The sequence below is a fragment of the Phaseolus vulgaris genome, chromosome 2, assembly GCF_000499845.2.
Source record: "Phaseolus vulgaris cultivar G19833 chromosome 2, P. vulgaris v2.0, whole genome shotgun sequence".
NCBI classification, from domain to species: Eukaryota; Viridiplantae; Streptophyta; class Magnoliopsida; order Fabales; family Fabaceae; genus Phaseolus; species Phaseolus vulgaris.
Window position 1 is genome coordinate 26,090,630 of NC_023758.2, and position 144,179 is coordinate 26,234,808.

General features: G+C 33.7%; 6 protein-coding genes, 2 long non-coding RNA genes and 1 pseudogene across 14 annotated transcripts; 5 read left to right on the forward strand and 4 right to left on the reverse strand.

The window, feature by feature from the left end:
* Window positions 1-35,943: 35,943 nt before the first annotated feature.
* Window positions 35,944-39,584, reverse strand: LOC137811101 (uncharacterized). The gene is made up of 6 exons (XM_068612689.1): window positions 38,567-39,584; window positions 38,155-38,451; window positions 37,985-38,062; window positions 37,708-37,789; window positions 37,204-37,346; window positions 35,944-36,325 (listed from the first exon to the last, which is right to left on the reverse strand). The coding sequence occupies exons 2-6, from the start codon at window positions 38,446-38,448 to the stop codon at window positions 36,125-36,127; spliced, it is 798 nt and encodes a 265-aa protein (XP_068468790.1). The 5' UTR covers window positions 38,449-38,451; window positions 38,567-39,584; the 3' UTR covers window positions 35,944-36,124.
* A 139-nt stretch (window positions 39,585-39,723) lies between these two features.
* Window positions 39,724-40,725, forward strand: LOC137811102 (NDR1/HIN1-like protein 12). Its single transcript, XM_068612690.1, has one exon. It carries the CDS (start codon window positions 39,724-39,726, stop codon window positions 40,405-40,407), a length of 684 nt encoding a protein of 227 aa, XP_068468791.1. The 3' UTR covers window positions 40,408-40,725.
* A 2,152-nt stretch (window positions 40,726-42,877) lies between these two features.
* LOC137811103 (uncharacterized) lies at window positions 42,878-47,302 on the forward strand. 3 transcript variants are annotated; one of them, XM_068612693.1, is made up of 6 exons: window positions 42,878-43,001; window positions 43,130-43,261; window positions 43,362-43,427; window positions 44,624-44,943; window positions 45,647-45,826; window positions 46,644-47,302. In XM_068612693.1, exons 4-6 carry the CDS (start codon window positions 44,701-44,703, stop codon window positions 47,193-47,195), a joined length of 975 nt encoding a protein of 324 aa, XP_068468794.1. In that variant the 5' UTR covers window positions 42,878-43,001; window positions 43,130-43,261; window positions 43,362-43,427; window positions 44,624-44,700; the 3' UTR covers window positions 47,196-47,302. The 3 variants fall into 3 exon arrangements, with proteins under 3 accessions (XP_068468794.1, XP_068468792.1, XP_068468793.1); XM_068612691.1 differs by lacking the exon at window positions 43,362-43,427; XM_068612692.1 differs by lacking the exons at window positions 43,130-43,261; window positions 43,362-43,427 and having other exon boundaries at window positions 42,889-43,001.
* A 7,230-nt stretch (window positions 47,303-54,532) lies between these two features.
* LOC137811105 (uncharacterized) lies at window positions 54,533-55,980 on the forward strand. The gene is made up of 3 exons (XR_011081030.1): window positions 54,533-54,817; window positions 54,917-54,972; window positions 55,650-55,980. It is a non-coding gene; the product is annotated as an uncharacterized lncRNA (long non-coding RNA).
* Window positions 55,981-56,031: 51 nt separating this feature from the next.
* LOC137811106 (uncharacterized) lies at window positions 56,032-57,031 on the forward strand. The gene is made up of 2 exons (XR_011081031.1): window positions 56,032-56,273; window positions 56,764-57,031. It is a non-coding gene; the product is annotated as an uncharacterized lncRNA (long non-coding RNA).
* A 30,329-nt stretch (window positions 57,032-87,360) lies between these two features.
* Window positions 87,361-91,048, forward strand: LOC137811107 (probable LRR receptor-like serine/threonine-protein kinase At3g47570). Its single transcript, XM_068612695.1, has 3 exons — window positions 87,361-90,166; window positions 90,250-90,615; window positions 90,840-91,048. The coding sequence occupies exons 1-3, from the start codon at window positions 87,487-87,489 to the stop codon at window positions 90,857-90,859; spliced, it is 3,066 nt and encodes a 1,021-aa protein (XP_068468796.1). The 5' UTR covers window positions 87,361-87,486; the 3' UTR covers window positions 90,860-91,048.
* Window positions 91,049-94,849: 3,801 nt separating this feature from the next.
* LOC137811108 (rop guanine nucleotide exchange factor 14-like) lies at window positions 94,850-102,382 on the reverse strand. 5 transcript variants are annotated; one of them, XM_068612696.1, is made up of 8 exons: window positions 102,246-102,382; window positions 100,912-101,158; window positions 97,594-97,977; window positions 97,256-97,410; window positions 97,094-97,168; window positions 96,733-97,002; window positions 96,213-96,563; window positions 94,850-95,588 (listed from the first exon to the last, which is right to left on the reverse strand). In XM_068612696.1, the coding sequence occupies exons 2-8, from the start codon at window positions 100,985-100,987 to the stop codon at window positions 95,217-95,219; spliced, it is 1,683 nt and encodes a 560-aa protein (XP_068468797.1). In that variant the 5' UTR covers window positions 100,988-101,158; window positions 102,246-102,382; the 3' UTR covers window positions 94,850-95,216. The 5 variants fall into 5 exon arrangements, with proteins under 5 accessions (XP_068468797.1, XP_068468798.1, XP_068468801.1 ...); XM_068612697.1 differs by having other exon boundaries at window positions 100,912-101,094; window positions 102,246-102,371; XM_068612700.1 differs by having other exon boundaries at window positions 100,912-101,071; window positions 101,159-102,353.
* Window positions 102,383-108,764: 6,382 nt separating this feature from the next.
* On the reverse strand, window positions 108,765-119,783 carry LOC137809270 (alcohol acyl transferase 1 allele RGa-like; annotated as a pseudogene).
* Window positions 119,784-125,361: 5,578 nt separating this feature from the next.
* LOC137811109 (probable LRR receptor-like serine/threonine-protein kinase At3g47570) lies at window positions 125,362-128,825 on the reverse strand. The gene is made up of 2 exons (XM_068612701.1): window positions 126,009-128,825; window positions 125,362-125,915 (listed from the first exon to the last, which is right to left on the reverse strand). The coding sequence occupies exons 1-2, from the start codon at window positions 128,728-128,730 to the stop codon at window positions 125,545-125,547; spliced, it is 3,093 nt and encodes a 1,030-aa protein (XP_068468802.1). The 5' UTR covers window positions 128,731-128,825; the 3' UTR covers window positions 125,362-125,544.
* Between the last annotated feature and the right edge of the window lie 15,354 nt (window positions 128,826-144,179).

Sequence of the window (144,179 nt, forward strand, 5' to 3'; positions counted from 1 at the left end):
ACAATGTATCCATCGATAAAATTTATCGATAAATGGAGTGCCAAAATTAGGAATTAGTATTATGGATGTGATGGACCTATATGTCAGTAAAAGATAGACAATGTATATCCGTTGGTAAAATTTGTTGATAAATGGCATACAATGAATATTTGTTGGTAAATGGAGCGCCAAAATGAGAAATTAGTATAATGGGTGTGCTAGACTTATTCGTCGTTAAATAGACCATCAAAATCAGAAATCAATATCATGAATGTATTTGATCTATCCTTCAATAAAATTCATCGAGAAATAAAAAATTAGTATAATGAGCATCTTAAACTTATCATATCACATCAAAATTTAAAAATGTTGACAAAAATTACTAAGATAACATGTACTTATGACACCATTAATTAATCTTACTATGCTTTTAGCTACTAACTGCATCCCAATACAACTCCCAATAGAAGACAATAGCCAGAATGCCCTAATAAATTATGCAGTGCTGGAAACCATAAAAGTTGTGCAAAATTGTGGGAGCCAGCATCTCACATTTCTATTTGTTTTTCAGACAAGTGATCTAAGGCAACCACCAAATCTCACTCACTCCAAATGGTATTTTTAAACAGCATTGACATGGCATAGTTTATATGTGAAAGGGGTCCCTTTAGTTTATGGTATGAAGATTGAAAGCCTCTAAGTCAGTTTCATTTCTCCTTTAATGTGCCAGTGGTGCTCATCAACAGATATTAATTTCTTATAGCTATGGACCACTTGAATTAATGGACATGAATCAAGGCTTCAAAGAATTTCTCACACACATTTATATATAAGAACTGTACGGATTAATTTGTTGACAACTCTACCTTATTAAGGAAAATATAAATATTAAATTAAAATTCACGGTTTAGATTTTTCATTATATTCATCAATATTATTTTATAAGTAAAATATTATTTAAGAAAATAATTAAATATTTTTAAATGAATATCAGAAATTTTGATTATGATTCAATTGTTAGTTTTTTTCATTAAAATTTAATCATCAAAACCATGCAAATTTAGATAAATTTCAACATGTTTGTAACTTAATTTTAAACCCCAATTAGATAATGATCTAATGATCTATATATTTTCTGTTCCATATATCAAACAAAAATCTAAGTATCTACTCATGTGTATTTTGTTGCTCAAATATTTCATTGAATGAATTGATTGCATGATCTATATAACATATAAAAAACAATGATTCTCCAGTAATTTAATATTTATATAAAGTAAATAAAACATAAGTTTGATACCCATACGAAAATTGAACTCTGAATGGACCAGTGCCAGAACCAGCAAAACATCCATTTGACCACATTATTCAGGTCTTTTGCTGTCACCTGAATTTTGCATATGATGTATATATATATGCTTTTAACTAAGTATAAGGTTCCATGTTAAGTAATATAAAAATAGATAAAATGAAAACTACTGTAAAGTTGAGAATTTGATTAAGGTATTCTTATCATAACTCAATAATTTTTTTATGGGTGAGTAGCGATTTGTGTAAAGAAAATTTATAATTTTATCTTTATAAAAATTACATGTTAAATAATAAAATAATTTATTGAATATTTATATATGCATACTTTAGAAATGATGAAATATATTAAATTTAATTTTATATTTTTATTTATTTTTACATAATTATATTTTTCCTAAATATATATAGATATATATATTATTTTTATTAATACCTATATATATCACTAAAAAATATTAAATAAAAATTAATTTTAGAAAAAAATTACTTATTATATTAATTAAATTAGATATTATTTTATAAACTAAAAAATTATTAATATCTAGATAACGTATTTTATTAATAAAAACTAATAAATTAATTTATAGATTGAATATGTAATTAATTATTTTATATTCTAAAATTTATCAAAACTTGACAATTAATTAGATAATAATTTAAAAAGTAATATATAATTTTTTATTAATAATATAAATTAATTTAGATATTAATAATTTGTAGTCTATAAAATAATATTTAATTTAATCAATATAATAATTAATTATTTTTTATTTCTGATAAAATTAGTTTCTAATTTTTTTAATAGTATATATATATATATATATATATATATATATATATATATATATATATTACTTAGTCGTGCATTACTTCTCCATGTTTTGTTCTACACTTGAAATTTTGCTCAACCCTAAACATACCTAAATTCGTTTTCAAAGAGGCTCAACTAAATCCCTTTGAGCATTTAATTACATAAAAGGGATAAATGGGTAGGGTATAAGAAAAATATTGTAGTATTAAAATTATTATCTGCATTTAAAAAAAAACTAACGATTTTGTTTTAATTTCTATATAACTTAATTAAATTTTAAATAATTTATGAATTTAGATATTTTTAATTGAGTATTTATTAAAAAAAGTTATTTTATTGAGTGTTTAAAATACTTTTTATGTTTATTTACACGTCTTATTACTTGCGTTTCATAAATTATCTATGTGATGAAAATAATCACAGCGTACAAAAAGAAAAGAGAAAATATAAATTATCTATATGATAAAATAATTATAATTATGATAAAATAATTATAATTAGAAAAAGAGAAAACATATATTTTATTTAAATGATTTTTAAAAATTAATATAAATATTAACTCAATAAAATAAAATATATTTAGTAAAAATAATGTAGAACGAATAAGAGGATCAAATTTGGCGCTTTCAACATGTTTAATTTTGCAAGTGGCATGCATGATGTCTAATTCAAATAATATAACACAGAGAAAAAGTGGTTGGTGGTTATATATATTAATATATTTCGAACATATCATTAATTCTTTTGGTCAACCTCTTGTCCTCATAACGTGAGTTGTGGAATAATCTCAACCAATCAATACTGAAAATATATTTTAATTACATTTTATTAATTTTTTTTTTGATATTATAATTTTTAATTTTTTTCGAAATTCATGTTATTTAATTGTCTCACTTTTTTGTTGAGCTATCATGCTGTCTCTCAAATTTAATTTTGTAATTCCAGTTTCCCAATTTGGGTAAACCTCAATATTTTCCCAAAGCCATTTAAAAAAAAGTGTTCTGATCGTTAAATGTCTATATTTTCACGACTTTTTATTATATAAATTAATTATGACATGACATTGAGTTAATTACATGATAATTAATATTAAAGAAAAGTTGTACTTTGAATCCTTTAATAAAATTAACGATTAATAAATGATAGAAGGTTGAGAATTTTAGTTTATCTCATAACTTTTCATTTTATTTTTACCGTCAACAAAACCATGAAGTCAAGTTAGATTTCATAAAAAAAAATCATGATATTGAATGAAGACTTTAAAAAAAAAAACATAAACGATTTTTATAATAATAATAATATTATTATTATTTTAAAAGTACATTGAAATTATGGTAGTATTGAACTATGAATTTTTACAACTTATAATTTTTTTATATTTAAAAATATATAAATTTTGATAAATTACTTTTAAGAAAGATTTAAATAGATTTAACTATGTTTTTTTTTTCTTCATAAAATTATAAATATTATATTCATCGAAACGATCACTTTTAAACTCTAACTTTCTTAATCTTTCTTCTTCTTTTTCCAAACTATATTTTCATATTTGATACACACTTGCTCTCTTCTTTAAATGCAATTTATACACAAAAGTACTTGATGACTTTCTTCTAATCAAATGCCATTGGTGAATTTTCATTCTTATCCTTTAACAAATACTACAATTTCGAAAAACAGTATTCAAACTCAAAACAAGAATGCAAAATATCTTAATGTATAAATAATAAACATACGTATTAAAAAATTAAATTTTGAACTTTAATTTAATATTATAAAAGCAATTTATAAAATAAAAAATTTACACTTAATTATATATTATAAAAAAATTTAATCTTTATGTGGAATCTTCAACCATAAGAGTAACATGAAGTTAAAACCAACTCCAACTGAAAAAAATATATTGAATTTATTTTTCTTCATTCAAACAATGTTATTTTTTTTAAGTATTATATAATTCATAAAGTTTTGACAAATACTTTAGTGAATAATAAATAATCATAAAATATAATAAAATATAATGTTAAAATATTAGAAATTTACCTAAATTAATTGTTTTTTTATTACGATTCAGTTTTATAAATAACATAAGAGAGAGTGATAAATGAGTCATTAGATTTTGAAACACACATCAGGAGACACGTTGATAGCATATGGTTCTTGTTGGTTGTTATACATGCAGGTAAGCATTTTGCAATAAGTGTTTATATATATATATATATATATATATATATATATATATATATATATATATATATATATATATATATATATATATATCTTCACATCTACTTCTTCTCTTATCCTCTAACTCTACCAGGCACTTATTAAACCTAAAAACCACACTGTTGCATTTATGGTTGCAAAACAAGTGTCTGAAGAAGATGAATAAAAAAGTATATACATTTCTCCTGAGGAATGCGTATGCATATGTTTGTAGAAGGGATATTGTGAATATTTAATAATCATCTCGAAGATAAGAATATTATTCGTGTTGAACTCATGTTTTCTGCCAACAACTACTGCTCAGTATTTACTCACCTATGGAATCACTCATATATATATATATATATATATATTTTATTTTTCTTTGGATGAGTGATGATTATCATTTAGGGTTGTGTTCCCAATATATCATATTGTTAAAGATGGTTTCACTTGCTTTAGTTTTCCTCCAATTTCTCCTTATTTAGCTGCCATCCCAGGAAAGAAAACCCTAAAACCCTACTTATAAAGCACCTTAATTTTTCCATCTTAGGATAACTATGGGCAGAGAAAAAATATGGTTTAGAAACAGTAAAAATATAGTGTAAAAGTAAGAACTATAATGAATGTTTGTATATGTATTGGAAACACTCTTTTTTATTTACTTGATCTTGATAGTAAATGTCAGTGACGAATTTCGATTTAAACAGGATTTGTGTATGACACAGTAATAGATCGGTTTTTACAAGTATTTTAGCTCAGTTTAAGGTGAATTTATATAAGGGTTGTGATACCTTTAAAGTCCTATTTAATTTAATTTCTTTAATTTTTTGCTAAAAAAATATAAAATGTTTGTAAAAGATTTTCTAAGTTAGTTTCTAAAAAGTTAAATATAATAAATATATATTTTGACTATGATTTTATTTATTTATAGAATCGTTTTAAATCTTATGAATCTAGATTAGCACGAATCTTATGATTAATTTCTTATTAATGCAATTGAGTACGATTTAATTAACATAACACATACTTAAAAGCAAAATATCGTTTTGGTGACCGTTAGCCTTAGACCTTGGGCCTTGTACAGTAAAATGAAGAGGTAGAATTGTGATAAAAAGAAGGAAACTGAAATAAGAACATATGAAATAACTATCAAAATCGAGTAACTAGAGAAAAATGGTGGTGGAGGAAGAGAGTAAGTTAGCGGGATTTTTTTTTTTTGGAAAGGGGTGTATAATTTATATAAAATAAATGTTTTAAAAATAAGAATAAAATAATGAGAGTATTAAAAAGTCAAGAAAAAAGAAAAAAAGGGGTGTTTTTAGTAACAGAGAGGTTTGAAGGTCAATTACTGTTCCCCAGGCTCCTTCATCTTGAAGCACTATTGGTCTATTGCTATATAGGCCCAGAAATTTATCTGCAAAACGTTAATGAACTATTGTAGGCAGGGTGCTTCTCCCTGCACCCCAACAAATGACTTTCTGCACCCAACATTTTCGGAAAAGACCATTTTAACCTTTTAAAAATGACTTCCAGATTACTCTTTCTGGAATATTTTCAGATCATACTTTTCAGAAAAAAATTTATGAATTCTGGATTTACCATTCTGGATATTAAAAAAATGTGTTATGGAAAAGTTATTCTGAATTGATTTTTTGCCTTTCGAATTTTCTATTCTGAAAACATACTTTATTTACGGAACTCCTATTCTAGAAACACCCTTTGCTTGTGGAATTCTTATTCCAAAATTACTCAAAATATTAAGAATAATTCTGGTATTTCAAAGAATGTAAGGTGCAAGAAGAAAAATGTAGTGGTGCATGAAGAAATACTCTTGAAGGCATGTTCTTCTTACAGCCCTCTCATGTTCACGTGGGCTTGGGCTGGTATGTTTTCCCTTTTCGGCTCTGACCCACTTTTGGAAAGTAGACATTTAAAATAAACACTTTAAACTTAGTGTTCCTAAAATAAATAAACTCACAGTGTAGTTATAATTTCAAAATTGAAGTTCTTACAATTTTTTCTATAAACACTTTAAAAATAACATAAAAAACGTAAAGGAGTTTTTCCACATATTATTGTTGGTCACTATTAATATTCGTAGCCGCTGGGAGAAATTTTCTAAATTTGTTTTGATTGAAATTAACACTTTACTCTTGATGTTAATTAAAGTACTAGAATGATTACATTTAACTAAAATAATTTTAAAAAATTATGTTATGATATTAAAGTAAGATTAAAATACAGTATTTAAGTAAAAAAAATGACAATTTCCCCTTATACCAAATTTTTCACAAAATATAGTATTATTTAACTAGTTTCTGTTTCCAAATTTATTAATAATTCAAAATCAGGTATAAAAATTTATTTTTAGTTGATGTTTACTGAACGATATAACAGTAAAATTATGAATATACTCTTTTGTTTATTTATTTGAATTTTATCCTTCAAATCTAGATTAGGTTATTTTTTCATAATCTTATAAAATATATATCAAATTCGGTTAATAACCTGTTCTATCTAAAACGCACATTAAACTTCTTTTATCAGATGAAGAATTAGATTCTGTTCTCCATTTTGGTTTAAACTTAATTACATTCAATGTTTAGTGTTTTAGGATCCCTAAACATCAATTAAGTCTTGAATCTAATGTGTCTCAAGTCCTCCATTTTTTCTCATTTTATTAATATAATAATAATGAAGTATTTTGACATTTTATATGAATTACTTAAAAAATAAAATTATTTTTTATTTTTAAATTAATATTAATGTACAATTTTTATGACTTTTTACTCTTCCCTTAATTCCTTATTTTAAGATATACATTTTCACACTAAATCTCACATATAAAATAAAATAACCTTAATTTTTAATCACTCTTTGCACTTATTTTTTACTTTTCAATTTCCATTTATTCAAAATTATATAATTATATATATATATATATATATTATATTTCTATTATCATCGTCAAAATTAGTAAAAAGAGAAAAATGTTATCGCGTCTGTATATCCACTATCTAGGAGAAAAGATAAGCGTCCAAACACAACAAGTGAAAAAAACATTCGATTCCATCCTATGATGTCTCATCAGATTATGTTACCCACATATTGAATATTAGAAAAAGAAAAGTGCACTTTGTAGTGTGATAATTAAGTAGGCGAAAAAAGTGTTCTGAAAGGAAATTCACCGAAGCACCTATAATAAAGTGGCGTTTGTACTAGGTGTGAAGTTGTGTATTCTTTTGGTGGGGTGCCAAATAAACAAAGAGATCAAATATATGTTAGTTTATTGTTGAGGCATGCCACTTGGGAATCAACTATGAAGAGATGATGACCTAAGCAAGGATTATGATTATATCAAGATCATAACTAAGAACCTATCTCTCATGGAAATCACACAGTCAAAGTGGTCCACTATAACACCTTCTCAACATTTTCTAAATAATTTTGCCACTATCTTTTCAAGATATATATCCCTGATTAACTGTCTTTTTTGATAAAATTATTTTCATTATTTATTTCACATGCAAATACTTTAAAAAATAAATAAAATAGGGTATGAATTTTATAATTTAAAATGAAAGTAAAATATTTTAGCAGTTAACATCTCAAGCTACTTAAAATTCATTTTGAAGGTATAAAGAAAAAGGGAAAATGTAAGAGTGTCCTTTATTTTGGGATAATTATTAGATACTGTTGAGTTGTGTCAAAAGTTTGATGAAATTTATGTGAAAATGTAATAATAATATTGAATTGTATGATGAAGGAAGATTGGGTAACGTCATGTAATGTTTTTTATTTTGATTAGGGAAAGGAGAAGAAAGATATATGTTGGAATATGCTTAATATTCTCATATTATTAGGAATTAGGAATTAAGATTATGGAAAATTTAAATATATATTTTTTCTTTAACCCTTCGATGTCTTTTAAGGATGAAATCACAATGGAGTTTTAAGCTCTAGATAGGCAATAACTTGGATGTGTGATTAATCCTAATAATGTTATGTCAACGAATTTGAAGTAAGAACATTAACGTTGTCTCTGAGGATGAAAAAGTGGTTTTAAAGACGAATTCTTCTCCTAACATCAACTGAGAGACTGTTTCGGTATGTCTAAGAGTCTCATATCACTTAGAAGTTGAGACTATGTAAGAACAATTTAAATACACATTTATCCCAATAGTCTCATTTCACTTGGAGTAAAGACCGATAATGATAATTTAAATACACTTTTTTACCTTATTCCTCCAAAACAATCGAGGCTTAGGACAATTTAAATACACCTTTCACATACTTTATAAAATTAAGTGATAAGTATAATAAGTGATGTGATAAAAAAAATGAAAAGAAATAAGGAAAAAATATAAGAGGAAGTTATAAAGATAAATAACCTTTAAATCCTCAAATATCATAAAATATTTAAAAAGAAAAGGAAGAAAATTAAAGAGGGATTAGATACATGGAACTACTCCCCCCTCATAGAAGCTATACACTGCTTGAAACATCCAACAAAATCTATTATGAAAACATGAAACATCATACATTATTAACTTGCCTACCAAAACACTCCCAGCAACATATATCACAAACTTTCAAGCTGTAACATTCATAATTCATCAAAATAAAAAAAGTAATGAGAAAAAGAGGGAAGAAAGAAGAAACATTCAATCCCATAATATCTAGCTACAGTGGTGTGTTGAAGTTCAATTATACATAATCCTGAAGTAAGTCATGGTGGTGGGGTTTCATGTCCCACCCCAGGGCTATGACCTGGACTTGTAGGACGAAAGGCATCATTACCACTGTTTTCATCGTTTATGACATACCAAGAATCAAGGGATGGAGGTTGAGGACTCCTTAACAACACTCTAGGAATATCTGGTGGTGGATGAAGGTTTAGCATCCTTGATGCCTGCACTGATACACCAAAGTTATGTTGCAGCAGAAGAAGGAAGATAAGACAGGTTAACAACATGGTTTTCTCTGCCATGAAATGAAGCTAACAAGGAAAAATATCTTAATGGGGTTTCTGTAAAAGGAAGTGAATTAACACTAGCCACAATCGATGGCAGTGATCGGTGAGAGCTAGGGCTATTTAACATGACTGCTACGGTCCCACGTGCATTCATGGTACTCAAGAAGGCTTCAAGATGAACATAAAATAAGTGTGTGATGCACATGGTGATGCCCCTTTAAATATTGATGAAATTGCATAAATAGAAATAAGTGAGCTTTGGAATATTTTCCATATGAAGCAAGTCCAGTGTGCATTCTTGACTCCTCTCCTAAACTGTTTCTCGCCACCATTCATTACAATGATTTTAAATTAAAGGCATTGATCGTGATTAGACAACACTATGAATATATTATCTGGCTTTAATTAACAGTTAACTTTCTCATTTGTTTATTTATATTGATCTAGAGGGATTTTTCTGCAATATACGTATGCATTCAAGTTACTAAGTTTTATAAGGAAAATGCTTCTTCCACTAAGTAAATTATCAGAATTGGTTGATACAGAAATCTCCTCCATTGTCTGATATGATTCTCCATTGTCACTTTGACTCAAGTAACTTCTCCACTTTTGGGTCATCACACTTACTCAATTTGGAGACGATCAAAAAGAGAAAGAGGCAGGTCTATGGAATTTGTTCTCAAACTATTGTTAAACAAATATTGCCATATATATGCCGAAGAAAAACTACCCTACAAACAAAATTATGAAATAGAAACCAATCTTATAAACAAAAAATTTTTGGTTTCTAAATTAGTTTTTATTATTGTTAGATGGTTTCTAAATTGATATCTAATTAACAAATAAGGTTTTTGCTACCAAATTTAAAAACTAAATAATTGGTACTTAAAACCTTGGTAGCTAATTAGATACCAATTTAAAAACTATTTAACAATAATAAAAACTAATTTAGAAATCATTTTTTTTCTAAACTGGTCTCTAATTTAATTACTGTTACAACTAATTATTTTGGTCTTTAAAAATTGGTTTTCAGAGTTGATGATTGTCTTGTAGTAGTGTGTATTAATTCTTGGGTCAAAATGAGAAAAAAAAGTCACACTATCATTAAATTCATTATAGTGAGTCAAGAAAAACTATAGTATAATGTTATCATAGTAAAGATCAATTAATACCTCATGTGTTTATCACTAGACTATACTAGGTTATATATCCTAATTAATTATAATGAAAAGTAATTGGCTAACAGCTAACAATCAGATTTAACCCATTAACTAAACAATTTTAATGCCCTTAAAAGTAAATAAATAGTGAAAGCGAGATGTGTAACTAACTGATAAAAAAAACTGTAAGAACGTTCTATAAACCCTAGTTTTTAACTTATAATATAGCCACCACAATAAGATAGCAGAACTTATAGAAGTCATCATGCAAGCTTTCTGGAATGAATTCTAATTAATTTGTAGTCTAAATATATTAGTAGGTAAATAAGATTTTTTAGTATATAAGAAAATGATAAAAAATGGTAAGAAGAAGAGATGTTTCTTATTCTCTTATGTGTTATATATCACTTCATCTATAGGAAATATATAGGGAGTTTCTCTCCCCCAAATTACAATCTAATTAGGTAGGATACTAATTATGAGATTTTATCATTATTAAATTAAATGCATATAATTGGGTACAATATCGTACTAATTAATAGTCCCCTTCAGTTGGTAGGTGAAGATCATGAATTCTCAACTCTTGTGTGGTAGCGTCAAAAACCGTTCTTTGCCCAGTGCCTTCGTAAAAATATTTGCGAGTTGATATTGTGTCGGTACATATGAAGGACTGATTATCCCAACTTGTAATTTTTCTCACAATGTGGCAGTCTATCTCTATGTGTTTTGTGCGTTCATGAAATACTGGGTTTGCTGCTATATGTAATGCCGCTTGATTGTCACAGAAAAGTTGAGCTGGCAAGTTATATGACACCTTTAAATCCTGCAACAAATATCGCAACCAAACTATCTCCAAACAAGTATTGGCCATCGCGCGGCGGTATTTTGCTTCCACTGATGATATGTTTTTCTGTTTTTTTGACTTCCATGAGATAATAGAAGAACCAAGAAAAATGCAATACCCAGATACTGATCACCGTAACAACCTCCCCAGTCTGAGTCGCAATAAGCTGTCAATGTCAGATTGTTTTCGGATGGCAATAACAATCCTTGTCCTGGTGATCCTTTGATGTACTTTAGGACTCGAATTGCGACATCCCAATGGGGGTTTCCGTGGATCCTGTATATATTGACTTAGGGTCCGAACCGAAAATGCTATGTTAGGCCGAGTAATCGTGAGGTATATCAATCGTCCCACGAGTCGCCTGTATTTGACTGAATCCTTTAATAACTCTCCATCGTCTGCTGTGAGTTTTAGGTATTGTTCCATTGGAAATTTGTCTGGACGAGCACCTGTGAGTCCCGTATCCTGCAAAATATCAAACGCATATTTTCTTTGGGACATGTAAATACCAACTTTGGAACGGGAAAATTCAATCCCTAGAAAATATTTTAGGTCTCCAAGATCTTTAATGCGAAATTGTTGTAATAGACAATCTTTAACACGCTGAATTTCTGTCAAAAGAATATCATCCACATAAATCAAAAGGGTAGTAGATGATGAGTTATTTTGTCTTGTGAATAGAGAGTAATCTGTCTTAGACTGTTGAAATCCTACAGATTTAATCACATGAGAAAATGTTGAAAACCATGTCCGAGATGCTTATTTGAGACCATAAAGGGATTTGTTGAGTCGACATACAATGTTCTCCCTTGTCGATGATGCTTGGGTGACAAGTCCATGTAAATAATTTCATGCAATGTGTCATCTAGCTGGTGAGTAAACCAATTTCTGGCTGCTGGAATGGTGAGGAGACACCTCAAAGTTGTTAATTTTGTTGTTGGTGAAAAAGTTTCAGAATAGTCGACACCTTCAGTCTAAGTGTACCCCTTTGCGACAAGGCGCACCTTATATCTGTCGACGCTACCATCTGAGTTGTACTTTATTTTATAGACCCATTTGCATCCGATGGGTTTCTGCCCAGCGGGTAACGGTGTCAAGGTCCACGTTTGATTTAGCTGCAAGGTGGAAAGCTCTTCGTCCATTGCTTTTTGCCAATTTGGATCAAGGATAGCTTGAGCATAAGTGTGAGGTTCTTTGGTGGCTGTGATGTTAACAAAATATGCACTATGTGTAGAAGAAAATCGTGAATTAGAAAGAAAATTATGTATAGGATACCTGGTTCCATTCGACCAGTCTTTGGCAGTGGTCAAATGATTGGCTTGGGATCCCGTGACGTAGTCTTGAAGCCAGGAAGGTGGGGTTGATGTGCGACTGGATCGTCGAACAAGAAAGTCGATTGGAAAAGGTTTGGTAATGGGTGCTAGACTTCTTGGCATGGGAGAAGAAGGTTGGTCTACTGGAGGTTCAGGTGTATTATGACGAGTAGGAGAAGAAGGTTGGTTTGATGGAGGTTCAGGTGCATTGTGACGAGTAGGAGAAGAGGGTTGGTTTGATGGAGGTTCAGGTGTATTGTGACGAGTAGGAGAAGAAGGTTGGTTTGGTGGAGGTTCAGGTGCATTGTGATGAGTAAGAGAAGAAGGTTGATCGAGTGAATGTTGGACAGGAGTGGGTAAATCAATGTCAATAGTGGGCAAAATACCTTGTAATGGAGGTGAGGATTGTGTCTGTGACTGTTGGCAGAATGGGAAAATACTTTCATGGAAGATGACATCCCGACTTGTAAAAAAAGTGTATGCATCTATATCAAATAATTTGTATGCTTTTTTACTGTGAGGATAACCAATGAAGATGCATTTTCGGGTGCGCGGATCAAATTTTTGCTTAGGTGAAACAACAGTTGCATAACAGAGGCAACCAAAAGTTTTTAGGTGAGAAAGTGAAGGTGGTTGATTATATAGTAGCTCAAAAGGTGATTTATTTTTTTAGTAAAGGTGATGGCAAGCGATTAATGATATATGTGGCGGTTAAAACGCATTCTCCCCAAAATTCTAATGGTAAATTGGACTGAAATAGGAGGGTTCGTGCTGTGTTTAAAACGTGTCTATGTTTGCGTTCTACTACTCCATTTTGTTGAGGAGTGTAGATGCAAGTGTGTTGACATTCAATACCTTTTTTGAGAAAAAAATCATACATTGAAATAAATTTCAGTCCGTTGTCAACGCGGATGGTTTTAATAGATGCCTGAAATTGATTTTGTGCAAATGTAATGAATGACTCTAAGAGATGTTGGGTTTCAAATTTGTGATTCATAAGAAATAGCCAAGTACATCTAGTATAGTCATCGACTATAGTGAGAAAAAAACGTTTTCCAAAATGAGTTGGGGTTTTATGAGGACCCCAAATGTCACAATGCAATATATTAAATGGAATGGAGAATGAGATTTTATTGTGCTTAAAGGAAAGGATAGCCTTGTCTGTTTAGCTTTTGGACAAATACTACAATTATTATGAATGAGAATGAGATTTTTACTGATAGGGATAGGTAGTAAGGAAGATACAAGTTGTAGACACGTTGGAGAAGGATGTCCGAGGCGCTTGTGCCATAAATCAGGGTCAGTCGATATTTGAGATGCGTGGACTTGGTTTGGAAGAGGGGACATGTAGTATAAGCCTGCGTGTTTGAATATGATAAGAACATATATAATCTGCTAAAAACCATTGGAACAGATTGACTGTGATAGGCTGCTCAAGAAACTGTCAATGCTATTAATTGAACCTTAAACAAATTGCTTAAAGTTGAAGCTTGTTGTTCTGTGATTTATTGTTCTTAATTTCTGGAAAATTGCTTGACATCAAGAAGAACACTCATAGTATGTTAAAAGCCACTGGAACAGCTTGTTTGCAAAGGTCACTCAATTAATTAGCATGCTATCAGTTGAACCTTAATCACTTGCTTGAAATTAAAGCTTGCAGTTTTGTGTTTCACTGTTTTTCAAATCTGATATCTGTGTGTGCATCTGGAAATTCTCACTGCATAATCTTGTGATTAACCTAGCGAAATTAAAAGCTTTTCAAACAAAAACAGTGCTGAAATAAATCTGTTCATTTTCACATAAATCGATTTATTTTCTGTAAAACTGTGTTAAACATTGTTTCTGTGAGAAAGTTTTAAAAGGTCAAGTCACCCCCCCTCTTGAACTTTGGCACTATTAAACCCAACAATTGGTATCAAGAGCTAGGACTTGTATTTTAATCAAGTTTGTTTGTAATAATGTCTGAGTTTAATGTGTTTTTTGCTGAGGGTTCTGCTGTTAATAGACCACCTATGTTCAATGGAATGAATTATGCATTTTGGAAAGTTAGAATGAGAATTTTCATGGAATCCATTGATGCATTAATTTGGGAAGCTGTGGTCAATGGACCTTATGTGCCAATGCAGGTTGTCAAGGATGAACAAGTGGAAAAGCCAAGATCAGAATGGAATGAGACCGAAAGGAGGAAGGCTCAACATGATCTTGTGGCCAAGAACATCATAACCTCTGCATTGACGATGGATGAGTTCTTCAGGATATCCCAATGTAAGTCAGCTAAGGAGATGTAGGAAGTCTTAGAAGTGACTCTTGAGGGTACTGAAGATGTGAAAAGGTCAAGGAAACATGCACTCATCCAAGAATATGAGCTGTTCAGAATGCAACCCGAGGAGCGCATTGCTGATGTGCAGAAAAGATTCACCCACATTGTGAATCACCTCACTGGCTTGGGAAAAGAATTTGACAGAGAGGAACTCAACATAAAGATATTGAAGTGCCTTGACAGAAGCTGGCAACCAAAGGTGACAGCTATCTCTGAAAGCCGTGATCTGTCAAAGTTGGGAACTGCTGCACTGTTTGGAAAGCTGATGGAGCATGAGCTAGAGCTCAAAAGACTAAAAGAGCAGGAAACAACAGAGAGAAAACCCAAAGGTCTTGCACTAAAAGCAACTGAATTGGATGAGATCAAGGAGGAAAAAGAAGATGCTGAAGATGATGACACAATCAGCCTTCTTACAAAAAGATTCAGCAAATTCCTGAGGAAGAAAAGCAAAAATAGGAACCAGCAGAAAAGAAGGTATCATAAACCCAATGATTCAAATTCCTCTAAATATACTTGCTTTGGATGTGGCAAAACAGGGCATATCAAAACAGATTGTCCAGACAATCAAACAAGGGACAAATCTGCCAGCAAGAAATTTGAAAGGAACAAAGGAAGAAGAGCCTACATCTCATGGGAGGAAAATGAAGTATCCTCAACTAGCAGCTCTTCAACAGAAGATGAGGAGAACAATTTGTGTTTCATGATGAAGGATGAGGAGTCAAGCTCTGAATCAGTAAGTAATTTTTCTGCTGATTCTGATAACTATGATGATTTGCTTGCTGCCTTCAAGGAAACACATGATGAAGCAAATAAGCTAGCTGTAATATGCAATAAGCTGCAAAAGGTAAATAATGTGTTGGCACCTAAAGTAAAAACACTTGAGGAAGAATTGCATAAGGCCAAAACAGATTTGGTAAGCCTTGAACTAACTTGCTTGCATGCCTCTATTAAATCCTGTGAAAACTGCAAAAAATTGGAAAAACAAGTGGAGTATTTGCTGAAAACCCTTTCCAATTTCACCAAGGGAAGAGAAAACCTTGAGTCTCTCCTTGGATCACAGAATGCTGGAAATGTAACAAATGTCAAAAAGCTTTCAAGTTTTTTTGTTCCAGCAAAATCAGTTTTTTCAGCTTTTAACAGTGACAAAAAGGCATCTCATGTAACCTGTTTTTACTGCATGAAATCTGGTCATACATCTAGGTCTTGCATTGCTAGAAAGCATCTTGTTCCTAAGAACTTAGCAAAATGGCTACCAAAGAGAAGGTTTTAATCTAAGCTGGACCCTATACTGAAAAGGGTACCATTTGTATCATTTTTATTCTGCTTTGCAGATTGGCAGCAAGAAAAATCAGTGGTACTTGGATAGTGGCTGTTCCAAGCATATGACTGGAGATCATACAAAGTTTACTAGCTTGAAGCTCAAAGCAGAAGGACATGTAACCTATGGTTATAATAACCGAGGGAGGATTTTGGGCAGAGGAACTGTTGGAACAGGGAATTCAACAACCATTGAGAACGTGCTGTATGTAGAAGGACTCAAGCATAGTCTTCTCAGCATAAGTCAGCTTTGTGACAAAGGATACAAAGTGAACTTTGAGTCAACTGGCTGCACAATCTCAATTAATTCATCTAGTAAGGTACTGTTTACTGGTAAGAGAGTAAATAACATTTATTTGTTGAATATCATGGAAACTAACTCTTCAAATGAGTGCTTGCTGTCCAGAAGTGATGAGTCTTGGTTGTGGCACAGGAGGTTAGCTCACATACACACAAATCACTTGAATAAATTGAGATCTAAAGATTTAGTTTCTGGTTTGCCTAACATTAAATTTCAGAACAACAGGCTTTGTGATGCTTGTGTGAAAGGTAAACAAATCAAATCCTCTTTCAAGTTAAAGGATATTGTCTCTACAAAAAATCCATTGGATGTGCTACATATGGACTTATTTGGTCCATCTAGAGTTGCTAGCTTGGCTGGAAATTTGTATGCTTTAGTTGTTGTGGATGATTACTCTAGATTTACATGGACTTTATTTCTTGCACATAAACATGATGCTTACACTGCCTTTAAGAAGTTAGCAAAAATTCTGCAAAATGAAAATGGTTGCTGCATTAAATCAATTCGAAGTGATCACGGGGGAGAGTTTCAAAATGCTAAGTTTGAGAGGTTCTGTGAGAAGCATGGGATAGCTCATACCTTTTCAGCCCCTAGGACACCCCAACAAAATGGTGTAGTTGAAAGGAAAAATAGATCACTAGAGGAACTTGCTAGAACTATGTTAAATGAATCTAAGCTTCCTAAGTATTTTTGGGCTGATGTTGTTTATACTGCAGGTTATGTCTTAAATAGGACCTTAATAAGACCAATTCTTAAGAAAACCCCATATGAATTGTATAAGGGCAGAAAACCTAGTGTAAGTCACCTTAGAGTATTTGGGTGTAAATGTTTTGTATTGAATAATGGCAAAGAAAATCTTGGTAAGTTTGATGCTAAATCTGATGAAGGTGTGCACATTGGTTATGCTTTGAATGGTCATGCATATAGAGTCTTCAATAAAAGGTTGCTCATAGTAGAAGAATCAATGCATGTTGTTTTTTATGAAACTGATCATAGTATACCTAAAACTGCTGCTGATGAACCTGACAGTAATGAATTTAAATCTGTTTTAAATCAAAATGAATCGATTCATTTTGATACTGCTGATACACATGCTATGCAAGAATCTACTGCAGCTGCAGGTTTGCCAAAAGAGTGGAAAACCCCAAGAGACTTAACCCTTGATAATGTCATTGGGAACATTGAGAAAGGAGTGTCAACTAGAAAATCCTTGAACAATTTCTATGAAGCAATGGCCTTTGTATCTCAAGTTGAACCCAATAATTTGAATGAAGCTCTCAAGGACAGCAACTGGATTTTAGCTATGCAAGAGGAACTAAATCAGTTTGCTCTTAATGAGGTCTGGACTCTTGTTCCTAGAATACCTAAGATGAATGTAATTGGAACAAAATGGGTATTTAGAAACAAGATGGATGAGCATGGAGTGATCACCAGAAACAAGGCTAGACTTGTAGCTAAAGGGTACAATCAAGAAGAAGGAATAGACTATGATGAGACATATGCACCAGTGGCTCGGTTAGAAGCTGTTAGACTGCTGCTTGCCTTTTCCTGCATCAAAGGGTTCAAGCTATTTCAAATGGACGTGAAGAGTGCCTTTCTAAATGGCTATATAAATGAAGAGGTATTTGTCTCACAACCACCAGGTTTTGAAGACCATCAACATCCAGAATATGTGTTCAAACTCCAAAAGGCTCTCTATGGACTCAAGCAAGCTCCTAGGCAATGGTATGAGAGGCTAAGTGATTTTCTCACCTCACAAGGCTATAACAGAGGCACATCAGATAAGATCTTGTTCATTAAGAAGAAAGGAGATGACTCAATTCTAGTCCAAGTATATGTGGATGACATCATTTTTGGATCAAACAATGGAGAATTGTGTGAAGCTTTCGTGAAAGTCATGAAGAGTGAGTTTGAAATGTCAATGATGGGTGAGTTGAACTATTTTCTAGGCTTGTAGGTCAAACAACTCAAAGATGGCATTTTCTTAAGTCAAGCTAAGTATTGCAAGGATTTGCTGAAGAAATTTGAAATGGACAAGTGTAAACCAATCAGCACACCCTTCTCAACAAGCTGTCATTTGGATCATGATGAAGCTGGAATTTCTGTAGATGAAACCAAATACAGAGGACTCATAGGATCACTACTGTATCTCACTGCCAGCAGGCCAGATATAATGTTTGCAGTGTGCATATGTGCAAGGTTTCAATCTGTTCCTAAAGAATCACACTACAATGCTGTCAAAAGGATTTTGAAGTATTTGCAAGGAACTAAAGAAGTTGGCTTGTGGTATCCAGGTAATATTTCATTAAGCTTAACTGGATATTCTGATTCAGATTTTGCAGGGTTCAAAATTGATAGGAAGAGCACAAGTGGAACCTGTCATTTGCTTGGATCAAGCTTGATCTCATGGCAATGCAAAAAGCAGGCTTGTGTAGCTCTTTCCACTGCTGAAGCAGAATACATTGCAGCAGGAAGTTGCTATGCTCAAACTATATGGCTAAGACAACAATTGAATGATTTTGGTATCTTACTTAACCATATACCTCTGCTGTGTGATAATACAAGTGCAATCAACTTAACCAAAAATCCTGTCATGCATTCAAGAACCAAACACATTGAAATAAGGCATCATTTTCTAAGGGAACACATATCTAATGGAACATGTGATATTAAGTTCATTGGTACTGATTTACAACTTGCTGATTTGTTCACAAAACCATTAGCCAAAGATAGGTTTAATTTTCTGCTTAATGAATTGGGTATTATAAATGTCAATTGTACCTAGCAGTGAAAAATTAAATCTGTTTATTCGCAATTGAATGTGTTTATTTTCTGCACTGATATGCATTGATGACTAGGAAAGAGAAATTCTGATCTTTGACTGCTTGACTGACTTAGTGGGCATTAACCTCTGTACCTTTGACGGTTTTGGTCATGGTTATGTAACCGATTTGATGGTTTGGGTGCTCAATAAGAGTTTGAGTGTATGCATCGTGACCCTAAATATTTGGTGCATATTTTCAAAGATTCTCTGAACAAATTCAGAGCATAAAATCTTCATGCATATCCACTCATAACTGCCATATCAATCCATTTATTCTGCTATAAATCTGTGTGAATACTTGCTACCCACATTGGCCATTCTCTTTCTATTCTCACCATTTGAAACCAAGAAAAGAATTCAGGTTCAAACATGGCTTCGTCTTCAAGACAAAAATAGAAAAGCAAGGGAAAGCAAACCACTTCTCAAGGAGTACTAGAAGGTTGGTTCGCTGGAAATGAAGAAGGCATCAATGCCTACATTCACGAGACAAGCAGGAAGCAGATCAACATACCCAAGGTGCTGGATTTCAACTGGCTGAAATCTGAAAAACTGGTAGAAACAAGGGCTGTGTTGAAGCACCAGAAACTGAAAAAGATGCTGGAATTAACGGGTAATGTTTATCCTGACTTGGTTAAGGTGTTTTATACTAACCTCACATTGGATGGGAAAAATGTTGTCTCTTATGTGAAAGGAATTAAGATGAAGATCACAAGTGAGGTGTGGAACGCTGTGGCTGGAATAAAATATGCTGGACTGAAAGTAGAGAAGGGAAATACCAGTGGAATTTCAGAATTCAACAAGCTGCAATATTATAAGAGTTGCATGAGGAATCCTACAGAGAGTATAAACAGGTTCCATGCAGGGTTTAGGGTTTAGGGTTTAGGGTCTAGTTGCATACATCATAGCATGGCAACTGATTCCAAGAGGGACAAACCATGCTGTCTTACATGAAGAGGATCTCATTCTCCTATATTGCATCATGAACCAGATTAAGGTAAACTGGGTGTTCATTGTCAATGAACACATGCTCAAGTCAAAAAGGTTGGCTGATTACAGATTTCCCTATGCTATTCTTGTTTCCAAATTAATTGATTACTTTGGTGTTGATGTTACAAATGAGAGAAATGACCCTATCAAAGCTGTAAATGAGATTGACACTTCAACTCTCACCAAAATGGGTTTTCACAAAATTGAAAACAAGTGGGTGGTTCTCAAGGAGAAGGACTCTCAAGCAGAACATGAGGATGAGGATGAAGCTGTTCCTATGGATGATGACTCACCTGCTGCCCAATCTGAACATGAGGAAGTTGCTGCAAATGCTATAGTTGCCTATCAAGGTCCAGAATACCGTGGAGAACCAATGTCCATGTTTGAGAGGCAAGTGTTGTATTGTCTTGATGTAATGTCTGCAGAACAAATGGCACACTTTGAGACTACTCATGCAAGGTTCCAACACCTTGATAATCAGATTAAAGGGGTTCAGGCACAACTTGCAGAACTTTACTACAAGGATCAGTAGTTTTCTGCTTTTTATGCTTTCTTTATCAGTTGTCAAGTTTCTGTAATGCTGAACAATTTGGTTTTCTGTTTCTGAACTATTATGGTTATGGTTTCTGCTTTATATCCCTTTATTCCCTATGCTTATATGTTGTTTGATGAATCCAAAGGGGGAGAAAAATAGCTCACCATGCTAGGTGAAGCTAGCTGAAACAGGGAGTTAATTCTGCACCTTAAAACCATGTCTTATGCTATGCAATACTGCTGTTTTTTTCTGGTTTAAAATCTGGTGCAGTGCAGGTGCAATTCTGGTTTAAAATCTGGTGTAGTGCAAGTGCTTAAAGCAACAAAGCTATGAGGTTAGCTATGGGGATTTGTCTCCATCAAACAGGGGGAGATTGTTGAAGATGGTTGCTGCCCCTTTCAAGATTGTGTTTGATGAAGACCTATATGTAGTGTTTGATGAAGACTTTTATGTACATTTCATGTGTATTTTTGCTTTGCTTTAAGTATGTCTTAGTTAGTGCTTAGAGGTTGTCTAAGAGTAGGCTTTTTGCTGAGTAACTCACCTCATAACCACTGGCCATGTGTTAAGAACAGGCATAAGTTTTCTTAAACTGTTTTTCACATGTTTTACACAAAAACACATTTACTGCATAAAAATAAATCTGTTCTTTTCTAAATAAACAGATTCATTTTTTTCACTGATGCCTTGGCTAAGTCTTGTAAAAATTAGATTTTGTGCATCAGGTATTTTGACTAAGTCTTCTTCTTTTCAAAACGTCTGAGTTTCAAATAGTTAAACTTCCTCTGTTTTCGTTTTGAAAAATAAATCTGTTCATCTGTAAATGAATAAATTCTTTTTGTCTCTGGTGCCATGTCAAGCTTAAACGTTTTTCAGTTTTATCTCAGCACCAGAATGGTTGACTAAGTCTCCTCACTTAACAAATTCTCTAACTGCTTTTGAAAATAAATCTGTTCATTTTATTTTCAATCTGTTCATTTTATAACAGCTTTAACTGTTTTTCAAAATTCTGTTATAAGTTGGCTTTCTATAAAATGCAAACTTGTTTATGAGATTAATACCAATTCATACATTTGCAAAAACAAGTTTTGACAGCAGAGAGTTAAGTGTTTGCAAAGGATTAGCATTTGTTCTTCAAAGATTTCGAAAATCACAAAGTGCTTGTTCTTGGTTTGGTTCAAAAGCTTGGTGTGAGGTGCAGCTACTGTTCTAGCAATCTTGCCTACTGGTTTAAGGCAGATCTGTGTATCCTCAATCAGGTGTAGTCGTTTCACATCTCTTTCTTGTAATAGTTTGGTTGAACACTCTTCTTGATAGGTGTTCTTGAAGAGTGGGTGTGTGTGTATGTTGAAATAGGTTTTTTCAGCAAGAGTACCTAAGTTCTTGTAGGTTTCAAGAACAGTGGGAATTGTACTTGGTTGTATTGTGTGTTAGTGATTTCCACCTGTTGTTGATGAAGACTGGATGTAGCTCAGTTGAGTGAACCAGTATAATTGCTTGTGTTCATTCTCTCTCACTCTCTGCAATTTCGTTTCTGCATAATTGATAAAACAGCAAAGAAATAAATCTGTTCAATTGAAAATAAATCTGTTCTTTCTGGGCACTGTGCATACTGTTCTTGATTTCTGAAAAAGGTGTTTGAATCTGATAAGAACATATATAATCTGCTAAAAATCATTGGAACAGATTGACTGTGATAGGCTGCTCAAGAAACTGTCAATGCTATTAATTGAACCTTAAACAAATTGCTTAAAGTTGAAGCTTGCTGTTCTGTGATTCATTGTTCTTAATTTCTGGAAAATTGCTTGACATCAAGAAGAACACTCATAGTCTGTTAAAAGCCACTGGAACAGCTTGTTTGCAAAGGTCACTCAATTAATTAGCATGCTATCAGTTGAACCTTAATCACTTGCTTGAAATTAAAGCTTGCTGTTTTGTGTTTCACTGTTTTTCAAATCTGATATCTGTGTGTGTGCATCTGGAAATTCTCACTGCATAATCTTGTGATTAACCTAGCGAAATTAAAAGCTTTTCAAACAAAAACAGTGCTGAAATAAATCTGTTCATTTTCATATAAATCGATTTATTTTCTGTAAAACTGTGTTAAACATTGTTTCTGCGAGAAAGTTTTAAAAGGTCAATTCACCCCCCCTCTTGAACTTTGGCACTATTAAACCCAACACATAGTCCTTTACCAAATTGTCCAAACATGTGGGACTATCCTTAGCCGACTCACAGTCAATAGTCCTAGTAATAGCTAAAAAAATAGGCTTTTGAGTAACTATTACCCTTTTAACTTGTTGTGTGGACATGAGAAGGCTTCTCTTGGAACTTTTTATATCATTTTCTTTCTCTCTCTTTTCTCTCATTTTAACTTGGTCCTCATGTACTTCCTTTGGAGAGAGACTTAAGAGTGACTTTGTGCCCATGGAAGTGAAAAGAAATTTTGTTGGTAAAGCCATCATGAAAAACTTTTCTATCAAATTGCCATGGCCTACCTAAAAGAATATGTGTGGCTTCCATTGGGACAACATCACACAAGACCTCATCTTTATATTTACCAATAGAAAATGTAATGAGGACTTGCTTGTTAACAACAATCTCACCTACCTCACTTAACCATTGTAATTTGTAGGGCTTGGCATGAGAGATGGTAGGTAATCCAAGTTTGTCTACCACTCTTGTGCTTGCCACATTAGCACAACTCCCCCCATCCACAATCAAAGAGCATACCCTATCATTAATAAGACACCTTGAATGAAAAATATTTTCTCTTTGACTTTCATCAAAAGGTTTTAAAACTTGTCCAAGCATGCGTCTTATTACCAATAGGTCACCCTCATGTGGGCTTTCACTCTCACTCTCACTTGGGGATCTAGAAGGTGAGGAATGTCTAGAAGATTCGGACTCATGCTCACTACCACCTACCCCATCATGCATATACATAGTTCGTTTAGTAGGGCAATTAGAAGCAATATGTCCATAGCTTAAGCATTTAAAACACTTCTTACTAGACGATTTAGGTGGTGATTTAGGCCTAGAATTGGAAGTGGAAGGCTTAGACTCTCTAGATTTGAAAGTAGAGTCCTTAGAAGGGATATTTGAAAAAGAGTTATTTTTATTTTTCCAAGAAGAGTGGTAGTAGTTATCCTTATAAGAATTTTTGAAAGCATTTTTTCTTGCAAGTTGATTTTCAATTTTACTAGCAAGGTGCACCACATTTTCCAAAGAAGAATATTCTTGTAACTCTACCACGTCTTGAATGTCCCTTCGAAGGCCACTCTCAAACCTAGCTATCTTAGCTTCCTCACTCTCATCCATATTAATTCAAATTAAAAGCGTGTCTAGTTGTTTAAAGTAATCATCCACACTTAGCGTGCCTTGATGAAACCGTTGGAGTTTCAACATTAGGTCTTTCCTAAAGTGTGGGGGTACGAATCTAGCGCGTAAACATGCTTTCAAATTGTTCCAAGAGACCACGGGCGGCCTCTTGTGTAGGTCAATGTCCATGAGGTATTGATGCCACCATTGCATGGCATAGTCCAAAAATTCTAAAGAAGCTAACTTAACCCTATGCTCATCCCTAACCCCATTTACATAAAAAATTTGGTCAACCTTAGCCTCCCATCCTAAGTATACATTGGGATCACTTTCACCACTAAAACTAGGAAGTTTTACATTAGGAGAACAAGGGTCAGCCACATGTTGGCGCCTCTCTTCATGGTGATGATGTCTTGGCCTTGGATTGTCTTCATAATAACCATGAGAAGAATGGGAGTGCCTTGAAGAATGCCGAATAGGAGGAGGAGTTCTTCTCTCACGGTTTTGATGTATTTCTTCTCGGTTTAACTCCAAACTTTGGAGCCGTGCTTCCATCTTCCTTATCACCTCAAGATAGTGAGCATTGGATTGCTTGGCATTCTTTAAGTCTTCATAAAGGGCTGCCTTTTGTGGTGAACACAGTTTGGAGGACTCTCCACTAGAGAAATGAGCCATGAGCAGAAAATACACAAAAAACAGAAAACAAAACAGTGAAAGAAACTTGTTAGACAATTAAAAGTGAAATATAGGTTGCTGGAAAATGCCCAAGAAAACACTCAAACCACTCCAAGAAAAAATTCTGTCCTCAACCAAGCCTTTCTTGTGGAATGGAGTAGCTTCAAGTGAAATATGTCACAGCAAACCAACTTACTTAAGAACAAGTCTCCACACAACTTTAAGAAGAACAAAAAGACAAGCAAGAAAAGGTGTAAACAATAAAAGATAAACCAAAAACAGAGAGCAATGTATGACAAACTAGAAAGAATATGAATGAAAGACAATCAAGAAAATAAGGAACTCAATGAATAAAGAAAGCACACAAAAGAGTCCTAAAGAAAAGTGCTAGAGTAGATTGAAGAAAAACAGAAAACAGCTACTGGAAAAAAAAATTTTAATGCAAACTGTGTTATGTTTACAGATTTAACTGGAATGATTGAAAGCGAACTGGAATGTGAAAAATTAACCACAGACACTTCAATGTCTTAACTCAATTATGGCACTGGAATGAGGTAAAAACAGTAAGCCAATTGAGAGAAATAAATTTTTCAAAATTGCTGCCCAATTACCGTATTCTTTTCGGCAGTATTGTACACTTTCTGTATTTTATTTATCATTTTTTGTGTACTTGGAATTTTTGAGTAATTCTTTTTTCTATGCTTTTTTAACACTTTGAAGAATGTAAATCCAAATTTTCACAAATTTCCAGTGAGCCAATTGATTGCAGTAAATTGAAAACAGTAGCACGTTTGTAAGAAAACAGAGTATCCTATTTAGGAATGAAAAACAGTATGATGAACTAGCAAAGACATAATGGAATTTGTGTAAAGGAACTTGTATAGAATGAAGATACAAGCATGAACTCAAATCTAAAAATGAAAATGCACAAAGGATCAAGCAATAAACTCAAAAAACAGAAAGTAAACCAAAGCAAGAAACAATCAAAGCAATAAAAGTACTACAAGAAGTAATGACAATTATGGAATAACATGACTAAGACAAAACTTGACATGATTACAAAATTAAAAGACAGATAACAAGATATAACAACAAGTGAAAGGAAGCTTAAGGTCAGCTCTAGGAAGGAGAATGTCATTCCAAAAGAGCAGTCATACTCATATGAACAATGAGTGCTAGAATCCTTTTCACAAACACATGGTGTAACAAAAGAAAACAGCAAGAAAACTCAAAATAAATCCTAAAACAGAATGGTAAACAACTTGAATTAAAGAGCTCTTGAAATGTAAAGTGCAATACAACTCAAAATTTAAGCAAAAACAAGCCTAGACTCTAGATACCACATGATGTGAATGCAACTACAAGAATACATGATTCTTTGACATTCTTAGGAGCAACTTGAGCTGGTCATAAATGGCACCTTACTTAGAATTGGATCAATGTTCTAATTCAAGAACTCACCAAGGCTTAGCACCAACCAAAACTCATATGGAAGTCCATATATTGTCAAATGGAATCAAACACAAGGAATGAAGAACAAGAAATGAAAAGCTGGACAGAATTGAAATGCTAAGCTACTGAACCGAATAGAATCAAAGAAACAAAGCTGGAAATACAACTTTTAAACGGTGCAAATGAAAGGAAAGACTAGGAAACTAAAAACTACTGAATGAAAATTGAAGAAAAAGGAAGAAGAACACTTATAGAAGAAGCTTGCTGGACTTTGAGAATTGGAGAAGCCATTCACGCCACTTGGTTCCTTGTTCCAAGATAAGTGATGGAGTGCCGCCACTTGAAGCTCACCATAGCTCACAAGATAAGGCAAAGGAAGAAGAAGACTCAAGACTCACAATTTCTCTCCAAATTTGAGTATAGTCTCTCTACTATAAAATTCCAATCTGAATTGTGAAGGACCTAAGCCCTCCTTTTATAGGAGTAAGAGCTGGTCATTTACATAGCTTATTCCCTAAGCTACCCAAAAAACTCCTAAGATCACACCCCCCTTACTAAGCTCACTCCCCAAGCTTCTAGAATTTGCTAAACTAAAGCCTAAAGATGCTTTTACAAAAGAGGTGTCTCATGTTTCCCTCTAAACACTTTTCTAAACATTATTCTATATTATTTACAATTTAAAAGAAACTATAAATAGAGATATTTAATATGAAGCCTATTAGTTGAGAGTTTGTAGACTTCTTTATCTTTAGGCTTGATCTTCTCTTTGACTTTTTTTAATTTGTGAGAAGACTAGAAGGAAGAACTTCAAATGTGTAGGTGAAAATCCTCTTCCTTCATTAATAAAATCTTCTCCTAGTTAAAATTCTATATAATAACTATCCACACTAAATACCAAATATTGTTGCCCTTCCTACTTAGATGGTACTTAGAATTCCAAAATTAATTATATATTACCTCATCTTTCCCTTTAATTTTATTGTGTATCATCTGATAAGTAGATCTTACTAAATACTCTCTGATATCCTCTCCTTTCTAGATCCACTCATCCTCCTTTTCTCTTTGCATTAAGCATCCTTGAATTAGTTGCATAACCTTCTCTATTGCATGCTTTCTCCCATTCAAACCAATCTCTTCTGCAAGACATATTCTACCCTCACAGATCTTCATTCCAATTCCTTCGCTATCTTTACGTCCTTTTGATTTGAGTTATTGTATATTCTGGGATATTTATCTTTTAATGATATTTCTCCTATCCAAACGTCTTTCCAGAACTTAATTTTAGTTCTTGTTTCACCCTTCCATGATATATTACCATCAAACCATATCACTTTTTCTCCATAACAACATATTCTCCTAAGGTCTCTCCACCACCACCACGATAATGCATTCTTTACTAATATCTAGACTCCTCCACAATCCATAATATTAGAATATATCTATCCATAATATTAGAATATATTTATCCATAAACTCTTCTCATCCTTTCCTAACCTCCACTTCATTTACTAAGAAGAACCATATTAAAGCTCCTTCCTTTAACACCTAATAACCCTCCCTCTTCCTTGCTCTTACAAATACTTGCCTATTTTATCTATGTTATATATTAAGGTGGTGCACATAATTTATCATAATTAAATGATAAAATTAAAAAAAAAAAACTTAAGTCTCACAAAAAACCATATGGCGATTTTTATTATGTATTAGAATTTATAATAGATGGCAAGTGGGATTGGTCGAGATCAAGTGCTCCTCAAAATTGGTAAACCTAGGTTTTCCGAAATTTGTTTAGGAAGAAGAAGGCGTGAGATTCCAATAGTAATATAATATTCTTGACATGAAATTGAGAATGTGAAAAAGTGAGGTGATTTTATGGTACGGTTAGCTAGGTTGACATTTGGCAATGCATCCATTCAATCTAGGAATGAATGAAAAAGACAAAAACTCACAAGATTTTTGGTAGCTTTTGATGGAATAATAGTGATATTAAAACATGAAAGTGTGGCTAACACTAGTGCCACTCAACATCAATGTCTTTGCAACTTGCAATTTATTATACTTGTTTTTAGATGACATGTATTTTTATGGGAGACAGTAATGATTGAATGGACAAAATTTTCATGAATAATAATTTTAAAGATATTTAATAAAATTCAATACTTAAAATTATTAAACTAAAAATTACTTATTAAATTGGAATTTGATGTGAATTGATCTTCATGTGCAATGCTAAACTAACTTGCAAATTCTTGTATGAACAAGTTTCGGCTTTTTTTTTGGTATTGTGGCTGTTAGTTGCTTACTCACTATTTCCTTTAGACTTTTTAAGTTTCTTCTTAATTAATTTAATATTTTTTATAATTACATTACCTCCGTTAAAGAAAATTAATGGATATAAAATATCTGTGTATTTATATTAAAATATATTTATTTAACAGAATTTAGACTTTGATTCAAATCTAGTATTTATTAATTTCCCTTCACTGTCTTTCTTTCTCTGTTTTTTTTTTTTTGCTTTCTTTCTTTTGCAAGAAGTTGAAGGTAAAAGAGAAGTTCTTTTGCATTTAATGTACTGTTAATCTGTAGTAATTACTAAATAAGGATATCAATAGAAAAAAATAATGATATTTTGTCTTTTTTTTTCACTGAATGAAATTTTAAAATATGTTATTCCCTTTCAAACATGTTTGATTCAGCAAGGTGTTCGATTATTCTCGTTAAGCCAATTTCGGTGGGCAAAATAATGAATAAATTAGCTTTAATAATGTTGAATAGTTTAAATATAAATTTCAAAATAAATACTCCTTGTCAATTTTATATATTCATAATTTTAAAATGAATATTGTTAATGTTGGATTTCCCACTTTTATTTCATAGATTTTATTAAATAATGTTTTTTCCTCATTCGTTATCATGAATATTTATACTCAAATTTCTCATAACACACATATTGCATCTAGAGAGGATAAAATGGATCAGGCCTAACAGGCGAGCTCGCTGACCCACCATTATTTAAGCGTGGTGGGTTAATTTTTTGAACCTGCCAACTCATATTGATCCGGTTTGCCTAACTTGTCAACTCGAAAGGGCAGGACGAGTTATTTTTGACATTTTTAAAGAGAAATCATCATGCTTTTAGAATTAAAATTGGTGGTGATCAATATTTTATATAGAACTTTATTTACATTAATCTTTGTATACATCATTTTATTCATTACAGTACTGTTGATATTTACTTTATTTTGTTAAACAGTAAACCTTCTTTGATTAGAATATTAAACTTTGATTCAATTTTATTGCTCTTTGCATTTTTATTGTTCAAAAAGTGATATTTGTATTTTTATTGTTCAAAAAGTGATATTAATAACTGCAACCAAGCAAAAAGATCCAAAATAAAATAATTGTAAAAAAATAAAAATAAAAAAGTGGCGAGTGATCCCGCCCACCCGAATTACTAATTTCAGCCCATATAATCTTGAAGAACCAGTTTATCCTGTCCCACTTTTAACAGACTAATGATAGATTAAGTGAAAACAGGTCAGGATAGTCTATTTTACCATCCCTAATTATATCACAATCTCAAGCATAAATAATCAACTCAATAGAATAAATTTGTGTTCAAATTTAAGTTTATGGTTGATCAAACTATACTAATCAAGAATCTCAAGCATAACAAATTATTATATCTAATCCTAAGAACTGAGCATTTAGCTACTTACAATATTGAATAAATAGAAGCAATAAGAAAAAGAAAAAGTGAAAATGAAATACATTAAGGAAACTCTTCAATGAATGTGTGTTATAATCATGTTTCTTTATGCTTCCTTCTCTTCTCTCCTAAAATTCTTTTTTTAACCAATTGAATAGTATAACATAAGTGATTTTTTTACTCTCTTTTGGCTCTCTAGTCCAAAGTTGCTCTCTTAGAATTGTTATTCATAAGTTGTTGAGAAAAAAATTACTAGTTTGAATATATAAAATCATTTTTGCTAAGCTAAAGAATCATATTGGTTAAGCTAACTTTACTTCTTTCATATTTTTTCTTTAAATATTGAATAAGTTAAAATAAAGCTCTAAGTGTATCAATGTCCTTATTTCCTTTACTTTTATATTCTTCATCTACCCATTTGTCATCCTAACATTTCTTTTATACCAAATTCTATCAACAAGAGTTTTAAAATATTAAACGCATCAATAAAAAGTATAACTAATATTTTTTTATAAAAACAAAATAAAAATTTAATACAATTATACTAAAAAATATTTATAATAAAATAAAATAAATAAATATTTTACTTAGTATTAAATACAAATATGGTTAGTCTCTTATTTTTATGGAACGACAAAATTTATTGGATCACCCATTTCTTACACTAAATGGAGACTCAAAATTGCGAATAAGTTTTTTTAACAAATAATTTTTTAAAGGTTTAGATGTATTTTTTTCTCTACAAAATTTAGTTGTATTATTGTTTTGGTTGTCAAACAACTTTGTTTGAATTTTGGTCATTATAATTTTTAACTTCAATACTTATTAATTTATTTTAATATTGGATTTTCATTTTAATTTTTACAATACTTTTATTTGTCTTGAATTAAATCTTTAAAAAAACATTTTTTAGAATGATATGAAAATGAAATATGTAATACAAGGACTAAAATAAATATTTTACAAGATCTAAAAAAAAATAAAAAACATGAAATTAGTGAGATGTTATTGGTGGTAGTTAGTGGGTGTAGGTGCAGTAGTGTAGACAAAAAAGAAACATAAAATAAAATGTATAGACAAAAAAAAGTTTACTGCATCTACATTGTATAATTTATTTGCATATAGAATAAGTGGAACATGTTTACCCATTTTTTGACTTAAAGCAAACACAACCTTCTTTGCAAATTTTGTCGCTTCTCCTTTTGCACCGTTCAAACTTCTCTTCATTGTGATCACATTATCTTTTTGTTTTCCTATCACATCTTCTGTTATATTTTCCACTTTCCCTCTTTGGTATTTATTTTCCCTCAACTTTAATGCCATTTTCGTGATTTTTGTATTTCATAAGACGTCGTTGGTGTAAAAAAATATACTTCAACAATTGTTTTATAGATAGTCACTTAAATAAGTTTCTCATCCCTTTTTCACTTAATTATAAATTTCTAATTTAAACTTTAAATCTCCTAAATATTTGTACTAAAGAAACTAGAAACTATTAGTTTATTTTTCTCAGTTTCTTTTTTACATGACAAATACATTCTCCGAATTATAATATTAAAATATTTTATGTTGACTTATTGCTGACGTGGATGTTATAATATTATCCATGTTGAAAATTCATTTGAAAAAAAAAATCCGTTTCAATAGTTTTTCTACTACAAGTATTCAAGAGGTTTAAAGTTTGGACTAAAGACAAAAATAAATTTCATGTTATAACACAGATGATAAACATATTTAACTTTTAAATTTTCTATAGATAACAATGAGTTATTACTTTGATTTGTACCACCAGTATCCATGGTTGAACACCCCACGGGTGGCACAACCGAAACCGTCCACACATACACTCGAATACCTCTTGAGAAACGGAGAACTATCCCTTTGTACAACATTATTAACAAAACAAGTGTACGAAGAGTCATTCTAACACCAAGATTAGCTTGATAACTCGTGCTAAAACAGGGTTCAATAAGAGAAGTCCACTGTGATCTATAAATATGCACTAAAGGACAAAATAAAGATACATACTCAATAACATTTATTACTCTCAACCACTAGATATCACGTACTAATTTAAGCATTAGAGTACATTTTACAAATACACCCCATTTCTATCAGAGATAGAAAACCGAGATCAAAGACCAAAGCTTACCCAACACCGATATCTAACAGTATTCATAAGAGAGATACGAGACCTTCCCACTCCATACAAGAACATTATTAATAAGATAGTTGTAAAAAATTATGACTTTTAAAAATATAATTTTTTTAAAAGGTTTAATAACTTCTTTCTCACAAAATAATTTTCTTAATTTCTCCCCTTTTATTTAAACAAATCAATGTAATATTTTCTCTTAATTTCATGATGATAATATTATTATAATCTTTATTAGATACTGGTACGACATATCATTATCAATAAATTAATTTTGATTGATGAAATGTTCGTCCATATCACTTCTAATGTTACAACATTATTAATTTGACAAGAAATTACGTAGACTTTTTTTAATGATAAAAGTAAATTGAGAACATTGAGGAAATTCAAAAAATTATCACAATAGTAGAATACAAAAATTATTAAACTTTTTAAAATGAGGATTTGAAATAACATATTAACATATCAAAATATAATTATATAACAATTAATAAAGAGATTCTGGTTTTGGTGCATATATTTTATATTTCTAGTTTACTCTTAATTAAATTTTAAATTTATAAAAAAAATAAAAAATATCTTAATATTAAAAGTAATTGCACACATAATATAATCACTCATCTTTTATATATGTAACAACCATTATTAATTTTAATCCTAAACTAAACATTTAAAAAGAAAAAATGTTTAAATCCAAATAATTCAAAATTACTTTATCCACTTTACTTTTATTAATCAACTAAATATTAGAATCACACTGAGTTTTGTTTAGTTTTGATGTTGGATAATAGATTATAAACCCAAATTCTATTCTAATATGATATTAAAACTTATTTTAAAGTCATTGATATACTGCTTAGAATAGATTTGAAGTCCAGATTCCATTATGATATGGTATAAGAAGTCATTGTAGACCAACTGTTATATTTACCTATTCATTTGACATGTTTCAGGGTAATAGTTTTAGGTATGAAAGGGCGTATAAAGCCACCTTATTCTAATGTATCAACTCAATATTCACTTTCCAAGTCAATTTTGTCTGAATAAGATAAGTCTTAAGTTCAAATTCTAATGTAGGACTATGGTATATTCTAAATCCATTGTAGATTACTTGCATTTGACACCTTTCACATCTGTCAAGCCACTTTATTATAATACAAGCTTCCAAAATTTAACTCTAAAATAGTTTCAAATTTTAAGTAAACTCTCTCGGTGCCTCCATATATTTCTCTTCTACCTCCATATCTTTTTTAATTCTAACAATATCTCTTCATTTTCAAGTTTTGATAATTGTTTGTGATGACTGGTAATAAACATTGGTGGTTGAAATAAATTTTATGTTGTTTTTATTGGTGATATTTGTGTTTGTACAATCCAAAAGCCACAAAACCCAGAAAAAACCAATAAGATGTAAAAATGGAGTAGAAAATAAAATAAAAAATAGATCTTCGCAGATAGAATAAAACTTTGGTTATGAGGGTTTACAATTTGTTTCAGGTTGCAAGAAGAGTCTATTACATGAAATCATTGCAAGTGCAACAATAATTATTTTGGTAGAATTTTGTTATGTTGCCTGAGGAAAAACTTTTAAGTAAAGAGACCCAAACCCTTAGGTAAATGTGCATTTATCTTGTAAAATAAATAAAAACATGTTAAATAATGAAACTACTATCTCAAACGCTTTGGTTGGAGAAGAATGAAACTGTTGTAGTCGAAAGAAAGGTATAGATACGGGATGCAATTGAGATTATGCTTCATCTAGAATTATTTAAACCTAACTTTTCACATTAACCCCCTGTTTGCTTCCATGGATGTACTGTTCAAGAGGAAGGATGTGAGTGGATATCCATGGTTTGGATCAAGGGATGTGCAGGGAAGTGAAGGAGAGGATATACCTGTGAACAGTAAATATCCTCTCCCCTCAAAATGAAGAGATGTAAAGGGAAAGCCATGTCAGCATCCCTTATTTCCAAATTTATCCTCATTTGAATGTATTAGTATTTTAAAAAATTTATTGTACAATGTTTAATATATATATATATATATATATATATATATATATATAAAATGAAGAAACAAATCATAATAAATTTCAAGGAAGTTTTAAGTTTGTTTATTATTTTATAAAATATTATAAATCAGTGTAAAAAAAATATAGTTAAATAAAATCTTCCATTTATATATTAGTTATTAGAGTAGATCAGGTGATACCTATTTTTCAAGTTCTAATCAGATATTTTATTAAATGTGGTTGGATTTAGTTTTTTTTTTAAAGAAAAGAATATACTATATCTAATTAAAATTAAAAATATTACCTGGGTTGGATCATGGTCATCACCAAAAGGTTATACTAAACATTTTTCATTTTATTTTATACTAAATATTCATTTTATTTAATACTAAATATTTAAATTATTGATTAGAAAGTGAAAATATAATTAATATATTAAAATATGTATTTATGTATTATGTTATATTTTTGTTACTGTTGTATTTTTTAGATTGTTTTATTGTGAGATTTTTTAATATTAAAAAATATTAATTTTTTATTTATATAAGATGTGACTTATTTTTTAATTTTATAGTGTATGTTTAATATTTAAAGAAATTATTTGAAATTCTGTTTTTATTTTTATTTTTGTTATGTTTATATTAAAGTATTTCTATATATAGTTATTATATTTATGAGTTATAATTTATTTTATTATAATTTTTTATGAATTTTTTTTCTATTGTTAATTACGTTATATTTTTGTTGTGGTAGTATTTTTTATTTTTTATTTCTAGAGAGTTTTTAATATTAAAAAATAATATCTTTTTTATTTATATAAGATTTGATTTATTTTTTAATTTTATTACTTGAAGTTCTGTTGTTTTTATTTAATTTGTTGAATACATTTTTTTTTCTAATTATAATTTTTATATTATACATATTTATATTTAACATATATTTTTTTAATTATAATTTTTAAATCTACGTGTGAAAGTTTTTCATTTTTAAACAAAAACAACTCATTTTATTATTAATTTTTTAATAGGCAAGGGTTAATCAGTAAAGTAACATTTCACACCTTTAAAAAAAATTAAAATTCCCTCATAACCATCATATCACTTACAAACTCCCATAAACTTTTCTCAGACATCCATTCTAACATACCCCAATCCAAACACCCTCACTTTCCTCACACATCCTCACATATCCACTCCCTCAAATCCTCACACATCCCCTCCCGAAACAGAGCCTAAGTGAATGGGGAAGGTAAGGAAGTGGTGGGAGAATTTGCCCAAATTTTATTTTTTTATTGTTTAACAATCATGCTTCTCAAATTACCATGGTGAAACTATTTTGTTCTGCAATCTCTCATCTTATGTATGTTGCCTGACACCTCAGCTTTTTGGATGATGGTACTTACATTGGCCTAAACACTTGGAGTTTACCTTTTGATGTAGAGAATATTTCTTGGTGTCCCTATATCTCCTATACTTTTATCCCAAACAGGTGCTAAGGCATATATTCTTGATTTTAATTTCCACTTGTTAATTATTTGCACTGTTATACAGAAACATCCATTTAATGATGATTAGCAAGTTATCCTTTGTCAACAATTAATTATATGTTATATTTTATTTGCAAGCTTTTTATTTTTTATCAACAAAAAGTATGAAGCCAAATCCTTTAATTATATCCCTTAAGGCCTTCTGTCATTGTTTTAATGAATCTTCTTCAGCCCAAAGAAGGAAGAGAAAGGAAACCTCGAATGCTTCAAATGAGGTGATTGGTTAAAGGTACAAGACAGTTGCATATTCATCGTAATATATACAGATCAAAAGTAAGTGATAGGTACATTTATTCTTTTCTTTCATGCGTGTGTATCACTTCTTGTGATCCTTACTTTAAATGTATGTGAATGAACATCATTTTGCCTAATTCAGCTTAGACAGCAAAAAGAGGCAACCAGAAGAAAGGAGGACAGAAACACAGAAGCATAGCAAATCCACAGGAGTGTGTATGGAAGCTTTCTTACTTTTGTCAAACAACCCAATCAGAAGCAGCATCACTATGACGTGACCAAGCTTGGTTTTCAGTTCATCCACAGTTTTTATATCCAGCCATTTTGGTCGTTCCTGAAAAGGAAAAACAACACAGAGGAACAAACATCACAGACAGTTTACTGAGAGAAAGAAAACCCTGAGCCAGAAATATATTCAGAAGCCACGAGGCTGCAATCTCTTGTACATCACTACTATTACCCAAAAAGTAAAATAAATTAACCTTCTCAAAGTTAAAACTAACATAGACTTAAACTATTGTTTTCACCAATACTTTTTTTTGAGTTTATCTTATATATCATAGTCTAAATCATGTTCTCTATTCATGTCTATTTTGGTTGGCTGTGTTTTGGTAAGTAGTCACTTAATATGCTTTGCTTAAATAAGAACATGCTTTTACGATTTAGAGCACTTGGTGATAAGTTTGTATTAATGTTGCAAGCACCTTAAGTAAACCGAAATGAACTTTATACAAACTCTTCTAAATGTCTCCTTATATTTTAACTGGAATTGATCATTATCTGCCAACAAGTGTGTAACTACATTAGGGCATTAAACATGTTTAAAGCTGCATTAATATACAATACAACTTGAGAAACAAATCTCCACATACCCGTCAACAATATGCCAGAGAGTATGGCCCAAGAACATAGGTCACCTAAAAGTAACCATCTTGGAGGACTTCAATTTTCAACTACCATTAATTTTCCTTTTAGAATAACTGCATATAATGGATCAATGAATGACGACTGAAAGCAATATTGAATCTATCTGCTAATTTTCCATAAAACAAATCTTCATCTGGAACATCCCTCCCTACATTTAGTTCAATTAAAGACATTTTATTTTCTTGTTTTTTCTAAATGGCCTAAATGCAGAAGAGAGGCAGTAGCCAGTAGCAATACATAGAACACAAAATCCTACTTAGATAAGCATAATGTTCCAAAGCTAACCTTTAGAGTGAATAAACCAAAGAGACTTGATCTGTAAGAATGTTTTTGATCTGGAAGAGAGCTTGCACTACCAAGATTACTGACAAAGAGCTCATAGAGACCCATTCCAAAGACCAGCATCACAGTTCCTAAAAGATAGACATCTAGATGAACAATAAAGCAAAAGTTAGAAAGAAGACAACACATGGGAGAGATAAGACATCCTTATAGAACAACAAAATCCAAACTTTATAAAGAAGAAAAAGAATAATAGGCTAAAAGAGCTCTACAACAGTACCTCTCTAAATCCTTTTGATAAAGCTCAAAAAAATGTACTGAACTTATATTTTGTGAAAATGCGCTTATGGAATTTTATAAATTTAATTTCATTGACGATAGAGACTAATGCAATTTATCATTAATGACAGTGAAAACGAAGAATATGCTATATAATTAAGACATGACAAGAAAAAAGAAGAACACGATTGCAAAGACTTATTGGAGTTTAACTTTAGAGGCACTCACCAATAGCTTCTATTAGCGTTTGGATTACTTTACTGCGGTTTTCAAAGTATTGCATAAACGACGACGTGACAAATACGCAGCCCTGCGTAATAAAAGGTCAATGGAAAAAATTATGCACTAAACCAGAATTTATCAGAGATAGCATAACAATTCTGATGTTGCTTAATTATTTTAAAATGATTCCACTAACTCAAACACTTTAACCAGTGAAAAAAAATCTTTCAAAACATATTGATATTCAATTGAGAAAGTAAACAAGAATGTATAAAAAGCATACCTTGATAAAACAAAGAAATGATCCCATTAAAGACCCAAAGACTCCCAGAAAAGCCATGAACCGGCACCTATAAATCGCCTACAGAATCAATCATCGAAAAACAGAACAATCAACAACCATACTTAAAAACATTCAAACAAAGAAGAGACCCTGGAAAACATAACTCTCACCTTCTCAATGCCTTCCTCTAAGGCCTCCAACTTCTCTGACTGTTCCTGAGTCACCACAGAATCATATCCGGACTTGGAAGCAACATGCGGCGGCGAAGAAGGATTCGCCGCCGCAGAAGAAGAAGAAACAGCGAATCCTGAGTTGCTGCAGGCGCAACTGGGGATCCTGAGGCTTTGGCACCCAAACACAAAGACCCTTCTAATTCCATTTGAGGTAAAGATGGAATTTTGGGGGCGGATTAAAGCCGGTGAAGTTGGTGAGGGTGTTCGCAGCAATGCCTTTGAGAGTTTCATGGTCTGAGGAAGAAGTGAAGCAGTTAATGGCTAAGCTGAGTGAAGAAGAAGATGAGGAAAGTTGAGTGAGTGTGCAGTGTTATATGTGTGAGCCACAAAATTGTGGAGTTGTACGTACAGTGAATCTTGTGTTGTGGCACTAGTCAGAATGTGAGAATGAGAGTTTCACGGCACGAACCTATCTGCTCCACCTGGAACTCACGTACAATACACCCATCATTTCTTCCAACCATACAAATCTGCACGGTCCTACAACCTTGGAACCTCTGAATTTACCCCGTACACGTGTTTCTTTACTAACGTTGGTCACCGCCGCCAAACTCAAGATATACTTTTGAAATATATTTTCAGGTAAATCAATAACTGATAAATTTCTTTAAGATAACGTGTTATTATCATTATAAGTTGCATTAAACATCTCTTAGAATGTAGTAGAAAAAAACATGGTTTTATTTATTTTTCTCAATCATATAGAAGAAATATCTAAAATTCGATATTACGTTGGCAGCCTGTGAGTCATTTGGGCCGGCCCACGAAATCCTGACAAATGAGGCCCAATTCGGATCATTCCTCTGCTCTGATCCGAGTATACAGATAGAGGGTTCATTATTTAGTTTCCACAATAAATTATTTGAAAAAAAATTAAATATGAGAAATAAAAATAGTATAAATGGTGTAGGGTTTATTAAAATGCAATGAGGATATTCGAACATGAAAAAAGTAGCAATTGATAACTTCCTCGTCCAATTGCAAAGCCATTCCTGATTAAAGCTTCAAAAGCAGGAAATCTTGAAGAAAAGAGGAAGTGAGGCAGTATTTGGCATGCAAGTTTGGTATTTTTACTTTTTTGTACAATACTATATTTATAAACCATTTTTTATTTTATGATTCTCCACAATTTGTGTCCAAAATCCCACATCGAGAACACGCCTCCACTTCTCCCAAAGAAGGTTAAGAAAGAAGCGTAAGAAAAAAATGTGTAAAAACAATTTTACTACTGACTTTAGAAAAAGTTAAAGAGCAAGACAGCTTGTGGGAGAGATAGCAAAATATAAAAACGAAACCACAATAAGGTAGTAGGAGAGAAATGCTTTAAAGGTAGGAAAGGAAGATACCAAAACCTTCCCACGAATTAGAGATAAAGAACCAGTTTTTGGAGCAGTTCCCTACCTCACCAAGCTTTGCCAACCCCAACTCTCTTTCCTTCTCAAGTAAACATAAAACTCCCAAATAACCCCACATGGCTTGATTTTTGGCTTCCATTCATCCATCTCAATGCCGTCGTTCCACCGCGACCATGGCCAGGCGCCGGAGTACAACCAGAGCCAGAACCAGAACCAGCACCACCACCGCAGAAGAAAATTGGTAAACACTCATCATAGTGGCAACACACACCCTTTGATCTGGATAGCAGCAATTCTCTGCACAATCATAGCCATAGGTGTTGTAGTGGCAGGCATAGTGGTTTTCGTGGGTTACATAGTGATCCACCCCAGAATCCCTGTGGTAAGCATCACCAATGCTCACCTTGACCTTCTCAGCAACGACTACGCGGGCCTTCTCCAAACCCAGCTCACCATCAGGGTGGTGGCCCAGAACGGGAACGCCAAGGCCCATGCAACCTTCTCCGACATAAGCTTCAACCTAAGCTACCAGGGCCAGCCAATAGCAAGGATGGTTGCTCAACCCTTCGATGTTGCCAAGAACAGCTCCAAGACACTCAACTACGTTGTTCGGTCTGCTTCCATTCCCTTGACACCGGAGCAGATGGAGGAAGTGGATGAGTCGTGGAAGCGTGACGTGATAGGGTTTGACTTGAAGGGAGGCGCCAGAACAAGGTGGAGAGTAGGACCCTTAGGTTCGGTTAAGTTCTGGACCAACTTGGAGTGTGAACTCAGGTTTCGCCCTTCCAATGGGAGTTACATTAAGCACTCACGCTGCACCTCTGAGTCCAAATGATTCTTGCTCCATTTTTTCCTTCTCCTTCTGTAAACACAAGAAACCAAACTCTTCCTTCTCCTTCTGCATATTTTCGCCTCTACCTTCCCCACATAGATTTTTACGGGTAATAAAATTGAGTATCTTTTAGATTCGTTGCTTTTGCAGGAGATATTTCAATCCTGCTATAGCGATATGACTCTGCACTGGACACTCTTTTTACGAAGCTTGTGGCTTTAATGGTATATATAGTGAATAATTAATTCGTCTTTGTATCCAACAAGTTACGTTCAATTTAGTTTTTCACCCCAGAAACACAAAAGGTTAACTTATCAAACAGTTTCTCTACGACAACATTCCTTGTTCTTCCTTTTGTGATTTTGTTCATTGGGAATATTTTCTAGGTTTCTGCCAAGAATAGGAAAACTACAATTTTTAGAATGAACCAAGTTGAAAGAAAAAAACTGTTTGAAAAATATTTTCTCATTCGCTCTCCAAGTTTAGGTATTCTCACACGACACTTTAGTATAGTTAAATCCCTTGTCACAAGTAATGAAAAGTAGAGGTGGAAATTCCAAAACTAATAGAAAAAATGGCATTTTCTTTAGAGCTAAGAAAACACACAAATATGGAAAATAATTGATCAGCATTTAGCATCACCAAGATTAGAAATTGAACTTCTAACATTAAAGAGGTGTGAAACATGGCACCTTTATTTGTTTTGGTGCCTTTCTAAAGTTTACATGTATATCGTCACTTTTCTCTCAGTAAGCATGCCTCAATTGCACATCTACTTTCCCTAATATGTTAAATGATGTGCAAGCCTAACACTTAATAGGCCTAAAACATGTGGATAATGCATTAACTAAGTTCAATAATGTTCAAGTTATTAAGTGTCAAAAGCTGAAAAATAAAGTAATGGATATATATGTTCCAGAACCAGAGAATGAAATAATGTGCTGTCTCAAGATAATCCCAATTCCTAGATGATAAAAAAATTTCGGAACTGAAAAATTAACCACTCAAATTGTATAAAATAAATCACTGAGAAATATAAGACAAGTGACGATAATTTGACGCCACTATTTTTCTCTTACATTGGGCTCAAGTTTCCGAATAATCAACAGAACACTGGTACAATGAGGACCTTCGGCATCAATAATGTTAGCAGCTTCATGTGTAGTTTTTGTGGGGTTGAGGAAAAAATTAGTACCCATTTATTTTTTGAATGTAGATTTGCATGGTTGTTGTGAAACCATTGTTACGTATGATTGAGGGTGTAGAGTACGTTTCACAACGTTCCACTGCTAAACTTCTCTCAGTTTAGGATCTATAATGTGTCTATTTTAGTAAATGAGGTTTGAGAAGTGATTTGGATCGCAATAGTCAAAGAGGTTTGGAAGCATAGAAACATGGTAATATTTAAAGGGGGTGTAGTGAATGTTTTTGCTGGTTCAATTAAAGGCTTGGACGTGGGTCACATCTAAGTCACATTCTACACTTTTTTTCTTTTCTGATTGGTCTCTTGACCTTTTGGTTTGTATGGAGATGGTCTCATGATATACTTTTTTTAGATGTAGGCTTGAACACCTTAAGTGTTTCTCTCTAGTCCAGCTAGGTGTTTTATGTTAGGCTTATTTGGGGTTTTGTCTAGTAAGGAAGGTTAAAGGTTGTGTTTATGTATAAGGGTTTAATCACTACTCAAGCGGTTCATATTTATTCCTTGTTTATTATCAATGTTGGCAGCTTCAATTTGCTTTCAATTATTTAATTGCAAGATAAGCCATATAATGTAAAAAATATATGCTGAAATTTTTTTATTCCACTTCCATGTTAAAATAATAAAATTCTTCTTGTAATTTTTTCAATTCAGCTTTTTTATGGTTAATTTATTATTATTTTAATTATAAGTGGACAAATTTCATTTGAGAGAAAGTTGTATAACACATTTAGAATAACTTATTATTCGAGATATGGTTCATGAATATTTTACCAAAACCCAAAAGAATAATTTATTTGAAACATAAATCAGAACAAAACCCAAAAGAAAGCATACCAAACCGTACTTAACGGAATATTTTACGCATTAGGCAAAATATTTTAAGGACTTAGTGTGCATGAACAAATATCTTACTGTTAATACAATTCTTGAACTTAACCGAAATCGAGAAAGGTCATATCTAGGATTTGTAGCATCTATTTGGCAAACTAGTGAATGACAAAGTACAAGGTTTGCGAGAAATAGAAAAACATTTGTGTAAACTGAATTAGGATTTGTGTGAAAAAAACAACGTTCATTTTCTTAGTTCAGGAGAAACAGAGAGTGGATAAGCATGAAGCAGAGTTGGTGGTGATGGTTTTTGTAGTTTTGTTTTGATACTTTTTTCAAAATTTTCTTTAAGTAACACGTGCGTGCTCTCTCAATTATATATATATTATAGATTATAGATGTTTACACTTTACGTGGCAGGGCGAGGAAGCTTTCATTGCCACCTATTCACCATGCATCCCTTCAAACTCACGCTCTATTATCGTTGTCTTTGCACGCACTCACGCTCTTCTTCTTCCTTTCACTTTCCTTGCTCTTTTGGCTTTTCCTTCTGCTTTGCTCAATTGTAAGTCTCTTACTCTCTTCCTGCCAATGGTTTTTTCCACATTTCGCTTCTTTTTCCCGGGCTTTTTTTCATCCTTTTGGAATCTTCACGTTTCAAAGGTTTCATCTTCTCTTCTCTTGAACTTTCAGCTCACATCGAAATTCGCTTTCACGTTTTTCGTTATCTGGGCCTTGATCATTTCTGTGAAAGTTCCTTCTTCTTGTGAATTCATGGCCGTGGAACATATTTCCATTTTCAAGTTATGCCATTGCCCGTGGATGGTTCGTTTTATCATATTGACTTTTTAAAAATTTTCACATTTAACCTTATTCTATCAATCGCTGTTTGTGAAGTTATTGGATGCCATAACATTTGGTGAAGGTCCAAGGGTAAATGCTGATATAGTTCAAGAGAAGTTCCTATTTTTGCATTGATATAGGATACAGGGTAATCTACTTTGGCTTCTCTTTGGTGTTCCTTTCTGATTCTGGAAGTGGGTTCATTCTTTTACTGATTCATGAATGCAATAAGCACATATAGAACAACATACTCAGAAAAAGGTTTTCTGTGATACCCTTTGCCCAACTGGCATTATTATTGTTTATTGACTATTGGATTCTGAATTTGGGTTTCATCCATCATAGAAGAATTCTACCAATTGTGCAGTCACAGTAAGTTAAGGGATTTTAAGGGAAAATGGTGAGACCTTGATTTGATAATAAGTAGCCATAAAATAAGTATCATCATTCACCAATGTGGTGTATTCATCTTCAGCAAATACCCTTTGACATATGCATCTGTTTTGTAAACAATGGATTCAGTATTCTGCTTAAGTAAATATACACAATTCAATTATATGTAGGAATACTTTGTGTGAATCATTAATCTTTGTTGGCCCACGTCAACTAGTGATAAAGTACAGTATATAAGGTCAAAATACAGTAGGGTACAAATATTGCCTTAAGAAGACTGGTTTTGTGAACACATAAGCTTACTTGTTAAAATGGTATAAGAGTCATGTTGAAAAGTATATCATAACGAGATTCGTTAGGCTATTATGCCACCTATCGGATTTGTACTCTCCACCAAGGCAACATTGGTAAAAATTAGCTGTTTTGTTAGTGTTTGTAGTTAAAATCAAGACCAACTCCTAAATTTAAGGATGACAATTTGAATTTGATTTGAATTTTAGTATAATTCTTTCTAGCGATATATATAAACTTTTAGAATTGGACAAAGTAAAACTAGTTAGAGGGACAATTAGCTAAAGGAGAGTATGCGAAAAGGAGGCATTCTGTCTTGTATCATTTAAGAAGACTGAGCAATAACTTTGTTGTGAAAGGAGAGATCTTTGTGAAGTGGAAATCCTTAGAGGAGGAGAATTCTTTCTCCTATTTTCTGTCCAATTTCATTCTAGCAATGAAATCAATCGTTATCCAGTTTTTACTGTAAATCCTTTTTGTTGTAATGTGAGATGACTTTCCTATTTCTAGTATGAAGTCTTTATAGTTGCACAATTGCCACCTAAGGCATGTGCTTTACTGATTTAGTCCAGTGAAGCTAAACAATTTTCTGCTTATTTATGTTCACCCTAGCTATTTAGTCCCCAGTAATTTTTTCTCATGAATTTATTGATATTGCAGGATGCCGTATAGTGAAACACTATGGACATTTTCAACATGTAATGATTGAGGAGGAAGAGCTTTCATTTTACTGATTAATGGCATTGATTTTTGAGCTATTGGCCAACATAATTCTCTTGGTGACGAAGCCTTTCTCTCTCCTTAAACTGGCATTCTGGTTTGGTATCAAAATAGCATTAACTGTCATATATACTTGGACGGAGTTGATCGGGACTACTATTAGCTTCTATTTAAACATAGTATTAAGTGTTATGACATGGACATCTGGGCTTATCTGCCTGCCCGCAAGAGTTGTGAATGTCTTTCAAAGGGAGAGGCAGGTTAGTTTTCATTTGGCATTCATTTTCCCCTAGATCAAAAGATGTTTAATTTTCAATTACTAGTTTTGATTTCAGCATAGTACAAATTAATTTTGCTCAAATAAGAGTTCAACAATTTCCCTCTCATAATGCTGAAGAATGGTATAGTTCTTTAGCTAGAGCTGGATGGATCATCCTTCTTCCCTTATTTATATTTAACTAACCCCTCTAACCAACCAACTAACTCATTAATATTTTAACCATCTTAATAAACTTCTTCTCCTTACATCCTAACAGTTTATGTGTTGATTGAAGTTTGAAGATTTAGCACTAAATATAGTTTAAGGGCAGATTAATTTTACTTACCCTTGGAGCAAGAAGATGAAGGCTGTTAGTATCAAATAAAATAGAAAAAGTGCAGTAGCTTTAAGTTGATAAAGAGATGGGAGAAGGAAAGTATAGAGACAAAAAGCTGGGAGAGGAGCACGACACCATAGTGAAACATTCCTTTGATAGGCTAAATACATGTTAAATTTTGTTTTATTGGGTTGGCATATGTTTTTGCCTGATGATCTTCCCCTTCTTTGAGCATCATCGTTAACAAGAATGGGGTGGGGTCAGTTGGTGCTGTTAGAGTGGCCCCAACCTTATTCTTCTCCAATTCTCCCTAGGCATGTAGTTTATCTTATTTTTAGATCCAATGGTGGTTATGTTGTTATTGCAGCTAGAACAAAAACTACATGGAATGCAGATAGATCTGGAGAATCTAGTGAGGGATAAGAAAAAACTTCAAGAACATTTTCAAATGGCTGTCAAAGAGCGCAGAATGATGGAGATACTATTAGCAGAGATTGAAGAGGAGCATGATATGGCCATTGCCAAAATTGAAAAGTTAGAGGGAAAGGTAAATAGTTTATATCCTTGCACCTGCGTTGTATTACCTGAATGTGATAAAACTTATCACTTGTTGATGCTACTTGTTGAAAGACTTTTACTTTTGAGCTTATGATAAGGTGAGCTTGCTAAATCCTTAATAAAATTAAAAGGTTGAGAACATTTTCTGTTATGAAGTTTATTTCAATATACATTGCATTCAAAAGTATAGTTTATTAGCAGGGTAACAGACGGAAGCAACTACTTTTAATCTATATCCTAGTGCTGGTTTGTTAGTTCTAGAAATTATAATTCAAGTTTTTACTTGGAAGTTGTAAACTATAAAATCAAAATACATTTGAGGTTTCAATATTTTTAAATGTGCCTAGTTGTATAGACTTAGCTTGTTGTTGACACTAAGTAACAAGCAAAATTTTAATATCTTAATATCTGCAATCATCAGAAATCAAAGTCAATACCATACTAATGTAAGTATTTCATAAAAGTCTACAAGGTTGACATATGTTTAGCTAAGTGCACCAAATTTAGTAGAAAACACTTGTATTTCTTCAATTTAACATTTTTTGAAAGTTGGCACAAGTTAACATGGTCAAATTATTGTATATAAGTATAAGTGAATATAAATTTCACCTCACAAACTGATTTTACGAGATTAAGTTAACGTTGGGTTAACAATTGATTGTGGGTTTTCTACTGATTGGATAATGAACCTTACTATCACTGTGTTGTCCAATTCTTATCTTTAACTTGAGCTTCTGGAATTGTATGCATGATCGAATAGTTTTTCCTCATTTGATGTCTTGTCTGTGACTCGTATCTCTTGACAGTTGCGGGATCAGATAAATGAAAATCTTCGGCTGAAAGAAATTCGAGGAAAGGGCTCCAAAGATCAAAGAATAAGTGAGAAATTCCAAAAGATTTCCCTTCATGATCTTCTAACGAGCAAAGATCTAGGTGAAGATGAGAGCAAAACCAGAAGTGACTTGCTTAAACTCTTGAAAACCGGTTCAAAGTCTGGGTTAATTAGTCCCGAAATGATCTCAAAGGATGTAGAAACAATGGAAACACTAGAACTTAACCATCATCGAGACATTGCTCTGTCACAATCACTTTTTACTGCCCTTATGTCACTTATGGTTGGAGTCACTGTGTGGGAAGCTGAGGACCCTTGCACGCCTCTTGTGGTGGCTCTCTTTGCAGTAGTAGGCATGTCCTTGAAGAGTGTGGTGCAGTTTTTGTCCTCCATTAGAAAGAAACCTGCATCTGATGTTGTTGCTCTTTTAAGCTTCAATTTGTTTATTCTTGGCACTCTATCCTACCCTACCTTACCTAAGGTTCCTCGCATGCTGGCACCACTAGTTTTGCGTCTTATGGATTAACCATGAACTGGTTTGATCTCTTTTTCTTTAGCTAGACATTGCTGCTTCTTTCCTATTCTGTTGTATGATATTATGTGCAGTATAAGCTGAATTTTTAGTTCTTTTTACTGAGGTGTGCGTCACTGCTTGTACAATATGAGGAATCTCTGTAGTTTGGTGTGTCTGTGTTGAGATATTCTCTTTTCTCAGTTTCCAGATAGGAAACCAGATTTTGTATTGTTTACAAATTTTAAGATCTCACTAAAAGCTTTTTGTTAACTTTGGTCAATGTTCAGTTGGACTGTTTAAAGATAATGTAGGTTTTAACTGGTGCAAAATTGTTTCATAGTTGCATTAAATATTCAGATGCAGCATCTGAATAGGATATGTACAAAAATATTAGCCATCTTAGTTGTTACCTTTCCCATTCATTATAAATTAATTCTTATACATGAAAATTACCAAAGATATCAATTGTTGATGACTTTAGGACTTAAAGAAGAATTGTTAAATCTATGAATTAATTACAGATTCTTCTTATATATAAATAGATATATGAGATGTCATTGTTATATTGTTTATGTTTATATAACCTCTCTTGTGATATATTTTACAGCATTAATTGTTTTTATCTCCATCTCTTTCTGTCATATATCAGTAATGTCATTTTGCTCTTGTTTCTTTTCTTTTCATCTCCTTGCATATGAGTAAAATAGGATTTCTTGTTTTGTCACTTTCTTAAAATGAAAAGATTTAAATCAATCCAAATCCATTATAAATAATTGTATGATACCTGAATTTGTGGCTTTTAGCATGGGGTACTAAAAGCAATGCATGAGTTGAACTTTACCAAAACCGTCAACATCTAGAGTTAGGACTTGCCTGCACTTTACAAGCCTTAAAAAGTTGAGGGCTCTATCCAAAATTCTGCAGCATTGTGCACAAAAATGAACAGATTTCCGAAGGGCAATCAGACATTGACATCTGTTAGGCAGGGATATGAGTAATTGGGGGGTCCCATGAGAGATACATTTTTGGTTGATTGTTGTATTATGAGGAAATATAGTAGTTGCACCTTTAAGTCTCTTTTATGGTAGGTCTAAATAAAGCAAGATGAGAAAATGTGGCATAAGGTTTGGCTAGTGTTGTAAGCATATTATTATATGTCTAGCTAGATCATTCCATCATCCCACTTTGCCACTCCTGTCACCATCTTTCTAATATTGAATTAAGAAGTGGATGGTCCTCACGGGATCAAGTTTTTTAAGATTCATTTCTCCTTTTGGTAGGGCTAAAGAAAGCACACATATTTGAAATTGGTGTTGGTTTATTTATTGATTGTTCTGCAGCATATGCTTATACACATTCCAATTGAAGCATGTGCTCTGTTTTGGGACACTTATCCATGAAAGGATTTGATTCATGAAATAACACTGACGCATGTACCGCACTTTGCAAATAAAATATAACACTTGTGCCACTACAATAATCTCAAGGTCTTCTTCTAGTTATGTGCTGCTACCTATTCTACTTTTGGCATATATTCTATTTCTATATGGTCTAGTGGTGTAGCTATGGAGTGAGAACTTAGCACCCACAACTTTTACCACCATCTCACATTATAAGAACACAATTATTTTAAGTAATGTTTTAACAAAGTTTTCTTAATGATATTTAACTCGATAAATGAAGATTATTTTTTTGTGAAGTTGATAGTTATTTCCATTTCACAAGTTAGGTAACATTTATTTTTTATAAAGTTGATAGTTATTTTGATTTCATAAATTAGGTAACTTCTTTATTTTTTTTATAAAGTTGATAGTTATTTCGATTTCATTAGGTGACATCTTTATTTTTTTTAAAATGGGTATCAATTTATGTTTTTTTTAGCCAAGTACATGGTCTTATATAAGAACAATTCTTACAGGTGACATTCTTGTATAAATATGGTACTTGGTTAGACGCTTAATTACAATTAGACGTGTTAACCTAAACTTTTTATGATTAAATAAACACTTACTTTTTAAGCAATTAAGCATAACATTAGATAGAGTTCCAGTAAAAATAGAGAAAATCTAAAGCATTTTAGGGTGTTAGTTAAAAAAATATATAATTTATTAGTACTGGTTAATAATGTAATTAACTTGAACAATGTTTTTTTTTTTTTACTTTTTATGATATGCATGTATATTAATATCTTGTAAATATTAATAAAATGACTTAATAAAGATTTTAGTATCATAATATAGGTTTTTTTTTATATATATTATTTTGCTTTAAACTTATACTTTTAACTCGTGGATAATTATGACTCAACTACATGATAAAACTTTTTTATTATATATTATTTATCTTACACAATATTAAAATGCAACCTACATTTCACTTCAAGAAACAAATATCATTTAAACATATTTTAGACCTAATACTTTTTATGTAAAAAATTATTTTTTTTTCAAAATTCCAAAACTTAAGTTTTATGAACTTTTTTAGGTCAGTCTACCGACCTATTTTGATTATTCTATTGTGAACAACTTGTTTTATGAATTTTTTAGGTCCATCAACCGATTGATGATAGAAAATAATTTTCTAAATAGAAGAAAAAATATATTTAATTAACTACTGTGAAGTTTTTATAATAAAAAACCTTATTGCAATTGATAAGATAAAAAGAATTAGTAAATTATGTTAATGTTAAAATAACTTATTTAACAACTTTTCAAACAAAATAATAGAGTTTACTAATTTAGTATTATTGGATTTCAAGATATAAGAACTACTTCGGAAACTTTATTGAATTAATTCAACTATGCATCCAGAAAGCAAAAGCAAGACATAATAATTATTCTCACCCTTTACGACCTAAAAGCACTCAGAAACATAAATAAATTAATAGTTGATTAAAGAATATCCTAGCACGTCTTTCACATAAAGTGAATGCTCAAATTGTCAAAAGTTAATCAACCCATTAGACAATCAAAATATTACAATAACATAAAAGTAACTTTTACCTTGTCAAACACTACTTTTATTGTGCTCAAAATGCACTGCTTTAGCCATTCATTTTAACTCACTTTATGGTATATTTAATCTTAAGAAAGTAATTGATTTCATTATTTGGGATTGTGTTGAGTATGTGTTTCATACCTTTAAAATTGTTATATGTTGAAATTAATACTTTTACAACTTTCAGTGTTTTATACTCAATATTTAATGACCATGTAAATGTTTTTACAATTATTATTATTTTAAATTGAGTATCTCACAAAAATGTAACTATCAAACTAAAATAATTACATGTCAACATTGTCAATTCAAAAATAATAAAATTATTATAAAGACCAAATTTATATGTTTATTATTAAAAATTCTGAATGTCTTTTGGAGATAACATTGGATAGTTACACTTTCAACATTTATAGATACTATGCGTGTTGAATATATTTTTCCGTAAAAAATTACAATCATTTTGTTATTGTATGATGAATAAAAATTACAATTATTTTATTTACAATATTTTTTAAAAAAAAAACTGTTTTTTTATAGTAAACTTGCTAGAAAATTATCCAGATATATTAATTTTCAATGGTGAGTTTAAGTTTTGGTTTGTATATGATTTATTGCTTGATTATCCATTTAATTATAGTCATCCACAATCCATAACTTAGTCTTGTACCAACTTTCTAGCATCATAATTTTTCACATTGCAATTTCAAATAAACCCATTGTTTTTTTTTTCACATTACAATTTCCCACACATGCAATAGCATAAAGGACAACAAAACCAGAGTTATCTAATTTAAACCGTGACAAGACTTCCTAATAAAGTTGTGATTCTAAGATGTAGTAAAAGAACATCAAAACCACATAGATTAAGATGCACCTAATTTATGACTTTGTTATATATGCATTCCTTAACAAATTAAAATACATAATAATTTTCCAATTTTTCCAATTGCAACACAACTATATATCCTTAAAACTCAAACATATCAGTACAAACAAAGGGTCTAACATTAGGTTATATTATAGTTTAAGATTTCATCTTACCTTTCCTAATACATGTAGAGTTGTTTATAATTACCTCAACATATAGATTATCATTAATCAATAATTTTGATTGGGTTCATTTTCATAACATTGATAACATACTAAATAAATAGTTAAATTTTCAACACAAACACTTCAATAAGAAAATTTTACTTTTGAAAATTTATATGTTATATATGTCAATTTTTTTACTCTACTAGAATAAATACTTTGTAATCGTTTGTCCTCTCAATATTAAAAATATTTAATTTCTTTGATATCACAAATTTCATATATCAATTTACATTCACTTTTGAAGTTGTTTTGTTTTTTTATTTAACTTCAAGAAATTAAAATATTGTTTTTGAATCGACAAAGAATAATCACATTAAAGTAAAGCTTTTAAAGGACATTTCAACCCGTACACAAAACAAGTTCTATTAATTTTCTGCATTAGTTCTAAGTTACAACACAATTTTGACTAACAAAGATTTTAACTTACAAAGTTAATTAAGATAATAATTTAAACTTATTTCTTCAATTTTACAAAGTTTTTCTCCTCGAATTTAAATTCCTACTAATAACTTTATAAAGATAAATCATCAAACACATTATCATAATATCTCACATCTAGTTTAAAGTTCCCCTCACACCAAAATAAGTCTTTGTTGCACTTGATGACTTTATAATAAAAATACTCGTAGACAAATAGCTTAAATATCAATAATATAATGTACACCAAAAATTAAGTTTTATTTATTTCACATGCAATAATTAGTACATTCAACCCTAATATATACCCATCCAACACTAATATATATATTGTATTATTTTATTAAAATAATACATATAGTTTATTAAAATTAAAAATATTGTATTATTTTATTACATGTACCTTTTACCCTCCCTCAATGATTAATATAGTGTGAGAAAACTCATTTGTTAATTCATAGTACCACTCTCTTGTTAACACTGAGATGAATTTGTAAAAAAATCACCAATCAATTTACATCCCAAAGTATCTATACACATTTAGTTAACTTCTTTTCATATGTTGACACTGTTAGTATGCATGAAAAACAAATTTAAACATTATTTGGTATAAGTTAGTTCCTTTGTTAAAATTATATAATCTAATTTATCAAACACTAACAACTTGTTTATTATCAATTGCATAGAAATCATCTCTCCCAAAAACACATTATCCTAATTGGGAAATGTAAATTTATAAGTAAATGTTAACCAACTTTTTACATTACTTTTTTAATACATATATTTTTCTTAGTATGGAATTTCTTACATATATAGATTTTTTTTTTCAACCTCAACATAACATGAGACTTACTTGGTTTAATATCACTAAACTATTTCTACCATTTTTAATTAACTAATATAAACAGTATCTTCACAGTTTAACTAAGAGAACTCTTAATTAAAAAAATATATTACACTGTTATTCCTCTTTGAATAGTACAATTCACTTTCAAATCTCTAATTTGTTATGCATTCTATCATTTAGTATCATTATGAAAATAGTAAATCGTTGGAAAATTTAATGGATCATTTGCAAAAACAATCTAGCAAACCAATTACAAAGGTACATTTTAAGAGGTTCAAGAAAGCTTTTGAGTTAGGCCGGTTAGACTTTTTTTTTATTTTACATGAATGGTTTGTTTTCCTTAATTGTTGGTGATTTTTTATCTTTGAAGACCTGTTTTCTAATAATTATTTTTTTAAGAAGTTAGTGACAAAACTATGGGGTACATAGATTGAATCACTTCTAAAATGATTCTTATTTATTATTGATAAAAAAAGAAAGTTTTTTAAAAAAAAAATTGATTCAAGATAGGCAACATATATTCTCTCCTACCAAATTTCAGCTTATTCACATTCCTTACATTAATATAGGCTACAAGTGAGTTCACTCAAGGTTTTGATCCAAAACCACTGAAACAAAACCACTAAAACTAAGAAATATGAGTTATGCACAAAATAATTTTATTCAAGTCCAAAAGGTATATTTGGAGTTGAAAAATAGTTTTTTATGATCAACTTGTGTATTTGAAAGAATTTAGGGTTTTTAGGTAGCTGACTTCTCATTAGGGTTTAAAGGTATTCATCAATTACATATAGTTTAAACTATAATTATTTTATTATATAACTTAAATAAATTTATTAATGTCTAGTGAATTACCTAATTAACATATGAATGATTATATATGAAAAAACTATTTAAGATAAAATGGAATCAAGTTTATAAAAACTAACAATCTTTATCATTAATTTCTTACATTGCTCCTGTTAGAAAAAAAAAATTTACTTATATTTAGAACTTAGATATTCTATCATTGGAATAGGAGATTGAAGATTTGTGAATTCACCATAGGTCATCAACATTTATTACTATGATTCCAAATAGTTTCTTATTGTTTTTAGAAACTTATCCTCCATTGTTTATTTATTTTATTTAAAATTTAGTGATAGTGACCTAGGTACATACATGATAGGAATTTATATATATATATATATAATTTTTTTTTCTGGATTATATCAATTGAATTTCTTAGTACAATTAGTACTGCATCTCACCTGCTTTAAGATAATGCATATCTACCAACAGCAAATTGCAGTAGGGTGGATGTTCTCCCCAAAATGGTGGACCAAGTGCACTACATACATAATCTTTGTACATGACAAATAAGAATGTTCCTAGTCTATTTTGTACAATTTATTGCATGACTTAAGAATAAACCTAAGTTTCTAAAGACTTTCCTTAAAAAAATAGTGTATGGAAGACATTGAACTTTGTAGCTAATATAATTTTAATCACAAAGGTTAAAATCTCTCAAGTTAAGTTTATAAGAGACTTTTTAAAATTTCTAACTTTGACTATATAAAAACATAGTTTTAATTTGTTTTCCTAGGATAGGAGAGATAAAAAAGAGTGTAGAAGATAGTAATTTCATTTATTTATTGTGTCCATGATATAGCATACAAGTGAGGTCCATAGAGGCCCAAACTAGAACTTGATGGGTAATTTAGTAAATGCAAGTCCAAAAGTGAAACGCTCCTCACACCTCAGAAAGAGGTTGCAGTTACAGAAACACACGCACGTGCAGCCACTTACTTCAACCAAATGGCATTACTTCAGTAAATCTATCTAAATCCAAGCCCGAATGCTAATCTCTCTCTGCCGCGCTTTGGTCTTCAAAAAAAAAAAAAAGACCACTTGCACAGTATTAATGCATCAGGGAGAGCGTGAGCAACCACGTGTTCCCATCTCCTTCGTCTGTGCTCTTTATAAATAACCTAACGCTAACCCAATCTTTACCCGGTCACCACATAGGGTGGGTTGGGGTTAGCTCCGCATTCTTCAACTCTTTCTCTCTCTTCCTCCTTTTGATGTAGAGAGAAAATAAGAGTGTGAGAAATTTGTTTGGTGGTTTACCAGTGAAGTCGATGCGATTACGTTGCAGATTTTGATTCTATCACTGTGCGGTCTCTAATTCGCTTGGTGCAGGTCGGGAACCTGTTTTTGCGCGAAATGGTGGAGTGGTTGCCGGCGGCGAATTGGATCCCGCCTTGCATCAACTGAATCGGAGGCCGCAGTGAAGGTTTGTGTGGTTATCCGGTGCTCAGATCTCATCTCCCAGATTCTACTACCAGTAAATCTTTTCCATTTTTTTTAATTTACTTCGATATCTGCTTATCAGATCCAGTCATAGATCCCCGATGCATAGAGTCTACGTCTTGGAAAAACATTTTTTCTGTAAGCTTCTGGTGTGTTTTGTCCTTGTTTGGATTTTTTTACTACTTGACGTGCTTTGTTTCATTGATTATGAGGAAAAAATCATATTCAAACTAAAATAATCATGGATGTCGCTATAAGGTATGTGATTCAGTGATTTCAATTTGCTTGAAAAAAAAAACAGAAATTGTTTGAGTTTTTTTCTGACTCTGTTTGGACTTTGGTTGAATTAGAGTGGATGTTATGGATGCAAAGTTTAAGGTCATGCATTTTATTGTGGTGCTTGTGCTTATCCTAATTCATGTTATTTCAGATTGTTTGATACTTTTTGTTGGAATGGAAGGTTTAAGTTTATGAAGCAATTTTTATGGGTGAACTTCTAGGATATGAAGCAGGGATGAAAGGCTTGATGGGGGTTGTGAGTCTCAGGGTCATCAGTTTTTAGACTAGACATTCTTAATTTAAATTTGCATATTAGCTCTGTCAAATGTTTCTCTGTTTTCCTTGAGGTTGATTTGAATGTTTAATGCACAAGGCAACGGGACTTTCATATATAAAAATTCAAGATTGCTTTGATTTCTATTGGATGTAGCAATATTTTTTTAAATGATGTGAATTCAATGCTTTGATTTCTATTGGGTGTAGCAATATTTTTTCAAATGATGTGAATTCAATGCTTTGATTTCTATTGGATGTAGCAATATTTTTTCAAATGATGTGAAAAGTATAAGTAATTCCATGCTGACAGTGTCACCAGATTCTAATAGTAATCTAAGGAAGCTCTGATATAGGAAATCCAGGTAATTTGTATTATTTGTGATGAAACAGCAGCCTCAATGATGTCTATTGTGAGAAATTTAAAATGTAATTGAAAGTCTAGAGATTCATTTAGTCTATGATTATTGTCACTTATGTTGCATTGATTTTTTTTTATTTTTTTTTGTTTCGTTCTTCATAGTTATCTTGCACAAACTGCAAACACTTGGAAAAAAATATGAATGCCAAGTTAACCTAAATATTATTCTGATTTACATTGGTTCACAGACATTAATTCTTGCTATTTAAAATTTTGAAATGCAGATGACATAATTTATACTGTGTATGTAAATGCTGAAAAAAAATGCATCCTTACATACATTTGAAATCACTGAATGAAAATCAGAATTTAAGTTCAACCCTTCTATCAATAATAGAAGTCAAGGATAGAGAGCAGAGAGCATGTTATAGAAATCTTGGCTTTGCTGGAAAATGCCAGAATAGATGTTTGACTGGGTATTGTCCAGAGACAATACAGAGAGAACTGAGCAGAGCATGTTGCAGAGGTGAGTATGAATATGCTTTGAACCTTTCCCTTCAAAGTTAGGGGATAAAAAACTGTGTCTGCAGTTTGGTAGAGATGATAAAAATTTGAGGAAAAGGAAGAAAAGGGAGGAGAGAGAGGACAGAGAAGTAGGAAATAAGTTAAAAGAAAAGCTGTTTGATGGAAAAACAACAGTAAAAAGTAAAAGATTATTTTTTAATTATTTTATTATTATTATTATTATAAAAGAATGTCTACATTATTTATGGGTCTCATAATGAATTATGGGTACAAACGTACTTAAAAAAGTATATATTATTTTATAAGTATACTTGAAACATAAGCTATTCAGAACATTTCTTTCCTATATTTGCAAGGTATTCCCCCTCTTTCTTTAGATATTTATTTATTCATCATTGAACCATCCAAAACTCCACAAATCTCTTTCTCTGCAAATCTGCCCCTCCTTCTCCACCATCAACCAAACTCAGTGATAATGATGTTTACTGCAGTGAGATTGGATCGGATTACCACTGCAGTGATCGTGACTGTTGCATTGCCATACTGCCATGGCAATGCTCATTATTTTCTGTGGCTTTAAATGGTGTGACGCAATACCATGACCGTTATGATCAAGCACTATTGACATGTGTTATGTAAATGACCTATTGATATTTGTTGCATGTAAGAATAGTGGATTCTTGTACTTTTAAGTATCTGGTAAAGAGACAAGAAAACTATTGATTCAATTCAAAAAGAAGAAAAATATATATTTTTAAATTTAGGAAAATAAAATATACTATTTAACATATCTTTTCAAATTAAATAATTAAATGAAAGATGGCAAAAGAAAAATAAAATTAGAGCACTTGGACAGAAAGTTTGGGTCTACAAATTTAGTGAGAAATAAAATATATTTACATTCACTCTTAAAATAAAATATAATATATTCAAGTAGAGTTGTTTGAAAGATATATAATGCACTTCCTAAAACAAGTATGCATATTTTTAGTATCATTATTATTTTATTTGCTATAACTATTAAAAAAGCATTTGAGTTTTTATTTTTTTTGGAATGTAACAATATTACTATTTTTACCAAATTAATAGTAAAATTGTTAAAAAATATTATGGTTTCATTTTAATTTATGCATAATTTATAAAACTGTGTCATTTTCAGGCTTTTAAAAGGTTAACATAGCAGTTGTTTTCTTAAAAATAAAATGAATAAATATGAGGTCAGGCAATTGTAATTGATGAGAAGAGACAACAAGGTGGAGTTTAGGGTTTGTACTTGTTCCTGATGGTTGGTGTCATGGAAGCATAGAAGCGACTAATCAAATATGGGTACACTCTGTAATGATTTTTAGAAGAAGGTTATTTATAATTTTTAAATGAAATTTCTTGCTTCTTATGTTACTTCTCATGACACAAACATTAACTCATTGTTCCTACTCTCATAACTTTTTTCGAATTTTTAATTGTAATATATTTTTGAATGGTATAATCTAAAAACTTTACTCACCACTCATTACAGAGTCTTCTTGATGAATCGACAAATAAAAGAACCTCAAAATATAATGATAAAAACTTGAAATACTTAATAGAATACAATGGTGGTGAATATAGAGGAAGATGACAAAAATAGTTACGCAATGCTCTTATAATGATAAAAAATCTAAGTGAGAATGAAAATAAGTTAAGAACACAAAAGAGTATCTTTACCATTTCTCAGAATCCATAAAAGTACAAATAGAAAGCATAGAAAAGAACAAATAGAAAGCACTAGAATGTAAGAAGTAAAAACTTTACATGTTCAAATCAATCTGTTTAAAATAAATGTATGTTTTTTTTTATCAACAATAAAATAAATAAATAAATAGGAATCACTTCAGGGGTGATCCAATCCTTATACATAAATATCTGACAATAATTCTTATTAGAATGTTTCCCTACCAGTTTGTCAAATGGGCTACCAAACCAACACTATCCAACATCACATAATCAACCTCATAAAATCCAAAGGATTTAAAACCCAACTAGAATACGGGAAATAAGAAAAACGAGATTTTGCATGAATCCAAGACCATACCTTAACTTGCATCGAAGCGAACACCTCAGACACATTTTCCACTCCACTATTAAAGATGACCGAGTTCCTAATATTCCAAATTTTGCTCACAATGCCAATCCAAATTGAACCCAAAATGTCATTAACCGAAACAGAAGTCTGACTCATCCTGAATTGTGCATAATTTGACTTAGGGTCCTTGTGAAAAACAAACGACACTCCAAGCCACTCAAAGCACAAACACCAGATACGCCAAACAAACCTGCAAACAAAGAACAAGTGACATGACAACTCCTCCTCCTCCCCGCACAAACAACACAAGGAATTTTCCACCACCACTCCACGCCTTACCAAATTAACCCTTGAGGCAATCCTATTCTCCACCACCCTCCAAGCAGTGAACAAAGCAGAAGGCAAGGCTTTACACCTCCACAACTTACTGTGCTCAGGAGAAAATTCCCCTCCTCTACCCTGCCTTACCTAAACATAGGTAGAGTTGATTGAAATAAATGTATGCTATATTATGCCTTTTAATTTACTACGTATATCTTGTTAGAGTTAAACAGTGTCTAAGTTCAAGAGGGGAGGGGTGAATTGAGCTTATCAAATTTTCGCAAAAGAAACTGATTTACAATGTAACAGAGATGAAAAGAACATATAGATTTTAAATGAAACAGATTGTTTTTCCAAATGACTTTAGCACAAACAGAACTTGATCAACAAGGTTTAGATCAACCAACAAGAATAGCAGAAACAAATTGATTAACTTTTACAGCTTACAAAGTTGCAGATTATATCACAAGATTAATCAATTTTACTTAACACAAAGCATCTAGGAGAATGAATGAATGCCACAATTCAGTCAAGGAAAACAATTCACACTTTAGCCATATTACAGATTCACACAGCAGCTTGATTTATGTTTAGAAGATTGATTAACAAGCTAGAATGGCAGATTTTATCAGGTCCAGAGTTAACAGATTTAGATTCAAAAGAACAGATTCCTTTCTTGACAGATTATGTGAAAAACTTATAAATAAGTGCAGGGATGGGAAGAGAAACACAAGAGAATTTTTATACTGATTCACTCATCAAGAGCTACGTCCAGTTCACCTTACTCCAAGGTGGAATCCACTAAAACAGATACAATCAATTACAACATACACAACAGTTTTTGAACCCTACAAGAACTTCAACAAACAAGGCTGAAAAACACTATTTCAGCACACCTTGCACTCCAAGAAATCTTATCAAGAGTGACTAACACTTACACCTATTACAAGAACGAATAAGGGAAAGATTACACCTGAAATTGTGTTGCAAGAACATAAACTAGTTGTTCTATTTGCTCCAAGACAGTACCAACACCTTCATCCAACACAAGGTTCTTCAAGAACAAACACACATCTATTTTTCTATTGAAAAACCTTTGCAAAACCTTTTCAATTCTCTTTCTCACACAAGAAATGTTTTATCTCCGTTCAAACTGTGATTTCTCAGCACACTTTTATGTTAGCAGAGCATTTTATTTTATAGAGAACAGTTTCTAACCACTTTTCAAAAAACAGTTTCAGAGCAGTTTTAAAAACAACAGATTGATTCTAAAAACAACAGGTTAAATGTTAACAAAACTGCCAGCTCAGCTTAACTGAAATAACAGACTGAGCTTTACCTTTGGTGCCCTAACTGAATTTCGAAAAGTCTTTCAACAGAGCAAAAATAAACCTATTGTTTCTCAAGTAAACCAGATTTATTTTTGTACTGAATCAAACTTTTAAGAAAACTTTAAAAAACTTTTCCAAAACCATTTAACCTCATTATGTGCTTGATCTTACTACCTTGATTTGGCATCTAGGATGGGTCATGTAGCAAAAAGCAACCTTGAATACACACAAACCTAAAGTACAAGATCATCTAAGACACATTGCAACCTTCAAAGCATCTAGCTAAAAACTACATGATCAGACTAATTTTTGCATGAGAATTTGCAAACATGTTTAGGACAACCAAATGAAGTTAATGGAGTTGTTTTGTCTAGGCTGCTATCCAACTCTACTATCTAAAAATTTATTTTACTATCAGATTCAATCATCACCAACTACTATGCTTATATTTTTTTCTTTTTCTTTGATGTTAACAATGATGCTTTATACTTAATGAATAACGAATGCCACAAATATGATAGACTATGAGGAGGGGATTCCAAGAGTATTTGATATTCCATGTTTCTGGGTAAAAGAATTTCTGAATCCACTAGAAGCCCTGATATGTTCTTGTAGCAGATAACAACCAATGAAAAAGATCAATTGCTAATCCAACCCAGTTATTCCTTAATTTGTGAGCAAGACTTCACCCCGAGCAAATTCAACAATTGACAAATGCTATTTACTCACTAAACAATAATTATAAAAGTGACACGTTTATAAACGCTGCATGTTTAAATACTTAAGATTTGTGTCTACTTAAGATTTTTTAAAATATTTTATATATTTTTATTTACTAAAATAAAGTACCGGGTCAAACGGTGACCCTATGAACATTGACTAGTGTTCGTGCTAGGGAGATGGGACCTAGAGAACTATTGAAGTCTTCTTCGTCTTCCTTCGGTCGGGCAGGTGACTGGGTGATGAGCTGGGATTCTTCTCGTCCTCCTGCTTATCCTTCGGCGCTCGGGACTCGGTCGTCGGGGGAACACCGGATGGTGGGGGTACCTGCGAAGGCACTCCGACGCTCAAGTCAGTAAAGCGGGTGGTTAGCTCTCAGGTAGGTGAACAGTAATAATGACATACCTTACTCCTTGGAATGCGTGCTATTTATATTATTCTAATGGGCCTACCTTGTTGGGCCCGTTTATCGAGGTGGATACCGCTTAGGGTTGCATTACCTAATTCTTGATGATGGATTAGCTTTACTGATCTCGGTTTGAGCGTTAATTGTAATGGGGTTCGGCCATCGGCCAAATTCTCACGGTGAGGGTAGGCCATCGGCCAAATAAATGTGGTCTTCGACAGTCTCAGTTAAGTCTTCGAAGGTCTTGGCCACTCGTCTGTCGGCCAAGTATGCAAAGGTCTCGGCCACTCGTCTGTCGGCCAAGTATACAAAGGTTTCAGCCACTCGTTTGTCGGCCAAGTATGCAAAGGTCTCAGCCACTCGTCTGTCGGCCAAGTATGCAAAGGTCTCGGCCACTCGTCTGTCGGCCAAGTATACAAAGATCTTGACTTCTCAGTCTCTCGGTCAGGCTTGACTGGGCGTCGGGCAGGCAGGTGGGTCCCGGCCTCGCCCAGTACCGGTACACTTGCCCCCCAGGCTCAAGGGCAGATGTTTTAGATATGTCCGATGAGTCTTTGATGATGGGAGTCGGTTGGGCTCCCTTGGTCGTGCGGTTGTTTCGTTTTTCGAGGTGTGATTTGACTAAGCGGCGTGACATGACCTCAGACGGCGCGACGTGACGCGCATTGATGAGGGGGTTTTTTGGGCGGGGGAATTTGTGAACCGTTAGATCGCTTAGATCTAACGGTTGAGATTGATGCGACGTTTCGAATTCCGAGGCCCATGGGCCCTATATATAGGGGTCCACCACAGCGTCGCGTTCTTATAACTTTTATTGGAGCGAACTGATAGCCGAGTGATCCTTCGTCCATAGCTCTGATAGCCGAGTGATCCTTCGTCCATACTTCATTTCCCAAAAAGGTTAGTCATGTCGAGCCGGTCTCGGCCTACATCCTCTTCATCTGGTCGAACATCTTCTCCCTCCGCCTGTCCAATGTGTTCCGCTGGCCGTTCGATTTCTCCTATCGAACAATCTTCCTCTTCATCTTCTTCTTCTTCTTCTTCTTCTTCCACCGGCTCCCAGTCCGTTGGGTTGGCCGAGGGGTCGTCCCAGGTGGAAGTTGTGAGGGAGGATGATCCGGCGGTTGCGTGTGACCGGTCGGACTCTCCTCCCTCGGCCATACCGCTAATGGATTTTAGCTGGGTGGATCCTAACGTGGTTGAGAAATCTTCCACATATAGTACTGCGGAGTGCGTGACCGAGTTCTTTGTTAAGAACCCAGTTTTGAAGCCGGGCGGCCACTCTAGTTATTTCGATGTTGTTCCTTGTGGGCCAACTGAGAGAGTGTGTATGGGGCGACCGGGAGATGGTCCCCCTTTCTTTTATATGTACACTTGTTTCTTTTCTGACCTCAACGTGTCTTTGCCTTTTGACACGTTTACGATGGGCGTTCTTCGAGCGCTCAACGTGGCGCCTACCCAGGTTCATCCAAATACCTGGGCGTCCCTTCAGGCCTTCCGCCTGTTGTGCGACGTAATGCGCCTTCATCCTTCTCCCTCTTGTTTTCTTTGTCACTACGCCTCTCACCCTGCCAAGAAGGCTTCGTGGCATTCACTGGTTGGGCGGACGGGTAGCGTTTTGTTCGACCTATTTGCCGGCTCCTACAAAAGATTTAAGGAGCGTTTCGTTAAAGTCATCATTCGGTCGGAGGCGACAGCCATATTTTTTGACGAGTCCGGTAGATCGAGGTTCCCTCTCTACTGGACTCGCAAGCCCTGCGACTTCAAAGAATGGCCGAGGCCGACAGAGGGTGCCGATGAGATGGAAATTCTTTCGCTCTTTGACGCCCTCCCGAGGAGGCTCCCATGTCGGACGCTGGTCAAGGCTTATGCCAAGCCTGGGCGTTGGGCGGCCGTTCGGGGTATGGGTTTTTGTTTTGGAATTTAGTCGGTCCGTTGGTCGTCATCTTTCATCGTTCGGCCTTTATTAACTTGTGTTTTCTTTTTGCAGAGACCATGGTGAACGAGCGGCCAAGTGCTGTTGGTGTGCTTGATAAACACCGACAGAAAGCGGCCGAGCGCAAGGGTCGCCGCAGCTTGGAGGTGATGCCTCTGGTCAGTGAGGTGGCGGCCTCAACCAGGGAGCGGGCTGGTCCTTCCCAAAAGTCCAAAAAGAGGCCGAGGGAGGGTAGTAACGTGGCAACTACCGTCCGATCGCCCGGCTCGATGCCGATCCCGCCTCCTCCTCGTCGAGAGGCGGCCGAAGTGGCGCAGCTCTCTCCGCGCTCCCGCCCGGGCTCATCTGGGCCGACCCCCTTCGACCTCTTGGGGCGCGGCCATCAGTTCACACGAAGGGTTCGTGTGGCGCTCCCCGACGAGTCTCGGGAGTCTCTATAAGGTGTCGCCCCGACAGAGCTCTTCAGGAGTGGCCTCGAGCTCGTGTGCCGCTCGGTTGTGCTTTTCCAGCACGGTCTCCAGGGGCAAGACTGACACGTGGAGACCGTGTCACATTTGGAGCACCAGCTCTCGGAGGCCACCCAATCCTTGGATCAATCTCTGGCTGCTAACGCTGACTTGACAACCAAGATTGCCAAGGAGTCGGCCGACAGGAAGCTGGCTCAGAATGAGGCTGCCGAGGCCAAGCGGCAGCTTGAGGCTGAAAAGAGGAGGGCGGCTGCTGAGGTCGCCCAGTTGAAGGAATGGGCTGACAGAAAGCTTGCTGAGTCGGCCGCTGAGGTACTTGCCCTCCAAACTGCCAAGGCCAAAGTCGAAGCTGAACTCGACGAAAATTACGACGAGGCCGAGGAGTTACTGAAGCAGTGCTTTGAAAGAGCCGTGCGTCAAGCGCACGTGCTATATGGAGGGCCGCCGGCTGCTGGGGAGTTCGACCTTGATTGTGAAGTCTATCAGGGTCGGATCATGCCGAGTGCTGAAGTGGCGGCCTTGACTGCTCGAGGGGTTGAACCGGCCGGGACCGAAGGAGGGGAGGCTGATGTTCAAGGTAGGGAGGCTGAGGCCGAGGAGGGTGAGTGCGTTGAGGTGCAGGACTAGGCTTATACCTTTGGGCCGGGGCGTGGCCTTCTTATTTCAAGGTAGTTTCTTTCTTTATCATTTTGTATCAATAATTGACAAGTTAAACAATCGATCTCCCACTGGTTCGGGCGATCGGCCATAAACGCGATTGTGTGAATTCGAACAAGTAAAATCTGGCGGTCGGCCATTAGTTGCGAGTGTTAAACCCGAGCAAGTAAAATGTGGGCGATCGGCCATTAACTGCGAATATTGTATTCGAGCGCGGAAAATATGGGCGATCGGCCATTAGTTGCGAATTTTAAACCCGAGCAAGTAAAATGTGGGCGATCGGCCATTAATTGCGAGTGTTAAACTCGAGCAAGTAAAATGTGGGCGATCGGCCATTAATTGCGAGTGTTAAACTCGAGCAAGTAAAATGTGGGCGATCGGCCATTAGTTGCGAGTGTTAAACTCGAGCAAGTAAAATGTGGGCGATCGGCCATTAATTGCGAATATTGTATTCGAGCGCGGAAAATATGGGCGATCGGCCATTAGTTGCGAGTGTTAAACTCGAGCAAGTAAAATTTGGGCGATTGGCCATTAATTGCGAATATTGCATTCGAGCGCGTAAAATATGGGCGATCGGCCATTAGTTGCGAGTGTTAAACTCGAGCAAGTAAAATTTGGGCGATCGGCCATTAATTGCGAATATTGTATTCGAGCGCGGAAAATATGGGCGATCGGCCATTAGTTGCAAATGTTAAACCCGAGCAAGTAAAATGTGGGCGATCGGCCATTAATTGCGAATATTGTATTCGAGCGCGTAAAATATGGGCGATCGGCCATTAGTTGCGAGTGTTAAACTCGAGCAAGTAAAATGTGGGCGATCGGCCATTAGTTGCGAGTGTTAAACTCGAGCAAGTAAAATTTGGGCGATCGGCCATTAATTGCGAATATTGCATTCAAGCGCGTAAAATATAGGCGATCGGCCATTAGTTGCGAGTGTTAAACTCGAGCAAGTAAAATGTGGGCGATCGGCCATTAATTGCGACCCTTAAACTTTGAGCGGCCAACACTTGCGATGTTAATCGAGCGAGTGGGCGATCAGTTGGCCGGCACTCGCGATGTTAATCGAGCGAGTGGGCGATCGGTATGCCGGCACTCGCGATGTTAGTCGGGCAAGTGGGCAGTCGGCAGGCCGGCACTTGCGATGTTAATCGAGCAAGTGGGCAGTCGGTGGGCCGGCACTCGCGATGTTAATCGAGCAAGTGGGCAGTCGGTAGGCCGGCACTTGCGATGTTAATCGAGCAAGTGGGCAGTCGGCCGGTACTCTCGGTAGAATATTTCCAACACTTTTGATGAAAACGCCTCGTTAAAACCTCCCTGATTGGGTGAGGAAAGAGTGCGTGATTTTATTGATTTTAGCTGTAATAGAATTTGAGGTGCGTGGCATTCCACGTCCTCGGTACAATTTTTCCTGAAAGCCATTCTAGATGATAGGCTCCTCCTTGTGCGACTTCTCAGACTCGGAAAGGCCCCTCCCAGTTGGATGAGAACTTCCCTTCGTTTTTTCTTGCATCGCTGCGCATTCTCCAGGCAAGATCGCCCTTCTGGAAACCTCTAGGCTGGACTTTGGTGTTGTACCGTCTGGACGCCCGGGCTTTGCAGGCAGCCTCCCGAATCTTGCTTTTGTCACGAAGCTCACTTACCAGGTCGAGGTTGACCGCTAGGCTTTCCTCGTTTAGGGTGAGATCGAACATCTGCCGTCGTATGGTGGGCTCGGCCACCTCTACCAGGATCATGGCCTCGGTTCCGTATGTCAGGCTGTAGGGCGTTTCCTGTGTGGTAGTTTGGGGAGTGCACCTGTACGCCCAAAGTACCTCGATTAGTTCCTCGGTCCATCGTCCTTTTGCCTTGCCCAGCCGCTTCTTCAGCTCGTTGAGTATGACCTTGTTGGCGGCCTCGGCCTGCCCATTTGTTTGTGGGTGTTCTACCGAGGCCGTGATGGACTTGATGCCCAGGTCGTCATAGAAGGACTGTAGGCCTCGGTCGATGAACTGTCGGCCATTGTCAGTCACTATTGTGTGTGGGACGCCGAATCGGCAGACAATGCTCCTCCATACGAAGTTTTGTACATTCTTCGCTGAGATGGAGGCGAGAGGGTCGGCCTCGATCCATTTTGTGAAGTAGTCGACTCCCACCAGGAGGAATTTGGTCTGCCCTTTCCCTGGAGAGAATGGACCGATAATGTCCATCCCCCACATGACGAACGGCCATGGGGAGATGATGCTGTGCAGTTCTTCCGGCCTGGTGTGGAGGAGGGGGCCGAATTCTTGGCACTTGGCACATTTCTTTACGTATTCGGCACAGTCGCCCTGTACGGTCGGCCTGTAGTAGCCGGCTCTCAAGACCTTGGCGGCCATAGTCCTCGCCCCGGCGTGATTTCCGCAGACTCCTTCATGGATCTCGGCCAGGATGTACTCGGCCCTTTTGCTGGTTATGCATTTTAGCAGGGGGTTGAGTAGCCTCTCCGATACAAATCTTCGTTGATCAAGGTGTACCGGGCGCATTGTTGCTTCATCGCCTTCTCTTGGTCGGCCGAGCACGTGCCGTCCGTCAGGTATCGGATGACGGGTGTCATCCAACTGTCGGCCTCAGCCTCTTCTTCTTCTACAGCTAGACACTCGGCCTCGGCCTCCGTCACACTTGGGTGTCTTAGCCATATTTGTATGACCGACCTCTGATGGCTCTTCTTTTTGGTGACCGAGAGCTTGGACAGGATGTCGGCCCTCTTGTTGTCCTCCCTCGGTATGTGTTGCAAGGGTGCTTTGCTGAAGCGGGCGATACTGTTTTTGGCCGCGTGGTAGTATCGCTGCAGCAAAGGTTCTTTAACCTCAAAGTCTCCATTGACTTGGCCGACCATTACCTGGGAGTCGCTTTTGCATGTAACCTCGCGCGCTCCCATGTCGTAGGCTAGGTTTAGCCCGGCCAGCAAGGCCTCGTACTCAGCCTGGTTGTTGGTCGTCTGAAATCCGAACTGGAGAGCTTGTTCTAGGAGGAGGTCGCCCGGCCCCTCCAGGACAACTCCCGCTCCACACGCTGTTTTGTTTGAGGAGCCGTCCACGTAGAGAGTCCAACCGGCCGAGAGGGTGGGCAGTGGTGTCAGCTCGGCCGAGAAGTCGGCCAAGCATTGAGATTTGATGGCGCCCCTCGGCTCATAACGTATGTCGAACTCGGAGAGTTCGACCGACCATCCTATCATCCTCCCTGCAAGGTCCGGTTTAGATAAAATTTTAAAAATAGGGTAGTCGGTTCTTACAGTTATGGAGTGATTTTGGAAGTAGGGGCGCATCCGTCTTGCCGTGAGGATGAGTGCGAGAGCCACCTTCTCTATCATCTGATATCGGGTCTCGGCCGAGTGGAGGGTTCGGCTCACAAAGTATATGGGTCGCTCCTCGCCCTCGGCTTCCTGCACTAGGGCAGCGCTGACTGCTTCTTCCGAGACTGCTAGATATACCAGGATTGGGATGTCGGGTCTCGGCTTCTGGATGACGGCCGGGGATGTGAGGAACTCCTTAAATTTTTTGAAGATTTCCTCGCATTGGTCGTCCCAGATGAATTTTTTGCCTTTTCGGAGCAACTGAACGATCGGCCTCGTCCTCTCGGCCAGACGGGGGACAAATCGAGAGAGGGCGGTCAGCCGCCCAAGGAGTTGTTGTACCTCCTTCACGGTGTTCGGGCTTCTCATGCTGAGTATAGCCTGACATTTGTCGGGGTTTGCCTCTATCCCTCGGTGGGTGAGCATGAAACCTAGGAACTTTCCTCCCTCTACCCCGAAAGTACATTTTTTGGGGTTGAGTTTCATGTTGACTCCCCTTAGAGCCTTGAAGACCTCGTCCAGATCCTTCAGATGTTGCTCGAAGGAGTCGGACTTCACGACTATGTCGTCCACATAGACTTCTACCGCCCGGCCTATCAGACCCTTGAAAATTTTGTCCATGAGACGCTGGTAGGTCGCCCCGGCGTTCTTGAGGCCGAACGGCATGACCTCGTAGTAGTAGTTGGCATCGGCCGTCATGAAGGCCGTCTTCTCCTTGTCCCGCGGGTGCATGCTTATCTGGTTATAGCCAGAGTAAGCGTCCAGGAAGCTCATAATTTTGTGGCCGGCCGCCCCATCCACCAGTCGGTCAATGTTTGGGAGGGGGTAGGTGTCCTTCGGGCATGCGCTGTTGATGTTTCTGTAGTCGACGCACATCCTCCAGTTACCGTTAGGCTTGGTAACCATGACGACGTTGGCCAGCCATGTCGTGTATCGGGCCTCCCTTAGGAATCCGGCCGACAGGAGCTTGCCGGCCTCCTCCTTCGCTGCGAGTCGTTTTTCGTCGCCCAAGTCCCTCTTCTTTTGGGAGATCGGACGGGCTTCCTTAAATATGGACAGCCGATGGGTGATGACATCCGGACTTACTCCCGGCATGTCGGCCGGCGTCCATGCGAACATGTCGACATTCTTTTTTAGCGCGGCGTGCATGACCTCGGCCTCGGCCGCCGCCAAGGCTGTCCCTACAGCCGTGCTGTGCTCTTCGTCGAGGAGGGGGACTCTCCTCAGCTCCTCTCTTGCCTCTAGTCTGTCCTCGGTTGCCCGGGGATCAAGGTCTACTAGTGCCACGGTTGGCTGGGTCTCCCTAGGCCGGTCCTTCCTGGGGGAGCGGTCCTTTCGGGAGGACTTTCTCGCCCGAAGGGGAGAGGTGTCTGCCCTTAGAGGCTCCACCCGGAGGCTCTCGGCGTAGCACTCCCGTGCTTCTTTCTGGTCCACGTGGACTGTGAGAATGTCTCTTGTCTTCGAAGGGAATTTCATTGCGAGATGAGGGGTTGATACTATGGCCATCAGCCGGTTGATGGATGGTCGGCCGAGGAGGATGTTGTAGGAGGTGTTGGCGTCGATGACCAGGTACCGGATTTTGATGGTCCTGGTGTTCTTCCCCTCTCCGAAGGTGGTGTACAAGTCGATATACCCCTTGGTACCCACCCTTTCGCCCGAGAATCCTACCACGTGGTCGTCGTATGGCATCATCTCGGCCTCGGTCATTCTCATGGCCTTGAAAGTTTTCCAGTAGAGGATATCTACCGAACTTCCTTGGTCTACGAGGGTCTTCCTTATGGTGAATCGATCTATGTCGACCGCTATCACCATCGGGTCGTCCTGCTGGCGGTAGTCTACGCCCTTGAAGTCATCGTCCGTGAATGTGATGGGTGGCATTCTCGGTCAGAACGCCACAGCGTTTACCTGATGTACTGCCCGGAGGTGCTTCTTTCGGGCGTTGTTCGTGCTTCCTCCCCCGGCGAAGCCGCCGGCTATAGTGTTGATAACCTCTCGGTTACCTCTCCTATCGGCCTCCCTGGGGGGTCGTCTCTTCGAGGGGGATCGGCCCTTGCGGGTTGTCGGTCGCCTCTGTTGTTTTGGTTTTCTCGGCCGCGCTGAGGTGATCTCGTCCGCCTGGGAGGATCCGCCCGGCCTGGTGGGTCTCGGCCATTCCTGACGAACCGGCGGAGATGCCCAGCCTGGATAAGTTCCTCTATCTTGTCCTTAAGGGCCTGACACTCGTCGGTTGAGTGTCCGGTGTTCTGGTGGTACCGACACTGCTTCCTCCGGTCGGCGTTATTTGGGCTGGCCACCTTCCTTGGGGGAGGGATCAGCTCAGTGTTAAGGGCTTCGTCCAGAATCCTTCCCCGCTCGACCGTTAGGGGTGTATACCTCGAGAAACGGATCGGTCGGTCTCGGTTTTCCCGGCGCCGGTCCGTTCTCTGTATCGGCCGAGCCTGTCGGTCTTTTTCTTCCTTCCTCTCTCCGCCGGCCTCGGCACGGGCCTGGTTGCGGAACTCTCTTAGTTCCTCCAACTGCATGTACTTAGCGGCTCTCTTTCTCAGCTCGTCCAGGCTGTCGGCCGACTGCATGCATAGGTTGTCGGCAAAGGGCCCCGGGCGCAGGGCCGTCAGCATGTGGTGCATGGCGACATCCGGACTCAGATTTCGGATGCTCATTGCCACTTTACTGAACCTATCTACGAAGGTTCTCAGCGACTCTCCCTTCTCCTGGCGGATGCCTACCAGGGCGATTGAGGTCAGATGGTGCGGCCGACTGGTCGCGAACTGTGTTTCGAACTTTGCGACGAGCGTGGCAAAGCTATCTATGGAGTTGGGTGAGAGCTTGGTGAACCAACTAAGGGTTGCACCCTTCAAGGATGTGGGGAACACTCGGCACAAGACGGCGTCGTCCGAGGTGTAGAGACTCATATGGGTGGTGTAGGCGTCCATATGCTCGTCCGGGTCGGTCGACCCGTCGTATCGGTCTCGGTTGAAACCCTTCCACTTCTCAGGAAGTGGGACTTCGATGATGTTGTTTGTAAAGGGGTGACGGCGGTTCGGGTCGGCCGTCAGGGTCGTCCGGGTGGATCTGATTAGGCACGACTCGTCGCCCGTTTCAGTCTCGCGGGGAGGGGGTCGGCATCTCGTCCCCTCGGCCACATTCGGGTTGGGGGGAGAAGTGTAGGACTTGCCGACCACGTTCGTCGGTATGACAGAGGGTCCTCCCTCCCCCAGCTTCTTTCTCATATCTTCGTTCTCCCTGCGGAGAACCTGCAGCTCTTGCTCATTTTTCTGAGCGGCCTCCTCGACCTTTCTTCGCATCTCGGCCATCTCCCTCTGGAGAGACAGCAGCAACATTGTTTGGTCGGCTTCAGTCATTCTTTCCATGCTTCTTGTCGAAACCATCTACTTTTTCCTTCAGCTAGTTTCCCTCGGTCCCACGGTGGGCGCCAATTGTTCGTGCTAGGGAGATGGGACCTAGAGAACTATTGAAGTCTTCTTCGTCTTCCTTCGGTCGGGCAGGTGACTGGGTGATGAGCTGGGATTCTTCTCGTCCTCCTGCTTATCCTTCGGCGCTCGGGACTCGGTCGTCGGGGGAACACCGGATGGTGGGGGTACCTGCGAAGGCACTCCGACGCTCAAGTCAGTAAAGCGGGTGGTTAGCTCTCAGGTAGGTGAACAGTAATAATGACATACCTTACTCCTTGGAATGCGTGCTATTTATATTATTCTAATGGGCCTACCTTGTTGGGCCCGTTTATCGAGGTGGATACCGCTTAGGGTTGCATTACCTAATTCTTGATGATGGATTAGCTTTACTGATCTCGGTTTGAGCGTTAATTGTAATGGGGTTCGGCCATCGGCCAAATTCTCACGGTGAGGGTAGGCCATCGGCCAAATAAATGTGGTCTTCGACAGTCTCAGTTAAGTCTTCGAAGGTCTTGGCCACTCGTCTGTCGGCCAAGTATGCAAAGGTCTCGGCCACTCGTCTGTCGGCCAAGTATACAAAGGTTTCAGCCACTCGTTTGTCGGCCAAGTATGCAAAGGTTTCAGCCACTCGTCTGTCGGCCAAGTATGCAAAGGTCTCGGCCACTCGTCTGTCGGCCAAGTATACAAAGGTTTCAGCCACTCGTTTGTCGGCCAAGTATGCAAAGGTCTCAGCCACTCGTCTGTCGGCCAAGTATGCAAAGGTCTCGGCCACTCGTCTGTCGGCCAAGTATACAAAGATCTTGACTTCTCAGTCTCTCGGTCAGGCTTGACTGGGCGTCGGGCAGGCAGGTGGGTCCCGGCCTCGCCCAGTACCGGTACAACTAGTTTGTTAATAATGTTAATTTTGGCTATCATTTATGGATTTATTAACTCTTTAGTTTCTATTATCTAAAATTTACATAAAAGTTGAAAGTTTATTATTGTATAATAATAATAATAATATTAAGAAAATAATAATTATCAAATTATACGTAATTATTGTACATTATTGTACGCAATTATAATGATAAAATTCCATGATTAATGAATCCCTACATAATTAGCTTGTAATGTGGAGAGAGAAAGTCTCAATACACTTGTATATATTTGCTGTACATGATTACATGAGTAATATGAATGTAAATACATTTCTTATATTATATCAGAGCAACCGATGGTGCTCTAACCGTCTCTCCACTTTTTATCCGCTAAATAAGAGATCATGTCTGACAAAAACAACACTAGTAACAGTGATAAGACTAATTTTCTAATTTTTGCATGAGGATTTGCAAACATGTTTAGGACAACCAAGTGAAGTTAATGGAGTTGTTTTATCTAGGCTGCTATCAAACTCTACTATCTAAAAATTTAATTTACTATTAGATTCAATCATCACCAACCACTATGCTTATACTTTTTTCTTTTTCTTTGATGTTAACAATGATGCTTTATACTTAATGAATAATGAATCCACAAATAGGATAGACTTTGAGGAGGAGGATTCCAAGAGTATTTGATATTCCATGTTTATGTGTGAAAGAATTTCTGAATCCACTAGAAGCCCTGATATGTTCTTGTAGCAGGTAACCACCAATGAAAAAGATGAATTGCTAATCCAACCCAGTTATTCCTTAATTTGTGAGCAAATGTTTCGGGAGACACTGTCAAAATAACGCGTCTGATAGAAACCTGGTGCAAGACTTCATCCCGAACAAATTCAGCAATTGACAACGACTATTTACTCGCTACACAATAGTTATAAAAGTGACACGTTTATAAACGCTGCATGTTTAAATATTTAAGATTTGTGTCTACTTAAGATTTTTTTAAAATATTTTATATATTTTTATTTACTAAAATAAAGTACCGGGTCAAACGGTGACGCTATGAACATTGACTAGTTTGTTAATAATGTTAATTTTGACTATCATTTATGAATTTATTAACTTTTTAGTTTCTATTATCTAAAATAAAATTACATAAGAGTTGAAAGTTTATTATTGTACAATAATAATAATAATAATAATATTAAGAAAATAAAAATTATCAAATTATACGTAGTTATTGCACGTTATTGTACGCAGTTATATTTAATTAATCTAATAATGATAAAATCCCATGATTAATGAATTCCTACATAATTAGCTTGTAATTTGGAGAGAGAAAGTCTCAATACACTTGTATATAATTACTGTACATGATTACATTAGTGATATGAATGTAAATATATTTCTTATATTATATCAGAGCAACCGATAATGATCTAACCGTCTCTCCATTTTTATCCGCTAAATAAGAAATCATGTCTGACAAAAAAAACACTCGTAACAGTGATCAAACTAATTTTTTCCATGAGGATTTACAAACATGTATCGAACAACCAAGTGAAGTTAATGGAGTTGTTTTGTCTAGGCTGCTATCAACTCTACTATCTAAAAATTTATTTTACTATCAGATTCAATCATCACCAACTACTATGCTTATACTTGTTTTCTTTTTCTTTGATGTTAACAATGATGCTTTATATTTAATGAATAATGAATGCACAAATATGATAGACTATAAGGAGGAGGATTCCAAGAGTATTTGATATTCCGTGTTTCTGTGTGAATGAATTTCTGAATCCACCAGAAGCCTTGATATGTTCTTGTAGCAGGTAACAACCAATGAAAAAGATGAATTGCTAATCCAACCTAATTATTCCTTTATTTGTGAGCAAATACTTCGGGAGCCACTGTCAAAATAACGCGTCCGATAGAAACATGATGCAAGACTCCACTCCGAGCAAATTCAGCAATTGACAACAGCTATTTACTCGCTACACAATAATTATAAAAGTGACACGTTTATAAACGCTGCATGTTTAAATATTTTATATATTTTTATTTACTAAAATAAAGTACCGGGTCAAACGGTGACCCTATGAACATTGACTAGTTTGTTAATAATGTTAATTTTGGCTATCATTTATGGATTTATTAACCTTTTAGTTTCTATTATCTAAAATTTACATAAAAGTTGAAAGTTTACTATTGTATAATAATAATAATATTAAGAAAATAATAATTATCAAATTATACGTAATTATTGTACATTATTGTCGCAATTATATTCAATTAATCTAATAATGATAAAATTCCATGATTAATGAATCCCTACGTAATTAGCTTGTGATTTGGAGAGAGAAAGTCTCAATACACTTGTATACATTTACTGTACATGATTACATGAGTGATCTGAATGTAAATACATTTCTTATATTGTATCAAAGCAACCTATGGTGCTCTAACCGTCTCTCCATTTTTATCCGCTAAATAAGAGATCATGTTTGACAAAAAAAACACTAGTAACAGTGACCAGACTAATTTTTGCATGAGGACTTGCAAACATGTTTAGGACAACCAAGTGAAGTTAATGAAGTTATTTTGTCTAGGCGGCTATCAAACTCTACTATCTAAAAAATTTATTTTACTATCAGATTCAATCTTCACCAACTACTATGCTTATACTTTTTTTCTTTTTCTTTGATGTTATACTTAATGAATAATGAATGCACATATATGATAGACTATGAGGAGGATTCTAAGAGTATTTGATATTCCATGTTTATGTGGGAAAACATTTCTGAATCCACCAAAAGCCTTGATATGTTCTTGTAGCAGGTAACAACCAATGAAAATGATCAATTGCTAATCCAACCTAGTTATTCCTTAATTTGTGAGCAAATACTTCGAGAGCCACTGTCAAAATAACGCGTCCGATAGAAACCTGGTGCAAGACTTCACCCCGAGCAAATTCAACAATTGACAAATACTATTTACTCGTTAAACAATAATTATAAAAGTGACACGTTTATAAACGCTACATGTTTAAATATTTAAGATTTGTGTCTACTTAAGATTTTTTTAAAATATTTTATATATTTTTATTTACTAAAATAAAGTACCGGGTCAAACGGTGACCTATGAACATTGACTAGTTTGTTAATAATGTTAATTTTGGCTATCATTTATGGATTTATTAACTTTTTAGTTTCTATTATCTAAAATAAAATTATATAAAAGTTGAAAGTTTATTATTGTACAATAATAATAATAAGGAAATAATAAATATCAAATTATACGTAATTATTATATGTTATTTTACATTATTGTACGCAATTATATGCAATTAATTTCTTTTTTTATTTTATGAGAAATGGAGATAATATTGATAGAACTAATGGTGGCTCTACTAATTTCCCATGATTTACATAATAAATTCTTTGCTGAAAGAAAGTGCGACTTTGAAAGCAAAATAGACTCGGAGGAAAATACGGGTCAAATGACGACTCTATGGACATTGACTACTTTGTCAATATTGTTAATTATGGATTTACTAACGTTTTAGTTTCTATTATCTAAAATAAAATTTCATAAAAGTTGAAAGTTTTATTGTATAATAATAATAATATTAAGAAAATAATAATTATAATTATACGTAATTTTTATACGATATTGTACATAATTATACATAATTAGCTTGTAATTTGGAGAGAGAAAGTTTCCATACACTTGTATATATTTCCTGTACACGGAGTTATGTAAATACACGCAAGGAGAATAAAGATATTTTTATTTTTCTTACCATCTTATATGGTCTATTCATTTTTATCCGCTAAATAAATGTTTATAAACGTTGCAGGTCCGTTTAAATATTTAAGATTTGTGTCTACTAAATTTTTTAAATATTTTATATTCTTTTATTTACTAAAATATTGAAGTATAAACGCAGGTATTTTTTCTGTCGAGATCGAAAGACATGAAAATACAAGAATACAAAAATACAAGAAGTAGAAGACTGAAAATTAAAAAAGTACAAGAAGTATGTTCGTATTAGTATTAATTAGAATATTTTATGTCTAATTAATATACTTAAAATATGTGTTAACTGTGGTGTAGTTAGATACATTATTAGTTAAAGTAGTTAGTTTGTAGTTAGTTAATGGGTATGATATATATATTTTGTGATAATACATATGTTCGTTCTCCTCCCATAAAACGGCTTTTAACATTACATTACGATGGAAGAGCCTATTTTAGAGTATTACGGGATTCTTCATGCATGATAATGATGTTGTTCTTACTCGGATAAGAATTCATATTTTTTATTTTTCTTTCTTTGTTTCTTTGAGATTTCGTATATTTTTTTCTTTTTCTTTCTTTAAGATTTTGTATACTTTTTTTACTTTCTTTCTTGGTTTTTTTGAAATTTTGTATACTTTTTTTTTCTTTGTTTATTTGTATTTCTTTGATAGATTATTTTTTTATTTTATAGGAAATGGAGATAATATTGATAGAACTAATGAGGCTCTACGCACGGGTCAAACGACGACCCTATGGATATACTAGTTTGTCAATAATGTTAATTTTGACTCTCATTTATGGATTTATTAACTTTTTAGTTTCTATTATCTAAAATAAAATTCCATAAAAGTTGAAAGTTTTTTTTATTATAGAATAATAATAATAATAATATTAAGAAAATAATAATTATTAAATTATACACAATTATTGTACGTAATTATACATAATTAGCTTGTAATTTGGAAAGAGAAAGTCTTCATATACTTGTATATATTTTTATTTTTCTTACCATCTTACCATCTTATATAATATTCATATATGGTATCAAAGCAGTGCTCTGACAGTCTCTTCATTTGTATCCGCTAAATAAGAGATCATGTATGGGAAAAAAGGCACTAGTAAAGAGTCCGATGGAAACCTGATACAAGGCTTCACTGCTGAGCAAATTTCAACAATTGGCAAAGGCTATTTGTTCGCTAAACAATAATGGTCAAAGTGACACGTTTATAAACGTTGCAGGTCTGTTTAAATATTTAAGATTTGTGTCTACTTAAGATTTTAAATATTTTATATATTTCATATTTTTATATTTTTATTTACTAAAATATTGAAGTATAAACACAAGTATTTCTGTCGAGATCGAAAGACATGAAAATCCGAGGATGTAAGAAGTAGAAGACTGAAAATAAAAAAAGTACAAGAAGAAGTATGTTCGTATTAGTTTTTTTTTATCGGCAAGAAAAAATAAATAAAATAAATATGAACCACTTTAGGTGTGACTCAACCCTTATACATAACCATAACACAATATGCCCTGAGAACCCCTTCTAATCAACCTAATCTTTATAAACTTAAAACAACAAACACCCTAGCCAAATGAATAAACATCGCAAAAGCTCACTTAATTGAAAACATACAAGGCACATGATCAATGCACCACTCAGAATAAGTAAAACAAGCAGAATCGGATTTAGATGTTACCCAAGACCCAACCTTTAATTGAGCCAAGGTGAACATTTTTTAATGGTCGATCACTCCACCTTGGAAAATATGTTTATTCCTATGCTTCCAAATTTCATTAATTACTACAATCCAAACGCTACTCCAAACAACGTTAACCTGGGCAAAAACATTTAACAAATTAAACTGCAAGAAGTGAGAAACTGAATCAACATGATCAACCGACGTAATCCCCATCCATGTAAAACACTGTTTCCACACAAGCCAAGCAATCCCGCATTCAAAAAATAGATGATTTGTCGACTTCACTTCCATCCTGCAAAAATTACAGAGGTTGCTATCAACCGAAACCCTACGCCGTTCCAAGTTAACTTTTGTAGCGACCGAATTAATCAACACCCTCCAAGCAGAAAATTGGGCTGAAGGCAAAGCATAAGTCTTTCAGAGGGAGACAACTAGACTATCTCCCTCGTAGGGGCCTCTTAATTTAACATAGGTAGACTTTACCGAAAACCCACTATCCTTACCTACCTTCCAAACCCGACTATCTTCAATACTCAAGACCGGGGCCTTTCCATGCACCTCTTGTAACAACTGGACTTCCTGACTATTTGCCCAATCAAACAGAGACCTCTCCTCCAGACTAACTTCCACTCCCAACTATCGTTAACCCACTCCCCGCAAGACTCTAAATTACATTCTTTATTACCACATGAAGAATACAGTATTGGGAATTTACTTTTCAAATCTTCGTTGCCCACCCAAACATCTTTCCAGAACAAGACATCGTTCCCATTTCCCACCCTCCACTCACAACAGTTCTCAAAGGTTCTACCCCATTCCTCCATCCCCTGATAAGTGCCTAATTTCAGTAATATTTCATATTAAAATATAGGCACTTATGAGAATTTATTGCTAATTTACATATAAAATAATCCCTAATTTATGAATTTATACCTTTTTATATTTTTTATGATATTTATTTGAATAAGAGTATTTTATTTCCAAATTTGGTGTTAATTGCAGATTTATAGGGAAGATTGAAGATTTGGATTAAAGATGAATGATTTGAGTTAAAAAGATAAAGATGGAAGGTCCCAGAATGGAAAAAGATGCAAAGAAAGATTGAGCATTTTTTATGTTTTATCATTTAGCCCATTAGCGCGACACAGGAAACAACCTAACTCTATAAAACTAGGATAAATAAAGGGCAGATGCTCAACCCTAATGTGCCAGATTGAGTGGAAAACACCATAGAGTGAATTGTAACCCACTTGGGAGAATGAAAGGAAGTATGCGTGGCTAATTCTACCCTTTGGGATTGAGAGTAATCTGCTCAAACTCTTATGTATTGAGGTGATATCTTATATATTAATATTCAGTTCTTGATTGATTATTGGTATTGTTGTTTTACTTTAATTTTTCGTGACAAATTGAGAATCTTAAATCTGTCTGGGAGGTATTTTTAGTGTTTGGACCTAAACAACAATACTTAACATATTTGAGTGTTGGGAATAGACTTGAAATGTTAATTGCTATTAACATCTGAGTTTCGTTCTAAGTTGTTCTTATAATTATGCGAGGGATCAATAGTTAGGGAACATTCTTAAGGATTTTATATGCGAAGAATCGATATAAATGACTTTTATACGGCATCAATTTCAATTAAAGAACTTAATATTGACATGCTAATCAAAATACATGAGAGTGAGAGAGATGAAACCTAATCCCTATTTTTCCAATTGAAACAACTAATTCTTTGTCTGTTTTCTTATTGATCATTGCCAACACAACCACTTTCAATACACTTTTAATTGTTTTGTTCTATATTTAGCGATTATTGTACTTGATAATTCATTATTCCTTGTGGGATCGATATCCGTCCTTAGGGACAATTATTACTTCTGACAAACGTGGTGCACTTGCCGTAAAAAGTCATCACCCCCAAACCCCCTTCAAATATCTCCACCAGTTGGAATCCTTAGCATTACTCCTTTATTCTTGCAAGATTCTCCAACCTCTGTATTTAGAGTCGAGAATTTTCTTCCACAAACCACCGTTTTCGGTCTCCAGATGCCAAATCCATTTTCCCAACAGAGCCACATTGAAAAGCCTCAAGTTCAAAATACCAAGGCCGCCAACTTCTCTAGGCTCGCAAGCCTTTTTCCACGAAACCTACGCTATTTTCCTTCCTTTTGAACCCCAACCCCACAAAAACCTTCTTTGAATTTTTTCAATCTCCTTTAGCACAACAAAAGGCAACTTATACATAGATATATAGAAAAATGGGATAAAAGAAAGAACCGACTTAATGAGAAATCTACCTTTCCATCTTCCTAACCTACTCTTAACTTTCTAGCACACCGTCCCAAAACAAGACTCTCTTGTGGCTCTCCCCCACAAGCAACCCCAAATATTTGAAAGCATTTTTCATCACTTCTCAATTAAGGATTGCAGCAAACTGCTTAATCACAGTGTGGTCAACCCCCACCCTTTCAATTCTACTCTTCGAAAAATTGACCTTCAAACCAGAGGCTAATTCAAAACAGTGCAAAATGACTTTCAAATTGCAAACAGATTTAAACCCCTCTTCGAGTAAAACTATGAAGTAGGACTCTCATTTACAAGCACCGACATAGAGGAAGACTCCAAACAGGATTTAATCCATCTGATCCATTTTTCACAGAAGCCTAACCTTCCAAGCATGTAATATAAAAACTCCCAACTTACTTCCTCTAAAGCCTCATTGGCCACAAGGACACTATCCAGTAAGCCCCTTCCTTCTAGGAAAGCAAATTGCCTAGTATCAATCAACTTACTTATCACCTTCTTCAAAAGGTTTTGTATAAACAAATTACGAGAGAGATAGGTCTGAAGTCGCTTAGCTGCTGTGGGTTGTCAATCTTGGGAGCCAAACAAATGAAAGACGCATTTGACCCCTTGGACCAACTGCCTCTATCTACAAACTCGTTCACAGCCTTCAGAACATCCTCTTTTAAAATCTCCCAACAGAAGTTTAAAAAGCCAAAGTTAAAACCTAAAGTCCCGACGACGATATGTTCGTATTAGTATTAATTAGAATATTTTATGTCTAATTAATATACTTAATCAATGCTTTGCCGAAATAAAGTGCGACTTCGAAAGCAAAATAGACTCGGAGGAAAGCACCGGGTCAAACGACAACCCTATGGACATTGACTAATTTGTCAATAATGTTAATTTTGACAGTCATTAACTTTTTAGTTTTTATTATCTAAAATAAAATTTCATAAAAGTTTAAAGTTTTTTCTTACCTCACAAAAGAATAAAGATATCTTCATTTTTCTTACCATCTTATATAATTTTCTTATATGGTATCATAGCAGTGCTTTGACAGCCTCTCCATTTTTATCCGTTAAATAAGAGATCATGTATGGCAAAAAAGCACCAGTAACGAGTCCGATGGAAACCTGGTACAAAGCTTCACTACCGAGCAAATTCATCAATTGGGAAAGGTAACTCATCATTTACTGCCCTTTTGAGACAATATTTTTTGACATGAAATAATTTGATAGAAATTCAGCGTGTTAAAGACGATCTATTACAACAATTTCACATTAAAGATCTTGGAGACTTAAAATATATTCTAGGGATTGAATTTTCCCATTCCAAAGCTGGTGTTTACATGTTAGAAAGAAAATATGCATTTGATATTTTGCAGGATACGAGACTCACAAGTGCTCGTCCAGACAAATTTCCAATGGAGCAATACCTAAAACTCACACCAGACGATGGAGAGTTATAAAAGGATCCATTCAAATACAGACGACTTGTGGGACGACTGATATACCTCACGGTTACTCGGCCTAACATAGTATTTTCGTTCGGATCCTAAATAAATATATACAGACTCCACGGAAACCTCATTGAGATGCCACAATTTGAGTCCTAAAGTACATCAAAGGATCACCGGGACAAGGATTGTTATTGCCATCCGAGAACAATCTGACATTGACAGCTTATTGCGACTCAGACTGGGGAGGTTGTCAGACAACTCGGAGATCAGTATCTAGGTATTGCATTTTTCTTGGTTCTTCTATTATCTCATGGAGATAGTTTGATTGAGATATATGTTGCAGGTCTTAAAAGTGTCATGTAACTTGCCAGCTCAACTTTTCTGTGACAATCAAACATCATTACATATAGCAGCAAACACAATATTTCATGAACACACAAAACAAATTGAGATAGATTGACACATTGTACAAGAAAAATTACAAGTCGGGATAATCCGTCCTTCATATATACTGGCACAGTACCAGCTCGCAGATATTTTTACGAAAACACTAGACAAGGAACATTTTTTGACACTACGACACTAGTTAGGGGTTCATGATCTTCGCCTACCAACTTGACGGGAAGTATTAAGGCAATAATAATTATCAAATAATTATGCGCAATTATTGTATACAATTATTGTACGTGTACGATATTGTACGCAATTATATGCAATTAATGTAATAATGTTAGAATCTCATGATTAGTGGATCCCTACCTAATTAGCTTGTAATTTTGAAGAGAGAAAGTCAACAATAAGTACTTGTATATATTTGTTGTACATGGAGTACACAACGGAATAAATATATTTTCATTTCTCTTACCATCTTATATGATTTTCGTATAAATAATTTTTAAATAAAATTTAAAACATTTTATAACTATTATATATGCATATATTAATTTTTATTTTTATTTTGACGAAAATTTACATATGTTATTGTTATATAATTATAATATTATAACTATTATTAAAATAATTTATACTTATATATAATTTTTATATTTTTAGGATAAATTTTAATAGCATTTTTAAATTAATTTTATTACAATAACTATTTTTTTATATTTTTTATACTAGTCTTCTTACACCCTTCTTCATACGAGGAGAAACTTATAATAAAATATGTCAAATTTTCACTAACATATAAAATTGGTCAGATTTTCATAAGTACACAACCACTCACTTTTGTTACTAAACACAATAATATAATATAGGTAAAGTTTTGAAATAAATAACATTTTATATTTCAATATTACGTTATATTTATTAATGATATTAATATAAGTAAATGACAATTATTTTTAAATAATAGTTATAATTTAATATGACATGATAATTTTTATACATTTTGAACTATTTATTATATTAGTAAAAAATAAATTATTATAATTTTATGATAAATTTATAAATTTTAACAAATTAAATTATTATATGATATTTTAACTATTTTATTATTAAAAATTATAATAATAATAATAAAATAATTATAATCATAATAATAATAAAATAATTATAATCATAATAATAAAATATTTTTAATTAAAATAATGAAATAATTATAGTTACAATTTATAGTGATATATTTGTATTTAACAATCAATTTGATTTCGATCATAAATAAGTTTAAATTTGCGACAAAAATTAAATCACTCACTATTTTACATTAATTTAGTGACTAAAACAAAATCGATCATTATTTTGTTCACAATTTGTTACCAATTTATTTTGGTCACTAAAATCGATCACCAAATATTTTTTATTTATTTATAGTGAATAAAGAAATTGAATATGTTCATTTTTCTTCTGTTTTCTTTTTGGTTTGAAACTTAATGTAAAATTGTATTTTCAGTAATTTTAAAGTAGGCATGTAAACCAAGCAGATAAAACCAAAATAAAAAGATATAGGGTATGTTATGTTAAAGTTTGGAATATACTTTTATGAATTTTAATATGATAAATGAAGAATAATTTGAAAATTTTACATAAATGGTGTAGTTTTATACTAATTTTTTGAAAATAAATAATTCTAAAAAATATTACAAATTTGTGACTGTCGTATTCTCTCTATATACGAATTCCATTTTAATTAAACATATATATTGAAGTCGGTACTCTATAGAAGTCGTGCTTAACTTTTTTTATATTGAAGTCATTATACTATATTTTTAGCATAAAATGATGGACCAACACAAAAAATTGGTTGAGATGAAAATGTTGAATAGTTGAAAGTTGGTTGATGAAATGATTATTCAAATGATAGTTGTGGGAATGATCCATATATTCAAACAATTGAGTTGGTTGAACACTTGACACAAACAAAAAGATTGTTGTTGAAATGGTTGAGCATTAGAAAAAAAACGATATTAAATGTACTCCACTACCAGAGGTATCAGTCATGATTAGACTTCTAATCAATGTTAAAATGTACGCTCGAGCATGTTGAACTATAATATCATCGGTTGCATGAATAGGCAATTTCTAAAAGGAGTTATTAAGGCAAGACTGATGGAAAAAATGCACGCGGAAACAACACACACAATCACGAATCAACTGCAGAAAAATAAACAACACATGATTTAACGTGGTTCGGTCGCCAACTGCAACCTACATCCTCACGGGCAACTATTAGGTTTTTCATTATGTCCTGTTGCACACAAAATTACAAGCACAATGATCTCTTTAAATAAAGATAATAAAGGGGACACAATGATTAAACCCACTCACTAAACATGGTGCCTAGTCAGCCCAACCCAATTGGTCCTGGCTTCATACCCAACAATCTCTCACTTGAAGCCACAGAACAATGTTCACTTGCGCTTCAACTGTGTACAATGATTAAGCTCACTCAAAAAACATGGTATCTAGTCAGCCCAACCCAATTGGTCTTGACTTCATACCCAACAATCTCCCACTTGAAGTCACGGAACAATGTTCACCTGCGTTTCAACTGTGTACATGTACTTCTGTAATCTGTCGACGGAACTCAATGTTCCACCTCTATTTGCCACCAACCTTCTTAATCATTTTGAAGACTTCGTTAAAACTCCCCTGAGTTTCCACTGCCGGATCCTGGAATAACCTGAGAACAAACATACTCCATACTCAACAAGAAATTTTCTGGAGATGTTTCAACAACTGGAATACTGGTTCTCTTAACCCACTGTCATCTAGGAACCTCTGCTGAAGCACGACCCGTGCTCCCACTGCCTTAAGTAACTCTGACTAGTCTACCTGAACCTTTCCATGCTCGTTCATCCTGAATCTGACATGTGTTTATGGGTTTCTCTCTTGTAAAGACAACCCTCTTCTGCCCACGAGATTCTGTGAACCAGACTTTGTTTATCTTCTGAACTGGGATGGTCACTCCCTCAGACGCGGTAATCTAACTATATACAACGAACCTCTCTTTCTTCCGCGGGCCATGACAAGATTTCCCTTGACGACCTTCCACTGCTGATTTCCGAACTTCACTTCATGTCCTTGTTCGTCCAACTGCCTAACAAAAATCAAACTTTTTCTCAAGCTTGGAACAACTCTGACATCCTTCAAAGTCCAGAAACCAACTGGTGTCTTCAACACTATGTCACCCATGCCCGTAATATCAAGAGTTTTGTTGTCCGCTAGTCTTACCTTTCCAAAGTCTCCAATATCCATGACCCAAGAATCCACACTGCTATTCGCGCAACAGACTAAAAGATCCTTGTTCGCGGAGTCTTCTGCAATGTTGACTTGTTTATCATTTGGGCATTGATTCCTGAAATGCCCCACCTCCTTGCAGTTTCAACATGTTACACTTGAGCAATCCCGAGTCTTTGACTGACTCCTTCTTTTGTTCTTGCTCCCACTATCTCTGATATTTTTCTTACCTCTGATGACATATAGCGATTCACTAGATAATTCCCCAAAACTCATTCTTCGGACATCCTTGCCAAGAATGAGATCACAAATCTTCTCAAAAGTGAATTCATCGGATCCCGCTGAACTGGTAACTGCTGTAACCATTCCGGACCAACTGTCAGGCAAAGACAATAGCAGTAGTAAAGCTTGAACTTCATCATTGAACTTAATGCCCACTGATGTAAGTCTGGCTAAGATCATATTGATGTGCTCAGTAACTGAACTCGCAAATCCTCAATTTGCATTTTCCACCAACTGAAATTTGTACCATCGAATTTTCAATTTGGAACTTCCCTTCTTCTGCCATCTCAAATGACTAGACGAGATACTCGGTACAACTAATTTTAGATCTTGGCAATCTTTTTTTCTAAATCAAGAACACAAAAATTGCACCACCCAAAATCACTCACCAACAGACCTGGTCGCAGTCCCCACTGCACTGGTGTTTCGCACCACCACCGTTGCTGGTCACCGCTGTTGTGAAGCAGATCTAGGAGCCTCCTCCTTGCACCGCTGTGAAACCCTAAGCCTTGGGACGCTGCTGCAGCCCCTGCAAAACCCTAGCTTTGGGATGCTGCTGCCGCCTTTGCGAAACCCTAACTTTGGGACACTGTTGCCGCCTCTGCGAAACCCTAACTTTGGGACGCTACTGCAGCCGCAATTTTCACGTCTCGTCGATTAATTTCTGCTGATCGGATTTCTAGTGTGTAGACGAACCAAAACTCTTGATACCACTTGATGGGAAAAACGCATGCGGAAGCAACACACAATCACGAATCAACTGCAGAAAAATAAACAACACATGATTAAACATGATTCGGTCGCCAACTACAACCTACATCCACACGGGCAACTATTAGGTTTTCATTCTGTCCTGTTGCACACAAAATTACAAGCACAATGATCTCTTTAAATAGAGATAATAAAGGGCACACAATAATTAAACCCACTCACTAAACATGGTGCCTAGTCAGCCCAACGCAATTGGTCCTGACTTCATACCCAACAAAGACAACTTAATTAGATTTTCTTTTACCGTTGTTGTAGGTGGTACAAATTCCAACAACTGTTCGCACAAAGACACCAAATCACCACTACTTACCCTAATCACAATCTTCATAAAAATAGGAAGACCCAATTGAAATTCCACATCTTCGAGTGCAATTGTTGTTTCTTCGAGAAGAAAGTGAAAGGTATGAAGTTTCTATTCTCCACCTTTCCACTTGTGTTGTGATTAAAAGGGGTTGATGTCGATGTCCTTGTCCTCATGTTTTGTTCCTTTTGTCATTTAGAACTGATGACATTCCTTGATCCAGTGTACAATCTCCACACCATTAAAAAGACTCCTGAAGTTGAATTTTATCCAATTTGAAATGAAGATTATTGGTCTACTTATACCGAACCAAATTTCATATCTGACACTCACATGTGACGCAAATAGTTAGGAAGACCAACCATTACTCGTTTCCATAATAAAATTGATCAACCAATTCAGAACAAGACAAATAAATGTTCTTATTATCGCAATGAAAGACACAATAAGAAAAATTATCTAAACAATAGAATAATCCTTTGTAATCTTTATTTCATCAAATATTTTAATATCATTTTTTAATGGTTTATATTCAATATTTTATTTATTTTTATTTTATGATTTTACTTTAACATAAATACATGTACTATTAATTTTTATATATTATATAATTTATACTTCCATTTTAGATAATTTAAAAATTTATCTATACAAATATTCAATTCATCAAATATTTTTAATTTTTCAAAACACTTTATAAAATAATAAAATACTTTTAATTTATCATTTTTAACTCAATTCTCGTAAAATTAGTATAAAATCATATCATTTATGTAAATTATCCAAATAATTGCTTTCGTAATAAAAATACTTTTAAACTCTTCCACCTTTAATCTAAACATGTAGTTAAAATGTGTCTTCTTCACTTAGAAAAATTAGTTAATTGCCTTACAATAAAACTCACATTGTACATATTGGTGTGTTTAGCCACACAACAATCAATGGCAAACTAAAGATCAAAGATAAACAATATTTGTTGGAATGCATCTTAAGGAAACAACCGAGAATGACAAAATACAGAACCATATATATAGATGTAAACTGCACCAGATCTTAGTTTATGTTTAGTCAATCTCACTGCATCAACCACTTAATTATGACTTTATGCTGGTTTCGTAATTCCTAATATGCTGAAACTTTTCTTTGTTCCCACTTCCTCTCTAGTCAAGTTTTGGACTGAGTTTTTATTCAAGGCAATAAATGAAACATTGACAAAACTTCACCTAATGGGACTAACACATTAAACTTCGTGTCAGATTATTGGGTTTATTTCCCTTTCATATAAATGATCAGCAATTGGCAGTTGGTTATAAACTTGACATTTTCTTCAGAATGAGTTGACAACTTGACTCTATCTTTATTGTAATAGCAGAAGGAACAACGTGTGTTTCTTCTGTGATCACATTTCAGTCTAGCAGCCTTCGATTCCTCATCAAAATGAAGCATTTTTCTCTTCTGTTACTTGGATTTGGATCTATATGTGTTCAACTGTTTTCTCTCTTTACATTAAGCTCACTAAGTGTAGCCTTTGCATTAGGAAATGAGACTGATCATTTGGCACTTCTCCAATTCAAGAAATCTATAACTAGGGACCCATATGGAGTCTTACTTTCTTGGAATACTTCAACTCACTTCTGTAACTGGCCTGGAATAACATGCAATCTCAAGCTTCAAAGAGTTACACAGTTAGTCTTGTTAAGGTATATGTTGGGGGGATCCATATCTCCCCACATAGGAAATCTCTCTTATATGATCAACTTCAATCTAGCAATCAACAACATCCATGGAGAAATACCACAGGAACTGGGACGGTTGTCACGTCTGCAACAACTATCTGTCTCAAACAACTTATTGGTAGGAGAAATTCCTACAAACTTGACGGGATGTACTCATCTCAGATTCTTATACTTACAAAGGAACAATCTAACAGGCAAAATACCAATCGAAGTTGGCTCACTTGCAAAGCTTGAAAGCTTGGGAGTTTCTACTAACAAGTTAACAGGAGAAATCCCTTCATTCATAGGTAACCTTACATCCCTCACTGTTCTCGGTGTCGGTAGTAACAACTTTGAAGGACATATACCACAGGAAATATGCCGGCTCAAAAACTTGACATTTGCAGCATTTGGTGTCAACAAGTTCACCGGAACACTTCCTTCTTGTCTTTACAATATGTCATCTCTCACCATGATTTCAGTTACAGAAAATCAATTAACTGGCCATCTTCCACCTAACATGTTCCACACACTCCCCAATCTCCAAGAACTTTACATTGGTGGCAATCAAATCTCTGGTCCAATCCCACCTTCCATCACAAATGCAACTATTTACTTCTTAGCATTGGAGGCCAGTCGAAACAGTCTCACGGGACAAATTCCAAGCATGGGAAATTTCCAGTATCTTGATGTCCTATCTCTGTCTTGGAACCATCTAGGTGACAATTCAACTAATGATTTCGATTTTCTAGATTCATTGGCTAACTGTAGTAGGTTGCAACTGTTTTCCATATCCTACAATAATTTTGGAGGTCATTTGCCAGATTCTGTGGGAAATTTATCCTCCAAACTTAGTCAATTATATCTTGGAGGTAATCAGATATCAGGGAGAATCCCTGCAACAATAGGAAATTTAGTTAACTTAACTCTCTTGACTATGGAAAACAACAGCCTTGGTGGGAATATCCCAACAACTTTTGGGAAGTTTCAAAGATTGCAGAAGTTAAATTTGGGTGCAAACAAGCTGTCAGGAGAGTTAAGAACCATAGGCAACCTTACTCAATTGTTTCATTTGGAATTAGCATATAATTTGTTTGAAGGGAATATTCCTCAAAGTATAGGAAACTGCCAGAGGTTACAGTACTTGGACCTTTCACATAACAACTTTACAGGAACCATACCCTCGGACCTTTTTAAGCTTTCATCTCTAACAAAATTGTTGGATTTGTCACTAAACTCATTGAGTGGCAGTGTACCTGAAGAAGTAGGTAGCCTAAAAAATCTTGGTTCGCTAGATATGTCTGAGAATCAGATGTCCGGGGAAATTCCTCCAACAATGGGAGAATGCATAATGTTGGAATACCTGTATTTACAAGGGAATTCTTTACAAGGAATCATTCCATCATCTTTGGCATCACTCAAAGGGCTTCTACGTTTAGACCTGTCACGAAATCAATTGTCTGGATCAATTCCTAATACTCTACAAAGCATTTCTTCCTTACAGTATTTCAATGTATCCTTTAACAAATTGGAGGGTGAAGTACCAACCTTTGGAAATGCAAGTGCGATATTGGTTATGGGAAACAATAAACTTTGTGGGGGAACTTCAGAGCTGCATCTACCAACGTGCCCCGTCAAAGGTAAGAAACTTGCAAAACACCACAAGTTCAGGTTGATAGCAGTGATAGTTAGTGTGATTACTTTTCTTCTCATATTGTCAATTACTCTAACTATTTACTGGACAAGGAAAAGGAGTAAGAAAACATCTTTGGATTCACCAGCAAATGATGATCAGTCGGCTACAGTTTCGTACCAAAGCCTGCACAATGGAACTGATGGGTTCTTAGCAACAAACTTGATAGGGTCTGGAAATTTTAGCTCTGTTTACAAGGGAACTCTTGAGGAGTTAGATGAAAAAGTTGTTGCCATAAAGGTCCTAAACCTTCAGAAAAAGGGAGCTCATAAGAGTTTTATTTCAGAATGCAACGCACTTAGAAATATCAAACATCGAAATCTGATTCAGGTTTTGACATGTTGTTCCAGCATAGATTACAAAGGTCAAGAATTCAAAGCTCTAATTTTTCCCTACATGACAAATGGAAGCTTAGAGCAATGGCTGCATCCTAAGACACTAAGCGAAGAGGATCCGAGAAAATTGAGCCTTGATCAAAGATTAAATATCATGGTCGATGTTGCTTCTGCATTACATTATCTTCATCATGAATGTGAGCAACCAATAATTCATTGTGATTTAAAGCCAAGTAATGTCCTTCTCGACAATGAGATGGTTGCTCATGTGAGTGATTTTGGCATATCAAAACTTCTCTCAGCCATCAATGACAACACTTCTAAACAAACAAGCACAATTGGAATAAAGGGTACTCTTGGCTATGTTCCTCCAGGTATGTTCTTATCCTTTGAATCATTGTGTCAACTTTTGCTATTTATCAGATTGTGTATTGACAGTTGTTGGTATATATTTTAGAGTATGGAGTGACTTCTGAAGTATCAACATACGGTGACATATACAGCTTTGGGATTCTTATGTTGGAAATGCTTACAGGAAAAAGTCCCACAGATGAAAGCTTTGAAGATGGTCAAAATCTTCATAACTTTGTTCTAACTTCATTTTCTGATAATCTTTTGCAAATTTTGGATCCACTACTTATTCCAACAGATGAATCACCACCATTGAAAGGAAACAATTGGAATCTTGATCCAAATGTTGAGATGTGCTCAGTGTCCCTTTTTAGGATTGGACTTGCTTGTTCTATGAAATCACCAAAAGATAGAATGAATATTGCTCATGTCACTAGGGAGCTTAACAGAATCAGAGAGGTCTTTCTTGTTGGTGAGTGATCACTCAATTCTTCACATAACTATGGGACACAAAATGATTTCCTTAATTTCATATATGTGTATCTTTAAGTTCATTAGAATAAAACTTAACAAATATTTAGATCAGCCTAGGATTTCATTTCACATTTTTACGTATGTATAATTTTATTTTTCTGTCATCTTGTCATATTTCTAAAATTCCAGAACTAGAAATGTGATGGAATTCTTGAATTTCAGGTGTGGATGATTCAAAATAATCAAATGCTTCAGACATTTGGGAAACAGGTGTTTGCAGTGCATGTGTTTGGCTGCAAAATTGTCTATTAGTTTTCCTCAGTTTTCTAGCTATCTATATAAATCAAATCCATCTTTTCATGTAACATATACTATGTACTGATGGATTTAGTATTCCTTCTGGTTAGTGCAGTTTCATATTTTTATTTCAATGTCTGTGATTTTCTAAATTATGATGCAAAAGTATCAAAATGCTCTTAAAACTATTATCCATATTCACCACCAATTTGGTTATTTTTCTTTCGGGTTTCAGAGTGCCCATAAACCCTTTTACCGTAGGTGAAGATATAATTAACCATGTTTTTTTTTCAGCTTTAGATCACGATGCATTAAATCCATATATAAGAGGAAAAAAAGAAAAGTTTCTGTATGATAAAAAATAATTAGTTGTTATAATGATTAAATTAGATATTATTTTAGAAACTAAAAAAATCACTACAAGAAATAATATGTTGGAGATCTCGCATCCATTAGAGATTAAGACATTTCATTGTATATAAGTGAGTGCAAACCTTACCTCTTGAGTTGATTTTATAGGGTTGAGTTAGACTTAAATTTCACAATATTATTCTTTCACTTAATTTATTTCATTGATATATTTTGTGTTCTCATTTTAGACACTAACTTATTATTATTATTTTAATAAATTTTAATGTAAGTTAGGTCTTCATTGTGAACACAATATTTGACATTTATTTTATTGTCCAACTTGAGTAAACTTTACTCTTGCTATTGGTTTCTTTTTTATAGCTCTCACTTTTTGTTGACAGCTAAAATGGATTTTTCTTACAGTGAATGATTGGTTTCTAAATTAGTTTTTATTATTGATAAATAGTTTCTAAATTGGCATTAGAGTCATTTTGAGCATATCCTAGTGAGTATTTGTTATAAAATAGAATGTAATAGAAAATTAACTTGCATCCACTTTGTGTCTCATTCTAGACTCAATATTATTCTTTCACTTAATTTATTTCATTGCATCTATTTTGTGTTCCCATTTTAGACGCTAACTTATTATTATTATTTTAATAATTTTTAGTGTAAGTTAGGTCTCCATTCTGAACACAATATTTGACATTTCTTTTATTGTCCAACTTGAGTAAACTTCACCCTTGTTATTGGTTTCTTTTTTATAGCCCTCACTTTTTGTTGACAACTAAAATAGATTTTTCTTGCAGGAAATTATTGGTTTCTAAATTAGTTTCTATTATTGATAAATAGTTTCTAAATTGGTATCAGAGTCATTTTGAGCATATCCTAGTGAGTATTTGTTAAAAAATAAAATGTAATAGAATGTAATAGAAAATTAACTTGCATCCACTTTGTGTCTCATTCTAGACTCAATATTATTCTTTCACTTAATTTATTTCAGTGCATTTATTTTGTGTCTCAATTTTAGACGCTAACTTATTATTATTATTTTAATAATTTTTAGTGTAAGTTAAAGGTCTCCATTGTGAACACAATATTTGACTATTTTATTGTCCAACGTGAGTAAACTTCACCCTTGCTATTGGTTTCTTTTTTATAGCCCTCCCTTTTTGTTGACAGCTAAAATGGATTTTTCTTGCAGTGAATTATTAGTTTCTATTATTGATAAATAGTTTATAAATTGGTATCTAATTAGTTACAAAAGTTTTAACTATTAATTATTTAGATTTTAAATTTGGTAACAAAAACCTTGGTAGCTAATTAGATACCAATTTATAAACTATTTATCAATAATAGAAACTAATTTTGAAACTAATATTTTTTTTAATCTTTAAAATAATATCTAATTTGGTTATTGTAGCAACTTTTGTCTCTAAAATTTGTTTATATTCAATTATTTTCTTGTAGTTTTATTGTAGTGTGTTTGTTTGTTCATAGCTAACACCACCTTTTTCATTTGCTATTTGGTTGTTCTTGCATTCGGCATCTTTCAATTTTTATTAACAGTATTTTTTCTGCTGCATATTTTAAAGTTTTAGTGAAAAAAATCCTAGTTTAAATGAACTCAATGGCCCCTCTTATCTTGTGTCACTTGTCATGGAGAATGAGAACAGTAGAAACAGTTTCATTGCAGAAATATCAAAATGTTCAGACCACCGAATTATATCATACACATTTATCATTATCTCCTTTTGTCTTATTTATATACACCACAAAACTGAAGGAAACATATTTTTCTCTCACTTTATTGCTATGAAGCACAGATGCATATACTTATAATATCTTCAAAATGTAAGATTCCACAAAATATATATATATATATAGCATCATTATAAATTATTCAAGATTTATATATTTAAAATAATTTATAAAAAAAGTTAGTAAAATATAACAATGTGAAGATATGAATGTGAAGATATTAATATCTTCATCTCGTAAAACGATTTCAATGTCGATCTTTGAAATTAATGGTCGAATATAATTATGTAATGAAATGATCTTAATACTTATTTCTGGAGTTAATGAAAAAGATTTCATTTACTTTTCATAACAAAGGGAGGGCGTTAAATACGGAGATGGACTAGATATACGAAATTATAATTAATTTTAAAATATAATTCAAAACAATACCATGTACAAATAGAATGAGAGAACATTATTTTATGTAAGAGAACATTATTCTATATAAGAGAAAAAAATAAGGTAATGAAGAGAGAAGAATAACTCAACTAAACACCTTTCCTTATGACTAAATTAAAACCATTATTTATAACTAAATTAAATGTTTTAGTTTAGAGAGACTCTGCTGTTTTTGAAACACTTTTTTAAGACATTTTGAAAATTTAGTAGACTTTTCAGATTTTGCTTTTAATACATGTCAAAATTTTGACAAGATTTAATTCAAAACCTTTTAGTTATCATTAGATTTTTGGGATTTAATTAGCAGATTTGTTAGAAAATTTAATTTTGGAATGTTTAGCTTTAGGATTTGATTGACAGATTGTTGGGACAATTTGGGCTTTAATTAACGGATTTGGTATAGTTAGCAAAACAAATATAAATAAGCAAACGATCATCACAAAAGATATGAAAAATAATAAAACGATCATCACATCATACTATATTTACATATATAATTAATTAACTTTTTAATGTAATAGGTTTTCGTTAATATTTATATTTTATAAATAAATATTAAAATAATAAAATAATTAATTTTAATATCAAGTAAAGTAATTTATTTTGAATTTAACTTTTCTATATATTAAATTTTTTTAATAATGGTTTATTCTAATTTAAATTTATTTTAACTGTAATTTTATATATTTTAAATTCATTTCTTATAACTATTTTTAAAATTTTATTTTATAAATGTAATAAAATAATTATCTTTTACATCAATTAAATTATTTATAAATATTTTAGTTATTTCTCTTTACTTTTTAGTGATGCTTCTTTGGACCAAACAAATTAATTTATTTTTCTTCCTCTTTCAATTCAAAATCTCTATTCTATTATCTTTACCATGAATATGAGTAATCAATTATTCATTGTCATTCAAAATTAATGCCTTATTGATGATGACATGAGTGTTGATATGATTGATTTTGACAGATAACAAAACTTTTCTCAACCATTAACTCTATCATTTATGAGACCAAGCAAGTAGCATTGGAATAGAGGAAACGGTGGCTAATTTTTCTCCAAATTCTGATATTTTTGTGTCACCTTGTTATTTATTAGTAGAAATCCAATTAAAATTTTATGGTTCAATGCTCACTAAGCATATAAACATGGAGAATGAGTTTGTTAATGATGGATTAAAAGTACAAAAATTACTTTGCTTATGAATATTAAAGAGTAAAAGGTAATTTAACCAGAAATAATAGAGGTTTTATCCGTAGAAAAACACTAAAACAAACTCTTCTAGTCTACATCCAAAAGATTCTGATAGTAAAACTGAGGGTTTTGCATGCTTTCTGTTCAGAATTTCGTTAGAGCAGAACTTAACTAATAAGAAATTATCTCACAATTTTTTTGTCACATGTATAAAATAATCTGGTTTATCTTACATGTCCCTCAATTTTACACAATGTGATTTTTCACATTCACACTTACACTTCAAAATACATCTTCATATTGTTGCTTCCCAATATAAGCTTAAAGTGTGTGCAAACATCAAACTAAATACACTCTCCTTGATTTGTAACCCTGTTGTACAAAACCTCTTCAATAAAAACCCACAATGTACGAACAAGGATTGTGTAGTTAGTTATAAAAACCAACCAAAAATTGAGGGCAGGCAAACACATCAGTTTGCTTCTATTCTCACTGAGCATGCCTTGTAGTAATAGCAATAACATTTACAGAAGCCTCTAACAAAAGCCACTATGGAGAATTTCTAGGAGACAGACTTGAACAAACTTCTCTACTAATGCACCAGCCACCACTCTGATTTCGCGTGGTAATAGATTTGGAATGAATAGATGAATGTTCTAGATCAGAAGTACTATAACAGCGTGAATAATCAGAATATTGCCCATCTGCCTTGTTCATCTTATCAAGTAAGGACTGCTTGATATGTGAATCCACCACCCAAGTTTGAGAAAGATTCATCCCAGGAGAGTAATCTATCACCACAGGTGAATTAGGATTGCTTAAAGAATCCTCCTGCAATATATCTCCTATTCTAGACAGCATGCTGAAGGCTAAATTTGCTAGAACTCTGGAATATGCTTCCAAAATAGAATGTCCAATATCCTACAGAAACAGAAAGAAACCACATTACCACTGAATGAATGCAAGAAATCTCAACTTAAACAATGACGAGCTTTAGGCCCTTGATGATTTTGATACTTTTACTTTGCTCTTCTGTGTACTTTTCTTTTTTCCTTTTGATTTGAAACTGAATGATACTACATGGATTAATGTCAATGAAAGATAAAACCAAAAACAAAGACTTAGGGTGTGCTTGTTACTTGATTTCTACTTTTAAAAACTGTTTCAGATTTTCAAAATACAACCTAATTGGTTTAGGTTGGTACAAGGCCCAAAAAAAGTGTGGAATTAAGGGAGAGGTTGAACAAGGTGGAAGTAGACAATGAGACAAGATTTTGTTGAGGTTCTCTTAGGAAACGCTGAATAGATCTTTTACCAATTGGTCATGAACTAGCAACATGAATGGCTTGGCAGCACACTTAACCCAAAAATTATAAAACAATAAGTTTAAGGATCTTTCTCGTTTATATGTTGTTCAATTTGTTATTTCTACAAAATGTGAAATTTCAACTCACTTGAACTTTTTAAAAACAAAAGCTGGAAATGGAATCAAAACACATTTCTATAGTCAGAATCATCAGTAAAATGCATTCCAGTAAAACTCACCTTGCCATATTGAACTTTGGTAGCATCGAGAAATGTTTGAGGAAGGTTTGGGTATCTGATTTTAATCAGCTGGAGTAGTGTTTCGGCACGGTCCGATGATAACTTTAGTTTATCAAGCTCTAACATAGGATCCTTCACAAAAGGTGACCACGAGGGTCTAACTGGGTGTTTGCCGCTAACTTGTTCTGCAATTCTCTCTTTCCATGAGAATATAGTAGCTTCCAGTCTATTAACAGTCTCTAGGACAACATGTTCAGATTTCATGTTGAGCGATTTAAGCATGTCTTCTGCAGAGCTTGATTCAGCCGTCAAAACCTTGTGCAATTCATGTCCAAGGTTTGTCTTTCTAGACTGCAACATAGAAACATATTGGGTAAAGATGTAATGCAAATTGCAATTGAACTTTTTCAAAGTGTACCCTCTGATCATGATTAAAGATTGTTCAAAAATCTCAAGGATAAAATGTACACAGTTTCAACTCAATTCAGATTGAAGTCATTAAAAAATACAAGATTATCACCTTTGCAAGTGCATCTTTAATAATGGCTGGCACAGGCATTTCAAGCAAAACACTTTCATTGATGGATTTGGCAGCCTTGAATACTTGACGTACCACCCCACCCTGATGAAGCAGCTTCTTTCTTTCAGTATCAGAAAGACCACTTTTTGGTACTTGGGGTGATGGAAGCCACCATTTTTTGCTATGCTCTGCATTTGTGTCCCTCCCTTCTGCCCGGCTTTCTCCCTCTGCATACCAAAACTCCGAATTCACCATGGAATCTAGTGCCTCCTGTCAACCAGAGATAATATACTAGCACAGTAAGTCAGTTGAAACAAAGTTCCAAATTTTAATGAAAAAAAGAGATCACAATGTAACATACAATCAGCATAGAATCCAACTTCTGAAGTGCTGGAAGATTCATGAGGATGTCTGCACGAGCTTTTGAGGTCATTATCTGTTCGTAAAAGATGACTCTTATTTTATTGCAACATGATTCACAAAATAATCAAGCATTTATTATCTTAGCTGAAATGATAGATACCTCAAAAATCCCACCACTGGCATTACTTTGCGTAGCGGGAACTAGCTCAACCATATAGTTGGTAGGAGACAATAACCAGTCTATCTCTCTTTGCCATTTTTCCTTCCCTTCTTCAGATAGTGGTTCCAATTTCCACAGCTCTCCAAAAACCGTCACTGCATATGATCATTAAGAACTTAGGTTCTCTAAAATAAAACCAGAAGAATAAGAACCGACCCATTTTCTCTTTCAGTGAAATTTATATTACAAGTCATTCCATTCGTGAAAAACTTCATCAGTTTCATGCAATTTTTAAACAAACCAAAACCAGATAGTTGTAAAATGGTGTCAGAGCAGACCTGCTAGGTTTGTGATGCCATTAGATATCGCCAAAGCTGTACTGAGGCCCTTGTTTCCTCCTGTAACATCTTCACCTAGCAAAAGCTTCGAAAACTTTTCCTTCATGGCTTCTATATCAGAATGTTCCATACCATAAGGCTTATCTTTGACATAAAAATCTTGAGGACTTTCTGAGAGCTCCCATTCCTCCAGTCCTTTATCATCCCTTTTCATCGTTAAACATTTTGAAGAGAATGATCCAAAAGCATCCTTGCTGGAGGAACAACTGGAGTCATCATCAAATGAATCAGTTATGCATTCATCTCCTCTACTTGTTCTGCTCTCATCTTCGTAAGACTGGTTATTCAGCAAGCAACTTTCAAGGCCATTATATGTCATAATCCCTGAAGAATTCGAATTTGCAGACAAACACAATACGATTTCAAAAGGTGTGCCATAAACAATTTAAACAGTGTTACAATTTTCATGTAACAAAATAATCATTAGAACAAATAAAACCTGGTTGTCATTTTCAAAATAACGCAAAAATATATTCTCTATGCTGTCATACACGTCATTGGTGTAGGCATACCTCCAAAAGTAGCATATGAATAAATACCATGTTTACAATTAAAACCCAACTACAATTTCTCACTGCAACTGCACATCACAATGCAAATTAATGTCACACCTATTGCAAAATTCGCTGACTAGAGTATATATATCTTATTGTTGCCAAACGTCATATATATTGTTTATATCCAAATACTATATTTAAAGCACATGATAAGTTGAGTGCTAATAAACTTCTTTATATTTTTAGACTTAATCCACTTTATTGTTTTTCTTTGAGAGTCTCTAAAAATGCATTGTAGATCTCACACCAACCAGGCGACAACATTAACAAGGGCATTTGCATCACTCGATTCTGTCTCAACTCTATATTATTAACATCTAAAACTCTATTAATACCTATAACAATTAATACACTTTTATACTATTATTTATTAGACAAAATTTATAAGAAATAGTTCATCATTTTTTACACGACAACTAATACTTTTTATACAACTTTAGTTTATTAAGTATTACAAGTGTTTGTGTTTTGTATTGATAGACAGTAAGAAGAGAAATTTAAAAATCATTGATAATGAGCGTTAATTTAATATATTAATAACGAAGTTTAAAACATTAACCAAATTAATTATTTTGTTTGGTTTGCATGATTATGAGGAGTATTCTATATAAAGGAATAAAGAGAGTGACTTTTTTTAATAAAAACAGTGACATGCAAAGCGTGTACTACCATAAAAAAAATAATCTAATAAATAAAATAACTGATTTTTCAAACTTTTAACTTTTTTATTTAAGTAAAAAAAATGTGGAAACACATGTGATAATTATGAATAATAGTGAAACATACATAGTCACATGCAAGTGTCATAAGCCAAACTTTTTTCTCCTTTGGCGTTTTTGGCCATACGACTTGAGATGATTAAAAAGGTTCCACTTTGCTTTCTTTGCAATAATAACAAATTAACCCTTCAACTGAGACAAATTTAAATTCGGATTTCTGCGGAAGACACTCGCAGTAGGCTTGTACGTATATATAAAAAAAAACTAAATTAGCCTAAAAAAATGTATTTTTTTCATCAGAAGCTATATTCTGCTCGTGTAAATCGATTCAAACCGTAGTTAAATATTTCTGAAATATTTAAAAAACTTGTATTTTTAACATAATAATCAGATTTTTTTTATTTTATAAATTTATAATATTTATGGTCATTTGTAAAACATGTTAACTTTAGAACAATTTTATATAGTGGGGTCCTATAAATTCTAAAACTTGTTATATTCCTGTGTCCATGTAGTGTTCACAGGACTTGCAAGCAAAGATTCGAACAGAACGGAAAAGCTCCTAGGCTATAGGCCATGACAGATAGAACATCAGCGACATGTAACTCAAGCCAATGAAAAGCTAAGGACAAAATGCCTCAAAAAAGCTGAGAGAATCCCCAGAAAAGAATCCAACATATATAGAAAAAAGATATTTAAAACTTAGGACCAAAGTATGGCAATGAAAGGTGCATCCCCACTCTGCACCCATTTTCTTCAATTTGTCAGCACTTATCAGTGGGAATGGCAGAGCTAGTAGTTGCACTGATATCAACCCTCATGGTGGACCCAAGTCCACCCACATATCGGTCAAAGATGTTCAGTTTTTTAGATTCACGTATTAGGATTGAGAAAGGTATCCACCACAATTTCTGTGATTTTATCAAACCCCAAAACTTCAAACTATTCCTACCATTCTTCTATCACCTTCATACTTGGTCAAAACCAAGACAAGAAGAACCATGTCCCTTCTAAAATAATGGAACAAGGCAAACTGTTCAGATTACGAGATTCCATCATCTGGTTTAGAAAAAGGGAAAATAAGATGACAGGGAAAGCTTAACAACGCAAGAATATCAGTTGATCCCCTTCGATTTGTCGATTTTTAGGCAACCTGTTACTCTTGTTTATCTCACAGAAAGAAGCTCAATATGCTATGCTCGGTTTAAATTTTATGATCAGTTTTAAATATCAAAATTCAAATGAAGTTAGTGAACATTACTGTTTATCGCTTAGCTGGTAGAATTTGCAAGAGAAACGTGACAATAATTGATCGCCATACAAAATTTGAAAATGTGAACGTACTTTTCGTTGGTCCACAAGCATGGCTACAACAACAACCAAAACATAACCAACTACTCTGAAAATGGACACTTCTGAACAGGCTTGAAGAAATCAAGGATAAAATATAATTCCAAATCTCCTTTTACAAACTCGTTATTGCTTTTATTTATTTTTAATACGAATCAACATGTAAATTTATCAATATAATTATGTAGAGTATCTAACTCAATTTTTACAAGACCCCACACATCAAGCCCCAAACTTTTTACTCAGCATGATAATTGGTTTGTTGAGAAAAGAAATTCGGATTAAAACTATTTTATACTCATCCTTTTTCCTTTTGGGTATGAAAACAGCTATGTTTTTCGAATGGCCATGTTCACCTAGCCCGTATGCTGTAGCAGAAAAGTCAGTGAAGTTTGTGAAGATGGCTATTTAATATTTATGACTTATGAGTCTAAGGCAAGCATACAAGTACTATCATAAAATGATAAGAAATATAACTTCTACTAACTTAAGTAATTAGTATATTTAATTTAAAGAAACTTTTTAATTTGTTAAAGCTGATCTTCACAGTTTTAATCAGAAAAATCATAAGATTTATGAACCTAATCAGTTAAAAGAAGCACATAAGCAGAGAGGTAGGTAGTTAAACTTACTCTCTTTCTCATCAAGATCGATGCTAAATTTCCTTCCCTTGGTGCAGCATGCTAGTCTTTTTCTCATCCTCAACATCCCCTTCAATCTCTTATTGTTTCTCCACTGTCAGTGTTTGTTTGACCACAAAGGGTTGAGTGAAAGGTCACTGACTCACTGCGCCTTCAATAACTCTTAGATGACTCCTTCACCAACAATGTTACCACCATTATTCTAAGCCATTTTTCAACACTTACACTATGCCCACACCTGATAAAATTTCGAGATTAATGCATGCTCAGGACACACCATGGGCCAGTACTGTCACCCCAACCATTCCTAAGCATTTAAGTTCACCTACCACCAAGTCACGCTTGAAATAACTCCCACCATGTCCCCAAATTTCAAAAGCAAGAAACCATATTATTCCACGAATTTATACAACATGCTTTACAACAAAACTCATAAACACAACAAACAAAAATGAATAAAATACATTATGAAAATACTATACACATGCTATTAATACAATAGATAGTCTTTTAAGCACACTTTTTTTTATAACTATTAAAAAATATAAACTTTAACTGATGCTGTTTCTTATTTAATGGTCCATGTTTAATAAATTTTAATAAAAAAATAAAGATGTATTATTGTTGCCTTCACAATATAATATACCTCTTTTAGTAAAAGCAAAAACCACAGCTAACATTAATGAAATATATTAAAAAAGGATTTACTGAAATTAAAAAGATAAATAATCATCAAAAACAAAAACAAAAAATGAACTTGTTCATGTGATTTTGTCTCCTACATGTACATGTCCACCCCCATCCAAACCAAAATTGATCACCACGGATTACCTAAAGTATTATAGAGGCCATATTATACTGTACAACATACGAGATTCTCATACATTCTGATAAACGAATAGATAATGCAAGTTGAGCTTAATTACGTAATTATTAAGTAATCATAGTTAATTTTAAATAACCATAAGAGGAAAATTAATAAAAGGGTACTGGGATGGAGTGGAGTAAAAGGTGTTACTTATGGAAACTTTACAAAGGGATGGTCAAAAAGTAAAGGGAGGATGGTCTGAAAAGTAGACCACAGGTCACGCAGATTCCCTGATTTTGCATAAAGATTTGTTTTTCAAAACGTTTTTTAAGAGTTGAAGAAGATCCAAGGAAAAGAAGAAAGGTGGGGTTTAAGATTAAGAGGGCAAAATGGAAATGACGGTTTTTAGTTGAAAGTGGAAACAGAACAAACAGAAGAATAGGTTCCTGTAACTGTGACGGCAACGGCGACAAGTTAAGATGGTTAAACGAGGAAAGAGAAGACAACATTAGCGTACCTCGGATAGCATTGTTGTTTGTGAATGGCGATGTTGAGAGTAAGCAAGCAAACAGCAATGGGGCCTTACAGAAAGTGAGGGAATGAGAAGAAGAAGAAGAAGACCAGTGAAGTTGGAGAGAGAATGGAGTGTGTTTAATAGAGAAGAGAGAGAAAAGGAGAGGGTTCCCTGCGAGAACTATTTTGGGCCGTTAGATGGAGTGGGGCCCGTGTGTCTTTGCACGGCTGAGATTAGGGATCAAATATGAGTTGGAGAATATCATCCTTAAGACGGAAAATCATGTTTTCATAATGAAGCTTTTCAATTTCAATTTTGAAATTAAACCTGTTCAGTAATCACTACTACTCAACTGCATTACGGCTAAAAAAATGCACTTTTTGTACTTTTATTTAGGCTAAATTTTATCTTTAGCATACTTTAGCCTTTTTTAACTTCTTTCTTTTTCTTTTATTAATGCATGTTTCTTGTAAAACCAAGATCACGTGATTACTTAAAATTTGAACAAGAGTGGTTACGAATTTTTAGTTTTTAAATATAATTATAAAATAAACCGTTTTGGATTAAAAAAAATAAAACTAAAATGATATTTTAGTTGATATTAGAATGTTTTTATATCTGTTATTTTTATTATGAAATCTATGGTATGAACACACTTTGTATGAGAAACAGCTTTCTATCATTATCCTTGTTGAGGTTGTTCCAATGATGAGAATATTTTAGTTCCTCTCTGCCTTGATATTCCCCTAATCATGGATAAAGATGGTGGGTTCATCCTTGTAATTGTGTAATTTTAATAAGGAAGCTTTTCTCTTTTTTTTTGTCTTTATTAGACGAGGTAATTTCTATTACTAAACATAAATATTATATGAGAAAATGGGATAGGAAATTATCTTCTTGTTCAATTATAAATTATTAACTATAATAAATTACTTTTTATTATGATTTGTTTTTGTTTTACAGTGCTTTCACGAAAACCAACTTATTCAAATAAGTTGAAACTGAGAATGTGCTTTCAAAGAAGTACGTTGACGTGGCTGATCCAAGGTATGGAGTTGGAATTAATTGAATATAATAAAAGAAAGAAGTGTAAGAAATAGAAGTAAAGGTTATGAAGCTAATTGTAACGTTAATTTGAAAAAGTAGCAGTAACCATTACTGTTCCCTATATAAAAACAGAAGCAACGATTCAAAAAGGTTAAAAAAAGATGAGAATTAAAAGATAACAGATAGTATAGCAGGAATAGTTGTGAAAGGCTATACACTCACAAGAGAGAAGGGAAATATATAAAACTTCACCTAATTCCCCATTTCAGTGCCATGAAAACCGCCGCTACTAAGGGATGCTGTCTCTATGAGACTCCTAGTCTCTATTTATGCAATGTTTCTTACAATAACAGAATACAAAAAAAAATTATTTCTCTCTTCAATTATAATTTGAAATAACATTATCACCGTATTAATACTTTTTATATGGTGCTATAAGATTGTTAATATTTTAATATTTTTATCTAATATAAAGTTGTCAACATATTAACACTTTTATCTGATCTGATGTAAGGTTGTCAACATATCAACATTCTTATATGATCTGATGTAAGGTTGTTAACATATCAACACTTTTATCTGATCTGATGTAAGGTTGTCAATATATCAATACTCTTATTTGATCTGATGTAAAGTTGTCAACATATTAACACTCTTATCTTATTCGATTTAAGGTTGTCAACGTATTAACACCTTTTCTTTAAATAAAATAAAAAAAACAAGAATATAAAAAAAGTAAAAATGTAGAATTAATGTTGAGAAGGAGTGAGGTACTAGAAAGTAACATAGGTTGATTATTGGGTGGAGGTGTTAGGGAAATGGGGATGGAATGTGAAGTGGGGAGTGTATAATTTGTCTGGTGTGGGAAGAGGCAGCAAAGTAGGTTGCCTTTGCCGCTCTTATTCCTATACTATGCTAAGAAACAAAAGCTTAATAAGAAGCCACAACATAGGGCCCAGGCCACCACTATATTTTGTCTCCATTTACCTTATATTATTCTTGTGTTGGGGATAATAGAAGAACATCCCCATTATATGTGGTGCCATTTCTTTTTCCATTTTCATCTTTCAATGCAGGGCCATCAAATATTCAACACTCATTCTACAACACCCACCCAAAAAAATCATAACTTTTTTTTTTCCATTTAATCTCACTATTGTGGGAGTAATAATAATTGCTTTCTTTCATGCATCACATTCCTACTTCTTCCAAAACACCATTCTACTTCTTCCAAAACACCATTGTCTTCTCTTACTCTCTTGCCTTTGCCAAAACACCATTGTCTTCTCTTATTCTCTTGCCTTTGCTGAAAAGACACATGACAAGGTGATTTCTACTGTTGTTCTAGTAGAGTATAGGGAACTATTATTATTAATTTAAGGTACAAATACCTTTTTTTTATCTAAATTTATGATTAATATTCAATTTATTAGAGTAATTTAAAAAAAATTAATTTGGTTGAAAGGTTTTTTAAAAAATATGTAATTTTATCTCTTCCGTTAAATTTTCACAAAGACGTAAATTTCTGATGATGTGACACATAATGTGGGATAGTTGTGCATAGGTGGAGTTCATGTGTTAAGTTCACGTGTAATCCAAATAAAAACTCTAAGTCTCTCCCTCTTTTTGTCATCCTAAGCAAAATATTCTCAACACTCATCTTTAGTTTAATATCTGTTTATGTGAATTTCAAATTATAAATTTGATTCTCCTTCTTTTAATGCTTGATTTTCTTTTAATTCTTGACTTGTAATTCTTGTTTTTTCTTATTTTTCTGCGTCTCATTTAATTTAATATTCTTTATTGTATTTCTTCTACCTCATCTTCTTTGTCTCTTATTAGACATCAAATTTCTTCTAAAAGATATTCATCTCCTTTTGGTTTTGATCCTTTTTTATATCTTCCTCATTTGTAGTCAACTCATCTTTCATCATATCTAAAGCAAAACTTGTCTTTCATATGAACTTTTAATATTTCTAAGTTGTTTGAATATTTAATCACGCATTTTTTTCAAAGAACACATTATTATAATCTTTCTATAATAGTTTAGCAACAATGAAAATTTTGATTAATCTCATAAATATATAAGACATCAAAAATTAATTTCACACCCGAATGAATTTTAATTACAATTGTTTTTGTACCTTTCACAATAAGTTGTTCTCCATTTCCAATTCTTACTTTAAAAATATCATATTTGTTGAGCTCTTTGAAAAGTTCTCTATCATGATGAGTCATGTGGTTTGTGCAACCACTATTTATAATCCAACCTTTTGAAGATCTGTCGGTTGTAACACATGATGTTGCAAGAAGTAATTTTTCTTCTGGTTCGCCTCTACAACTTTGACATCTTCTTGGGGATATTAGGATTTGCATATCCTTTCTCTATATCCTAATTGACCACATTTGTGGCATTTTGCATTTGACCTCCACCAACACGTTGTGTTCATGATTATTTTTCTTGCAATAGGAACAATGGAAAAACCTGTTTGTTGTTGTTTTGGTTGTATTTGCTCTTTTTGTAGTTCTTGACTTTAAAAGCACTTTCGTTAGTATGAAGTAATATACCCTTCAATCGCACTATCTTGTCTCATTAATTTCTATTACTCTTGTTCTTGAAATGTATGTATATATTATGTCAAAGTAATTGTAGACACATCTTTTGTGTTTTCCAACGAAGTAATAGATGCTTCATATCTATACACTATTACCATAATTTTTTCAACGAGTTTGGAATCTAGAAACTTCTTACTCAATAATTTCACCTTGTTAGTAATACCTAACAATTTGTTTTGAGCATTTCTTAATTGTCTTTGACCCTTTCATCCGTTGTAGTTCAAATTCCTTTATCAATTTTAACATTTTCATGTCTCAGATATTCTCATTTCCTTCAAATTCTCTTTTCAAATAATTTCAAATTTCTTTTTGTGACTTTAGAATTATGATTCTGATTAGGATCATTTATAAAATACTAGCAAACAAGTATGGATTTTTCTTTGCCTTCTTTGTCTTTTTTTCCTTTTGCGTTTTAATTTGGACCATGGTACAATTTTTAGTTAACAAATCAACTATGTATTCTTCCACAACTTCCAATAAATTTAGTTCCTTTAGATAAGTTTCATTCTTACCATCCATAAATAATAGCTTTCTCCATCAAAGAGTGGAATAGCAACTTGTGATGAATTTCCTTCTCCTTCCATTCTACAAGTCCACAAGAACAATGAATCTTCATATATTTTGGGATTTTCAAAATATATCTTGAAAATAGAAGAGATGTGTTAAATGGAGGAGCTTGTGATTTATTTTAGTCATGTACTCTATATACAAAGCAAAATGTAAGAGAATATCAAATACTTATAATATTTCAATCTTAATTTTCTAAATCTAAATAATAAAATATATATTTGTCTTTGGGTAAAAGATATTATAGAAAAACTAAAAGATTAAATAAAAACTAATTTAAATAAAAATATATTAAGCAAAAACTTTCAACAACATTTTCATCTAATCATATGAACACATATATAAGACTTCTCAAATCCAAAAACATCTTCGGTCATATAGTAAAATTCATCTTTGTTTTTCGCTCGATAACAAAACTTTCATTAAGAAAGCAACAAATTCCTTGAACAACACGATTTTTGTTTTAACGAAAATTCTTTCAAGAAAAAAGAATTATGTCAACATGATTTTTACATGACCGGTCAAATTCTCGCTTAAAAAAAATCTTTCAAAAGAAAAAGATTTGTCTTGCTCACTTGAGCAAAATCTCAAAAATTTGGAATTACGCGAAATCTGTAACATCTATAACATGCGTCCAACTATCAAAAATGATCTATTCTATCATTGTTTTCAAAATCACAGTTTCTTTATCAAATCAACTTATGGCATTTTAATCAAATATTCCTTCAAAAAGCACTGCATTTTGTCTTAGCATAAATTTAAAGTTAAAGTAATTTCATTTTTAAAAAAATCATTAAAACATCTTTTACTCAACTTTTTTTTCTAACATGATTAAAACATCCATAACTAATTCAACTATGCATTTTATAAAAAATTGATCCTAACCCCAAACTAGTTTAACATTCTTAATTACTTACAAATCTACCATAATCTCTCAAATCTTAACTCCAATTAAATCTTCATCTTAACTCTAAAACTTAACTGAAACAATTATAGAAAATAATTTGAAACCACTCTTATGAATTTCGATCACCTACACCAAATATCAAACATCAAAATTAAAGGTTGATATTGATGGAACATTATCTTCTTATTTCATCAAATCGTGAGATCTCTAAATGTAGAAAGATGGTGAGTTATGTAAATGAATAATAACTAAATAGTTAATATTCTAATTTATATACTCAATATAAACGGTAGAATTTTAACTTCTATATATTTTTAAATTATTTCTACTAGATTAAAAATAGGATATCACAACATTGTTACAACATTGAAAAATCTTTCATATAAAAATATATATAATTACTTTTAGTGTTCAAATAAAACATGACAGAATATTTTCATCTTCTTAGTCTGTGTTTAGATAGAGATGAAAAAAAACAAAAACAAAAAGAGTAATATTTAAATAAGTAGAAATAAGTGAACAATTTGTACTATATTTTAATTGAAATGAGAGGAATGGTTAAGCTATTTTTTAATCAACTATCCAACGAGATGATTTTTGAAAGTTGTCTCTTATTTTTATAATTTATTCATAGATCAACACTGAACTTTTATCAAGTGGCTATAATTCTTGGAAGTATTCGTAATTTAGAAAGTATTAATCTGACTTTCTTTGTCTTTTACACCACTCATTCACGGATCATCCCTTCAAAATCAAAACTCATTTCTCCTAATCATTATTTTTCAAATCAAACCAAAGTCACACATCTCATGTAAGTGAAACTGAACATTACTGCAAGAAAGTGAAAAACTGTGAGAGCACTGCAGCACTTATCAAGATACTAGCATTTCCCAAGCACATGGACACAAACCTGCCTAATTAACTCAACAACCTCACATAACTCTGTAGCACTTAGATTCGGCCAACTTCCTTTGACTTTCTTTTGGGGGGAAATTCATACACAAGAGCATGGTTCCATTAGTCAAATTCACATGCCTCAATAAGCCTAAATTGTGTTGATTTCAAAGAGAGTTTTTTTGAAAAATAGTAAACTCTTCACATGCACAAGCGATCCCATCACAGATTGCCTCTTTGGTGACAAGAAAGCACATGAAATGATAATTGCAAAACCAATTATATCAGCAACAGCACCATGATTTTCACGACAAAATCAAATATATAATGTTTTAAATCAAAGTATTCTCTCTACTTCCAAGAAGAGGACACTCATGAAAATGAAAGATCGGGGTGTTTCAAATTTGAAAGTAGCCTATCAAACAGGTTATTGGCTACCTACATCAAAGTCTGAATCTAAATTAAAGCAACCAAAATTTTGATGGGTCCAAATCAAATAAATTAAAGTTTAAATATTTTATTACAAAATAGTTTACTTATACTAACAGCATAAAAAATTAGTGTTACCATGGCAGCAATGTTACAAGATAAATCTATTTGGCATACTATCATCAGAAAAGTTCACAGGGTCCTTGTTTGTGATCTTCACCAGTTCAGAGAGAAACCAACTCATGACAAGGTGTGGCAAGAAAATTGGCACCACAATTCCATCTTCTCCTTCACTGTTCCTAAAACGTCCATAGAAGCTAACAAAAGGTATATCCCAGCAAGCCAGCCATATGTAGGACCTCCCCCACCCAAAATCCACTTCATAGAACCCCACATGAGTTGTCTCCCCTGTAAGGCAGTTCCCTTCAGTCCTATACCTGAGTCGACCCTTTAGAACCATAAGATCTGTCAAGGAACTCACTTTCTCTGCACCCATTTGGTCCTTTGCCATTTTTACTAAGTCCAATGCATAGGCCAATGGGTTTTGGCACAAAGGCGCAGCCTTGGAAAGAGCCATTGGGAAGGCAATGGCAATGCCACGAGCAGTGATAAAGGGTGACATTTCCACAAACAGGCAGAGAGTATCTCAAAAGTTGAAGAAATTTGAAGGTGTGGACAAGTGATTCTTGGTGGGTCCCTTCCACGAAATAACTCTCTTTGCCACCCAGGGAACTGGGTCCTGGAAGCACCTCTTGCAATCTCATGCACCATGGTCAACCCCAATGAGTCACAGATCGTGTGGTTCATAGGAGCAGGAAAACAAATCCTCCGCATGTTAAACAGTCAAAAAAATGTTTTATCAGCTATAAGGCTCGAGCCTCACCATGGAGACCACCTTACATTTTTTAATTCAAAAAATATCTTTTGAATTTCTAACAACCTAACATAATTCTAATTAAATTTTTAACTAAAAAAAATATATTAATTTTTTAAAAACTCATATTTATTGTATAAATTTTTATTATAATTATAAAAATAATTTATTTTTAATCTATTATAGTTTTTTATTTAAAAAAATCTAAAACATAATTATGAAAACATAATTGTACGATTAAATCTTTATTGTCAATTATTTATATAATTCGTAAATATATAATATATAAATATGTGTATTTATATTTTATATTTTAAAGATTATATGTATATCTGTATTTGTATTATATGCGTATTCATGTTGTATCAATATTCATGTCAATATATATACCATATAGGTGATAAGTAAATTATTTTTCATATATAAGAATTATTTTGCAATAATTCATATATCTCTCTCGAAAATAGGTTAATTAAAAAAATGTAGGTTAAAATAAGGTTCAATTGATACTCAAAGTGTAACAAGACCAGAGTTTTCCCTGGAATGGTGGGCGCATAAAATTGACAACACTGTTCCGTCCTTTATTTAACTAGTGTTTTCAATTTTAGTGTGTATCTGATTTATTTTTTAATATTCCATTTTTATTATTTTTTATTGTTTCGTTGACTGTAGAAAAAATTATGTATTTTGTAATATTTCATATTTATTATTTTTCATCTTATGTGAGTTTAATTTCTTTGAGTACTTTTATGTTGGCCCATTTAAAAAATTAAAAATCAAATGTAAAAGTTAACTAAACCAATTAAAAATTAATCAAAAAATTACAATTTTATTGAATTAGTTAACAAAAATAACTTAAAAACACATTACAAATATTTTTTACCGTGTATACAACAAACCCGGTTTTTATAAGGGAAACGTGTTTTTGTAAAATGAGCTCTCATATATTGATCCTGTACTCTCATATATTTTTATTTTATCTTTTAAAAATATATTTTAAATTGTACCTCTATTTCTTAATTTAGGAATTCATTTTAAAATATAAATGTATTAATTACATTTTAAATTGTATATTCCAAAATATTATAAAAATTTAAAATAAGTTGAGTAATATGAAACTTTTTCAAATTATCACCCATTCTTTTATAAATCTAAACTGAAAATATTTTTGACATTTCAGTACCCCATGGGAGTGCAACTTCAAACCATGGGGTGAAGACCGCAATGACCAGGTCTGTAACACAATAAGTCTACTTTCTCCCAAATACTTTCTCTATCTCTCATTCTCTCTTTTTCTCTCTAAGATCTCGTCACCATACCCCACTTATAAGTAAATCTAATCTTTGTTAAAATATGATCAATTCAATTGTGCAACTTCCAAACCCATCTATCCGTGTTTCCCAAAACCAACCTAACATCTTGCAAAACCTGCCAAAATTGATCCACCAAAGGCTTCTCCCAATCGAAAAAAGGTCTTCGCCAGACTAAATTCCAAACCCAAACACCATTATACCAAGATCCAAGCTCTGCCACCTTTGCATCTTTGGCTAAACACAGAGAGTACTGTCTCGGAAAGGCTCTCTTTAACGCATCAAAACCCAACCAATTATCCTCTCAGAAGGAGATAACCTTTCCATCACCAACTTTCCATTTGAACCCATCTTCAAAACTTCTTCCCCAACCCTCGAATGCTCACACCTCTTTCAAGTTTTTCTACCAAAGAGAACTCCTACGACTTTTTCCTTCCTCTCTCAAGCATCTCCAACCCCCATATTTAGAATCGAGAATCTCCTTCCATAGACCACCTTTATCCGAACCCAATCTCCAAATCCACTTACCTAACAAGGTCAGGTTAAAAATCTTTAAATCAATAATACCAAGCCCCCCAAATTCGCGAGGCTTACATACCTTTTGCCTAAAAGCCCAAGCGATCTTCCTTCCTTCTGATCCCCACCCTGAAAGAAAATTCCTTTGAATCCTAACTAATTTATCTTTCACCCCTGAAGGCAGTTTGAATAAGGACATAAAAAATAACGGAATAGAGGAAATAACAGACTTGATCAAACAAATCCTCCCAGCCATCGACAAACATCTTCCTTTCCACCTGCTCAGCCTAGCCTGAACTTTCTCTATCACCCCATTCCAAAAGGCCCCACATTTGTGATTACCTCCAACTGGCAATCCCAAGTAAACAAAAGGAAAACCCATCACGTCGTAGTTAAGGATAGCTGCAAACGCTGAAGTGAAAGTTGATCCAGCCCTGTCCCACCAATTCTACTTTTTAGAAAATTCACCCTAAGCCCAGAAGAAAGCTCCAAACTATTTACCTTCACTTTATCCTTGCCAACCTCCAAACTTCTATCAAACTCTTTTCTTCTACCATCCTTGACACTCTGGCCAACCCTTCTGCCACAATAAGGAAAAGAAACGGAGCTAGAGGATCACCTTGACGAAGTCCCTTCCTAGGAAGGAACTCCCTAGTTGGACTACCGTTCACAAGTACTGAAACAGAAGCTGATTCTAAACAACCCTTTATCCAACGAATCCAAAGATCACAAAAACCTAATGATGGATTTGTGTCTTCTTCTTGCGGTTTTTGAGGTGAATTTGCGGAAGCTCCATGGATTGATGGTGGAACAAGGATCTCACGTAGAGAGCTGGACTCCTTGAAGGTGCATGCTAAGTATGAAGAGTGAGTGGTGAGGTCATCTCACTTGGAAGGTGAAAGTTTCAAAAGATTAAAAGCCTAATCCTAAGAAGTTTTAGGCAAAGAGTGAGAATGGCACAATATTGGCAGCATTTCACTAATGAATTAATCTTGAATTTACATGACCCAAACTCCTCTATATATAGCAAGAGTGGGCTGAATATGAAAAGAGAATTGGAGGGAAATTCAAATGTTGGCACATGGGAAGGTGGCTCATAAATTCAGCACATGTGAGGTAGGTTCTAGAATTCTTCCATGTGCTAGGAGTTCTAAAACCTTACGCTCCACTTAGGCTAAATGTGGGCTGGACCTAAGTTTAATTAGGAGTAGGAAACTCTAATTAAACTTAGGTTAGCATTTTAGGTACCACTTTGCATGTTTCAACAAAAATACAAAAGAATTAAACTATGCTACTTTTGGCAAAAATGTAAAAACTATTCTACACTAGAGTTTATGACATGTAGAATGCGTCATCTTGACCCCTCTTTGACCATAACTCTAGTGGTTGCCTTAATTTGATATTTTGGTGGCCTTTCAATGGATTGGTGTCGGGACCTCTTCCATCACCTAACCTCCTTATCATATTATAAATAAACTCCCAACTGACCAAGTCATACGCCTATTTATAGTCGACTTTGAAGAAAACACAACTCTTCCTCTTTCTTTTATATTCTTCCAAAATCTTATTAGCTACTAACACACTGTCCAACAAACCCCTTCCTTTAAGGAAAGCCGACTGTCTAACATCGATAACTTTATTGATCACCTTTTTCAATCGTAGAGATAGCACTTTAGAGATGATTTTATACAAGCACCCAACTAACGAAATGGGTCTAAACTCTCTGAGTTGCTGAGGGTTTTCTACTTTTGGTATCAAACAAAGAAACGAAGCGTTTGAACCTCTGGGCCAATGACCATTAACCGCAAAATCTTTCATTGCCGATACCACATCATTTTTAATGATATCCCAATAGAATTTTAAAAAACCAAAATTAAAACCATTAGGGCCAAGACTCTTTGAACTGTCACAACTCCAAACTACAGCCCTAACCTCATCTTCAGAGAACTCTCCAATCAACAAATCTTTGTCAGCATTCGAAAGGGAGCTGAACCTAACATTGTCCAGTCTAACCTGACAAGCATCGTTCCTGGCAAACCTATCTTCAAAGAAATCTCAAACCTTGTCCTTGACCACTTCCTTATCTTCACACCAAATACCGTTAACAAAAACCCCATGCAACTGATTCCTTGCCCTTCTCCAATTTACAGACGCGTGAAAAAACTTTGTATTAAGATCCCCCTATTTTAACCACCTTTGTCTTGCTTTCTGAAACACAATCGCCTCTTGCTTAAATTTAGTTTTATTAAGTTCCGCAAAGAGGGACTTTCTTTCTTCCCTTTCTGACTCAACTAAACCACAATCATCGTCTCGTGCGTCTAACTCATCGATCTTCTTTTGCACTTCCTTACTAACAAGATTTACATCTCCGAAGACTTCTTTGTTCCATACTTTTAAATATGCTTTTAGCTTTTTCAATTTTTCTTTGAACAGAAAAATCCCACCTCCTATAACCTCATAAGAAGACCAACTCGATCTCACAAACTCTTTAAATCTGTTATCTTTTTGCCAAACATCCAAACACCTAAATGGTTTTGGACCCCAGTCCACAAACACCTCTTTAAGAATGACTTCACAATGGTCAAAGATTGTTTTGTTTAGAACGAACTGTTGGCAGTGAGGCCAAGATTTCAGCCACTCCTTTGATACTAGAATCCTGTCGATTCTACTCTTCACCAATCCATTGGGCTTATACCAAGTAAACTTCTTGCCAACCAACAGGATATCAACCAATTCCAATTTTTCAATAAAATCATTGAACCCTTTTATTTCTTTAGAACAATCTGACGTCGAAATCAAACTCTTCCTTTCTTCTTGACGTCTAATAGAATTAAAATCTCCAATAATACACCATGCCTTTGATAATTGATTCAACCTGACTCCATTGATCTCTTTCCATATTTCTTTCTTTTCCCGTAAAGAATTAGAGCAATATACATTCACTATAGTTACAAAAACCCCATTACCAACCTTCCAAAACCCTTCAATCACAGTATAGTTCTTTCCATTTGCAAAACTAAGCATCTGGAACGACTTATTTCTCCACATTGTAAGAACCCCACCTGCGCTGTTTATAGCATTGTTTTCGACCCAATCTACTTTGTTAGTCCCCCAAAGAAGACAAACTTTCTCCCTGCTAAAATCAGAGCACTTCGTCTCTTGTAAGCACACTATATCCGCCTGTTCCTTACTAATCAGATCTCTTAGGTAATTTCTTTTTATGGTGCCCCCTATCCCTCTAATATTCAAAGTAATTATCTTCATCGACAAACTTACTCTTCTCCCCCCTCGACTTCCTTGTAAAGTCACTGACACGATTGACAAGGAATTTAAACTATTTATGATTATGCCTTCTTGTCCAGGAAAAGAAAACCCTGCATCTTTTCCAACACACCAAACCCTAGAAGCCTCGTTCTTGTCAGTCTTCACCCAAAAAAATCTGTTACAATATGAATGATACGTGTTGTATGTGAATGATATGTGTTGTATGTAAATGATATGTGTTGTATGTGAATGATGAAAACTTGTAAGAACTTGATGTCATACATTTAGGATAATATATGATATGTTGTGTATTGGTATATTAAGTATGAAAAACTTATGGTTAACAAAGATCTTCTAATTTTACTAATGAGACTAAGGTATCAGTTGGTGAGAAGTTGATGAGGGAGTTCATAACACTTTATAGTCACACAATTTTATATGTTTGAACTTATCCTGATATTTTCTTTTGGATTATATGTGATCTCGTAGGAGCATACTTAATGAGTATTCCGGAAGACGATAAATTCATATATAATGAATGTGATTGAAATGAAAACAAAATAATAAGGTTTGGAAGGAAATCAAGGTAATGTGATTTGTAAATGGATCTATGTGGAGTCAATGTGATTGAAATGAAATTAAAGTATTGTAAATTAAAATAAAATTCAATGATTGTAATTGAAAATATACTTATATGTGTGTTTTATATGATTCAACTGAAATCAAATTACTTTGATTGGTATTTGGTATTTGGATTTGTGTAGAACTGTGTTTATATGCAGAAAGAGATATATAAGTACAAAAATGACATTTGAAAAGAAATACATGAATAAGGATTTTTTTTTATTTCCTTCTACTGTAAATACTAAAATAAACACTACACATGCACTTGGCTTTTAATTAAAGAATTTTTATTTATTACATCCATTATTCATTATAAATTTTATCCTCTCATATTCATGGGCAAGGATTTTTCATCTTGTCATCCCTAAATAGACCGTCTAGTCTTTTTTAGCAAAATTAACTTAACTGTCACTATGACAATTTTTAGTGACAATTTTCAAAACATGGTTAATGATAAATCTTAGTGGTGTCAAATCAATATAGATAAAAGATATTAAATGTACACACAGTATCATTGCCATAATAGACTATATCTAGACACACTTATGTTTGCATTTGATTCTGAATCAACAACAAAGGGCAGCCAAAAATTCCTTTAGATGACAGGCATTTCATAGAAAAAGTGTTTCCTATGCAGAAAAGGTGGTCCAATTGAGTCACCAAGCTCCTCCAAGGCAACATCAGCCTCAGCTTCAACAAACATAACCCCGTCAACACTGAGGGATAGTAGTGAACAACTGCTTCAGAGATGCCACTTTTGATGAACTTGGCAAGATCAAACTCCTTCATTTTGTGGTCCCTTTTATAGAACATGATGAAGGAGAGGTGCATGCGAAGTCCCTCTTGGTGATCAATGTCTGAAAGATGCTTTACTTCGCTTGGAGTAGGTTTTGCTCGCACCACTACACCGATTAGAGATTAGTGGATGTTAGAAAATATTTCATAGTATATAAATATAAATGTTATAACTATATGAAAAACAAGTTATTTGTAAGCAACTACAGGCTAAACCTTGTATTTATAAGAAGAAACATGTTTGCTGCTACTCAGATTTTTTCCTCCAAAGTTACACAACTGACATATCTCCAATTTTCACAATTCTTAAATTTTATCATAATTATATTATTAGAAAAAAGTATTAATTAGTTTAATTTAAAAAATTGTTAAAAACGTCATTTTCTTATTAAATTTAAGTAGATTCAATAAAAAAAACTATTTTTTTATCATACAAAATATTATATTTATAAATTTGTGTATAAGTGATGTGAGTATATATATATTTTTTCAATATAAAATTGGACATCTTGTACCATTTCATACTAAAATAAAATTTAAAATTAACTTAACACAGTGAATTATGTATAAAATACGAGTATGGATATCTTGAGAATCTGTATAGTTATAATTAAAAAAAATTAAAATGAAACTTAAAATTGTATTATAGTCAAATCACTTTTTTTAGTCTGTAGTTTGGAAAATAACATTTTTCATAAATTAAAGTAAGATATGGATGGAAGAGGCCCAAGTTCAAACCCAAGTCCAAGCCCAAGTCCAAGTTCAATCCCAACAAATAGAAGATCTGGACAACTACAAGAGCTATGAAAGGAAAAATCCAAGAGGATTAGGACACTTGCTACTGATGGCAGAGAAACTTTCCTCTATATGTTTAAAAATGCCATAAGTTTAGTGTAGGGTAGAATCTAATTTTTGTCAAATTAGAATAGGAAATTTTATTCGTAATTTCTTTTTTCTAGATGAAATTTGGCACCTAAAAATCAACCTAGGTTAAATTAGAGTTTTTAAAACATCTAAGTTAACCAAGGCCAGTTATGACTAAGCCATGGAGAAGAGTAAAACGTTTTCCACATGCTCCATGTGCTAAGTTCATTAGGCGCCAATTTCAAATAACATTTAATTTGAATTTGGCTCTTCAAATTCCGACCCTCCATTGCTATAAAAGGAGGTGCTTGGTTCATATTTTGCTCAAGATTAATGAAGAGTGAATTGTTGCCAAAATTGTGCCAATTTTGCTCTTTGTCTCCTACCTCCCTAGGATAAACACTTTAGTCTTAATTCTTCACCTATTCCAAGTGAGATGGCCTCACCACTCACTCTCCACACCTAGCATGCACCTTCAAGGAGTCCAACTCTCTAAGTGAGATCCTTGCTCATTCTCCTCCATTGAAGCTTTCGCCAATTCCTCCAAAGAAAAGCTAATCAGATGAAGGCACAACTACATCAAGTGGTATCATGAGCCTAGGTTCTTCAAGAGCTAAGTGTGCCTTCTTCTTTTCATCTTTTTGATTTTTTGTTGTTCTTCATATTTCCGTGTTGTTAATCATAAGATCCTTGAATGTCTTGCTTTTTTGCATTTTAATTTTGATTTAGATGTTGTTTGGATAAATCCAATCGGTGCAATGTGTTCAAATTGTTCTTGATCTTCTAATTTCAATTTTGTGTAAGATTCCTTTGAGTTTTGGTGTTGCTGTTTTAATTTTGCTAGATTTGAGTCTTTCTTTCAATTTTATTCGGTTCATATTGTTTGTGTTTGAGTCATTTTGATTTTTGAATCCATAGATATTTTGTCAAGTCATATTTCTCCTAAATTGTCATCACTTATCTCTAGTACTTTTCTTGATAATTTTGGTTCATTGATTTTAATTTTGAGTGTAGTTTCTAATTTGTTTTGTTTAGCCTTTGGTGCATTATTTTTAGATTTGAGTTCATACTTTTGTGCTAGATCCACACAAGTTCCTATACATCATCTCTATTGTGTTTTTGAAGTTTCTTAAAACTGTTTTTAATTCCTGACTAAGATTCTATATTCTGTGCTGGTTGTTTCTTTTTATGAAATTAAAATTCGTTGAAGAAAAATTGTGAAACTCTGGATCTGAATAGATTGAAGTGTTAGAAGAAAAGTACAAAAAAGAAAAATAAAAAAAAATGAGACAAAATTTAAAATACAAAAAAAAATGATAAATAAAATTCAAACAGTGTGCAAATGTGGGGTAAAAAAAAAAGGTGAAGTAGCATCAGTTTTGAAAATTTTATCACAATTAATTGGTGCACTCTTTTAGTGTGATTCCAGCGCCAAAAGTTAGTTAAGATCTTGAGTTGTCTGTGGTTTAAAATTCAAATTCAAATTTGAAAGATCCAGCTCAACATAAATCAATTAAGTCACGCATTTGATACCTCAAAATTCCAGTAGTACTGTTTTGGTTTTATTAATCCAATTCTATTGTCATTCATTAGGTTCAATTTGTGTGCTATCCTTTTGTTGAGTACCTTATTTTGTTTGCTTGTCAATTTTTGTTCAATTACTCTTTCAATTTGTCATATATCAACTCTCTTTGATGTATCCCAATTTCAAATTGATTTTTGTTGCTTTAAAATTGTGTTGACCTCTTGGTGGAAGTCATTCAAAGGTGCCTTGTAAGTTTGGAGCTAACATCTTTGGTGAGAGCTTTATCACTTAGTAGGTGCTGATTTGAATTCTCAAAGTTGAATATCCTTGAGAGGTTGAGCAAGAGGACAACAGCAAGTAAGCTTAAACACTTACACAAAGAAGGAGTACCAAAAAGAAAGAAGGATTGCATAGAATAGGAAATTCTAAATTTTGTCAATTCAATTTTCTTTGTATTTTCTTTGAGTTGTAATTTGCAAAACCTTAAAAAATTAATGGATTAATTGCGCATTAGACGGTGAGTGTGTCTTCAAGGTTCAAAGTGCCAAGAAGCCCCACCTTAGGAAACACCTAGTTTACAAGCTTTTCTAGATAGCAATTTTTTTCTATTAAGTGCTTTTATTGTTTTGTATTGTTTGCTTGCATAAAAAATTGTGTTTTCATTCTTGATTGTGCTCTAAGTGAATTATTTAGAGAAATGTTTGTGAAAGTCTTGAAGGATAGAATATGGCTAGGAAAGGCTTGGTACTTAAGTGATCCAAGTGATTCACCTCCATTTCCTGGGAATCTACTTACATTACTCCACTTATCTTTCTTTTGGTAAATTGCTTTTAACACATAACTTTAACCATGTCTTCTCACTCTCATCACTCTAGTGAAAATGATAGAGAGTCTATTAAATCTCTTTCGAAACAACTAGCACAAGACTTTCAATCACTTTCATATAGACAATTGCAACAAGAGGCCCAACTTAAAGAAAGGGATGATCATTTTGCTTTGATGGGAGAAGTGTTGAAAATGGTTAAAGAAAGGGATGAATACAACAAATAAAAAAAAAAAGTTCTCATGCATCTACCTCTAGGGGAGATGATTCTTTTGGGGAACAAGGCCTTAGAATTAATGAATATTATCAACCACCCCCTAGGAGAGCTAAAAAAGAAAGAAAAGAAAGCACGAAGGAGGTTAGGGTAGATCTACCTTATTTCCATGGGAAAGAAAATGTAGAAGCTTACCTAGATTGGGAAATGAAGGTAGAACAATTGTTTGCTTGCCATAGAGTAAGTGAGGTAAGAAAGGTACCCTTAGCCATCTTAAGCTTTCAAGGCAATGCTATGTATTGGTGGACTGCCTTTGAGCAAGATAGGTGACTTCATAAGGACCCTCCCATAGAGTATTGGAATGATCTTAGGGGAGCCTTAAGACACCACCATATTCCCTCCTATTATAATAGGGATTTAATGGACAAGCTCCAAAGACTCCAACAAAAGACTATGAGCGTAGAGGAATATAGGCAGAAAATGGAATTATATATGATGAGAGCCTCAATTAGGGAGTCTGAGCCCACCACCATAGCAAGGTTTTTGAGTGGACTCAATCTTGAGATTAGAGATAGAGTTGAACTTTTACCCTATAGAGACTTGAATGATTTAATTCAACTTTGTATCAAAGTTGAACAACAAAATTTGAGAAAAACTTCAGGTCGTAGGGAATGTTCATATTCTAACTCTTATCCCAAAAGAGAGTATAAAAGGGAGGAAACCACAAAGGAAAAACCTAAAGAAACTCCCAAAAATATAGATAAAGATGTGATAACCCCACAACCCCACAGTAGAGATACCAAATGTTTTAAATGCTTTGGAAGAGGTCATATAGTTGCCCAATGCCCAAATAGGAGAACCATACTCTTAAGAGGGAAGGATGAATATAGCAGCCAAAGTGATGAAGCTAGTGAGGGAGAAGAAAAAGAAAATAGTGAAGGGGAATATCCATGTGAGGGTGAGTTAATGATGATCCGTAGAACCCTCAACAACCAACCTAGTACGAACCAAAAAACACAAAGGGAAAACATTTTTCACACAAGGTGTAAAGTTTTTGAAAATGTGTGTTCTCTCATTGTGGATAGTGGTTCTTGCTGCAACTGTGGTAAACCTTGGCAATTTGATAAGAAAACTATGCACAATGGTCTTGCCAATGAGATTACTTTCACTCACAGAGAAAAGAAGTTTGTACTTTATCCCTTATCACCTTCACAAGTGGTAAAGGACCAAGTGCAAATGAGAGAGAGAAAAAAGAGAGGAAGAAAAAAAAAAAAAAACCAAGAAAAAACCCTTAGGGAAAAAGAGGCGTGGGAGAAGAGTGTTCCTTCCCACAAGGTCATTCAGGAAGTAGAAAAATTTGAAAACAAACTTGAAAACATACTTCTTTCTGAACAACCTTCAAGCGTCCTGATTTGTAAAGGAACACTTACATGCACTGCCACAATGACTGAGACTTGTGTTTTACCCCCTCAAGTAAAAGAACTTTTAAAATAATTTGATGTTGTATTCCCAAGGAAGGCGCAATGGAACTTCCCCCTTTTAGAGGAATAGAACATCAAATAGATTTAGTTCTGGGAGCTAATCTACCTAATAGACCAACTTATTGAACTAACCCAGAAGAAACTAAGGAGATAGAATCACAAATACAAAATTTGTTACAGAAGGGTTGGGTTCAAAAAGAGCCTAAGTCCTTGTGTTGTACCTGTCTTGTTGGTGCCAAAAAAAGATGGCAAGTGGAGAATGTGTTGTGATTGTAGGGTCATCAATAATATCACCGTCAAGTATAGGCATCCAATACCAAGACTAGATGATATGCTTGATGAATTGCATGGGTCCATTATATTTTCCAAGATTGATCTTAAAAGTGTCTATCACCAAATTCGAATTAAAGAAGGTGATGAGTGGAAAATCGCTTTTAAAACCAAATTTGGATTATATGAATGGTTAGTGATGCCTTTTGGCCTTACTAATGCACCCAACACTTTTATGAGACTTATGAATCATGTCTTGAGAGATTGTATAGGTAAATATGTAGTAGTTTATTTTGATGATATATTAGTGTATAGTCAAAGCCTAGACGACCACCTAAGTCACCTTAGGGAAGTTCTCTCAGTGCTTAGAAACAATAGTTTGTTTGCTAATATTGATAAGTGTACTTTTTGTGTTGATAGTGTAGTGTTTTTAGGTTTTATAGTTAACAAAAATGGGGTACATGTTGACCCCGAGAAAATCAAAGTCATCCAAGAATGGCCAACTCCACAAAATGTAGGAGATGTTAGGAGTTTTCATGGGTTAGCATGTTTTTATAGAAGATTTGTGCCTAACTTCTCAAGTCTAGCTTCACCACTCAATGAGTTAGTGAAGAAGGACACTCCATTTTGTTGGACTGAGAAGCAAGATCAAGCCTTCAAAAGGCTTAAAGCTCAACTCACTAATGCACCCGTTTTAGCTATACCAAACTTTGCAAAAAAAATTGAGCTAGAATGTGATGCATCAGGAGTAGGCATAGGTGCAGTGTTGTTGCAAGGTGGACACCCAATTGCTTATTTCAGTGAAAAAATTCATGGTGCCACCCTCAACTACCCTACCTATGATAAGAAGCTTTATGCACTTGTGAGGGCCCTGAAGACTTGGGAGCACTATCTAGTTTCCAAAGAATTTGTAATTCATAGTGATCATGAGTCTTTAAAATATCTGAAGGGTCAGCATAAGTTAAATAAACGTCATGCAAAATGGATGGAATTTCTTGAACAATTCCCTTATGTTATCAAATACAAGAAGGGCAGTACTAATATTGTGGTTGATGCTCTTTCTAGGAGACACGACCTCTTTTCAAAACTTGGTGCCTAGATTCTTGGATTTGAAAACATACTAGAACTGTACAAAGAAGATCAAGATTTTGCATCCACTTTTGTTAAATGTGAACATAGAGCACAAGGAGTATTTTATGTATCTGAAGGGTATCTTTTTAAAGAAGGAAAACTCTATATACCCCAAGGAACACATAGGAAACTTCTTGTAAAAGAAACTCATGAAGGAGGTCTCATGGGCCACTTTGGAGTTGATAAAACTCTAGAGCTTTTAAAGGAAAACTCTTGTGGCCACACATGAGAAAAGATGTCCAGAGACATTTTTATAAATGCATTTCTTGTTTAAAAGCCAAATCTAAAATAATGCCTCATGGATTCTATACTCCTTTACCTTTTGCAAGTGCTCCGTGGGAAGACATTAACATGGATTTTATTCTAGGACTTCCTAGGACAGCAATAGGTTTTGATTCTATTTTTGTGGTAGTGGATAAGTTTAGTAAGATGACACATTTTATTCCATGCCACAAGATAGATGATGCAAAGAATATCTCTAGACTCTTCTTTAGAGAAATGGTAAGACTTCATGGGCTACCCAAAAGTATAGTATCTGATAGAGATCCAAAATTTATAAGCCATTTCTGGAGAACTCTCTGGGAAAGGCTTGGAACTAAACTGAAATTTTCAACTTCTTATCATCCTCAAACGGATGGACAAACTGAAGTAGTAAATAGATATCTTTCAACTATGCTTAGGACATTTATGAAAGGCAACCACAAATCTTGGGATGAGTAACTTCCTTATATTGAGTTTGCATATAATAGGGTAGTTCATAAAACTACCAATATTTCTCCATTTGAAGTTGTATATGGGTTTAATCCTCTTACACCTTTAGATTTGTTGCCTCTTCCTGATCCACAAGAATTTGTGCATAAGAAAGGAGTAACAAAAGCTGAATTCTTTAAGAAAATGCATGAGAGGATTAAAGAACAAATATAACAACAAATAGAGAAATATGTAAAACAAAACAATAAGGGGAAGCGAGAGATAATTTTTAGGAAGGAGACTGGGTTTGTTTGCACCTTAGAAAGGATAGATTTCCAACTAAGAGAAAATCTAAGCTTAGCCCTCGGGGAGATGGACCCTTCCAAGTTCTCAAAAGAATCAACAACAATGCATACATTCTTGATTTACCTGAAGAATATGGAGTTCATAATACTTTCAATGTTATGGACCTAATGCCTTTGGCAGGAAGTAATGAAGACGAAGAAGTAGAAGCATTGGATTTGAGGACAAATCCTCTCCAAGTGGGAAGGGATGTTGGAAGAGGCCCAAGCCCAAAACCAAGTCCAACAAATAGAAGATTTGGGTCAACTACAAGAGCTATGGCCAGAAGAATCCAAGAGGATTGGGACACTGCTACTGATGGCAGAGAAACTTTCCTCTATATGTTTAAAAATGTCATAAGTTTAGTGTAGGGTAGAATCTAATTTTTGTAAAAGTAGAATAGGAAATTTTATTTGTAATTTCTTTTTCCTGGATGAAATTTGGCACCTAAAAATCAACCTAGGTTAAATTAGAGTTTTTAAAACATCTAATTTAACCAAGGCCGGTTATGACTAAGCCATGGAGAAGAGTAAAACATGTGGATGGTAGCAGTAGAGGTTGTGGTGGGGATTCAAACATGTTGGGGGATGTAAGTTGAAGTTGTAAACTCCAACCAATCTAAGTGCGAGATGGACCCTGGCAAGTAGGAAGTTGGTTTCTGATAAAAGTGAGCTTAAAAGGAGCAAACAGGGGGAAGCCAAAGTCCAAAAAGGAGCGAATGGAAGATGTTGCATTGAAGTGATTAATTCTGTGACAAGTGCTACAATTGTGCCACTGCAAGCTGGGTAGAAGGAATGTCAATGAGGTGGTGGAGATAACCAATATTTTGGTGTATTTTGATGGTTTTGTAGTTGCAGTTTGCAGTGCTTATAGCATTCCAATACGAGCACGGTGCTAGCTGGAATAGGATGTCTAGCTTATGCAACAAACATTATTTATCTATTGCTTCTAGGGTGTTTGTTCATCTCTTTATTCTTGGAGATTCTTAATGTGGTTTGGTTTATGTAAAAGGGTTGGGATACCCCTTTTGTATCCCTCTTAATTTAATTTCATTCTTTGCTGATAAAAAAAAATAAAAAAAAATGGAGAAGAGTAAAACGTTTTCCTCATGCTCCATGTGCTAAGTTCATTATGCGCCAATTTCAAATAGCATTTCATTTGAATTTGGCTCTTCAAATTCCGGCCCTCCATTGCTATAAAAGGAGGTGCTTGGTTCATATTTTGCTCAAGATTAATGAAGAGTGAATTGGTGCCAAAATTGTGCCAATTTTGCTCTTTGTCTCCTACCTCCCTAGGATAGACACTTTAGTCTTTATTCTTCACCTATTCCAAGTGAGATAGCCTCACCACTCACTCTCCACACCTAGCATGCACCTTCAAGGAGTCCAACTCTTTACGTGAGATACTTGCTCATTCTCCTCCGTTGAAGCTTTTGCCAATTCTTCCAAAGAAAAACTAATCGGATGAAGGCACAACTACATCAGATATAATGATATGATTCATACAAATGAGTCACTAAAACAAGTTAATAATTTTGTTTTTATGATAAAAGATCATAACGTATAAGAGAAAAAAATTGTGACCGTTAGCATGAGGATCCAACCGGGAATATGATATACATGCAACCAATCATGGAGAAAGGAAAAGAAGCTAGTTCAGAGTGATAGCTATGTGGACACCTTCTGAAACCAGGTACACAAGAGATTAAGAAAGAAAAATTATGCAGTAATCATGTCACTCGTGCTGTTATGCTTTTTCTTAACTTGTATTTGATGGGAGGGTGAGAAGTTTATGTTCTTTTACTGTTTCTTATTTGTTTTTTCTGTAATCTGCTATATGTGCTACATCTTGTACCTTTTTAATGAATTTTCCTTTGCTTACCAAAACATTCAGAGTATATTAACTTAGCTCCCTTACAAATACACTGCTAAACAAATTAAACAAGTAAATCATTATTCAAAAATTAGGATGGATATTGTTTAAGGGTACATTAGAAACCAACTACGACTCAATATTTCCACCTTAGGAATATAGCTCAAACACTTTGCAAGCAACTTCTTTTCTCAAAAGAAATCATGACAAATCTTCAAAAGAGGATAATGAATGTTACAGTAATCTTTCATGATGAAAAGGAACTTTTGATCAAATGGAGCTCGCTAATTACATCAACCATGCTCATTCTTTCTTTTGGCGACTCCCTTGAACAAGCAAGTGCAATCCTAAAAAGTGATAGTAAGCATTTCTCTACTATAGGATGCATTGGGGGAAGATTTTGGTTATTAGCAGCCACCTTTAATCCCATTGGAAGAATAGTTGGGTCCACAATCTGGGGAAGGTGGTTTGGAATTGAAATTTTGACGTAGTTATGGAGATTAAGACCATCTTCAAACATTTCATCTATTGGTCTTCTCCCAGTTAACATTTCCAAAACAAGAATTCCAAAGCTGTACACGTCGCCTTCTATAGACACCTTTGATCCCATTCCATATTCTGAAACGTAATGCACATATTGGTTAAATATCCAAATTCAAATGCACAAAAAATCCTTAATTCACAAGATTTAGTAACTTAAACATTGTATACCTGGAGGAGCATAACCAATTGTGCCCTTTATTTCAATAGTGCTAGTTTGTTTTGGAGAAACTGCAAAAGTTGTGAGTCTTCTAGCTAAACCAAAGTCGCTTACATGAGCTACCAAGCAATCATCGAGAAGAACATTATTTGGCTTCAAATCACAGTGAATAATGGCTTGCCCACATTCGTAATGAAGATAGTGAAAAGCAGAAGCAACATCAATGATAATACTTAATCTTTGGTCAAGGTTCAATGATCTAGCAGGCTGCTTTGCAACTTCTATTTCTGGATGCAACCATCTTTCTAGACTTCCATTTGTCATGTACTCAAAAACAAGAGCTTTGAAGTCTTGGCCTCTGTGATCTATGCTAGAACAACACGTTAAAGTTTTGACCAAGTTTCGATGCCTAATACTTTTCAAGGCATTACATTCAGCAATGAAACTCTTTGAAGCTCCCTTCTGTTGAAGCTTTACAACCTTTATGGCAACAACATTTTTGTCTCCTTCTATCTCAATAGTCCCTTTGTAGACGGATCCAAAATTTCCAGATCCTATCAAGTTTTTTACTGAAAACCCATCGGTTCCTTGATGTAGGTTTTGGTATGAAACCTTTTGCATTTGGTCAATTGTTGGCAAATCAGACGATGGTTTTTTGTGGTTTCTTATCCTCACCCGGTAGATAGATATGAAAAATGGCAGAACGAGAAGAAAAAAAACCGCACTAACTATCATCACTACGATCCAAACAAAATTCAAGTGTTTTTCAGGTTTCTTACTTTTGACAGGACACGGTGCTAGATGCAACTGTGAAACACCCCCACAAAGCTTATTGTTCCCAACCACGGTTAACTCACTTGCATTTTGAAAGACACCTTCCAGTGGTACTTCACCCTCCAACATGTTAAAAGATACATTGAAGTATTCTAAGAAAGAAAATTTTTGTAGATCCTTAGGAATTGATCCAGTCAGAAGATTTCGTGACATGTCTAATACTCGAAGACCTTTGAGTGAAGCCAAAGAGGAAGGTATGGCTCCATGAAAGGAATTTCCTTGCAGACAAAGGTACTCCAAGCTTATGCAGTCTCCAATGGTTTCAGGAATTTCACCAGACAAATTATTTTCAGCCACACTCATCTTCCCGAGATTTTTTAAGCGGCCAACTTCAACAGGAAGCCTGCCACTCAGTGAATTTTGTGACAAATCCAGTAAGTTTGTTAAAGAGAAAAGACTAAAAACCTCTAAGGGTATGCTTCCTCCAAGGTTGTTTTTCCAAAGGTTAAGGTATTGTAAATTTTTACAGTTTCCTATACTTGGAGGAATCTTTCCTTCTAACATGTTTTCTGCCATGCCCAAATAATACAACTGAGTGAGGTTGCCAATAAAATCTGGAATGTCTCCTGTCAACTTGTTTCTACTCATCTCCAACTTTTGTAGCTTCTGGAACTTCCCAAAAGTGGCTGGAACAATCCCTTCAAAGTGGTTAATTTCCATTGTCAAGATAGTTAAGTTAACTAGATTGCCTAATTCTGGAGGAATTTTTCCTGATATGTGATTACCCCCAAGATATAATTGACTAAGCTTGGTGGATAAATTTCCCATAAAACTTGGCAAACTACCTCCAAAATTATTATAGGAAATAGAAACCACTTCCAACTCGCTACAATTGGCTAAGGATTTTAAAAACTCCAAGTCCTTCGTCGTATTGTCACCTAAGTTGTTGCTGTACAGACTAAGGAACCAAAGCTTTTTCAGCTTTCCTAGACTAGGAATTTGGCCCACTAAATGATTTGTACCAACATCAAGTGTTTGGAGGACAGATGCATTTGCAATGGAAGTTGGGATTGAACTTGAGATATGATTCCCACCAACAAGGAATTCTCGGAGATTAGGGAGGGTGTGGAACATGTTTGGTGGAAGGGAGCCACTAAATTGATTGTCTGCAGCTGAGATAATGGTAAGAGATGACATATTGAAAAGACAAGAAGGAAATGTACCTATCAGCTTGTTGACATGCAATGACATCAATGACAAGTTTTGGAGGAGACAAATTTCTTGTGGAATATTTCCCTCCAAGTAATTGACACCGATTGAGAGAGAAACGAGAGATGAAAGATTCCCTATGGAAGATGGGATTGCTCCTGTTAGATTGTTTACTGCCAAGGTCAATTCTTGAAGCCTTTGCAGGTAGCCAATTTCCATTGGTATTTTACCAATCAAATTGTTACCAAACAAGTGTAACTCTCTAAGCTTAGAACATCTTGTCAAGTTTGTAGGTATTTCTCCATTCAAAGAGTTATTGGTGAGCGATAAGTTTTGTAACTGTAACAACCGACCCAGTTCTTGTGGAATTTTTCCATAAAAGCTGTTGTTTCCAAGGTTAAGCCTGGTTAGGAAAGAGAGATTGCCTATATGGGGTGGTATGAGACCTTGCAACTGTTTTCCTTCTAGGTTTAACTCTATAACTCTTTGATTCGTGGAATTGCATGTAACTCCAGGCCACTTGCAAAAATGGATGGAACTATTCCAAGATGCAATGATTTTATAAGGGTCATTTGATATTGAATCCTTAAATTTGAGCAACACCAAATGGTCGGTCTGGTTTCCTAATATGGAGGCAGCTGTGCTTGGGACACACAAGAGAGAGTTGATAATAAAGAGGACAAGCATGGGAAGACATGCTACAGAACAAAAGGAAGGAAACAGGAGAACAAAAGTGTTCATTTGGTTCATAGTACAAGACACTTAGATTGTGGAAATGCTTTGGGTAGGTAGATAGTACCTAGGATGATCCAAATAGTTGTATTTGGTAGGAAGGGTATATTGGTTTGACAATTCCCTTTGACACAGGAAGGACTTAAATAGTAGAGTTCATGGTGGGAATAGTTTTAATTTTAATGGTTCATACTACATATGTGTTAATGACTACTAAAATTTATTATATATTCATGAAATTACACTGAAACTTACTTTATAGATGGCCAGCATGCCGACATTATCTTATTAAAGTTTTCACATTTAATATATTAAAGACACTTCTCAATCTTTTTCATAACATTATTGGATAAACTCGACAGACTAATTTTAATATTGTAAATTTTTTTTTTAAAAAAAATAGCTTCATATAAAGAAAACGTTTTTTTTTACATGCAACTTAAAAGATAGTTTTTTTCTTAAATGTAATAATATGTAAAAGTTTTTATTTTCTCACATAAAATAATAAAAGAACAAAAAAATAAAAGTTCAAACCTTTAATATACAATCACAAATATTCTTTCTTGAGCAACATGATTATAAGTAATTTTTTTTAATAAAATAATTAATTTAAATTTTGTAGAAAAGTGTGAACTTGTGTCATTCTCAAATCAAAAACATCTAAATGCTCAAATAACAACAATCTTGATCTTTTTACTAAAATATTAAAAAATAATTATCAGTGAACCAAGTGCTTAATGTATACATTAATATTAATTATATTATCAAAATTAGTATGAATATAAGGGTTATAAAAGAAAGCTAATATTATTTTTTTTTCTAATTCTTAGTTGTTTTTTTTTTAAAATGTATCTATCTTTTTATTTTGTCTTTATTTTACATTTATCTATTTAACTAAACTTAGAATGAGTTTCCTGTTTGTATATATTCAGACTCTATGCTTTAATTTAAGTAAGGAAAGGAAAATAGAAGAAATATTTCTTCTCATATACTTTGTCTTCTTTTTTCTCTTTTGTTCATCTAAGTTCTTCTTTTACAATATGGTACGTCATAGCTTTGATCAAAGCTTTGATTGCTACATTTATCCATGGGTGAAGTTGTTGATCCCTCACAAATTTTTTGTTCTCCTTACCATGTTAGTTCATTTGATAATCCTTTCTTTCTCATTATCTCTATTATTCTTGAGGGACCAAACTATCATCATTGGTCTCGTTTATTTCAAATGAGTCCATTTCAAAGAACAAGACAAGTTTCATTGATGGAACTATAGAAGCTCCCACTCATACCAGCTTATTGTTTCTAGTATGGCAAAGAGCCAATATGCTGGTGGTTTCCTTGATGCTCAAGGTTGTTTCTCCACCCATATCGTATAGAACATCATTTGTATGGACAATGCCTTTAACATATGGAATGATTTAAAAGAGAGGTTCTCACAAGGATTCATGTTTCTGATTGTCAGGATATGATTTCTTCTTTCAAACAAGATTCTAACAACATGATGAGAAAAATCATAAAGGTTCAAAGACAAAAGTGCAGTCTCAACAAATTGGTTTTACTCCTGAGTAGTATCAAACATTGTTAGCTCTTTTACAACAATCCAAATCCAGTGGCAATGTTTCTAATCAAGTCTTTGTTATTCCTTCCAACATGACAACACAAACTGGTAATAAATTTCTTTCTTCCTTCAGTTCTTGGATTCTTAGTGGTGCTACTGACCACTTTTGTTCATCCTTAACTCAGTTCACTTCATACCATCAAATTAATCATATTTATGTCAAATTATCAAATGGAAATCAAGTTATTGCCAATTATTTTGGAATTGTTTTCTCAATCAAAATCATGTCATAGACAATATTCTGTATATTAGTACATCTAATTCTAAAAGATATTTTGATCTGATTCATGTAGATCTATGGGGACCATACTCAATATCATCCATTCATGGTCATAAATATTTCTTGACCATAGTTGATGACTATTTGAGGTACACATGGATTTTTCTTTTAAAACAAAAATATGAAGTTGTCAAGACTTTGAAAAATTTTGTTGTTTTTGTTCAAAAACAATTTGAGACAACAATAAAAATAATAAGTGATATTGGGACTGAATTTTTCATGACTAATTTCTTTGTCAACAAAGAAATTAAAGAAATATTGCATCAAAGATCATGTGTCGATACTCCACAACAAAATAGCATAGTTAAAAGGAAACATGGTCAAATATTAAATGTAGGAAGAGTTCTCATGATACAATCTCATTTACTCAAAATTTATTGGTCATATTCTCTTATACACGATGCATAAACTTGTTTCCAACACCTGTTTTAAAATTTTCTTCTCCTCATGAAATGTTTTACACAGTTGCAGTAAATTTTAATGGATTAAAGATGTTTGGATCTTTATGATATGCTAGCATTTTGTCAACAAACAGAAGAAAATTTGATCCAAGAGTATCAAAATGTGTTTTTATTGGTTTTAAAAGGTGGACAAAAGGATATATTCAGTTGAATATTCAGTCCAGATAAATTTTTGTGTTTAAGGATGTTATCTTCTATGAACATGTTTTTCCATATCAAAGGATTCAAGATACTAGTAATGAAACTAACAATCTTAACATTCATGATCACTTTTTTTTTATTGAAGATCAACCTATTTTGAGTCAGCCATCACAAGTCATTCTTGCACCTAGTGATAATGTTGAAAATAATAGTAATAATAAATCTATATCAGACTTTGAGATTCCAGAAGAAGTTTGTTACCATATAGACCAAAACTTCAATGAATATCATGACACAAAACAAAATTTTGAATCAGATCAATTTGTTCGAATGATTACCAGAATAAAAAGATCACTTGAGTATCTAAAGGATCATCATTGTAATCTTAATGTATCCAATACATCTTCAAGAGTTAAATATCCTTTGAATTATGTCTTGTCTTATAATAATTTATAATCTTCTTACACATCTTTTGTTATGTCTTTTTCTTCACATGTTGAGCCAAACACTTATTCTAAAGCTTTGAAACATGACTGTTGGGGAAAATCTATTCAATGTGAGATATCTGCTTTGGAGTCAAATGAAACATGGGAAACTACTCCTTTGCCTAAGGACAAAATAGTCATAGGTTGCAAATGGATATTCAAAATAAAATATTAGGCAAATGGGACAATTGAAAGGTAAAGCAAGACTAGTAGTAAAGGGATACATACAAACATAAGGCATTGACTAAGTTGATACTTTCTTTCTAGTAGCAAAGATGACCACCATAAGGTTGCTTCTTTCTCTAACTTCTATCTATAATTGGGAATTGAAACAATTAGACATAAACATTGCCTTTTTACATGGAGAGTTGAAAGAAGATGTATATATGGTCGCTCCTCCTAGATTGACTTCTATTAAACCAAGACAAGTTTGTAAATTAAAAAAGGCTTTATATGGCCTTAAGTAAGCCAACAGAGAGTGGTTTGTCAAATTGTCATCCTTTTAGCTTTTTGTGGGATATACTCAATCTATAAATGATCATTCCTTGTTCATTAATTCTCCTGAAGGATTTTTTACAGCATTATTGGTGTATGTGGATGATATAATACTGATAGGAAATGATAAAGAGAAGATTATGTGAATCAAACAAACCTCGAATGAGACATTCAAGATTAAGGATCTTGGGGATATAATATATTTTCTTGGTTTTGAAATAGCAAGAAGTAAGAAAGAATAATCATGAATCAAAGGAAATATGCACTGGAATTGTTAATAGATGCAGGTCTTTTAGCTTGCAAACTTGCACTTGCACTTGCTCCAATTGATAATCATGCAAAATTATCTTCTACTGGAAGTGTTCCTTTTATAGATGGTCAAGCCTACAGAAGATTGATAAGAATACTTATGTATCTCACCAATGCCTAGCCTGACATATGACATAACCTTCTCTGTGCAACAACTTTCTCAATTTCTTGCTAAGCCTGCAATTGCTCACTATAATGCAACAAGTAGAATTATCAGATATATTAAAGAGTCTTTAATCCCGAGTCTTGGTTTATTTTTCTCTCTCAACACTTTTGCACATTTAAAATCCTTTTGTGAGTGATTGGGTCACCTATAGTGATTCAAGACAATCAGTGATTGGTTTTAGTGTGGAATTCCCTCAATACCTAAAAATCAAAGAAGTAAGGAACAATATCAAAGAGTTCATATGAAGTTGAATACAAGGCAATGACCACTATTACATGTGAAAGTTAATAGCTAACTTATCTTCTTCCAAGATTTCAAAATTCCTTTTGAGCAACCATCTCTTTAATACTGTGACGATGACTCAACAAGATATATTGTAGCAAATCTAGTGTTTCACGACCGTACGAAACACAAAAATAAATTGTCACATTGTTAGGGAAAATTAAAAAATGATCTCATTCACTTGCTTTCCATTTCACATTTACCAAATTCTTCAATCCTAAATCTTTCAAGAGTATTTGTTCCAAATTGGGTCTGGGATAACAAAGGATATGGATACAAGACTAATATTAATTTTGTCTTTTCTAATTCTTAGTTGTTTCTCTTTATACACATGTTTAGTCTTTATTTTTGTCTTTTCTTATTCTAGTATTTATTTTACAGTTTGTCTCATTAGTTAGACCTATAATGAATATATTACTCGTATATATTCAGACTCTTTATTTTAATTTAAATTAAAAAAAAATATTTCTTCTCATATTTTGTTTATCTCGTTCATCTCAGTTTTTTTTATATAAAAGCTTTTATGTATAAAACTTTGAACTAACCTTTTTCTTACTTGTACCAACTCCACCTGAAAAAAAAAAAACTAAATAACTTACAACCAGTATCACGATGTTTCGCAATGTCGCAAAACGTGGCATGTTATTTTCTCGTATTTTCCAGGTGGTTATGATTGTTTGCAGACAGATTTTGTGTAATGCAGTCATCAAGGAATCGCATTTGTATCGTCATACGATCAAGCAAGTTTCCACTGAGCATCATCATCTTTTAGCTCTTACTTAGTCAAATCAGATTACGTACGGTTTAATATTCTTTATTCCGAAAGGCCAAAACAAACTTATATATTTGAGAAAATGGAAGAAATGAACCATTAACGCAAACGCAATGATAGAAGTGTAGTGGTAAAACTATGGAATGTAACTAAGTTGCCAAACTCTATCTACAACTACTTATTCACCCAATCACCAATAATATTAAAACAAGACAAAAAGTAAAATAGTGACGCCAATCATTTTTAAATAACAGACATGAGATTTGACATTCACTTTCTTGCAACTTACATAACCTTTTCAATTGTTTTTTCATTCCAATAGCAGGACATTAACGTGTTCAACAACACGCCAAGCGAATAGAATTTCTCCACTAATTGCAAACAAGAATATACTTTATCATCCAAGTTCAAAAGCAATTAAAACTCCAAAAAATAAATTAACTATAGTAAATTGACCTATGACTTATGTGATCACACGGGTCTCCTAGTTATTCAAGCTGATATAACTTGTTTTTTTTTCAAAAACATGTTTATTTTTTTTTTTGTTTATTATTGGACCAATTTTAGAAAATTAAAAATCGTTTTATCTTAACACAACTTTAATTATACAAAAGTGAAGTGAAATAAAAATTGTGTCATCTTAACACGACTTTGATTAATAATGTTAATTGTTTTTTAAAAATTAACATTGAATTTATGTTAAGGTGGCAGAAATATAGTCAAATTACACGAAAATCATATTATTATCCAATTTCAATTGAAATCATGTCACCATTGTATAATGTAAATTAAAAGAAAAAACTAACATATAATCAAAGTCGTGTGTCATTCTACTCTAAGGTTGTGTTTGGATTGAGAAAAGAATTTAAGAGGGTGGATTTGTAGTGATTTGAGAGGAAAGTGTAAAGAAAGTGAGGTGGTTTGGATTAGAATATATTAGAGTGAATTTGTGAGGAAAGTTTATTGAAGTTTGTGAGTGATATGATGGTTGTGAGAGATTTTTTTTTTTAAAATGTGTAAAATGTAAGTTTACAAATTTACCCTTTCTTTAAAAAATATTTAAATAATAAAATATGAGATATTTTTGTGTTCATTTTAGTTAATTAAAATTTTATAAATACATATAAAAAATATTTTCATAAAATCAAATCAAATCAAAATTAAAATTAATTTTTATTATTGTTAATATTATTATTTAATAAATTTATTTTAATTATTATTAAGTATTAATTTATATTTTTATTTATTTTTATTTTTATTATTATTATCTTATTTATAATTTTATTATTATTTATATTTTAAATTTTAAAAATTAAGGGTAATTTAGACTTTTGCAATGATATGGTGTATTTTTTTAATGTTTCCTTGCCTTTCTTCACTAGGCAGAGAAGATGGCTTTTATCTCTCTCTGGCAAATTAGCACCCTCCAATCTGTGCAATTGAGTGGAAACAAATAAAAGAAATCCGTGCATTTCAATCTGAATGAACAGTGTTCACTCAAATGCAAACATAGCGTAACAGTGTAAAGTCGTGTCAATATGGTAAGACTTGACTTTCGTATGATCAAAGTCATGTCAGTGTGACACAATTTATTCACAATAAAATTGTATCACCATGACATGACTTACAATTTCAATAGTTTCTTTTAAATTTTATCCATTTTAATAATAAACATTATAAATTATACCGCTTTAAAAAAATATAATTATTGTTAAATGGTTGTGAAATATAATTAAAAAGTCACCAAAATCATACTACAAGACATTTATACCATAAAGTTGTTTATTTTAAATGTAAAATACAATTTATTTATATATATTCAAAGATATATGTGTTTATTTTAAATTTAAATATATAAAAACCATTAACTTCATATAATACACATAGTAATATTGCATAAATAATATAACTCTTAATTAATCAACCAATGATATCCAATTCCTTGGAAAACACAAGAGCAAATATAGTGAGTTGTGGTGTTAAGATCACTTACCAAACAAATCGTTGGCAATCTAAACATAATTGGAATATCTTCCACCACTTCAAACATTAACTTGCACCATTATCATTATCATTCCTTTTTCATGATGATCTTTTCTAATACAAAATTAATAGTGACATTGAATAGTTGGATTTTGCCAAATCAACTTATCTAAGTGTTGTATACAAAACACGTTAAAAATATCCATTTGCAATAATTTAATTAATAGTCAGTTTTTCCAACAATATATAAATATAAAAGTCCAATAATGGGATTTATTTTATTGAACTAAAGTACTCGACCATTTCTTTTTTTCCTTCACGCCAATGCAAACAGTAAGGCCTTTTTTAACACATGTATCACGTTAAAGTAAAATCATTTTATTTTAAAGTTTCAAAATTATTTTTATAAAATTTGATACTTTAACTTTAATATTTTGAGACACTTTTATTTTTCTTTTCTTAAAATGAATCTTCCATTAAATTCCAAAATTCTGGTTTATTAATTAAAGCATGCTTCTTTATTAACCTTTATTTTCATAGCAGTAGGGTGGGGCTTCATTGGAACAGGGTACATGGCTCCCTAACCTTATAGAAATAAGGTAATCGTTTATAAAGTTATAGTCCGTTATATTTTTCATATAATTTTTAGTAATTTAATTATAATTATATACACACATAAATATTATTTAATTATAACAACATGTCTTAAATATTCTTTAAAGATATTCATTTCTCAATATTATTATTGATTTTATGTAATTGAAATAGCATAAAGAATTTCAATTTGTAATTTTATGGGCATTGAAACTTGAAAGAGCATAAAGAAAGGATCGCTTTTTGTCATTTTGAATTATTATTTATGGTGCACCACTATATAGTAAGAGATGCTATTGTATATACTCTCTTCTTTTCTTATGTTAAAATATATATTACTTTTTCTACTGGAAAATGTATTATTTTTCAAAAGAAAATGGTTAAGAATTTCATTAATTTTCATTTAAATAGATTTATCGTCAAAATATCTTTTATAGTGTCATTCCTAACCGAAAACTTTATTACACCCTTACATATTAGCTTTGATTACTCTATTTTTTTTATAAAAAAAATCAAAAATAAATTTATGACTGAAATATTTTATACACTACTAATATACTACTATACAAATTAAGATGCATAGTTTTTACCAAAATGTAAAACATCTTTAAATGAGTTATTGAAAAGATCTTCTTACTAAGTAATAAACTTCTTGGATATAAGTTTTGGTAAATGATATGTTTATTTAATCAGCAAATGACGATGAAATAAATAAATTAAAATATTTAAGGGATATTCTAATCTGTATACAAAAATTTTAAAAAAAAAAAAGATAACATTTGTCTTTACCCACTACAAAATAATCATTAAATAAAAATTTAAATCAAAATAATTAATTAATATATTGACTAAATTAGATACATTTTATAAATTAAAAAAATATTGATATATAAAGTAGTTTTTACTATTAATAAAAGTTTATAAAATAGTTTCTATGTTAGATTCTAAATTAGTCTTTAAAAAATTAATAGAAACTAATTTATAATATAAAGTAGTTAGTAAATAAAAACATTGTTAGCTAATGGTAACTATCACAGTGTGAGTTTATTCTACTAGTGGTATAGAGGTCTGTGCAAGGCTTTTAGTTTTTCTTAACAAACAGTTTGGTCTCTCATCCTTAAGTGGGTGATCTCTCTGTTTTTTTTTTTAGGGTTGGGATACCCCTTTGTATCCCTTTTAATTTAATTTCATTCTTTACTAATAAAAAAAATGTTTCATTAATAATGGAAACCACTGTAGATACAAATAGTTTTTACAATGGTATCTAACTTAGTCAATATAGTGATTAAGGATTTGTTGTCTCTAAAATTAATTTTTATTTCACTACTAGCAAATCATTAAATAGAAACCAATTTCAATTTTAGAGACAAAAAATAATTAGTTGTCATGCTGACTAAATTATATACTATTTTAAAGATAAAAAATTATTGGTATTTAAATTAATTTTTATTATTGATAAATAGTTTAGATACCAATTTAGAAACTATTTATCAATAATAGAAACTATTTTATATACCAATAATTTTTTTAATCTCTACAATTGTATCTAATTTAGTCAATATAGTAATTAATTATTTTTAGTCTTTAAAATTGATTTTTATTTAATAATTTACTTGTTTAATTATTTGTTTAGTGGTTTAAACAAGACCTAAAATTTCTTTGGTATATACATCTTATTATATTGGATCTTAAGTCTCCACATGTTAAAATAAATATAAAATTATTGTGATTGAGTTTTCTTTTGAGTATAATAGTTGAATTGCTATTTTGTTAATAAGACTACCAATTAACTTTGATTGATAATAAATATTTTCAAATATATTCGGGTACATAAATCACATATTTGGAATCTAAATATTTTTATTAATAAGGTGAACGATTTAATTGATTCTTTCTTTTTTTGGGTAAATAAACTCTATCGCATTGTAAGATTTTTTTAACTAAAATTTTATAAGATTGACCTTTATTTAAATGAATAACTTTAGTGCTTGTCTAAAAATTATTGAAGGACAATGATATCAGACTCTTTTTATTGGGTGGGACACAATGGTTAATGTTTATGGAGAATGCTTTTTTTTTTGCAAAGAATATATAAATGAATTAAAAAGGGGATACATTAGAGTGTCCCAACCCTTATACAAATTCGTTCATGTTTCTAACTAGAGCAAAGAAATCCAAATTTAGATTACATCAGTATCCATACCAGAAAGAAAAAAGTCTATGCTAAAAAATGTCTAACAAAGCTATACTTGCTCAAAGATTTAAACAATACAATTTATAGCATAGCATAGATCAGATTCCAGATCAAACACATATCATATTTGGATTCCAACCACCCTACAAAAATCTTTACTCCAAAGAAACTTTGGAACAACACCAATTCCTGCAAAGGTAACCTAAAAAAATATGCTCTAAAGTGCCACATGATAAGGCCAGCTACCGCACTTAAAAACTGCATACCTGTGAGTGATACTTGTTGCCAACAACTTCATCCCACTCCCACGTACCAAACTTCCAATAGCCACCACCACAACTCCCCAATAACCACCACCACAACTCCCCCTTAGTATGATCCCCATCAGGTTTGTTGAGCTCCATTCCCAAAAAAGTGCTGATATAGAAGAGTTGTGCATATAAAAGGAGTTGTAGCAACAACAACTAGCTTGGACTCCTTTTCACCCCTCTCACCAAAAGCTTGAGTGTATCACTAATCTTCACTCCAACCCCAGAAACAGAAAAAGTGAATGACAGACTTCATTCTATGAAACTATTCCTTTATCTACTCCATCTGGTTGAAAATGTATTGCTTCTAAATTATCAATTTGAAGATGTACTTTGCAATGTTTTAATCTACACTGCCTTGCTGGTATCCTGGATGAAACTTGACGCACTACATTGCAACTTTTCCTAGTGTCGTAACCCTTTACAAGGTTGCGTAAACTAGCTTTGATGACAAAACAAAGCCACAATAAAGTATAACCATTCCATTCTGACTTTAGTCTTGATGACCTGCACCAAAAAGACCATCCCTCCCACGCCTCACAACCATCACAACAACTAAACATAACTACACCTCTAAGCAAAACAGATCCCGTATACCAGATTTCCAAAGCACAAAACCAGAAATACTAGGCAAAAAACAAAGCAAAGGCAAGGTAAACATCAATGGAGTTCAAGGCCTTCCAAATGATGAACCAAACTCATGAACATGAGTGTCATCTCCTTACACAACAATTGAATAGTAAAAACACAAGAACAACAAGAGAACAATGGAAATTGGTGCGGAAACATAAAGAAGGCAAGAATAAGACATTGAACTGATTAGAAACATAACACAAAGCAATTGAAACGATTGAATTAAACAATAACACAATCTACCGAATAGAAATGAAGAACAAACACAATTGACCGAATAGAATTTATAGATTAGGTGTGGAAATGGAAATGGAAGATGAAAGTAAGAAGAACTTATGTGAATGAAGCCATGGAAGGGAAGAACACGCCACTTGGATGGTGATTGATCCAAGATAAGTGCAAGATGCCGCCACTTGAGAGTTTCCCCAAACTCACAAGATAAGACTAGTAGAAGGAGAATAAGTCTCACACAAATCTCTCTCAATTTGAGTAGAGTAACTTTTCTTCAAATTCCAAATTTAAATTTACATGAGCATAACATCTCTATTTATAGTGTGAGAGGGCTGAAATTTAGGTGGGAAAATTCAAAATGAAACTCATTTGAAATTTCCACCAAAAACAAGTCACATGGAAGGTGTGACTTCACATGGGAGGTATGACTTGGTTTCTTTCTTTGGCACCTCCTAAAACTACACCTACACCTTCTTTTTATGTCACATGGAAGGTGTGACTTATCTTTGTACATTAGCACCCTTTATATCTATATCTACACCTTCCTTTTATGTTCTACATAAAACCTACTCTACTTTTGTTTATTCTTTACTATTTGGACCTTTTATGTCAGCCCACTTATTAACAACATTTTGCTAATTATTTTAAGAAGACTAATAGGAAGAACTTCAAGTGTTTTGGCCCTTGTCCATTCCTCTTTGCTTGTTGAGATGACCCTTCAAGTACAACATCCTTGGTTATCTTCATGTATTTGTGGTTTACATCATCATGCTTTTAAACTGAATAAGTTATTTAGTTACCATGTTAATACAAATTTGTGGGGATAAAATCCAATCAGAAAAAAAGAAGTTTACTTTCCATACTTTATGTTTTATCCATGCCCAAGATTGTACTTGTGCCAGGGAAAGATTTCTTCTGCTTCAATCTTTGCTTAATTAAAAATAACTCTATTCTTATGCTTCTAAATGCACCATATCACGGAAATCCACAAACTTTTCCACAACTTATTAACATCTTTGTTAAAGCACAAACAGAAAAACTGGTCAAAGTGATTTTCCAAGACATTGTGGTTCACCGTACTAATCTCAAGCCAATTACTGCACATATTCCATACTGAATTTGAGACATTACACGTAATGAGGATGTGTGGAGTTAACTCTTCCTTCCTCCCACATAAAGGACATAATGTATCACTCATTATTATCCCCATTTTGTGAAGATTCTGCTTGGTAACAATCCTATTCAACAGGGCCCTCCACACGTAGAACTGAGATGAGGACATTACTTTTAGATTCCAGAGATTAGCAAAACGACTAGTTATACTCTCATTCCATAATATGCTAGCTTTGAATATGCTTATTTTACCGAGAAGTTGTAGGAGGGTGAATCATTCCATAGCCATAAGTCCTCCTTGTCTGAATGAAGGGATACCTGTAGTATATTTGCCATGAAGTCTTCTACCATAGGTTTTTCCCACTCAAACCACACTCTTCTCCAGCTAAAATCCCACTCCCAAACCTTTGTAGACCATATTCCAAAACTGAAAATTGGTTTATCTTTCAGCAAAGAGTTTTTGTAGATTCTAGGATATCTCTCTTTGAGTTGGGTATTGTCTAACCACTCATCTTCCCATAATTTAAACTTTAAGCCATCTCCCACCTGCCAAACCATATTTGATTCGAACCATCTACTCTCCTGGTCAGAGAGGCTTACTTTGGATAAATTCGTCCACCATCTAGATTTGTACTTATTTCGAGCCGGTGTATTTAAGTTTAACGTCCTCCAAGATATATAATTTGATTCTAATACATCCTTCCACAAGCCAACCTTCGGGGACCTCAATTTCCATAACCATTTTGCCAAGAGGGCCTTATTAAAAAGATCAATGCGTCTGATGCCAAGGCCACCTTCCTCTTTTGGTTTGCATATGTTCCCCCAGCTACACCAAGCAATTTTCCTCCCTTTTGCACCCCAACCCCACAAGAAATTCCTCTATAGCTTAGTGATTTCCTTGCACACCCCAATCGGCGCTTTAAAAAATGACAAGAAGAATAATTGGCATTAATAACGGATTTTACGAGGCAAACTCTTCCCGCAAAGGATAAGTTTTTATCTTTCCAAGCCGAAAGTTTCTTTCTTATCTTTGATAACACTGAGTCACAAAAAAGAGAAGTTACCGCCTACGGGTAGACCTAAATAGGTAAAGGGTAGTTCCATTATGCTACAATGGAGGATTTAAGAGTACATTTTGACCAAGTTCCTGTCCACACCAACTACACCTATTTTACTCTTGTGGAAATTTACTTTAAGGCCATAACCTAATTCAAAACATCTTAGTATAGTCTTAATAGCCGTAATATTTTGCATACTTGATTCGCAGACAAATAATGTATTATCAACAAATTGGAGTAGATTCACCTCAACCTTTTTGTCCCCAACTTTAATTCACGAAAATAAATTTTTTCTGGTTGCTTGATTTACCAACCTGGATAGGCATTGAGCCACGATTAAGAACAAGAAAGGTGCAATGGGATCCCCCTATCTTAATCCTCTAGAGGGTTTGAATTCTTTTGTTGGGTTGCCGTTTATCAGAACTGAGATAATAGCATATTCTAGACAAACTTTGATCCACTGAATCCATTTCCCACAAAATCCTAATTTGCCCATCTTATAGAACAAGAACTCCCAGTTGACCGAGTCATACACTTTTTCGAAGTCAAGCTTCACAATTACCCCACTCCTCCTTTTTCTCTTTAGTTCATCCACAACCTCATTAACGACAAGGACAATGTCTAATAGTCCTCTCTTTGATAAAAAAAAAAAAAAAAAGCCGATTGTGACCATCTATGACCTTCTCAATGACTTTCTTAATCCTTATAGATAGCACTTTTGTATATATTTTGTATAAGCATCTGACTAAAGAAATGGGTCTATACTCCTTTAAATGAATGAAGCATTATATCCTTTTGGTATTTTCCCTTCTTTATGAAAATATTGTACTGCACTGAAGACGTCCTTTTCTAATAATTCCCAGTGCTTTTTTATAAAGCTGAAGGAGACACCATCTGGGTCAGGGCTTTTGCTACTTTCAGAGTTCCATATGGCTTCCTTATTTTCTTTCTCCTTGAAAGGTTCAATCAACAATTGATTATCTACTTTCGTTAGAGCTTGAATTCAACATTATCCAACCTGACCCCGATGTCCTCATGTGCTGACATCTTTCTTTTGTAAAATTCATTGACTATTTCCTTTACAATAATCGGGTCTTCCTCCCATGATCCTGAGATTGTACTATGTGTTCCTTTAATTTCATTCCTTATCCTCCTCCATTTAATAGACGCGTGGAAATATTTTGAATTTGAATCACCCTGTTTGAACCATAGCACCCTTGATTTTTGTTGTGAAAGGGATTCATTTCTCATGTTATTAACCTGTAATTGGCTCAAAAGCTCTCTTCTTTCCATAATCTTATTGTCTTCCAGATTATCAACGTCGTCCAAAGAATCTAACTCATGTATTCTATTAGTGAGCTCAAGCTTGAGCTTTTGTGTATCTCCAAACACCTTTTTATTTCACCCTTTCAGATCACTCTTTAGCCTTTTCAACTTATCCATTATCATTTGGAAATTATTTCCCTGAACTTTATAGCTTTCCCACTTCTTTTTGATAAAACTATCAAAATCCTTATCTTCATGCCACATATCGAGAAATCTAAACGATTTTGGCCCCCAATCTACCACCTTTGATTTTAAAATCAAAGCACAGTGGTCAGAAATATTTCTATTCAGAACATATTGTTTACAACCCGGCCAATGTTGTAGCCACTCAAAAGAGGTTAAAAACCTATCATGCCTACTCTTCGCTTTTCCATTAGGTTTGTACCACATGTATTTTCTACCAATGTTAGGGATGTCAACCACCTCCATACTATCAATGAAATTATTAAAACCTTGCATTTCTCTCTTATTACTTCTACCACAGTTAACCCCCTTCCTTTCACCATCTTTTCTTATTGAATTAAAATCCCCCAAGATGCACCAGGAATTGCAAGCTTCCCTTAGTCTTATAGCTTTTAGTTCGTCCCATATTTGCGTTTTCTCTTGTAAATTACATGATGAGTACACATTTACAATAACAACAAGTATATTATTCTCCTTAAAGACCCTTATAAATATTGTGAACCATTTATTAATGATGTGGTTTATGCACTGGAAAAAATTATTATGCCATACAACCCCATTACTAGGTTCACTGTGAAAAAACCCAATGTCATTATCTCCCCAGAATTGACAACATTTTTCTTTACTAAAAGATTGCAATTAACTTCTTGTAAGCATAGCATTTTAATTCCTTTCGTTCTAATGAGGTCCTTAATGTACCTCCACTTCACAGGATTCCCAAAACCTCTAACATTCATAGATATAATTTTCATTAAAAACCCAAATCATCCCCACCATCCCTTGCTAACTTTAACTTCTTATCTTCTAAACTAACGAGAAGTTTCCCTTCATCATCACA

What these genes read in the sequence shown, in the direction of transcription:
- LOC137811101 (XM_068612689.1), bottom strand. Translation starts at nt 38,448, where the DNA reads ATGAAACTCTCAAAGGCATTGCTGCGAACACCCTCACCAACTTCACCG. An exon ending in AACGCTAATAGAAGCTATTG is followed by an intron (nt 37,347 to 37,707) that starts GTGAGTGCCTCT and finishes TTGTTCATCTAG; the next exon opens with ATGTCTATCTTTTAGGAACT. An exon ending in TTGGTTTATTCACTCTAAAG is followed by an intron (nt 36,326 to 37,203) that starts GTTAGCTTTGGA and finishes TTTCCTTTTCAG; the next exon opens with GAACGACCAAAATGGCTGGA.
- LOC137811102 (XM_068612690.1), top strand. Translation starts at nt 39,724, where the DNA reads ATGCCGTCGTTCCACCGCGACCATGGCCAGGCGCCGGAGTACAACCAG.
- LOC137811103 (XM_068612693.1), top strand. Translation starts at nt 44,701, where the DNA reads ATGGCATTGATTTTTGAGCTATTGGCCAACATAATTCTCTTGGTGACG. An exon ending in TCTTTCAAAGGGAGAGGCAG is followed by an intron (nt 44,944 to 45,646) that starts GTTAGTTTTCAT and finishes TTGTTATTGCAG; the next exon opens with CTAGAACAAAAACTACATGG. An exon ending in TTGAAAAGTTAGAGGGAAAG is followed by an intron (nt 45,827 to 46,643) that starts GTAAATAGTTTA and finishes ATCTCTTGACAG; the next exon opens with TTGCGGGATCAGATAAATGA.
- LOC137811107 (XM_068612695.1), top strand. Translation starts at nt 87,487, where the DNA reads ATGAAGCATTTTTCTCTTCTGTTACTTGGATTTGGATCTATATGTGTT. An exon ending in TCTTGGCTATGTTCCTCCAG is followed by an intron (nt 90,167 to 90,249) that starts GTATGTTCTTAT and finishes TATATATTTTAG; the next exon opens with AGTATGGAGTGACTTCTGAA. An exon ending in CAGAGAGGTCTTTCTTGTTG is followed by an intron (nt 90,616 to 90,839) that starts GTGAGTGATCAC and finishes CTTGAATTTCAG; the next exon opens with GTGTGGATGATTCAAAATAA.
- LOC137811108 (XM_068612696.1), bottom strand. Translation starts at nt 100,987, where the DNA reads ATGTTGAGGATGAGAAAAAGACTAGCATGCTGCACCAAGGGAAGGAAA. An exon ending in CCAGTGGTGGGATTTTTGAG is followed by an intron (nt 97,169 to 97,255) that starts GTATCTATCATT and finishes TTTTACGAACAG; the next exon opens with ATAATGACCTCAAAAGCTCG. An exon ending in CCAAAGTTCAATATGGCAAG is followed by an intron (nt 95,589 to 96,212) that starts GTGAGTTTTACT and finishes CTGTTTCTGTAG; the next exon opens with GATATTGGACATTCTATTTT.
- LOC137811109 (XM_068612701.1), bottom strand. Translation starts at nt 128,730, where the DNA reads ATGAACCAAATGAACACTTTTGTTCTCCTGTTTCCTTCCTTTTGTTCT. An exon ending in AATTGGTTATGCTCCTCCAG is followed by an intron (nt 125,916 to 126,008) that starts GTATACAATGTT and finishes ATTACGTTTCAG; the next exon opens with AATATGGAATGGGATCAAAG.